Consider the following 144,179-nt stretch of genomic DNA (forward strand, 5'->3'; position numbering starts at 1 on the left):
CTGCATTTTTCAGCACGCAGGTCATTGGTTTGGATCCAATAAATCATGAACTGAGTTTTTTCAAATCTAAACATTTCAGTGAATTATTGTCTTAACATAAATAGGCAGTTTCCTTTCTTGAAAAGATGGCAATGTGAGGTTTTCTTAGCATGCAGATCAATAATAACCTGTGCGTTTTTTAACATGTTTGTTGTTTTTATCTTGGTGATGTTTTTGTGTCTTTGCAATTTGTTGATGCTTTGTTAGCCAACTTGAATCTAAGGATATTGATTGATTAAGAGATTGATATTTTCAATCAATTATTGTCTGCCAATACTTGCCCTTCAAGTTACTGTAAAAGGCACAAATACAGTGGTAAAAATTTGGCCACACCACTTGTATATAATACGCTGCATGCATTGATTTGCTCTCAGCATCTGCCAGTCCAAGATAGCAATACTCTGCTCTGACCTGCCCCCTTTCTCAGCCAGAAATAAATTTCTGATGTAACATGGATTAGGACCTTGGAATCTCAGCCACAGAGATCAAGAAAAAGACACAAGGGGCAAGACCTGAGGCAGCTGGAAAGCACCAAAAGAGAATCTCTTGGGTGAGAAAAGGTGCTGAGGAGGAAACCAAAGCAGGGCTCTCCGTGTCCTCACTTGGAAAGCATCTGCCACTGAAAGACTTCACAACAAGGCTATATAGAAGGGGACGAGCAGGTAGGGGAGAAATCTTGTATCTCACTTCCAGAGGGAACTGTTTAGAAGGGACGGGCTGCTGTTACCAAACGCTGAAAGGGAAAAACAGCAGCCATCTGGACTGGCTGACTGCATAATTCACATATTATTGAGGATTAAACTGCTCAACAGGAATATGTCTGAGTGCATAGGGAGACCTTTGAAGTTTGGGATATTAACTAGCGAAGGGTATGCCAGCACCTGCTGGTGGGACAAGACCTGGACTTGGCAACGGATGTATGTGAGCGCCACTAACTAATCTAGTCCCTGGGTAAGGGATATTGCATCTGTTTTTATAGTACCATGTGCAGGCTCTGACACAATTGGGGCACCGTGCAAAGGCAAAGTGATATTGCTTCTTCCCCAAAGGACACAAAAAAAGGAGCCAGAGGTGCAAATATCCTAAATCTGAGGAAGTGTGTGTGCAAAATGAGACACTGGCTTCACAGTTGGAAAAGATTGCACCAAATCTGCTTGCTACAATACATGAGCAAGAGGGTAGCTGTGACTGCTGAGCCAGAAGCAGGAAGGGGATTCTTTCCATGGTTGTTCAGTGCATCCTTATAGGGTTAGTCTTACAGTCACCCTGTGAAGCAGGCTAGACTGTGATTGGTTCAGGGCCACTCAGTGAGATTCATACCAAAGTGGGAATTTGAACCCAGGTCTCCTTGATCTTAGTCCAACTTTCTAACTGCTACACCACACTGTCTCTCCCAGAACTGTGGAAATGGCTTCTGGGACAGGATGCCCTATGCTAACCCAATCTTGTCAGATCTCGGAAGCTAAGCAGGTTGACCCTTGTTAGTACTTGGATGAGAGACTTTACGGAAGCAGGCAATGGCAAACAAACCACCTCTTGCCTTGACAACTCTATGGGATTGTCTTAAGTCAGCTGCAGCTTGACTGTACTTCACACACACACACACACATAAACAGAGGGTGCAGGGATGCCATCACCACACCCTGAGGTGGGCATCTTCCAGGGTCTATAGGGTTGCCAATACCACATGGAGAAATTCCTGGAGGTTTGGGGAAGAGCGAGGAGGGACCTCAGCAGAGTGTAGTACCATATGATCCACCCTCCAAAGCAGCTATTTTCTCCTGGGGAACTGATCTCTATAACTTGGAGATCAGCTATAACTCTTGGAGATTGCCAGGCCTCACCTGGAGGTTGGCAACCCTAAGCCCAGAGCCTCTGGTAGTTCCCACACCTGCATGCCTCCTCTAACTTTTCACCCACTTGCTTGCAAGTGCTTCTCTTCTTTTGCTCCTGGCTGCCCAGTCGGCACAGCACTGCCAGGGAAAAGTGCAAAGGGGTGCAAGCAACAGTACTCCTAGCAACACACATTGCTCAGTGCTGTTGAGGAAAGGGCATGCAGGTGGCTGTGAGTCTGGCTGCTGTGTGTGTGTGTGTGTGCGTCATGAGTGGGCTCTGGTGGTGGACAAAGGAGGAGCCCCCCGGAGCACCCTCTTCCCCGGGCACCTCAAAGCCTGGAACTGACCCTGCAAGGTGTGCCATATAAGCATTTGCTCAGTAAGTCCTCTATGTTGTCTCTAACATTAAATTGCTGCAGGTGCCATGAAAGAATGCCAAGTGTCCCTGGAGAGGGACGGAACAGAGCTGTGTTCTTGATCCAAGCTGGGATAATTTCAAACCATGAAAGATATGCATAGCTGTGTTGGCTCTGTAACACTAGCTCAGGCAGCTAAGTGCTAATTAGTTTTCCAGCTTCTAGCACTCACTGTAGATATCATGCTATCTAACAGAGTCCCCTTTGTGTTGCACAAGGAACAGAGGCTGGTTAGATTTCCTTTGAAGCTGTTTGGGAGATAATGCCACTTAAATTCCCCCAAAAACTCTAGTGCTCGAGTTCTGATAAAATAATAGCGTGCTCCGAATCCAAGCCATTTAGTAAGAGACCCATCTTGACTTAGGGAGATCATACCTAAGTCTCACATTTTATTTCCCTCCTTCCCAATTCTCCCCTCTGTTATTCTATCTGTCAGTTTAGGTGAGTGAGCTTCAGAGACGAGTAGAGATCTGAAACCAGGTTTCCCAGGTCTATCATGCTGACTCTTCCAAAAAGCTTGAAATAGGCCGAGAGAAAACTAGCTTTTTAACCCACCCAACACAGAAAAAAAAATCTTGTAGGGGTTGTGCCTGTACCTCAATGGTAGCTCGTCTACTCTGCATTCAAAAGGTCCCAGGTCCATTTCCCAGCACCTCCAGTTAAAAGGATCAGATGGTAGTTAATGGGAAAGACCTCAACCTGAGATCATGCAGAGCTGCAAGCAGTCACTGTGGACAACACTGACCTTGATAGACCAGTGGTCTGACCGGCAACTTCAGGTGTTCTATTAAAAAGGATGCTCCCAGAAAAAAAAGAGAAAGATTTCTAATTCTAAGGCACTGCCATTTGTGTGTGTGTGCATGCACGCTTCTGCATATATGTTTTTTAGAGCGAGCCAGTTTGGTGTAGTGGTTAAGAGCACGGGACTCTAATCTGGAGAACCGGGTTTGATTCCCCACTCCTCCACTTGAAGCCAGCTGGGTGACCATCGATCAGTCTCAGCTCTCTGGAGCTCTCTCATCTCCACTCATCTCACAGGGTGATTGTTGTGGGGATAATAATGACATACTTTGTAAACTGCTTTGAGTGGGTGTTAAGCTGTCCTGAAGGTGGTATATAAATCAAATGTTGTTGTTTAAAATCAACATGCTAATAAGGGCCACTGTGATATAGTGGTTTGAATGTTGGACTAGGATCTGGGAGATCCACTCCGCCATGGAAGCTTACAGAGTGATCTTGGGCCAGTCATATACGCTCAGCCTAACCTATCTTACAAGGTTGTTGTGAGGATAAAATGGAGGGGAGGATAACTATCTAAGCTGTTTTAGGTCCCCACTGGTGAGAAGGACAAGGTATATAAATGAGGTAAAAGAAAATAAATAAAATAAGATGGAGCAGCACTGTCACTTTGACAGACATTAATATCAAATTTCTGCCACCATAGACAATCACTATGGCAGGGATGACTGGCAGGGATGAATACAATCAGTCAATACCTGATTGGCATTTTAGTTCATTAAATAGTTAATTTTTATTTGGAGTGTGTCTTAGAAGTACATGAGATGACGAGTACATAGTGGGAAAATAAAAAACCATAAAAATACTTAAGACATAAAATGCTCAAATAACGAAAACAGAGGATGAGGCATAGGGGCAAGATACTGGCTCCTAAAAACCCAGGCTAAGGTTGCAACAGTAAATGGATGAAGCATTATTATGGTACACCTGTTGTAAATTGAAAGATAAGTGCGGACAGCCACTAGTACTGGTGCTGTGTTTCTTGTCTTGGGGTAATTATAAGGAAGCAATTCTGCAGCAGCAGAGGCAACTGGGTTTCTTTTCTGAATTCTGACACATTTATTATTCAGAATTATGGAAAGCACATGAAATTCACCCAGCACAGAAGCCAGATTTGGATTCAGTTAACAAATGATTACTTTCAACTATATTGCAGTGACAGGAATAGAATCCCAGAAGGTATATCAGTTCATGCTGGTGGCATTTCTACCAAGAGATATGAACAGAAGCTGGTAAAGATAAATGATGCTTCATTTCCCATACAACCAAATTATGTTTGAGATCTGAAGCTTTTTGTATGTGCAGGACCTAACACCTAGCTGTATTTATTTGGGCTTCTCGGGTCTCAGAATTAAGCACTCCTACCTTTTCCCAACCCCTATGAGATCATCGTTCCAAAAATCCCTGCCTGCATCCTTCACAGTCCAAGGGTCAGGGTTACATCTCCTCATCCTCCAGATCTGTAGCTCAAAATAGTTGCTGCTGATTTAGGGAACTCACTCTTGCAGCACAGTGGAGACTGTAATCCCAGCCTGGGAACTTGGAGCTTTCAGAAGACCTCTTGACCTCAAAGTTTAATATTCTTTAGTAATTAGAGTTTGTTTAGACCCAAATTTAGGGTTGCCACCTGAAGAACTCCAAAACACAGAATGCATCATGAGACAAAAAGAAAACAGTGGCTTCACGTGAGCCACTGGAAGACAATAAGAACACTGTCTTTTAGGTGTGTAAGAACATTACCGATACTTTTAGGTGTGTAAGAACATTACCGATACTTGGGTCGAATCCACATTACTCAATCTAAGTCGCATGTTCCCTGCATTCTCCATGCAACCCCAAGTGCCGGTCACATTACCTCATTAAACAGACGCATTTCATTCGCATTTCTCCCGAATATGTGGTCACAGGTTTTCATTGGGAGTTTCACGGTGGCCGTGAACGGGCCAATGCGCAATTTACGCGGTTTTTTTAAAAACCACCCCCCTTCCTGTCTCTCCGGCCGTTCCGAGAGTTCCTATTGGCTGATTCAACTTTCAAGTGCTCCGTAGTCTGCAAAAGACTGCTTTTGACTTCATAGCATTGGATTTATTGATCATGTTGTTTCTAAATCAAATCTGGTCATTTGAAAAATCATTTTGGGGTGAATCCCTCCTCAGAACGGACTCGTGAAACATCCTTTTTAACTGTTTTTTATTTTTCTCTGGATTACTGTGATATCGAAATTACGGTGAATCAATCATTTGAATTTAAGAAAACACAGAGCAGGACCTCCATCACGCCTCCAACACCAACCAAACCCACCATCCACTAACACCCACAAAGAAATCTCCACAAAATGCTTGCCTTTTTAATAGTTATTTCAAATCCCCCACCAGAAAACACGAACCATTTGCTTTCATGGTCATGTGTTATATCGCTTCATTGATGTTTCCTTATAAGGTGAGATCGAAATAATGGAAAAGTCAGTTCAAAAAAATTTTAAAAATGTGGATATTCCAGTCGCTGTGTGACCGTAGGAGCGCGCGAGAACAACGCATTTGAGGATGGAATGTGAACGGAGGGGAGAAATTTGTGGATTGAAGACAAACGCAAAAATACCGGGAGAAATGCGGGTGAGAGGTGAATGTGGATTCGGCCTTGGTTAGAATATAACATGCTTGTAATGTATTAAATCAAAGTTGCAGTTATGGGGTGTCTCTTCTTTTCCAGGAGTATTTCTGAAATAAATAAGGAACAGGTGGCCTACAACCAAAGGTCATTGTAAAAAATAAATAAGGCTCCAGTTAGCCTGAGTGGTTTACCACCTGCCGTTCATTTCAAGGAAACTACTCTGTATTTATTTCAGAAATATTAATGGAAAACAAGAGATGTACCAAAATTGATACATTACAGACTAGTGACAGACTACCCAAGAGCAAACTTTCTTCTCAAGCCCAGTTGACAGGTGTATTTCTGCAGAAGCATTAATGGATGTGAGAACACTGATCAACTCTTGCTTTCCTTTGCAGGTGAGAAGATGTTCCCCCTTCCACGTTATGATCTTCACAGAGAGAAGAAAATGCAGGCCCAGACTATTGTGAGGGAGCGCACTGGAGAGAATGGTATGTCTGCTTGGAATGCTATAATCTTCTGGGTAATTTCTGAAATGTCTGCTTGCCATCTTTGCCACCATTAAAAATTTCTCAGCATGATGCAGCCATAAAATTCTCTTTAACACCTGGAAGTTATAAAGTGGAGACACTGTAAAAACACTAGAGGTTATGAGAGATGCCAAACAAACATGGGTACTTTTGGGAGATCGTTTTCCTAGCTTCTCTGGAGTCCACTGGTACAAGGGGATGCTGCAGTGAATATTGGTGAGAGAGCCCCCTCTGTACTATGGGTTGCCAGCTCCAGGTGGGGAAATTCCTGGAGATTTGGGGGATAGGGTCTGGGGAGCATGGGGTTTAAGGAGAGGAGGGATCTCAGTGGGGTATAATGCCATAGAGTCTACCCAAAAAAACAGCTATTGTTGCTAGAGGGACTGATCTTTGTAGCCTAGAGATCAGTTGTAATTTCAGGAAATCTCCAGGCCCTCCCTAGAGGTTGGCAACCTTTTGTGCTTTTTTCCCAAACTGGCATTATGTTAGTTTTCACTTGACTCTTCATTCCCAGCCTCCAGCTTACAGACTAACTACACACTACACCATACATTTTGTAATGAGTTAGGTTGGCAGGGGGGCGGGGGCAGTTTCCAGACATCCCTAGAGTTACCCTTCATCATTTCTGGGTCTTTCCCAGAGGTGATGTAGCAGCTCGCATGATGTCAATTTTTTAAAAATTCTTCTGCCACCACTCAAAGCTGCAGTGGGCAATGAAGGCTGCCATAGTGGGAAGCCTGGCAGCCATATATCATGTAGTAATACATTTGTTGCAATATCCTGTACCTTTATTTATTTAATACAATGTTCACTTAGCAGCCTAGGATGGATCTTACTATTCTGTTCTCTCTCTCTCTCTGTATGTAATTATGTATGTATGTTTTCCCAGTCCCGGAGCTAGACTTGGGTAAGAAGGTTAGCATTCCTCAGGACTTGATGATGGAAGAGCTGTCCCTACCAATAAACAGGGGTTCCAGGCTTTACCAGCAGAGGCAGAAGAGGGTGCAGCGGTTTGAGTTGGAATATCCTGCAAGTTACAGAATCGTGAGTGATGCTTTCTCATGATGGGGAGAGACAGAAAACTCCTGCAACTACAATGAACGTGTTGCTCAGCAGCAACTATAGAAAGTAGTCAGCTGTGCACAGATGACCAAATGTGGAGATGATCCTACATTTCTTGGGTTGCTTCCCTAAAGGCTGAAATCAGGGACTGCCTAAACATCTCCTCTCACTAAGCTGTTTGGACGGGAGGTGGGGCAGATATTTTTGCTAGTCTTAGAGTATAAAGGAGGATATGCGGTCTTCTCTTCCTGTTTTGCCCAGCAAAGGCCTCCTCCCTCTATCTAACAATTATACCTTATTTGAATAGAAATTGACAAGAATGGAAGCCGATGCATTTCTGTCTCTGCTGAAGTGAACTGGAGAAGGAAGTTCCAGTTCTATTTCCCTCATGTAATTCTTCCTCTGTCATTTGAAGTGGAGCATAGGAGAGGCTAACAAAATCAGTCCCGAAACTTTTCATGGCCCTCCAGCTGATCTATACAATCACTTGTGGATCTCCGTTCAACTATTCTTGGACAAGATCATGTAATCGCAAGTTTATTGCATAAGCATGGAAGCTCCTTCTCTTATCTGCTGGAGTCCCTTTCTTGTTGCCAAGTCATTGCTGGGAAATCAGAAGTAGAAACCACTTGGACTAATTCACACCTTTAAGTATTCCGAGCCTTAGGAGCCTTCTGTGCCGTGAAACTAATGTTCTTTTCTTTATCCTCCCAACAGGCCTCAAACAGAACAGCAGTGGGTGGATTACGTCCAATCTATGAGGCAGATGGAACAACAGAAGGGCAGATGGTCTGTGACACTTGAATAGGAGGAGGCCCATTTCTTTAGAATGATGTTTAGTGTCCAGTATGGTTCCTGAAGTTGCCTCATAAATATAGATAGCCTGAACTTGCATCAAGAGGCAATGATGTCTGTTGTTTGCTATAATGACTCACTGGTTGTTAATAAGTTAATAGTCTCACTGATTATTAAAAATCAGTATTCAGTGCTAATGGTATATTTCATCTTTCTTCCCAATGGGGACCTAAATCAGGTCATATTGTTTTCTTCTCTTTCATTTTATTCTCCCAAGAACCCTGTGAGGTAGGTTAGGCTGAGTATGTGTGTCAGGCCCAAGGTCACCAAGCAAGCTTTCATGGCAGAATGGGGATTTGAACCTGCGTCTCACAGATCCTAGTCTGACACCCTAAACAGTACACCATCCTGGTTTTCAATGAACTTATCTTTCAGTGTAAAATATCTTTAACTTGACAAGGAGAATGAAGGTGAAATGTAACATGAAATGGGAGCTCTCAAAGATTCAACTGAAAAAATGAATTAACTTCATGGCTTGCTTCTTATAGAAAGAATCTGCACTACAAACCAGGAGTTCCCACCCCAACCTTTCTGAACCTATAGGCACTTGAAATTCTGATTCAGGATAGTGGGCAAAACCAAAAATAGCTGCCACAGGATTAGGGTTGCCAGATCCTCTTACCCTTCGGGGGGGGGGGGGGCGAGGGACAGGAGACCTGGCACTCACCTTCTTAGTTGTCTTTGTGTACATGTCCACATGCATGGTCCCAGCACTGCACAATGAAACAAGTGATGTCATCACACTGGCCTTGTGGTGCCCCTGGGAGCACTCCTGTGCTCTGCAGTGGGCTGAATCAGGCCCATTTGGAGCCAAAATCAGCACGTTGTGGAGCACAGGAGCACTGCGAGGGTGGCGCTATGGGCCCTGGATTGTTCTTGCACTTCACAGCAGGCTGATTTTGGCCCCAAACGGGCCCGATTTGGCTCACTGCAGAGAGCAGGAGTGCTGTCAGAAGGGCCCTGGCGAGCTCCTGCACTTCACAGTGGGTTAATTTAGGCTCCAAATGGGCCCAAGTAGGCCCATCTGGGGCCCAAATTGGCTAGTGCAGCATGCAGGATTGTGCCATTCCCCCCGCCCCCCAGCACACCCCAGGTGTGTTCCCCTGCCTTTTCTGCCGCAGGCCAGGTAAACGGGGCATGTGGGATCCCCCACCCCCAGCAGAGGACTGGCAATCCTGGGCACAACTGATCACAAAATGTCAGGAAGTGAGGTTATGATTAAATCTAATACTCTTCAACATTTCAGGGAGAAGCTGTGTTCAATTGGATGTGTTTAAATTAACATATTGTTTTAAAAATATTTTCTTGCATACACACAGTTTACCTCAGGCACACAGTGCTGTGGTGGCAGCTGCTACCGTGGCAATTTTTGAAAATCTGCACAGAAGCCCTTCTGAGCAAAAGGTCCTGCCCACTTTCTTAAAACACTTGGTGGGCACCAGGCAAGTTATTAATGGGAAAGGCATCAAATATAAAATGAGGGTGTGAGGAAGTGTGGAGAAAACACTGCAGGGCAGCACCCAAACTGCAGCAAAGTCTCTGTGTGAAAAGACACCACGTGGTTAAATATTCCTATTCTATATGCTTCATATGAATGCAAAATTATTTTTCCATTCCTGAGCCTAAAAAGCATCTTCCTGTCAAACAAGTGATTTGGATTATTTCTTCCTCAGAACTCCCAATCCTACCTCAATCAATAGAGAACAAGCTAAGCAGACCACTTTGGTGACAAAAACCTTTTGCAGCCTCTGCCTCTTTTACTTTCTCTACCAGCCTCTTCATAACACAGAAGGGAAGGAGAATTATCCAACAGAGCTTCATGTGGCATCCTCAGGAAAAGGGGCACCCCCCAGAGTACCTAAGAAGACAGAAAAAGTTTTAAAGATGAGCAAAGCTTTGAATCCTGATAGCCTTGCTCCAGGTAATAAGCCAGAATATTTATTGATTTATCGAAACATTTAAACTGTAACTTACTCAGCCTGACCATGCAACACAAGTGCAAGTATTAAGCGCAAAAGGGGACAACTGAGTTTCATTATGGCCCACATAATGATGAGCAATTGCAGCTGGAGCAATACTAAGGAAGCCTCAGCCCCACCCCAGCTCCATTTCTTATGTGCTTACTACTAATGGCTCATGTATCCAAAATACAGCTCATGTCATCTACCCAAAATTCATTCAAATTCCAGGCTGATTGTTGGGAAAGCCATTTCCCAACTTTCCTGCACTGTTCTTGGAGATGGCTAACTTAAAATAAAATTGCCCAGCCTTGTTAGGACATTTAATGAGAGGATGACTATTGCATTAGATCTTTCTTAGACACTGATGCACAGCTTGGGGAGGAGATCTGGCCTCTCTGTCTCCTCCTCCTATCTGGTCCATTTTTGAGTAACGACAGCTTAACTTTAGGACAAAGCTGATACAAGATCCATTGATAGTGAGAGAGAGCCCTGTGCTGCTGTGTGTGTGACAAATTCAGGAAGAACTGTACAAGAACTGGCCTGAACGAGGAATCCAATCTTTTCCCTCCTTTTTCCAGTAAGAACTATTTATAACAATCTTTGAGTTCCTGTAAGGTAGAAAGCAGAGGAGTTAGCTGTGTTAGTCTGTGGTAGCAAAATCAAAGAGTCCAGTAGCACCTTTAAGACTAACCAAGGCTCCATCACCAAATGCCCAGGAATATCCCAACCCAGAGTTGGCAACCTTCACTTTTACACTCCTCTTCCTGCTGAAGCCTGTTCCACTTGCTGAAATCATGTCCCAGGGAGCTGGCTGTGAACTCCTAGCAAGAGGATGAGGGGGGAAATGGTGGTCTGTCATGGGAAGATGGAACTGTTGACCCTCCCCCTGGCCTTTCCATGCATGGAAAGTGCCTCCCCCAACAGAAAAGCAAGTTAGGATCTAAGCCAATATTTACAGTCTTATGCTCTTTACTTCCCCTCATTTAGAGCCAAACAACATGAGACAAGGAAGCTCCGTGGGGTAAACAGCAGCATTTATGGGGAGGGGGAATTTGCACTATGGAAAGAGCTAAACTCCCTCTCTGTATGTTGTGCCCTGATCTTCCTAGCATCTGCTTGTGTCATTCCCCCCCCCCCTTCCACATCATTTGCAAATGTTCCTGATGCTAATTGAAATGGCACTACTGCTTATTCTCTGGGGTTTAAATGATATGAGAAAAGGAACCCCATTCCTTTCTTATTTTACGTTTTAGAAAAGGCAGAAACGTCCCTCAGGTTCAGCACACAGAAAGATTAAGAAGTGTGGATACCTCCGTTTTGCAGCGGTAATTAAGTTGTTCAGTTTGGCATTCTCAACTGCAGGCTATTCTGGACCTCTAAAGGAAGTGCCTCCTGAGAAGTTCAACAGCACAATCATCCCCAAAGCCTACCAGTCTCCTTGGCGGGAGTTCCTTAGCAGTGAGGATTACCATGTTGACAGTGAGACCCGCTTGCCTGAGCCTCCCAAAAAAGTGACTACTGTTGACCTTAGGAGCTTCAATAGGTTAGTGGCTGTATCCCTTTTCTGTGTTTTTAACGGTTTTTTTTGTATGGGATGCTTAGAATACCTCCTACTCTCAAATGTATCTGTTGCAAATATTAGTGATATAGGACAGAAAACAGAAAGCAGAGTATTTTAAATTAAGGATACATTCTAGCAATTTCAAGCCACAGTATATTGAATTTCAAGATGCTTGCTGGCTTTGATCTTTAAAACTTTAACATTGTTTGTCCAAGTTATTAAAAGTTATAGTAAAGAGTAAACAGACGCCCTAACATCTCTAACTTTCTTGTTTGTCCCCCTCTAAAACCTGAGGAAAGGGACAGTGTTAAGTACAAGTTACATTCAGGGGTCATTTTGTAGAAAAAGAGCTGGAGGAACTCATTAGCATAACTCATTAGCATATGCCACACCCCTTGACACCACCAGAAATGTGTCGTTAACATAGCTATTTGCATATGCCACACCCCCTGCCATCACCTATCCTGGCTGTTTTGGACCCAATCCTGGCCATTCAGGGCCGAAATTGGGCCCAAAATGGCAAAAAGGGGCTGAAGATGGACAAAAAGGGACCCAAAATGGTCAGGATCAAGCCGCTGCTAAGTGGGAGAGTGATCCACCACCCGTCAGAGGCCTGATCCGGGCCATTTCAGCCCCAATCCAGGCCGAAACGGGCCCAAAATGGCCGAGAGTCAGGTGGGTGGGACCACCTGTCATGTGACCTCTTTGGGGAACTACCAGGTTCCTGTACGTTCCCCCTCGAAATGAGCCCTGGTTACATTAGAGAGTTTCTTCTCCCATCTGAACATTTGAACTTTTAGAAGATTCAGAAGGTCATTATACACCAATGACATTTTTGTTTTAAAAATTGCTTCAGAAATGCATGGTTGATACTCTAGAGGAATGACGGTGGTGGTGGTGTAGGTGAGTGATTAATCCATTCTCCACTTACCATTTTCCCCACTCAAAATTGTGTCCAAATGACTGCCTTTCCTTTCCAGGGTCCATAAAGCACATTTGCAAGGGCTAGCTGCTTAAAATGGCATTGACAGTGTGCTCTAAAACAGTTTTAGCATAATTTCTTCAAACTATTCATACAACTATGGTTGTTGGGGGTTTTCCGGGCTGTATTGCCGTGGTCTTGGCATTGTAGTTCCTGACGTTTCGCCAGCAGCTGTGGCTGGCATCTTCAGAGGTGTAGCACCAAAAGACAGAGATCTCTCAGTGTCACAGTGTGGAAAAGATGTAGGTCATTTGTATCTACTCAGGAGGGGTGGGGTTGAGCTGAGTCATTCTGTAAGAGTTTCCCAGGGTGTGGAATGCTAATGGCGGGAGGCTTCACTGTATCCCGAGGAGGTTCTTTTGCATATGGATTGGTGCTTGATGTGCTAATCTTCTCTGCAGGGCTATTGTCGGGTGTGGAGTGTTTTGTTGGCCTGGTGTTTTTCAGAACTGGAGCCCATGCTCTGTTCATTCTTAAGGTTTCTTCTTTCCTGTTGAAGTTTTGCTTATGCTTGTGAATTTCAATGGCTTCCCTGTGCAGTCTGACAAAGTAGTTGGAAGTGTTGTCCAGTATTTTGGTGTCCTGGAATAAGATACTGTGCCCTGTTTGAGTTAGGCTATGTTCAGCCACAGCTGATTTTTCAGGCTGTCCAAGTCTGCAGTGTCTTTCATGTTCTTTTATTCTTGTCTGGATGCTACGCTTTGTGGTCCCGATGTAAACTTGTCCACAGCTGCAGGGTATACGGTATACTCCTGCAGAGGTGAGGGGGTCTCTGCTGTCTTTTGCTGATCGTAGCATCTGTTGTATTTTTCGGGTGGGTCTGAATACTGCTTGAAGGTTATGCTTTTCCATAAGCTTTCCCATCTGATCAGTAATTCCTTTGATATATGGCAAAAACACTTTTCCTGTAGGTGACTGTTTTTCCTTGGTTGTTTGATTCATCCTGGGTTTGATTGCTCTTCGGATTTCATTTCTGGAGTAGCCATTTGCCTGAAGTGCGTGGTTTAGATGATTAATTTCCTCATTGAGAAAGCGCGGCTCACATATCGCGGCTCATATATGTGAGCCGCACTTTCTCAATGAGGAAATTAATCATCTAAACCACGCACTTCAGGCAAATGGCTACTCCAGAAATGAAATCCGAAGAGCAATCAAACCCAGGATGAATCAAACAACCAAGGAAAAACAGTCACCTACAGGAAAAGTGTTTTTGCCATATATCAAAGGAATTACTGATCAGATGGGAAAGCTTATGGAAAAGCATAACCTTCAAGCAGTATTCAGACCCACCCGAAAAATACAACAGATGCTACGATCAGCAAAAGACAGCAGAGACCCCCTCACCTCTGCAGGAGTATACCGTATACCCTGCAGCTGTGGACAAGTTTACATCGGGACCACAAAGCGTAGCATCCAGACAAGAATAAAAGAACATGAAAGACACTGCAGACTTGGACAGCCTGAAAAATCAGCTGTGGCTGAACATAGCCTAACTCAAACAGGGCACAGTATCTTATTCCAGGACACCAAAATACTGGACAACACTTCCAACTACTTTGTCAGACTGCACAGGGAAGCCATTGAAATTCACAAGCATAAGCAAAACTTCAACAGGAAAGAAGAAACCTTAAGAATGAACAGAGCATGGGCTCCAGTTCTGAAAAACACCAGGCCAACAAAACACTCCACACCCGACAATAGCCCTGCAGAGAAGATTAGCACATCAAGCACCAATCCATATGCAAAAGAACCTCCTCGGGATACAGTGAAGCCTCCCGCCATTAGCATTCCACACCCTGGGAAACTCTTACAGAATGACTCAGCTCAACCCCACCCCTCCTGAGTAGATACAAATGACCTACATCTTTTCCACACTGTGACACTGAGAGATCTCTGTCTTTTGGTGCTACACCTCTGAAGATGCCAGCCACAGCTGCTGGCGAAACGTCAGGAACTACAATGCCAAGACCACGGCAATACAGCCCGGAAAACCCCCAACAACCATCGTTCTCCGGCCGTGAAAGCCTTCGACAATACATATTCATACAACTGATAGATGTGTATGTAAAGTGCCCTTGAGTCACACTCAGCTTATGGCAGCCCCGTCAAGGAGGCTTTCATGGCAAGTGAGAAGCACAAGTGGTTTGCCATTGCCTTCCTCTGTAGAGCCCTCCTTGGCAATCTCCCATCTAAGTACCAACTCTGCTTAGCTTCCGAGATCTGATAAGGTCAGGCTGTACCATGCTGATTTCCATCGCACAACTGATAGTTACAACCATATCTGTGGAAAGATGTAGGTCGATCTTCTGTAGTAAGATAAAAACGATCATCCCACTCAATCAAGCTGCTAGCTGTAATCACATCTTTACTTAGCCTATAGCTTTCTTCTAAAATGACAAAGTCCAACTCAGACAGTATTTAGTTATCAAAACTTTTGCATCTTAGTCCTTGCAACTATCTTTCTCAGGTGTTCTATTAAAGTCAAATGTTCTGTTGCAAAACAATTTGAAGACTAGAATCAATCAAGTTGTAAAATAAGGAGTGTCCTCGTGATACAATGGAAAATATATCCCTAAAGAAAAAGGAGATCAAAACTTCAGTATGCTTCTTTTCAGTCTTGCTGCTTTGCCCCTTCCTACATCCAAGCTTGCTATTCATTTCACTGGCCTGTACCTCTTTTATTTAGTTCATTTACAAAAATAAAGTTTGATTTACAGTTAGGAAGCCATCAGCATACTTTCACAGGCAAGGATGTTTTTTGCAGTGGGGGATGGTGATGTACAAAAACAAGAACAAATGGAGTAGAGAGAAAGAAGACATTAACAGGGCAGAGCAAAGTTGGCTAAAAGAAAAGAAGGGGGCAGAAGGATTTCTGAAGACCAGCGACAGGCACAGCCTTGTCCAGTCTGTTAAGCTGTTTCTAATGCTTCCGTGCTACAGCCAAGTTTTTAAAAACAGCTTCCCTGTACCTTAATATCTTGAACACATGCTGAACCAGGGAACTGTTCCAGACACTTACTCTTTAGTTTCTACTGGTACTCAAGTTTCTCCAGCCACAGCTTTCAATTTGTTTCTGGCGTTGAAGCAAAAGCAACATTCACATAAGGAGCAGGGCTGTTTGCTTCCCAGTACCATTTCCTTTCTCAGATACTTTCCTCTAATTAAAGCTGTAATGCTCAATAGCACTGGATGCCAATGTAATTCTTACCACTCCTTCAACTTTAATGCCTCAGTGGTTATTATGACTTGCAATAAAAAGCTGCAAGAGCTGAAACTGAAAGAGGTCTTCCTTTGAGGTAAACTTAAAACAAACAACTCCCAAATCCCTTAGGAAATAAGCAAACCTTACATTCAAGATCCTGCTCAAAGATTCCCTCATAGGAGATAAAAGAACACTGTTCTCTTTCATGCTTGCTCTGCATCAGTGGAAAGTTCAACAGACAAAGAAGTCAAACTGCTTTAGTTTCCATTAAAAAAAACTGAGTACAAAGAACAGTCTTGGGAAAACTCACAACACAACTTGCAAAAATGACACTCAGAAACAAACATTCCTGCTCAGTTTCTTCTTGGTGTTCCAAGTTTTAATTTGCCCTAAACATTACTTTCACTGCAGTCCTATCGTCTTCCATTTCAGTTTTTAGAAACAATGGTTTTGGAAACTTCAGTTATACAATTTGATTAGTCAGAATACAGGAAGTAGTATTAATTATCTTGAGAGCCTTGACATAATGTCAAGCAGCAAAAGCTGTTGGTTATAGTAGTTCTCCAACACTGGAATGCTGAGGACCAGACTATGCTGTTCTGCATTTTCACTGCACATTTGAATTGTATAACTGTGAGAAAGGCCTTAAGAACTTCTTTGCAGAATTATACCACATTGTATCTAGCCCGGCATTCTATTTCCAAGAACAACCAAGAAAATACCACTGAAAGCTCCTAACCTTAGCATGAAATTGACAGCCACCTCCTGCTTTTGAGAGCCTTGCCTTTCTCAGATGGAGGACTACTGATGTACAATCCCAAATTCCCCAACTGAAAACATGATTGACTAGTACAGTTGCCAACCTCCAGGTAGTGGCTGGAGATCTCCCAGAATTACAACTGATCTCCAGGCCACAGAGATCAGTTCACCTGAAGAAAATGGCTACCGGGGGTGGGGGGATGGACTCTATGGAATTATGCCATGCCAAGGTCCTTTCCCTCCCCAAACCCCTTTCTCCAGGTTTCAACCCCCAGATCTCCAGGAATTTCCCAGCTTGAAGCTGGCAAACCTATTGACTAGCCTTTTTTTCTCCTTCAGTACTTTTTCTTTAACTATTTGCTCAGAGATGAATAACTATTTCACCCAGGAACTCGTTCTTTGGCTCATGTCCCCAGGGAAGTTATCCCCAAAGACAGAGATTCTACCTGGGAACGTCTGACTCCCCAACCTCTTTTGAGGCTTTGGAGTTCTGAAATAGGGTAGTGGGAGCAATCATAAAATGGCTGCTGTGAGAGGTGAAGCCAATCAAAAAATGGCTTCCAGAGGAAAAGCCAACCACAAAAAATCAGGACAGTGTTTCCCAACCAGGGTTCGCAAGGGTACTGCAAGACATCATCAGTGTCTTGCAGTGATTGTGTGAGAAATTGTGGAATAAATTAAAAAATTGAAATACCACAAAAAATTCTGAATATCCTTTGATGTCATAACAACCTTCTTCTGCCTCCACCAGGAGAGGATTTAAAACATATCTTTGTTATAGCTGTTCATATGGTCAATTATATAAAGCAGTGTCCTCTTACATTACACATATTTGCAAAAGTTGTGTGAAAATTTGCATAATGCTTATGTGGCATTCTGTTTATATAGAGGTTAGATGGCTTTCAAGAGGAAAGTTTTAACTAGAGCATTTGCACTTCAAGAGGGACTTTTATTTAAAAATAATAATGGAGCCAGTTTTTCTGAGTTTGCTAAAGATACAAAATGACTGCTGAAACTAGCCCACTTGCAGATATTTAGTAGCACTTATACACCCTTGCACACCAGAATGCAAGGCCAAAAATACTATTCTAACTTCCACAGATAATCTTCTTGCATTCAAGAATATATGTTGACATTTAAACTTTGATTTGATAGTTTGGTATTTGAAAAAAAAGAATACAAAAAAGACAGGAAAAAAGGCTTCACAGACGGACTTGGGGGGACTTCAAAATTTCCAGAAATTTTATAGTATCTGTCTTCATTTTGCATACCTCTAACAGATTTATGCAAAAGGAAAAATGCTTTTTCTCCTGGCTATGCCCTTCTCATGAGTCCAGCCATTTTTAACCACGATCCTTTTGCAAATGGGTATATTATAGGTCGGAAACGACTTGACAGCACATAACATATACATATTAAGAGATAAATTCTGGCCATATTTTCATAGAAACAAATTATTTTTGAAAAGTTAACAAAATGTGATAGCATATTATTATAAACTTCTACCTGAATTATAAAAATATATTTAAACTGGGCAGATCTGATAACTCCAAACAGAAATTCCACTTAGGCACATTTTAAGAATTTTAGTCATGCAGTCCAATCATGTTTAGTCAGAATCAAGTCCCAGTTTTTAGAATACCACCCTGCAATTTGCAGAGCTTGCATTATACCATAAACATAAAAAAAAAATTAAAAACACACTTGGCAGGTAAAAGGAATAGTGCTGGCAGGCACCAAGGCATCCACGATTGCCCCCTGTGTTCAAGTATTCAGTCATGTTGAATGTGAACACAAGGGTATGGCTTCTGGAAAAATATACTAAAGAATACTGGTAACCGTTTGGAAACACAATCATATTTTCTCAATAGGACCACAGGTCTCTAGAACAGATGAACAGCAACTCATCACCATTATCGTTTTGTAGACACACTAGTATAAGGTCACTAGCTGAACTCAGAACAAAGACCAACTGTAGCTCCCAGTATATACATACACACAGAGAGTATATGTACAGATCTTCATACATTATAAACATAAGCCATATTGGATCAGGCACTGTGTCACAGTGGCTAAAAACCAGGTGTCCTCAGGAGGTCTGCCAGTGGGGGACACTAGAAGCCCTCCCACTGATTGCCCCCCCCCCAAAAACACCAAGAATAAAGAGTATCACTGCCCTAGACAGAGAATTCCATCTATACCTTGTGGCTCATAGCCACTGATGGACCTCTGCTCCATATGTTTATCCAATCCCCTCTTGAAGCTGTCTATGCTTGAAGCTGCCACCACCTCCTGAGGCAGTGAATTCCGTGTGTTAATCACCCTTTGGGTGAAGAAGTACTTCCTTTTATCCGTTCTAACCCGACTGCTCAGCAATTTCATTGAGTGACTACGAGTAGAGACGGGCACGAACAGCAATACAAACAAAAAAAAGCCACGAACAGTCCAATCTGCTGTTCGCGAACAAGCTGTTCATGAGGCCCCATTCTAAACGAACAGGTGGTCGTTGCAGCCTCATTCGTTGCTGTTCGTCAAGCCAGACAGTCTGGCACTTGCAATCAATTCCCTTGGCAACTTAGGCAGAGATTGTCTGAACTCTGTCTGAACTCCTGCTGTTGCCCTGGAAACCCCAATCTAAGCCCAATTTAGCTTGATAGGCAGGTCTTCCTTTCAAGTGTGGAGCTCCAAATTTGTTGCAAGGGAACAAAGACCGGGGGGAGGGGGGCTCCCAGCTCTGGCTTTGTAGAGGGAGAGACAGCTGCTGCAGGGCTTGAATTTTCTTTGTGCGTGGTGGGATAGGGATCTACCCCTTCAAGTTCCAGGGCTGCTACCAGGCTCTGGGCCAAGCTATTATTTATTGGTACCTTTCCTGCGGCCTGCTCAGGTAAGCTTTCTGGGAGTGGTGTGGTAGAGATCTACCCCTTCAGGTTCCAGGGCTGCTGCCAGGCTCTGGGGTCAAGCTATTAGTTATTATTGGTACCTTTCCTGGTGCCTGCTCAGGTCAGGTTTCTGGGAGTGGTGCAGTAGGGATCTCGACTTGGATGATGGCTGGAGGAGAGCCTGCTGGCCCCCACGAACAGCCAACCACGAACATGTTCATGAACAGGGCCATGTTCGTGGTTGTTCGTGAGTCCCTGTTTGTGGATGGCAACGAACAACAAACATCATGTTTGGGTTTTTTTCCCGTTTGTGCCCATCTCTACGCACGAGTTCTTGTATTGTGAGAAAGGGAGAAAAAATACTTCTTTCTCTATCTGTAGTTATCTGTAGCCCAAGAACTGGACTTGTGTGGGGCAGGTGGGGGGAGGGGATAAATGAAGCGGTAAAGTCTGTACAGGTAAGTACAAATACAGTAAAACACCATGTTTACTGGCTCAGTCCTTTGAGGCCAAACTGATACAGAAAGTAATGAGAACAGTTTCTCTTTGTGAGTCACTTAACAATGAATAATTGTGTTGGGAGCCAAGAATTACAGTAGGTAGCCAAGGAACTGTGTCTCTTTTGCACTTACGTTTGAAATACAATCTTTGTTTGCAAACATACTGTAGCACTCTTTCTTTGTATCTGCAGGACTCCAACCCCATTTGGTGGACTATTACTGAATGATGTATACCCTGTACCTGGATTTGAGATTAATGAAGTTCAGACAGACCCCATGAGCGGCTTGGAGCTTATGCTGAATAGACCCAGCTTTAACAGAGCACCACAAGGCTGGGTACAAGTCATACCAGAATCAGAGGAACTGTAACTCGCATGCTACTAGCCACTAATAATTTGCCTTCCTAAAGTCAATCCATGCTAGTCTTCCAGTTTACTGATACAGAACCAATAGACAGTTTCTTGAGCATAGAATAGTTATCATACGGCTTGCCATTACATGAACTCTCAAGCAAGCTCCCCTCTAAGGCCTCCTTATACTCTTCTAATGTGGACTGCAGCATACCCACCTTTTCACACACAAATTTGTCATGTGTTTGATAAAATATCCTACAGTAAAGCAAGACCAGCTATCAAGCCTAGAACAGCAAGAAGTCAGTCAGACTGAATTATTTCTACAGTTGCTTTAAAGAAAAGGAATCATGACATTTAAGAATTGTTCAACAACTTATTCCCCTCAGAGAAATATGAAGCTACTGCATGTTCAAAGAAATTATGCTTTAGCTTCGTTTGCAAAGCAAAACCAGGTTGAGACAGACATATTAGGTGTCTAAATCCAGAATTTACTGACAGATAAATCAAACTTACCTGCTTTATTCATTCGTCATTAGCAGTTTTTTTTACTGTAACATCTAAGTAAAACTCATTAAGGTTTTATAGATATCTAGTACATTTTTATTGCATGCTCTAAGGACCGCAGAGGGCTGGAGGCGAGTCTCCCTTCTGGATTATACCTTTACAACCCCCCTTAAGGAAGGTTAGGCTGAGGGTGTGTTACTGGTTCAAGGGCACATAGTAAATTTAATGGCCAAGTAGGGACTGCAGTCACATTTTCACTTGTTTGAAAGCTGCTAAATCAAGGTCCAGCTTTTACTGGTGAAGGATGAATCATTTCTAGTGCAAGTATTAAAGGCCAATTTAAGATGTCAGGACATGGCAATAGTTTAAAATGGAATCACAATGTCACATTAACATAATGCCAAATGAACCAACATTGCTTATCAGGCCACCTTGACATCAGGTCTCGCAGAAAGTAGCTTACAATGATGCGTTTTGCCAAGAAATCTTTAGATTACATGATATGCAAAGTAGTTTAGAAAACTAATTTTAAAACATTTGATGAACCAGAGTTGTAAGGATGAGACAGACTAGACTAATGGGAAATAGTTTCACTGGGAAAGGAGGGCTTGAGCAGCAAATTCATGTCAATGGAACCCACTTCCATGTATACAAGCTTCTAGCATGGCAACAGAAGTTGGAAATAAAAGATCATCACTTAATAGTCATAGTACGGTTTTCTGCAGGTCCAGGAACTGATGAGGGAGTGGACCACTGCTCTGACCAAGTTTTCCTGGTGTGTCCTATTCTGTATATTCATGTCGATATATTATACATGACAGATGCAAGACACCTATAAAGCTAGCTCTTATGAGACAGAAGGCTGTCATTTATGTATATGCTTTCAGAAATTGGTAGCTGCTATATTTTCATGTTTAAGGTTTGTGGAATTAGATCCTGAGTAGCTTTAATACACTGGTTATGAATGCAGTTAAGCTAGACTGGTTTTCTCTAGGCTTTGTCGATGGCTTATAAAACAAGGCAACATTAACTACAATGTTTAGTTGTCAAAGGGTCTGTTTAAAGGGGAATGCAAGAGTTACTATACATGGAGAGCTTACTTGTTATTCAAAACAATAAAAGCAGAACTTCCATTCCACTTCCCAAGTATAGCATGTGGGAAGATAGGTAGGAATAACAGTCTATTATTTAGGGATTACAAAAAAGTTTGTCAGTGTCGAACTGTCCAATATCAGACCTATCAACTCAAAGTCATGTTTACATTCAGAAATAAGTGGGGGGATGCAATAAAATGAATGGTATTTTAAAATACATTTGGGTTGTTTATTTGGAAAAAGTTATTTGTTGAAAGGCTTGCAAGGCAGGAAGCCACATAAAGGTAAAGCTAATGCTATACAAATCAACTATCTTGTACACCATGGGAGGAGATGCAGAGGAACGCTGATGGTGCCTTAAGGATTGTAGCATAAGCTATAATGGGAGGAAAAATTGTCTCACAATAAATATTAGTCCTGAAGTGCCAAAAGACTTATTTTGTTGCAGTAGACTAACACAGATACAATTTATGAATTCCAAATGGAAAGTATTACAGGACCCACCTGGACAGTATTCAGGTGCAGAAGTACCAACCAGCTTGGAGGGTAATAATGTCACATGCAATCTTTTATCTTGAATTTTAATACTAGAAATTTAAGAGGACTACATACAAGTAGTTTCTGTTCCTTTTGTGCTTTTTAGTATTGGGGGTTGCACTAGTGATTCAGATGCAAATCCCTGATCCTCATAATATGGGGTGGCATAAACTTCAACCTCTACTAGCAGCATGAGCAGTATTTCCAATACTAGCAATTGAGCCTTTGCTTAATTATTAACAACTGCTGCCATGATAGCTGGCAATTTATGCAATCAATTCCTACAAATTTTACATTAATGTTATTTTAGCATTTTTAAAGCCTTGAAATTGCTTAAGTGTTTGAGCTGGTCACTTTTGAAAAATTTTATACCACATGCAATTCCTAGCCATTGGATATGCCTAAAAATTGATTCATTTAATGGCAATTTTTCCAATCAGATTCTGTATTCCAGGTAAAACAGAGAAAAATCTGCCTAGTGTCACTTAAAAAAAAACAAAATTAGCAACTCATAGGAATAGATAAAAATATGATTCTCTTTACTAGGGCACATTACAGACTTTATGCAGACAACAGACGGCAAAAACTGAGAATACATCTAAAACACCCATTGGTAATCAAATGCTAGGTTAGAAATAGACCAGACCAGTTTTAGTCTGCACAACTGGACATGAAGGCCACATAAGTCACAGATCCAGTCACCAACCTCTTAGCAGAGGTTACAAGCATGCAGTGCTGCTGCCTCAACTTTTGGTAGCATGTTATCATCAGACAAGATCAAGAATGAAAAACAATATTACAAAGCTGTACACCATATGAATGATCTCTGTATTACTCTTCCTGTACCCTTCCACTCCAGCTCAGTGCAAGGAAGGGGTACAGTAATTTGTCATTCAAATGGGTTAGCTGTAAAGGAGTTTTCAAACAAATCTGAAAAACAATGCTGGTCAGCTTCTATTGTGTTGGATTACCAAACTGGCCTAGTCATTTTTTAATTTTTTCTTCAGAGATTATTCACATAGTGGGAAAATTGGATACACTGATGGGATTTGAAGTTTGAGAACCATTCATTCCTCTAGCTCAGACCACAAGCCACCCTTTTCTGTCACCAGATTAGGTATTTTGGTTATCCAAATGACCAGATTTCCTAGCGGTAAGACAGTAGGACTAAGCCTGTGCTGTGTGTACACGAAGAAAAGAGAGGCTTAGCTTCCTGTTCATTACTGATGAACGTGGTATGCTACCAATGTAAGATATCTTTAAAAAATAATAAAAAAAACAAGATGGTGGTGTTAGGGACTGTTGTGCTTCCCTGCATGGGCACCCATTCTTTGTGGATCTTGAGAAGGGTAGTGGATGGGACCTGGGGCTCTCAGGAAAGGAGGTGGAGGACCCATCGCATGGAACATGTGTGGCCCGAAACCTGTGGAAAGAAGAGGCATATCAATTTTCCACACCACAAACTGCCTATCACAGATAAATGAAACACCCCCAAACTTTCTGTATCTACGGCTGACACCCAACATGCAAGCCTCTTTAGTGTTACATACTCTGGCTTACTTGCCTTTAACACAATTTAATTTTACTTTTTTTTTTAGATCAATTGTGCTTCAGGAGCCTAGATTTTTGTATTCCTTTTCAAATGTGGCAGTTTAAACAGGCATACATTTATTAAAAGTAAGAGTAGGTAGCAAGAATGTAATCTTAGGAATGCTTACTTGGGGAGTAAATCCCATTCAACTCAGAGCTAAGCTACAAGTGACGCCTTACACAGGTTGGACACGTCAGCTTCCCTCAAGTTTTGATGGGAAATGTAGGCATCCTGGTCTTGCAGCTGTAATGGAGAGCCAAGCTGTAAAACCAGGACGCCTACATTTCCCATCAAAACTTGAGGTAAGCTGACAAGTGTCCAACCTGTGTAAGGCGTCACTTGTAGCTTGGCTCTCAGTGTCTTATTTCCGTGTAAACATATGTAAACAGTAGGCTGTAACTGCGTTCAAGGGAGGAATTGCAAAACTGACTTAGAGGATGGAAAAAACATGGTCTGGAAACACCCGAACTAGTAAGCGACTTTCTTGGCATTCAACCTATCCCCTTAAGATGAAGACCAGAAACGTATTTGCAGAGTACAACCAGACACAGAAATAAGATCTACCAATCCAAGGCTAAACTACTCATGTGCCTCTTTCCCAAAAAGAGGCGGGGAAAACATTTACCAGGAGGTGGTGGTGGAGCAATGCCAGGAGGCGGCGGCAGGGCAATGTTCACTACAGCTGGAGGGCCACTAGGAGGTAGGTTGAAATAGTTTGCAGAAGCAGCTTCTTCTTCTGCAGCAGGAGGAGGAGGAAGTGCTGTAGGACACAAAACCAATGGATTAAAGCTCTGCAGAAGGGAACATGCAGGTCGTAACAATCCAAGTGTGAAGATAAGAAAAACATACTACAGTAATCAGTGACTCTGTCTGATGCACACGAACAAAAGTTCCCTCCTCAAAGGCCCCTGAATCTAAAAAAACACTCTACGCTTAATGAACAAACCCTTACATTACAAATTCTTCTCTGTTTGATCCCTGCTAAATTTGATTGCTAGAAACTATGACTAGGAGGAAGTTTCCCTCTAAATTATCCAATCTCTTACTAGGCCTAACTTAAAATGCAGCCTCCTTAACTTGTCAGTGAGCTCCCATAGCACCTCTAATTCCCAGGGACAGAACAAAGAAAGCCATTTATCTGCATTTCAATCTTGCCCACCAAATCACAAAGCCATGTTGTTCAAAGAGGGGTGCTCCACCTACCGCCAGGCAGACCAGGGACTGGCTCCAGTTTTATACCAGATTCTGTGGTCCCTTCTCTTTCCTTCTCCTTTCCTCTAGCTGCTTGAGACCTGAAACCCAAATGAAAGACACTAGAACAATACTTAAATGGGTAAGCTTGACCATAAAGTTAGAATTCAGTGTTACCAAGAGATACAACACGGAGGGCTGTGAGGAAAGCGCAGCTAATATTTTACTTATAAATAGCTGTATGTGTCAATAGATTTTCCACAGATCCTGTATTAGCCACCTTACTCCCAGGGCAGCTTGGAAAATCTGAAACTCAGACAGCACAGCAAAACTGCAAGTGTGCTATGTTGCTTGCATTAGACTTGATATGTAACAGCAGATTTCAGAGATATAAGCACTTGTTTAAAATAAAGTTGCATGCTGCCATCTCCCCTTCTCCCAGTCACTCACCTGCCCCATTTCACATTAAGCCTGCGGCCATTGACAATAAGTTTGTTGAAGGACTTCTCTGCTGCCACTTCTGCAGCTTGCCGTGTGGCAAACTGGATGAATGCACACTGCTGCCTCTGTACCACTGTTATCGTTCGGATTTCACCAAATTGATAGAAGTGATTCCTGAGGACGAAACATATTCCAGAATAGTGATTCTTCATTACAGCTGGAAATGACACTCAGACTCAATATTTCATACAACTGTGGAAACATGAATCATCTCTCTATATCAGGTATGGAGAAGTCTATATCCACCCTTCTGTCAATTTGCTTGAATATGGAACTGTTTTCATCCTTTTTGTTTAGAATCTGTATTTAGTCCCATAGTCCTTTACTAAGAAATATAAAACAGATCATTTGTAAGGGAAACAGTGCTACAGGTTGTTTTAGCTATTGCAGCCATTTGCTGTTGCTATAAACCCAGTTTTAACCATGAGCTAGTAAGACAGAAGTTTTTCTTAGTGTAGTTATTGCACAAATGCTATTGTTTCTGAACAATTCAAGTGTGACCAGCATATTAGGCTAGGAACACATCACTGCTCCTTTCTACACTGAATGTCTTATATAGGTGAATGCCCTTCATTAGCTAGTTGTTCTTGTGTTGTTGGTTACACACGTGTGCTTGAGACACAAAAAGAGAAACATGAATGAATTCATCTACTTGAGGAAAGCCACTCCAGTGTGCCTCTTTAAGAGCAAGGAGAAGATCTATTTAGAAGGTGGTGTGCAAATTTGCTATTTCAAGCAGTAAATTAAACAACACAACATCTGAACAGGGTCTCCTACAGGTGCCACCCTGCTCGTGGACGAAATCAATAGCAGCCCGTACACGGGTTTTCTCTGTAGTGGCCCCTACTCTGTGGAATGGCCTGCTTGAGGAGGTCAAAAGAGCCCCACTCTCCTAGCTTTCCACAAAGAATGCAAAATGGAATGATTCAAAAGGGTTTTTGTATTCTAGGGAAGGGGTCTCAGATGCTTCGCTAAAGAGTTGAGGATCATATACTTTACCACTGTTGTTTTAAATATGAGCTACCTGTGCTTTATGTTGTCTAACGTCAGCCCTAGAATTGCTTATGTTCTGTTTCAGCATTTCTTTAACTCTGTATTGGATTCTTACTAATGCTATGTCTTTGTAAGCTTGTGTCTATTTACCCTATGGCATTGGTTATGGAAATGTCCTTAAAACTGACTGGTACTAATCTCGCACTGTGTAATCTGCCTTGAGTCTCAGTGAGAAAGGCGGTCTATAAATAAATTACGCTTATCCAGACACTGTGAATAAAGCCTTTGATAAGGTATTTATCTTCTGATAACAAAAAGCAGAAGTGAAGCCCTGAACAAATAAACCAGCTAAGGCAAGAAGTATCGAGTACTAGCTCTTTTCTGATATACCATGGGGAAACATACACTAGTACAGGCACACCCTCCCTCAAAAATGCATGCAGCACTGAATACATAAAGCCAGAAGCAGAGCTGGGTACAGTAACATACCTAAGATCTGTCTCAGTGATAGTGTCACCCAGACCACCTACATATAGCGTTGTGATTGTTTTGTCATCAGGTGGGTCCAGGCGAGGCATTGTGGAAGCTCGCTTGAGAAGCTTGTCAGCCACAGGATCATTAATACCATAGTAACGATCTTTAATGTTCTGATCAGCAAGAGGATCATCTGGATCGGTAGGTTTTTCATGCCTAAGCATTCAGAAACAGTATTTTATGACATTTGTTGATAACAAGTGCCAATTTCATTCTTCAGTTTTCCTGTATACATAAAAAGTCTTAATTAAGTGAACCTGAACTTCTCTATAGTTTTACTTTTAGACTCATTAGTCTTTTAAATGGAAGTCAGCAAGTGATAACTCAAACTGAAAATACGAATTTTCAAGTTATTTTCAAAACAAAGCACCTTGCTAAGATACATTTAGGTGACCAATTATGGACAGATTTTGAAAATATTGGGAATATACAAATTCATCACTGGTACAACCTGCGGTCTCCCAACTGGCAGCTCAATGTACTTGGCAAGCATTTGATCAGGTATGATACTACCATTCGGACGTTTGCCTAGTCATCACTCAACTTTCACCCATATATCAGCATTTTTGTTATTTTACTGTGCAGTTACTTGGGCATCTGAAACATCATACTTCAACAAACTCAAAGGGAAGAATATCTTTCTCAGCACAATTATACCTGTAAGGACACTCTTCCCCTCTCTTACATTCTCCTTTCACCCAAAATGAGCAAATATGTGGCCGATTGCGTTTGTAATAAGGTGTGGTCCGAGCCAACTTGAGCAACATGTCACTAGTAGACGTTGCCTTTCCTAGAGCACCAACAGGCCGGGTGCCATCAGAGTTCATGATCTGGAAAGGAATATAAACAGGTGTACACATTAAGGTCAAGCAGAAGCTTCACTTAGTTTATAGCAGAAATTATACAAGAGACATTGCTTCACCTCTCTTTCCATATTCTGAGTATAATATTCTTTATTAACATCCGACTTCGGCATATCATCTTTAAGGGAGAGTCCAGCATCTCGAACCTGAATAGGTAAACCTAGCATTTAATGAAAACAGAGCAATTAATAAAGATGTCACTATTTAAAGAAGTACATGCACCTTTCTTTATTACCACCAAATACAATAAAGAATCTTTGGAGCCAAAGTTAACACTAAGAGATTAAGACTAACTTTATTGTAGCATAAGTTTTCGAGAACCACAGCTCTCGTCAGATGCCACTGCATCGAAAGCTTATGCTACAATAAAGTCGGTTAGTCTTAAAGGTGCTACTGCACTCTTTACTATTTTGCAACTACAGACTAACACGGCTAACTCCTCTGGATCTATATATACAACTCTCAATGAGGATCATATTTGTATTTAATAACTAAAAGGAAAGTTGTCATGTTCTAGATGCAAACAGGAATGGTGTACCAGTAACTTGTAACAGACTGTTGCGGAAATAGTTAATTTGGTGCTGCCTTACAGCACAGGTTGAGGTAGTTTACAAATTCTCAGTAAAAATGACAAATAAAATACATACTTTACAAAAACACTCCTAAAACAAGACAAAGCCCCATTTCTGGAAACCACTCATCTCAGGTCAGATGATGGGAGACAAAGAGTGGTACCTCTGCTGAAGATCTGATCTCAATAGAAGGTTCATATGGGAACATACTATTTTTCAACTAGTCATGGTAGTCTTTCTCCTATCCCCCTCCCACCTTGACCTGAAGTTGGTTTCAATATACAGCACTCACTGCTACATCAGACAGAAAGGCCATACAAAGACCAGGATCCAAAGAAGTCTGCATTAATGTACAGAGTTGACAAGGCTGAGAGCCTATGTACAGATTTTCCACTCCAAAAGCAACACCTTATAAAGTGCTTCTCCAGACAGTCTCTTAACCAGAAAGGTGGCTTTAGACAGGCAAATGCTGCTGCAAGAAGGAAGACACTAGAAAGTGCTGTGTGTGCATGATATATTAGGCACAGCCCCCTGGATCCACGCAAGAGCAAGCTGTGGCCTTTTCTGGGTGGGAAAGATCTTGCCATCATGGTGCATGCCCTGGTAACATCTAGATTAGATTACAGCAGTGTGTTGAAGACTGTCTGGAAGCTAGAGTTGGTATAGAATGCTGAGGCCAGAAAGTTGACTGAAGTGGGTAGTAGGGACCACATCGCTCCAGTCTTGTTCAATCTACCTTGGCTCTCAATTTACTTCAGGCTTAATTCAAGGTGCTAGTATTGACTTTTAAAGCCCCATAAGGCTTGGGGCCAGCATGCCTTCTCCCATCAGTTCAGGTCATCTTTGGAGGCTCTGCTTCAGATGTCCCTGCCATCTTAGGCTAGACTGGTGGCAACCCAAGAAAGGGCCTTCTCAGTTGTGACATCAAAACTTTGGAACTCTTTCCCTATTAGCCTGGGAGATTAGCCTGCCTCAGTCTCTCACTGTCTTCTACCGATGAGTGAAGTTTTTTTTTTGGCATACCACTAGTAATTGTCATTGGCCATCCTTTCTGGTTGTATCATGTGTGTCTGTATTTTTATATGTTTTTATTGAATTATCTTATATATACTTTACTTTAAATACTGTTTTATTGTTATCATGTTTGCAGCCTCAGGCAGCCTATGTAGATGGAAAGGCAGCATAGAAATGTTTACATTTAGCAAACATAAAATAAGAGTATGAAATATAAAACGGTTCAAAGGAATAGACATATATGATACCCACAGATCCCAATTCAGTGACCTTCCTGCACAAGAGTGGGCTAGACATACATGACACATGACAATCTTCACTTCAGCTCCCCATTTCGTGGTGTCATAATGATCACCTGTTTGGTGAAAATGGTAAAAATTCATCTCATTTACATAGATTGGCACCACAGTGACAGCAATGTTGTTCCCTTGTGGCATCCTTTATAGTATGCATTAGGAAGAACAGTACACACACCTGCACACATACTACCCTTGTTTTACTGGTGGCAACAATTTTGGACTGCTCAATATAAGGCAACTACACACCATATTCCAGATCAAGAAGGCAAGTCTGACAAACATTCTTCAGTTTGCTGCATGTTTGGCATACTTCTGTCTTCTTAAAGCGCATACGTACACCTGGGCACCAGCGGAACACTGTGAATGGCCTGGCACAGATCTGAAACAAAGACTGCATTAGCATGTACCAGCATAATCTAAGCACATAAGACATGAATAATGTATACAACAACTTCCCTTTCAATCAGTATAACCACGCACTCTGAAGATAAACCAAGGAAAGCAGTTCTGGAAAGACTCAGTGGGAATAGAAGTTGGTTACAATATAATGGAATATGTTTCATCCTCTTGAGACAATATTATCTTCACTGTTCTGTTATTTGACTGGGAAATAAAGTACAGTCTGCTCTAATTCATTCCTACCTAGAAGTACACTGGAAGTGAAAAATAAAAAGCAACAGATGAATGTAAGATTTTTCCTTCCAAACAAAAAGCACTTGTTTATACTATGTAAGGGTTTTTGTTGTTGTTGTTTTGCAAAGAACTGGCAAGTCCTATTTACATGTTCCAGCAGCTTTGGTAGAGGTTAAAGATTACTTAAAGCTTAACCCCATTTTGGAAACTGGGCTGAATTCTACCCATTTCTTCTATCCACAGAAAGGATTACTCTACTGAACGAATGCAGCAGCAGAATGACTGGCAAAATCTAAATCCATGACATTGTACCTTGGAAGACATACTGACAAGATTTTTAGATGATACAACCACCCTTTAGAACTATACTGCTTTGAAAATCTCTTAAACTACGTACCTTGCATTCTTTTCCATATTTCTCTTTGGTCTAGAGCAAAAGAAAATGCATGTTACTAAAAAAAAAAAGGTAGTTCTTTTTTCCTTCACTGGCTCCCACACATAATCATCTACTAGTTTAAATTCTAAGAATATGATATCCAACTGTCCCAATTACCCGCAGGAACAGAAAGCAATCACCCCCGCCTCCTTTATGCTAGACAACCTTTTCTGTTCTAAAGAGATTAACAATCATAGTTATATGATCCAGGAAAACAATGTATTCATTCCAACTATTTATATGCTCTCCCATCCACCCCTAAAAGGAGTTGAAGATAGGCCCAGTCTGAAGCATTATTTGGTTTGATTATCAATCCCTTCCAAGAATGGAGAGTCTGCACGTGGAGCTCCACTGCTTGCAAAGTTTCCCCAATACGTGGGGAGTATACAATACGTGGAATATTGTATATACTAGTAGTTCCCAACCATTTGGGTATGGTGACTCAGAAGTCCAAATTCACTTGGTTCAGTGACCCATCCAGGGTCGGCCCAAGGGTTTCTGGTCCCCTAAGCAAAGTAAGATCTTGACAGCCATCTTGTCCAGTATTCTATTTTCAACAATGGCCAACCGTATGTTTTTGAGAAACCACTACACATCACATCCTACCATGAACCCCAGGCAAGTAGCATCCCGAGCTTCACAGCCTTTGCAAATGAAGGCTATATTCTGACCTTTGACCACATTCTATTCCATTACTCCCTCTAACCTCATTTAAGATTCTCACTCTAATAATGATCAGGACACATTTTACTTGATTTTTTATCAATCAAAATATATATAAGCAGTGAAGAAAAAAATAGCAACTGATATATGACATATATACTTAAGATTGCTAATCTTTGACTACTTTGCAGAGAACAAATCGCCAAAGAAATTACTAGAATGCTCATCTCCAAATAATTGCCTAGTATTTTACATAATTTCCCATTAAGAATAGGAGGTGGTATTGGAAATTTAACTTCCTCAAAGACAAAAGAATCTCTCTGTGAAAGAAGCCAAATTTCCCCAGAATGCATAATACAGATTATATATAATCTATATAACTGGAGCTTGATTGCATAATAATATATTCTGGTAACTTCTGCTTAAAAAACAGTCTTTATAACAGGGTTACACCTGTTCTCTGCATTAAGGAATGTATGTTTATATAAAGTAGTACACAGAAATTTGTCATTTTTCCTTGTTTTAATTCTTTCATGTTGATTTTGCATATTAAATTCTTAGTATGCAGACACCAAGTTTTTATTCGGTCATCCTTCTCTGCAAACATAAAAAACACATACCATTCGGATATATGGGTTTTCTCCAAGACACGTCTGGCACAAAATGGGAAAATCCTATATGAAAGATGAGAAATTTATTTCCAAGCTAAGATAATGGCTCATTTAACCATCCAACCCCCAAAAGGTCTCTACAGTCTGTTTCAAACTGGACTGGTGGTATCATATAAACTAATTTGTTAGTATGCTCAATTAACAGAAGATGGTTCGCATAACTGACCTGAGATACTCTCTAACTAAAAAAAAAAAAACCCAGAACATAAAATAGCCAACTTATTGTGATCCCATAGGGTTTCAAGGCAAGAGACATTCAGAGGTGGTTTACCCACCTCAGTGTAGCAACCCTGGACTTCCTTGGTATTCTCCTATCCAAGTAGTAATCAGGACCAAACCTGCTTAGCTTCCGAGATCAGACAAGGTTAAGCTAGCCTGGATTATCCAGGTGAGGGCACAACCACTACATAACAGTATAAGATTTAAAAAATGACGTCTCCACATATATGAATACCTTTTCTTACTACTAAAATCAGGAAATGAACTTCATTAGAACAAAAGTATCCAAGATGATTTTAGATGGGACTCAACAAAATTTTGGCATGCAAACTTCTGCTTTTTCAAGAGACTATGTTTACTTCTCAGAATTGGAAAATAAATTTGTAAATTTGACAGCAATCACACAAAAAGACAATTAAGAAAGCAAGAGGTATATATTTTGTTTTAAACCACATGCATCAAAATATACTGTTCATTAAGTTTCCATGTATCAGAGTTACATTTTTCACTCACTCCAGAGGTGTTTCCTTTTAGTTTGTTAAAGCAAAACCAGACAGAACTCCTGTGGCACCTTAAAGACAGACTAATCTTTGCTTTTAGCATAATCTCTGTGGACTAGAACAGTTGATAATCCAGGATCCAGTCCACACATGAAAACAGCAGGAATAGAGTCCTGTGGCACCTTAGACACCAAGATGTGCACATTATTTGCATCTTTTTCCCCTGGGAAGCCTTAACGGATAGGCCAACATATCATTTGTACTGTATATGAAAAAAACTCTGTTCAATAAATATATTTATTATATATCTGTTCAACATAGACCTTCAATACAAAAGGCACAGAGTCCAGCCTCCCCATCCTTCTCTACGAAGCCCATTACACACGGGTGAGTGGCAAGTTCTGCCTCTCTCCGCTTCCCATCATGATCTCCTTCCCTTGACCAGACAGGGGACCGAAACCTCTTATCTTAAAAAAGCAACCAAACGGTTACGAACTCCTCTCCTACAGGAAGAGAGGATTGAAAGGCTGAGCTCTTTTATTTATGAGTCCCTGAAAAACCCGACCCGTCCCTCTGCCTTACCGCATCCTCCCAGTTCTGCCGATTGTAAGTGTTGGATCCTAGAGACGTCGCCATCTTGACACAGGGAAAAGCGGGCAGCGGATGCGGACTGCCTACACACCGGAAGTAGCAGCCTTATCCCTTCGGTCTTTAAGGAAGGGGCGGAGACTCGTCATCAAAAAAGACATGGACGGGAACATTAACGGGCGGGGAACAGCACAGCCGGCGATAGGAAGTTTAGACGTAGACCTAAAAAGCCTAGAGCGGCTCATAGCATGAAACTTCCGGCTTCTGATTGGAGGTGAACATCAAAGAAGCCATCTCTGGGGAGAGGATGGCCGCTCTGTCTCTATCTCTATCGTTCTTAGCTTCTCTAGCCTCGCCCGCTCTCTGCCTGGATCTCAGCTACAGGCCGCCTCCTACCCACGTGGCGCGGCGCTTCCTGTTCGCCGCCTCTAGCAAGTTCATAGGATCATAGAGTTGGAAGGGGCCCTACAGACCATCTAGTCCAACCCCCTGCGCCTTTAGCAAGTGCAGGATGGCCCAGCCTACTCTCGAGTTGGACACAGAAAGAAACGTACGAAGGATCACGTGGCGGCAGCAGTAAGCTCTCTCGGGGCTTTGTAGCACCAGAAAACGAAAGGGGAGACCTTTGCCTATTCACGGCGTTTTTATACGCCCCTCTCCCCTCCCCCGCGCCTTCCCCTTCTTAGGACTACTCATGTGGTTTTCTTTTTTCCATTTTAGTTTCACAACCACCCTGTGAAGTAGGTTAGGAATAGGGCAAGATGCAAGTGACTGAATCAACGCTTTTAAGAGTAACAGAGTTGGTCTGTTGTAACAAAGTAAAACAAAAACCAGATGGTACCTGTAAAACTAACCAAGTTCATTTCAGCAACCTTTAGCGAGTCAGACCTCATTTCCTCACACGTTATATGAAATACAAATTCTACACCAGGATTTATAACCACAATCACGGAGAGGTGTGGGGGGAAGAGTTGTGGTACATTTATAGTAAAATCAATCCGAACGCGTAAGAGAGTGGAGAGGATGTACTTAATACCCTCAGTGAGAGAGGTCATCGTTCAAGACTCGCAGGGCGTTTCTGTTGTTCAAATGAAGCACTTTGTATTCTGTGTAAGTTTCTATGCACTTTCTATTGTCATTTCTATGTTTCTTTTCAAATAAAACATAAGAAAAAAGACTAGCAGGGCTTTCAGTTATAGGGAGATAAAGTTGTAGATAGGTAAACCAAGTCTACCACCAAGCCCTTTCCCAAAGGTTTAGTATGACACATCAGAAAGGGAACACAGCGCCAGTCAACACAAAATCATGATTGTATCGTAATGGCTTCTTAGCATCTATAAAGGGTGGTTTTGTGCTGAACTGTTACCAACAGTAATTGACAAATTTTGGTGGCTGTGGATGAACAGTGTAAGCTTAGACTTTTTAATTTGGAACTTTTAGTTAGGATTGCGTGGCTAGAGTGTGTTAAGTACCTTGTTTTAAGGAACTGAACAAGCACAGTGAAGAGCCCATGCAAAATCCAGTTTTTCCGATACTAGTTGAGGCTAGGTTCTCTGAAACATAAGAGTGGTCTAGTACTTAGGTAGAAACGCATCAGAGGTTACAAAGGGACTTTAAATGCTGAGGAGCCCTGTCTGGGAAAAGGCAACAATTTCACCCTCAGCATCTGTGCTGTCAGCTTAGGAGCAGGTTCAACAACTTAACTCCCAGTGGGGGGGAGGGAATAACATCTGGAGATTGGAATTGCAAGCCAGTTGCACGTGTGCTGTCTCGTCAAAATACTTGTGCAGAGTTTATAATCACCTCACTACCAAGTACCACATTATTAGGGTTACACATAAAAAGCCCTTTAGAGAAAACAAAACTACACACTACCATCAAGTTAATAAAAGCTTGCATCCCTCCCGGGTCCCCTTTTATTGATATTGAAGCACCTAGGACTTAAACTGGAGAGGCCAGAATGTGGGAGACAACATTCAGTCCAGAACCTTTTATAGTACTTGTGCTTGTATACCACTTTTCTAGACAGATTAATGCCCCACTCAGAACAGTGAACAAAGTCAGTGTTGTTATCCCCACAATACAGCTGGGCTAAGAGAAGGGGCTTACCCAGTGTCACCTGCTGAGTTCATGGCAGCAGTGGGGTTCAAATCAGCAGAGTGCTGATTCACAGTCCAACTAATTAACCACTATGCTACAGCAGCTCAGCTGTCTCCCACCTTCTTTCCCTATCACATTGGCTACACCACAAATAAAACCAAGCTGTGCAGTCACAAATACAACAAAAGTGGTGACAACCAGCCGCTAACTACCACACCCCTCTATTTCTAGTGTGTTGAACTAGGCTCTGGCATTCCCAGGTTCAAATCCCCATTCTGCCATGAAAGCTTGCTGGGCGACCTTGAGCCAGTCATACATATCCAGCATAACTTACCTCACAGGGTTGTTAGGATAAAATGAAGGACAGGAGAAAAATGTAAGCTGCTTGTGTCCCCGTTGGGCAGAAAGGCAGATTATAAAGTAAATAAATACAAGCACTTAATTCCTTGTTTCCATTTTCCCCTCCAAGAAATTCACAAGCCCCAGGTACAACTACCGTTTCATCAGTCTAATTTCCAATAGTAAAAGAACAGGTTACCCTCAAGGCTGAATGACTGTAATGTATATGATGCATCTGAACACCTATAAAGCACTACATAGGTGTCAAGTACTGATGGCTAAATACCTCTACAAATCACTCTAAACACTGCATATTCACATGCCACAGCTGCATGGCTCAAAACAGCTAATGCATATATGTGTTGTGGTTTGTAAGACATAAGCAGCAGAGACATTTAAAGGACATGCCCGTCTCAAAAGGGACTTCACAGTAACACGGAAATCATGAACTCTCATCCCACTTCTTCCTGCTGTAGTTTCACCTGTAGTTCATACAGCTTCATTTGAGATAACTTACCCTATGACAGAATTGGTCATTGCTGTTTGCTTTCAAGAATATTTACATTCCCGTCTTGAAGCTGAGAGTACTTCTGTATCTCCTGTTCACGTACAAGTCAAGGCTACAGCTGCAAGTGTTTCCACATCATTCCCTAGGCCAAAGCTTCCATAACTTCTTAAATTAACCCCATGGATATTTTGTTGGCATTGTAGGAATATGCTAGTCCAGATGTTTTAGGATTGTAATGCCAGATGATGGTATAACAACATTCGCTTTATATACCGTCCTTCAAGATGACTTAACACCCACTCAGAGCGGTTTGCAAAGCATGTTATTGATGTATTGTCGAAGGCTTTCACGGCCGGAGAACGATGGTTGTTGTGGGTTTTCCGGGCTGTATTGCCATGGTCTTGGCATTGTAGTTCCTGACGTTTCGCCAGCAGCTGTGGCTGGCATCTTCAGAGGTGTAGCACCAAAAGACAAGAGATCTCTCAGTGTCAAGGTGACACTGAGGTGACACTGAGAGATCTCTGTCTTTTGGTGCTACACCTCTGAAGATGCCAGCCACAGCTGCTGGCGAAACGTCAGGAACTACAATGCCAAGACCACGGCGATACAGCCCGGGAAATCCACAACAACCAAAGTATGTTATTATTATCCCCACAACAAAACACCCTGTGAGGTGGGTGGGGCTGAGAGAGCTAGAAGCTGTGACTGACCCAAGGTCATCCAGCTGGCTTCAGGCGATATAAAGTTGCACTGTATTATTATTGTGTCTTAAGCACTACTGGGATGAGGAAAAATACACACAAAAGCTTTGTCTGCTTCTTTATTTTAAAGTTCACAACATTAAATAGTAAGGCAGAGTGCTTCCAGTGTCCTCTCATGAGGAACCAGTTAAATGTTTCTGTAGAATTGCGTGGAATACATTTTAACACTTATTCCTATGCTTTATAAGATTGAACAAGAAAAAGAAACAAATCACTGGACTAAGGTGTTATAATCCAACAGTTCTTGAGGCAGCCTTAAGGTCTCCACAGTATGTCCTATTTTCCTATACATGTTACAAGCAGGACTAACAAGTTATCACTTCAGCACAGCAACATCTTCAGTTTGACTCGCAAAATATTACTTAGCCAAGAACTGGTTTTGGAGAGGTTAAACCAGGGATTATTTCGAATTAGTTTATAAACTGAGGACAGCAGACACTAACACTACACATTTAAGAATAAACACTGGCTAGACTTCTTAACCTCATGCTTTACATTATATAGTCTACACAAGCCCTATAAACATTGTTTTTTTAAACCACCCATTGCACAAATTAGAAAATAAGGCGCAATCTTCATCCAAATGCTGCCAGACAAATGCAGATCATTTTAAAATACATCTTTGAACAATTTGCAATCTACAATAAACTGTTTTCCAACCATACTTCTAGTGTGTCTCCAATTATGTACTTACAGGTATTTTTCATCCAAGACTGAAATAGCTATATTCTGTTCTTCCATCTGTCTGCACTACTGCAAAGTCACATTGCAATTTACTTCTCTTGCCAAGTTTTACAGAGTCATGAGATTTTCCTTCTTCCATTTCCTGCAGGCTGCATAAGTTTCATTCTTGCATCTGCTGCTTATTTCAAGAACAGTATGGTGAAAAAATCCAAACCACTGGGTTCCAATGCATTTCTTCCCAACACTCTTAACAAAGAAAAGACTGACACGCATGTGTTGAAAGATTTTGTGCATGTGTGTTTCACCATTGCAATACTGAATTTAGGGTTACCAATCAAAATATAGAGCCAACCTTGGGTATTATGTAGATAATAACCATTTATTCATTTAATTTGCTGTTCAGAAAGCCATGCTTATAATGGTATGGTCTCAAGTACAAAACAAGGAAAATGCATGGTGGGTGATAGTTGCTGTTTTCTGAAAAGGTGTTAGGTTCAAGCACATACCAAAAGTGATTTTGCCTATCAAAAGTTTTGAATATCTTTGACTGATATACTATTCTTAAAGGAATAATTTCAAGAACACAAGTGCCTCTTTGCAACACCCTTGCTTCAATAACACAGCAGCATTTTCATTTACTGGACTGCCCAATAACCTGGTTCATTTAAACCTGCATCTCCCAACTTAAGACTGGTAGAAACATTAAGTCCCCAAACTGCAGAATATTGAGGAGGCATTAAGTGTCCTTTTTCATCATCACCTTTCCTTAATATACTGCAAAGGACAACATAATGTTTCACAGAATGTCTACTTGGTTCCTAAGGCAGTGCTACTTAAAACAGGATGGGAAGCTGCTTTACAAGATGCTACATGCTGCTAGCTGCTTTACAAGATGCTACTGCAGCCTTGAAATAAATTTGTAATGTCAAATGGACCTAAAAGGGATCCTGGCATTCTCTAATGCTAGCCTTATGAAATCGACACAAAAAATGCTAGTGAAGGTTTTTGCTATTCATGTGATTTCATCAAAGCATAATGCAAGTACATAGATGGCCACAAGTTTGTACACTGAGTTTTGTGTTGTAAAGTTGACCAAGCATGTGGTGTAATCAGAAAACCATCTTAGTGGGCATTGCAAAGAAGGAAGCAGAGGAACACAGAGGCATGGCTCTCTCTCTTCTACATTTTTTGGCTGATATTTGTGGTGTGCATTCTCATCCAAAGAAAGCTCCATGAACCAGTGCCATCAACATTTATTTGGGACACATTCTTCTATAACAGTGACACGGTGCAGCATGTGGCCATCTTTTAGGATCCAATTATCAACAGGCTTCACGGAAGCAGAGGGCCCAGGCAGAGCTCTACGTGGTGAGTGAGCCAGATGACCTCACAGCTCTGATCACTTTCCTCTGTGGGTCGGATTGGAGCGGCAAGATTTTTAAATTCGTGTTTCATCTTAAAACTTACAGTAACTTCTCCCTCTTCTTTCTGTGGCATAACCTTGATGAATATTCCAACTTTATTAGCCTTCCGAAATGCTATGATGCTGCAAAATAGGAAGGGAAATATTGAATATCTACATCTTCCATATAATTGCTTTTAAAAATAAAAGCTATTTGATATTTCTGATAATAGCCTAATTACTCCACTGTAGCCAGGCTATCATACTTGGTCACATCATGAGAAGACAAGATTCTCTGGAAAAGTCAGTAATGTTAGGAAAAGAGGAAGACCTAAAATGAGATGCCTTGACTCAATAAAAGAAGCCACGTCCTCCAGTTTGCAGGATCTGAGCAAGTCCATTAATGATAGGATGATTTGGAGGTCATTCCTTCATAGGGTTGCCATAGGTTGGAAATGACTTGACGGCACATAACAGACACACACAGCCAGATATATTAACAAGCAGTTCCTGAATAACAGAATGAACTTCATATTATTTACATCAGGTCTTTATATAGTATCTCCATTCACAAGGAGTATTCAACATAGCATCATAGTTTTAGCAGAGCCCTGCTAACCAGTGTGTTGTAGTGGTTGGAGTAGAATCTGGGAGATGCAGTTTCGAATCCCCACTGCCATGGCAGTTCGCTGGGTGACCTTCAGCCAGTCTAAAACACTCAGCCTAACCTACCTCACAGGGTTTTTATGAGGATAAAATGTAGGGCAGAAGAATGATGCAAGCCATTTTGGATCCACATTGGGGAGAAAAAGTGGAGTATAAATGAAATAAAATAAAAATAATTGAAAATTGGATTTTTGTGAACTTGCTATTAGTTTTGACATGTTACAGCTATTATCCTATCTCTGAGATTTAGAAAGGTGCCTTTCACGGGTTTAATAGCCTTACATATGACTGCTAATTTTTGTTTGCACAATGTATAATGAAAGTTTAGCAAGTCTTCCCCTTTCAAATAGCCCCATGCCAGAATATGTCCAACCACATTTTTGGACTACGCTCAACATCATTTTAATTTGTATAGTTTCAGTAGCTGATGACGTTAATATTTATATCTCTTTATCTCCTTATTCCACAAAAACTTTCTTGTGTGCTATTATCAGTACAACTACCATTATGCAGAAAATTTCTAGATGAGCACACTTATAAGCCACAGAACAAAGCAAGACAGATGGGGAACTGAGCAGAGATACAACTTGCCCAAAGACCACATGCTGAGGTCGCAACTATGCTGAGATTTGAACCTGACTCTTCCAGGTCCAAGTCTAAGATATCCCTCATAATGACACCAACATTTCTTAAGATAGGTCCTGTTTTGCCAGAATTTTTGTTGAACCTCATTTATCTATTCATGTTACATTTGCTTTGTAAATGTAATTAAAGTTGCTACAGTATACATGGAAATATTTGAGGCCAAATAACATTAGATGCTTACAGTATGGAGTGCCCTGGAAATAATTATTATTGGAGCACAATTTAATCAAATTGCTTCTGCCCTCATTGCACAGTAAATTTTGCACATCTGGTGAATTCATCCACATTCCTAGTGGTTGATTGTACTTGCCAAGAAAGGCACAAGTGGTGGTAAACAAACTGTTCCTTAAATGTTGAGAAACAGCCATTTGGTAGCTCTTTCTAGTGCCACCTATATGATTGGCATACACATAGATTAGTTCTAGGACAGCCAACTGTGCCACCCAACAGACAGCACGACAAAGCACCATTTTCAAACAACTGAAATACAGAATAAAGGAAACCAAGTACAGTGCTGGTCAGCTGCTAAAAACCAATGCTGCCAACCAACAGTGAATCTAAGAAGACATAGTGCTACTCATACACACACAAGGAAAAAAACTCACTCAGGATCATCCTGAAAATCTTGAGGCTCTGCCAACTCATCATACTCTGCTGCTGCATCTTTGCCAGCCAAAATTAGCTCCTTAGAAGGAACCACCACCTGAAAAATTGTTTGTAGAAAGCACAAGTATGTGACAGGTATTAAACTGTCAGTCACTAACATGTAAGCTGCTCACACATTATGGCAGCCATAAAATGTTGATGCCTGGATAGAAGGGTTAGGGCTGGGGGGGGGGGGGGGCAGGAAGCACATCATCTCTCCAAGAGGAAAATCTTATAGGCAGTTACAGAGTAAACAGTTTGTGTATTTTCCAACACCAACTTCCAAGTGTCTACCAACATTTGCATTAGTAAGGTGTAATACCTTAGCAGTACTATTGATGTCATCAGGATCACCTTCCTCACACTCTTTCAATGTCACATGGGTAAGGTTTTCCACTGGGTTAGTTAGAGTTAGAAGAACTTGACTCTCCTGTGAAGACATGTACATAGCAGACAAAATAATTCTCCAAATCAAAACCTCTCTCCTTTCAATACCTCTCATTGCAGTTTGCAAGCTCACAGTTGCAAACCTCCTCCTCCTGAAAGTCCAGAAATGCTGTTTTTTCCTTACATGTTAAACACAGAAACTGCCTTTGGTGCAGCTATCATTTAACAGCTCAAGGCATTTCATTGCCCTAAGAAAGCTAGTGACAGGACAGGTCTGTAAGGTGACTGGTATTCCAGACATACCTCACTGCCACTGAGGTGGAAGATGAGCTCCAGTAGAGCTGCCATTTCCAGGGAGCCTTACCTCTCCCAGTTCATTATAGGGCAGCTTGTGTGTGTACCTTTCCACCCGTGTGCTTATACTGACAGAGTGAAAACCTCCAAAAAACTGCCATCAGAGTCTCGGAAGTGTGCGCTCCCCTCCCCCATCTTCCTGGTTGCCCTATACATACAAGGCAAGCTCCAATGGCAGAATTAGTCTGTGGGATGTGTGAGCATATGTGCACACATGCAGTAGGTCTTCTGTTGGACCTTTAGATGTTTGAATGAGGTACACAGTTTAATAAGGATGTCTGCTGACTCAATGTAAAGAAAGAATTTAATAGCAGAAACTATGCAGCATGACTGACAAGGTGACATGAACTTGCAGCTTTATAGTAATGCCTGCCAATAGTTGGTGACAAAGTGAAGATTTTCTTCAACCTAGTTCTGCAATGCATGTGCAGGCACAGGTAAGAGACATAAAATGCTGATACTAAGATTTGTCAAGGCAAACTAGGACTGAGTAATCTGTGAACTGAGTCATGGTTTCACAAGCCAACCACAGTTAAAATAAGCCATGGCTTTGTGTGACGTCTAAACTGGGCTACTGTCTGGATTCTAAACTATGGGTACTGTAAACCATGGTTTGATGTGATGTCTTAAATTGAGCAAAGTTGAGTAAAGCAATGTATTAGGTTGAGGTCTGGAAAAATGATGATTGAAAAAAGAGAGGGAAGTCAGTCTCCCACCCATCCTTTCAAGCTTTCAGATTTCTACTGCAAGACAGCTGCCAGCATAGATAAGAACTAACCTTCATGTAGCGAAGATTGGGAATAGACATGATTCTCACTTCAGGGATGTAGTTGCTACAAAAGAAACAAGCAGGATAGTGAGTGGGGGAGAGAAGCAAGCAAAATGAGCTTCTTGGCGCTAGAACTCCAGTGTTATTTTTACATGTCTATGACACCTTTCAGCTTAAATTGTGCTCCAAAGGTGGCAGGTTGTAACAACTGGCAAAAATATTTATTATAAACACAACATAGTTTAATAAAAAGAATATATGGTAAGACCTCCAGTTGGACTTTTAGAGACCAAATGCAAATAAGCAATGCCAGAAAATGTTAACAAGTCTGCATTACTCACAACAGAATCTGAAATTAGGCAAGAAGGCATATATACACACACAGTCTTAGAAGGGATTAAATAAATATGCAGAACTTCATCTACTTTTCAGAGAAGCACATTGTACTATACACACCATATTTAGCTAGGGGGAGTAATTCACTGAACAGCTTACCATTACATTTTAAAGCTAAAGTAGCTAAACTGGGCTTCCCACTTTAGCCTAGTTCTCACTAAAGCACCAAAAGTCTTTGTCTCGGCTACCCAGGGAAGACTGCAAGTGGTGTTTGTGTGTGTGTTGGGGGTTCTCCATTCCTATAACATTCCTACACAAAGAACATTAGATGGCATGGGAAAGAGTTCTTGCCCAACCTTCAATCATTTATGTCTCCAGCTGCAGTCTAAGGTGGTAGAACCCAGTGAAAACAAGGCCTAAAATTTATATTCTTTCTTCCACCCATTTCCAAAATACTTACACCGCTACTAGCTGGATTTTGAATTTGATGGATGTAGGATTGAACTCTGGCTTACTCAAATTGTGTTCGCATTTCTAGAAAAGAAAGATGTAAGAAAAGTTTGTGTGGTCAAAATATCACAGAACAGTCAAAACTATAAATGTCACCACTCAGCTACTCTCACTTGCATTCAGCCATGGAAAATGGTAACATAGCGACAGCTCAGAGTTTAATTCAGATATCTGTGCATCATAAAGATAACCTCTCACTGATGTTGTCAAGGCTCTGCAATTCTTTTCAGGTTTCAAGCTTATTATGATTTTATCCCAAAATAGGGTTGCCATGTCTGGGTTGCAAAATTCATGGAGATTTTGGGGTAGAGCTTCAGGAGGGTGGAGTTTGGGAACTGGGGGAGGGGGGGGGGGGAGACTTCAATGGGGTATACTGCCATAGAGTCCACTCTCCAAGTCAGCCATTTTCTCCAGGGAAACTGATCTCTGTCATGTAGAGATCAGGTGTAATTCTGCGAGATCTCCTGGGAGGTTGGCAACCCTATCCAAAAATGAGATAGCAATTACTTCTGTTGATGATAACTGTTAAATGCTGATACTGCTCAGAATATTTAGGACTCCACATTGGAAATGTGCACACTGCTTAAAAACCTCATGAAATGGATCAAAACTCTTCCCCTGGAATATGAAGAAATGAGGCATTTTACCCAAGATTACATAGCTCAGAACTCAAAATAAGCGACTTGTAATCAAAACCACTGGGAGACTTATGCTAACCACTCTGTTTTCTAAACAAAGGAGAAAAGAATCCATATTTTCAGCTACATACCCTACACCGCAATGAGCGTTTGATCAACAGGTGCTTATGACGTGGGTAAAGCTGAGAAGCACAGATGGGTTGGAAGTCTGGCTGCAGCAGACGCTGCCGCAGGGTTGTCACTGTCCACAGAACAGAAAGTTCAAATTCTTAGTCAACCGTTTTGAGCCACAATGAAAAGTGACCACCACATCAATTCAACAGCTTGGGCATAAGAACATAGGAAATATGCTAAACTATCACCTTCTGTGAGATTGATTGGTCTTGTATAATAATCCTCAGGCAGAGGTTCCACTTCCTCCACAGCCTGGGATGGTTCAATTTTTATCTCTTTCTGGTCCTCTCCCTCTTTCAGCCTGATGCAAAAAGAAAACAAATGAGCAAAAAGGTATGATTAATATTGTGAGTTTGTATAAAAAATTATTGAAAAATTAAAATATTGTATAATAATTCAGAAACCTTTATATTCATCTTTTAGTATTGTTTTAGACATTTTAAATATTCATTTCATTGAAATAAAGTCAATACTGAAACTTGAACCATCCCCCCAAAAGAATTTCACATAGTGCTACTTTCTTTGGGAGAACTTTGGCAAATAATTCTGCAAAATACCAGCCCAGAATATTTTTACTATCCTTTCCATCTACATGGAGTTGTTAAAAAAAACACACACACAACAGCAGAAAAGCAGTAAAGAGAGGGGCATTTAAACATTTTATTGCTTTAATTCTATCAATGTACTAAACAACTTTTTCCCTTACAGTGGAATATACACGCTAGCAGTTAGCAGATACCTTCTATCCAAGGGGAGGGGGAGGCCCTCACACACACACACTCAAACACACCATCATGAATCATCTTTTAAAACAAAAATAGAACCTTGAGGTTATAGTTACATGTATTTGTGTGGAACACGTGGCTTGGCCCTGTCTCAATGTTTTCAGTAGGGCTCACACTCAAGTAAAGGTGCAAAGAATCAAGCATGGCTACAATCCTATACATACACATGTGGGAGTAAGGCCCAGGGAATACACCTGGATTTATTTCCAAGTAAACATCCATATGAACGAGAGACCTGATAAATTACTGCAAATACTTAACCTTCCAGATTCCATGCAATTCAACCACGGGGTACATGGGCAAAAGTAAACAGGACTGTTAAATCCTCAATAGTAAAGTAGTACAAATAATTGAGCTGACTCAGAAAGTTATACGATTCTCAGGCACTGAGGCAGCCCTGATGTTTGCAAACTTCAGAAACAAGAGTACTAACTCAGCCTTTTAGCTTGAGTATTGAAAGCTCACAGTGCTTACTGGCATGTGCAAAAGTTTTTTCTTTTATTTCAAGGGGCCAAACTCTTCTAAAAACAAAGCTGCAATCAGCCTTGGCAACCTGGAGACAAATTATACTTACTGTAAGTGACCATCCTGTTATAAATGACATCCTCCTTTCACCCCAACTAACCATATACAAGACCCTAATACTCACGAGAGTCCAGCAAGAGCACTGATTGGTGCTCCGGGCCTCTGACGCTGGAGCCTGGTGCCAAGGCCATATTTGTCCTACCAAAACAAAAAAAACAAATCAAGCCTGTGGCCTGATGAACCAATCCTCAAAGTTTTCAATATACCTTTCTATAAAAAGATCAAGCAAAGAAAAGCAAAACCCTCTGCTCAAAGCATTTATTGGTAATTTGGTTAGTAAAATTAATCAGGGACTCAGACAGTAGGAAGTTGCATGCCACGCAGCACTTTTTGTTTAACTCCTAAACTAATTAGCTGTTTGATCTAGATCATTCAGAACATGGTTGCTCACATACTAAAGAGCTCCAAAATACCTTCTACTGCAATTAAACACAGTGGACATCATGAAATATATATTTACAGAGGAGTTAGCTGTTTGGCTGCTACAAACTAACAGGGCAAAAAGCCAACTGATCCACACACCAAAAGGAGATGTTTACATATACTAGCAAAGGAATATACTAGCATATATACTAGCAAAGGAATGTTTTTGTTGCTCCCTCCCCCTCCCCCCCTAATTGCCTCTTCTCTCTCCTCCTCTTCTCCTCCCTCCTCTTCTGTATTTGACCAGTCTCTGTATCATGCATCTGACGAAGAGAACTTGATTCTCGAAAGCTTATGCTACAATAAAATTGGTTAGTCTTAAAGGTGCTACTGGACTCTTATATATTTACAGCATATCTTCCTATCTCAAGTTACTTGTCATCTAGTGAGGTGTGCTCAATTAGATTAGTTGTTATATTTGAAGTAGTGGCAGAATGCTTACCTCACTGATGATCCAAGCCTAGCAATCCCCAAGTTACATTATCAATGACTACATGAGTTTTAATGGCCACAGGTTCTTGAGGCATGTTCCTTGTTTAGCCTCATAATCTGCTGCAAGTTAGGTCTGTAATTCTCATTTTACTATACTTAAGTTAATGGTCCAAGTACATATAACACTGAGATGAACAGAGACTTGAACCAGCACAATACTCTGATGAGTAATAGTATCTTTATATGACAAAAAGTGAGACCACACAACCTGGCCAGGTGTTATATTCAAGTCAACAATGCTGCATTCCAATTGGATTTCAACTGTACTATTGTAGGCATACTCAAGTCTATAAATTTAGATAGGGTAAAGAATACACCTATAGAGAGCAAGTGGATTTAAAGGCTTTATCACTATCAGAAACTGAAGGAACTTACCACTACATGTATAGTGTGTTGCTGAGGAGAGCCCCCCAAATAGCAGCAGGTAGCAACGGAGACAAGAAAAATGCAGCAATAAGGATAAAAGCAAATGCACAGAGCAAGCTGGTTATACAGTTATTCAAGAAGCAAGCAAGCATATGCAAACATAATCAAGCTATGCAAAATTAAGTCTCTCCCTTGGCACTGACATGGGATGTGACACTAAAAATCCGAATGAAATATGTAATTAAAGCTGATGATATCGAGTACATAACATATCTGTACTGACTTTGGGCTAGCAGTCCAGAAAGGATTATAGAACTATGGTTTTAAACCCAAGCTTTAACTCATTGTCTCCTCAATAATGTCATACAAAGGCAGAATTACTTTAAGGATTCCCAAATTACAGGTGCTTGCATTTCAGCGGTGAACTGTATCCTTAATTTTTAAAGCATTCTGTTGGTTAGTATTTGAAGCTTCATCACATAAGATTACTGATCTGATAAAACAGTGAGCTCTTGAGCTCAAATGTCTATTAAATTTGCCTGACTCCTTTTCTGTTATTTCTCTACTAAAACAATAATTCTGCCATTTAAAAAGCCATGGTCTGATTTTCACCCTGGAGGCTCTAGAATATGGTACTCTTGTTTAGCTTACTGAAAATGCAAGCGGCATGTAGGGCCGACGTCGAACCAGCTTTTTACGATCTCTTTCCATCTTTTCCTTCTGAGCCAGTTGTTGATAATATTCAACCAATTTATTGATCTGTACAGGAAACAATGTTATGTTAAAACAATGGAATGGAAGAAAAGGTGTTCATAACAAAACAGGGATTTTACTTCATTCATACTTGTTTTCCACTGATTATTATAGTGCTACAAGCCCTCTCACAACTGAGCATAAGGAAAACGTCACTTTTCTGTTCCTGGCCACTGTCCCACATTTTGTTCATTATCACTTTTTTTAAAAATGCTGAACATTTGCCATTACACTCACAAACTGTGTGTATGCTACCATTCTGTGCACATAATACATTTCTCCCTCTGTTCTTGCAGCCCCTTCCAACCTCCAGAAAGGTCATTCTCAGGGTTACAGGACCCATGCAGAGGAACAGCTTGGGGGGGGGGTCTCCTGGAGGGAGAAAGGACAGACATGAAATTGCTCCTCTCTCTTCTTCCACAAGCACAGCTCTGCTGAGATGGAATCCATTTCACCCTTTGCACCTCCAGACCATCAAAACGCACAGCTGTTCCTCCACACAGATCTCATGACTACAGGAATGACTTTGCAGGGACTATGAAAATAAAGGAAACCTCCATGTGACTTTTGTGCACGGATGATTGAATACAAGCCACCATTTCATCATTTTCGTTCATACCATCAATTTTCTTTTAGTAGACACTACTGTTGGCTATTTTGTGATGCTCTCTCAAGCTTTCCCCTTCTCTTTCTTGATGCCTGATAATATGTATGAGGACACAGGCCAACTGACCAAACATTGTCAACTGTCTGTATTTTCTTTAATGCTGCAGAAAATAGCAGCTTATCTTTATTCAGCTAACCTTCTTCTGCATCATGGTTTCTTCCTTTTTATTGCATCCTGGTTTCATTGGATGGCAATAACAGGTGTAAAGATCCCTTCCTCCACAGCTGTACATGAGTCCAAGTCACACACGCCTCATCTAGGAGCAAACACCCTCTGCCTTGCAGCTTATAGAACCTAAGCCCTACTTCTGGCAGTGTGCTATGACTGCCAATATCAGGGGCACAATATCAGAAGAAAACACCAAGAAATGCTAATAGTCATTGCAGGTCTATGGTTTGCTTCCCTAACAGAATTTTACTAGCCTGATTATTTTATGCTTTTTTCCAATTGCCAGAATCAGGGGGTGCAAAGCAAAGACAAAACAACACATTGCTGGTTTTACTATTTACATGCATGTACCCTCTTGGTGCACAAACTATGTATAATGCACTGTATTTCCTATAGAGGAGGAGGAGCCTCAATATGATCTGGAATGGGGATCTCTAAAGTTTCTAAGAGAGAATGGATTCTGGAGTCTTATGGAACACACTGCTGGTCTTCATTACTATTCAAAACTTGCAAGTATTTCTTTACTATTAAAAAACGACTTTCAAAGTGTCCTAAGACTTATTCTAAATTCAGAAACTGAATTATGCAAGACAAACAGTGTCTGAAAAGTACAATCCATTGCTTTAGGATATTTTCTATCATTCTTTTTCTGTATATTTGGATTGAAAATTTTTGTGAGGAGTTACACTTTAATAACATGCAAATTTTAAAAATTGGTTATTTGATCTATGTGTGGTCAATTAATCATTCTTTTTCAGCCAGCAAAGGATATGGCACTAATTCAATATTATTTAAGGGGGAATTATTCCAAGACACCAACAAGAACTTATAGGTTCAAAAGATTCACAAGATGGTTCTGGACTCCAGAAATATGTGGCGAGACTGCAGAGAAAGAAGATCACCATCTCTGCTGTAGTCAGATGATAGATGGCTCTCAGTGCTGACCACAGAGCTGAGTTTTTGTTCTTTCATGATTACAATGACAACAGTAGTCAAGGCCACAACTCACAATCATAAAGCCGAGGAAGGGGCAGAATGAGAACAGCTGGAATAAATTTATCCTCTAAAGTATTGTGACTTGAAGTTTAATTTCTCTGTTTGGTGCCTAACTAGTAACTGTGTAGTCCTGAAAAAAATGCCCAGCCTCACTAGTAACTGACCAAGCTGTTCTACTAGTACTATGTTCATCTGTAATGCTGCATGCCTGAGCTCTTCTTTCTGGGCATTAGCCAGTGAGCAAAACAATTTAAAATGAAGTTTGAGTTACATCATTTCAGAATGCAGTGGCATTCTGCATCTCAACCACTATCAGCATACAGCATAGCAAATAACAGAATGCATCTGGCTCAAAGAACTACTCGCATAATGTATGTGAACACTGGCCACATCTGTGTTCAAAAGGCTACAGACAGTGAAGTGCAGTGGAGGTTGAAAGAGACTCCGATCTAGGTAGTGGACAACATCTTGCCACCAGTAGAGTGGCAAGATGTTGTCTCATCTCTCTCCCCCTCTAAAAAAAAACTTGTTCTCTGAGTTCACTCAGAGCATTTTTTGCTGTTGCAGAAAGGGGTGGGGAACAAAAATCACACCAATGTTGATGGAAATTGTTGTATTCCTGGGAACATCAGTCTGGATCAAATCCAGAACCTTAAAGGGTAACTGTTGTTGGAAAACCTCTCTGCTACTTCGTTCCTCTTGTGTGATACCTTCATATCCAGGCCGAATGTTGTATCAACTTGGCAGAAGGTCATGCCTAGTATAAGCCCCAATTATACAAAACTCAGCAGTATGTTCATTTTTTTCTCCTCAGTGAGATAATAAACAAAACTCTACCCACTAGGAATTCTCTCTCAGGACACACTATCAAAGCATATGCATTTCCTTTTCTTACCTTCTGAGTATGAGGATTCTCTGGCTCCTGCCAACCTCCACTGGCTGCAGTATAATAAAAAAAAATCAAAAGGGGAGAAGTCTCATAGCTGATGCACTGGGCAACTAAAATAGATCAAACCTGACTGTCCCTCTCACATTACCAGGGAATAATGCTATTGCTATTTTACATTGGTTTTAAAAGACACTAGAAAAAATACAAAGTTTTGAAAGGTTCCTTTGTGGACACAGAGTTCTGCATGTGAGGAACTGACTGATCATACTCTGTATCCCAACAGAGTACAGTAAACTCCAGCCCAGACTTGCAAGCCGCTATACGCCTGGTTCCCTGGAGCATATGAAATGCCCCAAGAAGATCCAGTTTATTTTCAGTAGCAATCTAACTTGAAAGAGTGCATGCATGCTACAAGGCACATGCTCAGTTTGGTACACAATGAGTTTTTGGTACTCGTGAGTGATGCACAATAAACATCTCTTATCCCTGGGGGCAAGACCATACCTTTCCCAGTAAGGATCTGCAGGCCTACTTCCTCCAAGCTATCAGAGAATAGCCCAACAGCAGAGGATAGTAGACAAGTGCTAATCTTGAGAAGTAGACGTTTAAATGTACTGGTTCATAGGTCATTTTCATCTAGCCAACACCAGATGGAAAGACTCCAGAAAAGCCATTCTAGCATTCCAAAAGTTCCCAGAACTGGGGTCCTCTCCTGTACCAATTCCCTGGCATTACTGGCAACAGGACTTTTTTTAGTAGCTAACAAAAGAGATAACTGATTCATGTCTGCAGAGTCCAATTCCTCCCTACCACCATCAAATCTTTGGGTGGCAAAGAAATAACCCTTATTTGCTGCTAAGTGGATTGTTAGTCCTAATGAAATTCTTAGAGCTCCCCACCTGTCTTTCATATTTTCTAGTTTCCTACTATCATAATAAAACTCCAAGATCTAATTTCAGATATGTGAGCAACGCTCCATGGAACAGTTTTCACCCCCCCCAAATGTTCTTCTAACACATTTTTTCAAACTATATCACTCACCAACTGATTTATCTGCCATGCCGACATCTCTGGATGTCCAGCGGCAAAAGCCACAGGCCAGATAATAAGCTTTCTTCATTGTAGTTTTAGCTGGATCATCAGGCAGAGGAGCAGGGATGCTTGTTGCTCGGGTAGAAAGAGTGTGCATGCAGCACGGGCAGTCAAAACAGTTAGCACACCTAAAAAAGAGGTATCAGCTTGAAATTCTGCACCATCAAGGTTGTGCCTTAAATTCCCCATTTTCAGTTGATGATTCAGACACTGCTTCTGAGAACTTTAGAAAAATGAATTACTCCCAAAGGATTCATCCGAGGAAAAAAAATCTTTGGGAATCCCAAAACTATCAAACGTTATGGGGTGCAAACTTTCATATACCAGCACACATTTCATTAGATGCATGTAAAATAAACTATTCTACAGGGTGCTTTTCATATTTCTGATGTATTTGATGAAAACTTATCACAACACACACCAAAGTGTAGCATTCATCCAAAGCAGTCAGCAGCTTGCAATAAGCACACAGAATGTAAATTGGATATACTTTATTTACTTCATTTATAACTCGCCTTTCTCCTCGATGGGGACACAAAGTAGCTTACATCATTCTCCTCTACTCCATTTTATCTTCACAACAACCCTAAGAAGTAGGTTAGAATGAAAGTGTGCAATTAGCCCAGTCACCCAATGAGCTTCCACAGCAATGTCCAGATTTGAGTTCCTAATCTGAAACTCTATCCACTACACTATGCTAGCTCTCTAATGTTAAATTCAGAGGCATATTCTCATCCCAATGAGATCACATTTTAAACAGAATACACACAACAGCAATTGTTTTAAAATGTTTTAGATTCTTACAAATATAAATAAATATGTAGCAAAGCTGAGTACACATGTATCTAAGATTTGAGAAACTGAGTGAGCAGCATTTACTCTTACCTGTTTTTCTTCAGTTTGGCTTCAGCTGATGGCATATTTTCCAGACAACTGGGACAATAGTGAGAATCCACCTAGAGAATACAGAAAGGTTTCTATAGTCCTCATCACTATACAGGGACAGTTATGAACACCATCTCATATAAGTCAGTATCTTATTTAACAAACACAAAATGTGTATTATAAAACTCAGCATTAGTGAAGGGGTAAGCCAATCATCTAATGAATGTTATATAGCAAATTAAAGAATGTATTTTGCTTGCTCCTTTCCTTTAGATGCCATATCAAAACTTTTTTTTAATGCAGGCTTTTATTGAGGGGTTTGATCTTTGGGCCTGGAGATGAGGAGTCTTCTCTGCTGGTCATTTTCTGCTCAAAATCATACCCATCAAGATACCCCCTCCATGGGTTTCCAGATGCATATTAACCCATGTAAGCATATCTAGAGCCTCAAGGTGTGGGGAACAGCTTTTGGTGTAGGGGGGTTAATTTTGAGTCTAACAGAGTAACGAGTGGGGAAGTGAATCTTGTGTGCACATACATAGCTACTCCACAAAAGGTGATGTTACTTTTCTAAAGAAATTGAGCTCCATCAGACAAACCTTGCTGAAACATTAGACTGCCCATGATTAGTATGCCAATATAAAAAGACATTCTCAAAAATCACAAACATTTTGTTATAAATTGTTTGTAGAGAGAAAGAGTTCCATTCTCATTAATAATTCTCATTAATAATGACATATTGTCGAAGGCTTTCACGGCCGGAGAACGATGGTTGTTGTGGGTTTTCCGGGCTGTATTGCCGTGGTCTTGGCCACGGTGAGAGATCTCTGTCTTTTGGTGCTACACCTCTGAAGATGCCAGCCACAGCTGCTGGCGAAACGTCAGGAACTACAATGCCAAGACCACGGCAATACAGCCCGGAAAACCCCCAACAACCATCAATAATGACATACTTTGTAAACCTCTGAGTGGGTGTTAAGTCATCCTGAAGGGAAATCGAATGGTGTTGTTATTATTTTGCATATCAAGATTTCATATATACTATTATTATTATGAGCAGCTTCATGTATAGCCTACTTTTCTCACTGGTATTCAAGGTGAGTTTTAGATTGTTCAGTCAATGGTAAACCTCTATATCTCTGGAAGGAGCAAATGAATAACTAATTTTACTCTCCTTGCTGTGCACACCGTTGTGAATTATCATTCTCTCTGGGAAGTGCTTGATGCAGCCAAGGCTTGAACACACTTCACAGAACAGAGCTTAAGAAACTGCAGTTCATATACAACTTGCTTTCTCTTTGCGGTGTCTGTTGTTTAAATGACACTTCTTAAGTGGGCAGCACAACAGAACCCTTAAAATAACACTAAATGTTAGGTAGGTAACAATTAGACCAATTCCACAAATGCCAGCTTAGCATGACAGCTAGTTCCTGTACACATCCGTGAGATGGTTCAAAATTTGAACCTAGTATCTTAGGTGGACAATCAAGACTAATTACAGATAGGAAATAAAAAGAACTTGTGTCTTCTAATCATAACATGCTATTCACTTAACATAAGTTACCTTAGTTAAATTCCGCATATAATAGACTCTTGCCATTAGAATAAATGTTTAGATTAGCTACAGTAACAATAATGGCTAATAATTATGAAATGTGTCTAGGAATTCCAGGTGAAAAATATTCTTAGCTTTAAAAAAGTAATTGACAGTAAGTAATTTGCTGCCATCAGGAAATTCATACAGCAAAAACACTTGTATCTAAATGGACTAGAGACAACCCAACTATCAGAAAATAGTTTAACTTTACCTGTGACTGTGCTACAAATAAAAGGCAACTGGAACAATCAGTTAAAGAAAAAACAGGAAACAACTGATTCGTAGACAAAGTATTTCTAGTCAGGTTTAAACATTTTCTGGGCTATAATTTCTTTGGCGGCATTGGATATACTACAATCTCATCTGAGAAATAGGGCTGTTACGCAATTGCTACAAGATGAAAAGTATTACAATGTTCAATATACTGTATAAATGAAAGGAGAATAGATTGCAGATAAATATATAAATACGGATAAGGTAAGAACCCCCCCCCACTCGATTTACAAAAGGAATTGATAATTCTGAGTATGGACGTAGGTGGTACTGCTTTACAAGCAAGGAGCAAACTACCAGGGCCCTCAGGATATAGGAAATCACTGGAAGACTGAGAAGAAAATTACATGGAAGTAGATTTTACTGGTATATCAAAATACAGAAGCTGTGTAGGGAAAAGATTCCTCAATTATCTGTCAGAAATTAGAAAGTAAGGCCTTTCCTCATCCACCCCTCTTTTACCAGGATAACCCGGCCCTTTTCGATGTTGTCCAATCAAATAAGAAATCACACTTGACAAAAAGGAAGCGCCCCACTCAAGAAGCCAGTCTCAAGAATCACCTCCAGGGACCAATCAGACAAAGTTATGAACCGATCTGAGCCACACCGGCCAGCAGGAAACTAGCCAATTAGATGAAAAGGAAGACCAAATGACAAAGGGAAAGGCCAATGGACACTCGGGGCGTGTACCCTGGTCTTCTCTCCACCCACCCTTACAGCCCAGCTTACCTCATGAGAGACGCATTCAAGGGAGCGAAGTTCGCTGCAGTAACGGCAGAAATAGAGCTGCGAGAGAGGCGAGCGAATCTCTTTCTCGCCGCGGACTAAGTAGGAGACCCGCTCGGATTGTAGCAGCGAAGCCATTTTGGAAAACGAGTACCAGCCAGCCTCTCCACTCACTCACCGCACCCGAGCACTAACTTCCGGCACGTGACCAGGAAGCGCAGGCCTCAGGGGTGCACCCACGTGGTCATCTGGCGGTTTCCGGTGCCTGAACAAATAATTCGCCGCGTAGAGGAAAGGATATCAGTGAAGGAAATTAATAACAACAATAATTTTAAAATCGTGGCTGTGTCTAATTTAACAAATATACAGTATTGAGAGTTTGTGTTTGTGAGTAACTGATAGCTGGACAGCACTGTGGCAATTCAATTTTCTTATTTTATGTCGAATTTTCAAAAATCCTGGTTTTGTAACTTTGCAACCGAAGATAAATCTTAATCATCCATGTTTTTTGTTGCACTGAACAGGATTTATATTTTCTATAATCATCTGTAAAAAATCTTGCTTTGTTATATTCAGAATGCAAGTAGAATGTTTTTATTTTATTTTTATTATTTTTATTTTATCGTATTTATATTCCGCCCTCCCCGCAAGCACTTTTTCATTCACATATCTCACAAAGTACTGTTTTCCAACCAAATAAAAAGAAGCCACTAAACAGTTGCTTTTAACTCTCTGTACGTTTTAACGTGCTCTTCTTCCGAGGAACTCAGGCAGTGTACGGAGCTCTTTTCCCCACACTTTGTCTTTACAACATCCCTGTGAATTAAACTGGGCTGGGAGAGATCACTGGCCCAGGGTGATCCAGGGACCTTTATGGTGGAGCAGGGAATTAAACCCAAGTCCCCCGTGATCTTTTCTAACACATGTAACCACTCAAAGGATAACTTCATTCGATGTATTGTCGAAGGCTTTCACGGCCGGAGAACGATGGTTGTTGTGGGTTTTCCAGGCTGTATTGCCGTGGTCTTGGCATTGTAGTTCCTGACGTTTCGCCAGCAGCTGTGGCTGGCATCTTCAGAGATGTAGCACCAAAAGACAGAGATCTCTCAGTGTCGCCTCAGTGTCACCTTGACACTGAGAGATCTCTGTCTTTTGGTGCTACACCTCTGAAGATGCCAGCCACAGCTGCTGGCAAAACGTCAGGAACTACAATGCCAAGACCACGGCAATACAGCCCGGAAAACCCACAACAACCTTCATTCATTTGATTAATTTAAAAAACAATATGTTTGAAACTAATTCACATCTACATCAGCACTCAAATGCAGGCTTATACTTCTGTATAAAAACTGCTGTATAAAAACTGGTAGCTGCTAGAGCCACCTGGCTGATCATGGTCTGGCAGTTTCCAGTGGTCACCATGAACCTGCTAGTAATCTGAACTGACTCCTAATGATAGTGTTGGCCATTGTGATAATTCAGAGGATTGTGTTGAGGAGAAGATAATGCACACTCTTCCATTTTTTTGGTATGATTTTACATTCATATCACACAAAATAGCTTTAAGGCTACATAACGCATACGTGAGCATGCAGGAAGCCACAGTCAGCTCAGAACAATGATTAGCAAATAGTCTTGATTGATTAGCTTATGCTTGAGCAAGAAATGTACACATTCCATGTTGACAAAATCATTCAAACTTAACATGGTTCAGAAGTTAAGAAAAACGTCTTTCCTCACAGCTCTAATATCAGAAGCACCATCTAAGTTCAGCTGTTTCCCAGGCAATGTCTCCATTTCTCAACCAATAATTTCACCATCTCTACTCTAATAGTGTTCCTGAAACCAAGAAGATTATTTCTTGTAACAAACTTTATCTCCTACTTAAACTTTAATTATGATGGACAATAGACCTTGTGTGGGTGTGACAGAAAGTTCCGGCATACCTCTTGGCAAGCAAGACTAGGAGGAACTCATGGTTTATAGGTTAGAATGAAGTCTTTAGGTCATAAGCCTTTAACATTAAATATAAATATATGGCAAATTAATATAAATTCAGATCCATACCTCTGCAATTACAAGTGACATTCTCCTATGGAGAAAAAAACGTATTTGTGTAAGAGTTTTGCAGCCATAAATGATGCTACAACTGCAGTTTTTTCATCCCTCTCCCTACCTTCTACTTCCATTTTCTGCAGGAAGCAGAATCCTATTTTATTCAATGAATGAGCCAGGGGTGGAATGGGATGGAAGAAGCTGCAGCTATCCTGAATATTGCCACTGCAGAGCTGCTAAAGAGACAGATGTACTCTTTAGGTTGATACTTGGCAAATGAGACAAAGTAATTAAGAGAATTTTTCAAATGACTTCTATTGAGGGGTTCAGAAGCACTAAAAGATCACATCCAATAAAATGGTGCATCCACTTCTGTTATGTATGCTGAAAGGACATCTTAGCCCATGCTGGCCTGCAAATCCAAATATTGATAAACTGAAAAAAGATCATTGTTCTTACTCATTTTTCTTTATCCCATATTTTCTTCTAGAAGCAGAGATAGTAGCATTTTAACTATGCAACAATCCACTTTCCTTAGAAACACTACCAGTAACTTTAGCTGTATGATAGGGTTTGTAGGGGTGAGAGTTATCTTTTTAAAAGGTTTATTGAATTTATTGCAATGGTTATTCCAACAAAACTTGCAACCATAAAACAAACAAAGCTGTAAAATGTGAAATGATTCTTCTCTGTGAACCTGAACAAATGAGTTATCACAATACATAACTATTGATTTATTCCTAATTCGGCATAATCCCTGGCAAATCTGCTTCCTCTTTGGTATTTATTCTTGCTTAGTACTGTAACACTCTTGTAGCTGAAAATTAGTAAATTGTATGAAAATGACTTGTTTTATTTTTTCTTTTTATAAAGATAGCTGAAAACATCCAAGAATATATGCCTCTTCCTTAGCTTTATAAAATGCAGTTGTGAAATATTCTTCCAAAAATTAACTCCATTTTCTCAGCAGACAGACCATTCCTTTGCATTCTCCTCAGTGATGACTTAGTATAATATTTCAGGTAACAGAGGGATTCAACGTGTTCAGTATTTAACTTTTGTCCAGAATGTCCCTATTGTGGTAGTTCATGACAATTACCTCATTCTCCTCAAAATCCCAATCTAATTGCTTCTATTGAAATTCCACACACCCTGAAAATCAGGAATAATTTCGTTAAAGAAAACTGTTTCTGTCTGGCAGCTTATATAGTTGTGATGCACTTGTAATGGACTTCTTAAAACCTGGTTTCTTAAAAAAGAAGAATGTGGTTTTGCTAGCTTATGATTGGTTTTAGTACCAATAAGAGGCAATCTTTGTTATTTTGGTACTCAAATGTCTGACATAGAATCATAGAGAGAGAGAAGTTAATTGCAAAAATTATTATTCTGTCATGTGTTGCGGGATTAAGTCTTGACATTAAAAACTGATTCTGTGGCTGAAAATTGGCCTAAGCAAAATCCTATGATTAGATCATAGAGCTGCTTTGCACAAAGCAATTTCCTATATAAATATCATTTCCATGTAAGAAAGCCATGTGTAGTCTAATATGTCATGAAACAGGAAATTGTGATAGATAATGGCTGAAGGCAAAAGAAAATGATAAAGTAGGTACTTCTCTATGAAAACTTATATTACAGTGCATCAGTTAGTCTTTAAGATGCTACAAGGCATTTCACTGTGAATGACAGTGGGGATCTCACCATGTTTACATATGTAAAAATAGATGGCTGTGCATGTGTTACCGTATCAGCTGGCTATGGAAATGACTGTTGTACAAGATGAAGTCACATTCTTCTTAAAAGGGCAGCTTCATATCTTGGGGAGCCCAGAATTGTTGCTGAAGTTCCAAGTAGTGGCGTTGAGTGCCTTTTACCAGCTTCAGCTAATGTGCCAGCTACACCCACTGATGGAAGATACAGACCTAGCTACAGTCATTGTGTGATTTCTAAATTAGTGCAGGAAATGCTGGGGAAACAAAGCCACAACAATTAGACACTCCCGAGGCCATATCCTGTTGTAAATCATGGTGCTCCAGAACATCCCCATCTCCCAATGTCTGTAGCTAAATTGCTAATTCCGCAAGGTCATTACATGTCGGTAAAGAGAGAAACGAGAGAGAGAGAGAGAGAGAGAGAGAGGCAGCCAAGTCTCATCCCAGCATGACTTTCAGCAGAACCAAAGTATGATTGAATTTATATGGCGCAGAGTGGTAAGCTGCAGTACTGCAGCCCAAAATCTGCTCACGACCTGAGTTCGATTCTGGCGGAAGCTGGGTTCAGATGGCCGGCTCAAGGTTGACTCAGCCTTCCATCCTTCCAAGGTCGGTAAAATGAGTACCCAGTTTCCTAGGGGTAAAGTGTAGATGACTGGGGAAGGCAATGGCAAACCACCCTGTAAAAAGCCTGCCAAGAAAACGTCGTGATGCGATGTCCCCCCATGGGTCAGTAATATATATATATATATATAGCCAACAGAATTTTCCCCTTAACAATTAGATCATCATAATGTTCTTTATGTGGGTTGCCCGCAATCTGGAAACTCTAGTGCAGAATGCTGCCACTCAGCTGTTAACAAGTACAAGTCTGCATACTCACATTACATGTTACTAATATTACAAATGAAATCAAGAAAACCCCTCTGTTGTGCATTGCTGAAGGCTCTACTTTGTCAATTGCAATAGTAGACTATCACAATTCAGAATGTACTTCAGTTATTGTAGCACATGAAATGGCAGGCTGTACTGCATGATACCTTAGTGTTCATACATGTGCATTTGCTTTAGTGATAAAATACATAACACTCTGAAATGTAATTTCTAGAGGGGCAGCGATGGAAACTGAATCCTGAAGAATAACAATACATGCAACTCACACTGACAACATTTTAACAAAGCTCATCAGTTCAAGATGGCTAAATGGTATGATTATCTAACGGAACATGTCTTCCCATATGAACTCTCCCTGAAGATTTTAGCTCCAGCTGAAAGTACCAACTTGTGTAAAGGCAAGATAGTTTAAGGCCCATGGCCTTTTCTGTAAAAGCACAAGAACGTCAGAAGATCTTTCCATATATAACACTAATGTGATGCCCTGTCATCCTTCTAGAAGCACAGTAAAACATTTACTTTTTGTCAGCACTTGAGTTCCTTAGAAGACTTTATGCTGTTTTATTTGTTGTATCAGTGTTATCCTAATAACACTTTCTTGGAACTAAGCCCTATTGTAAGATTATAAGTAGACATTCTTAGGGTGGCACTGTTATGGAGGTTGATTGTTTTATGATATTTTCTAGTATGATTGTTTTGAATTTTCAAATAAAGTATTATAGAGTACAAGCAGTTCTTGCAATAAAGAGACCATACAGCACAGCACAAAGATGTAAAGTGGACGCATAAAAAGCAACATCAGGGAATAATTCAAGGGAAGGAAGTTCTTAGGAAATGGTAACAGAAAAGGAGAGGATGTCAAAGGAAATTAAGGTGAAAGTAAACAAAGGGCCATTTCTAGCTGTACTTTTAATGGGTTTATTTTATTTTTAATATGACAAGTTCTGGACTTTTAAAATGTGGGTTCTTGCTAGTTTAACAAAACAATGTAAACATGATATAATGAGTTACAGAAAAAGGGGATAGATTAGGAATATATTAAGATATAGGGTTGGAAAGCTGTTGGAAGTCCTGAAAAAAGGGGGGAGGGAAAGGGTGGGGGGGAAATGATACTGAGATGTTATTTGAAAGTTGTATGTATTAATATTCTCACCTAATAATTTTTTTAAAAAAAATGTGGGTTCTTGCCATTAAACACTGCATTTGTAACTCGAAAGCTGGGCTTCTAGCTTGCATATGACCACTGGGTGGCTTAGCCTATGAGGAGACATACAAAGGCTTGCCTGCAAGCTGGGGAGGCAACTGTGTTCATTCCATAGACTGCATTTTTGTGGCCTTTGATGTTGCTGGGGGAGGGACACATAGCAACAGACTTTTCAACCCAAGGCTGCTACAGCAATTACACTTCCTCAAGTAAGAGGAAGGAATCCCATGGACAGCGTGAGACATTCTCCTTTCACCATACTGAGGATTCCCTTTTCAGCAGAGATCAGCGCAGCAAGCATTTTGTCTTCCAGCCTCCTAGAAAGACAATCTGATCTGGTGTATTTCTTGTTCATAGACGACAAATAACAGGTATTGTGCTTCTTCAAATCAGCAGACATTCAGAAATCTTAATAGGTAACTTTCAGAGGACTATACACAATGGGGTTTAAAAACAGCATGGATTTTAAGTCTTTGGAACTCTATAGTAAGGATACTTTTCTTCTGTTTTATAAAGTCTGACTCAACTTCCTGACTCTCTCTTCCAGCTCTGTCATTAGAATGTGCAATTGACACATGGCTTATATCAGAATATGAATGTTTATGTGTGAAGCTTTGTTTGGCAGCTGAATTTTTTTCCATTTATGTTTTTCCCATTTTCCTTTATCTAGATCTTTTTTGTCTTGTGGTTTTATTCCTTTTACGATTTTTGTTGTAATTGCTCCTATTTCTAAGTTCGTTTTGGAGATCAAAAGTGCTTAAGTAACTAATGTAAACTTTACATGAGATTCGTAATGAGGACTACAGTTCCCTGTTGGACTTTCATTTCAGAAACCCCTTTTATTTTGCAGGGAGGGTGATCTTTCTCTAAAACGGAACAATTGTGATTCCCAATCCAATTTAATAAGTGTTAGTCGTCACCGGTTTCTGCCTTGTTCCATGTTTTAACTATTAAGAATTTTGCAGATCTTGTCTTTTTGGCAGTAATTGCTCTATAGCTGAATTTGTTTCTCTGGGGCATTTGACACACACTATAGATGTCACTTTTATGTAATAAAATGTGTGAACTGAATACATAGTTTTGCATGTACGATTAATACAGTCAAGCCTAATTCACCATATGTATATCTTGTCAGAAGTCAGTGTTTGTGCATATAAACAATGGATGTTAGCATTCGTCACGTAATACATGTGACTTCTTCCACAGAAATTGTGAGAAGCAGCCTTCCTTACACTAGAAAAATGTTGCTACATTCTGTTTTTAATCAAAGGAATTGCAGGGAAATATGATAGTTTCAGGCGGGTAGCCGTGTTGGTCTGTAGTAGAAGAGTAAGATTCTGGTCCAGAAGCACCTTAAAGCCCAACTAGAGATTTCCAGATGAGTTTTAATTAATATATTTGCGGGCATTATCAGTGATCAAATAAGAATTATGAGTGTTCTTAGTATCTGCCTTCAGATAGCTTAATATGTCTCCCTTGAGGGGGGGTGCATGCACCCTATACAGTTACCCTAATATATTTTCAAACAGTGTTCTGTTCCTCTAAATTCTCCTTTGCACTCAGTGGTAGATTGGACATTTAACATACAGGGACACTTTCTAGTGGGATGCTGCTTTGGAGAGCTGGCTGTGGTAGAGAGCCAGTTCATGCTTTCTGGTGCTTAGTTTGCCCCTGGCCAGGAGCAGTGAAAGCAAGTGGTGAGGTTACATTGATAGAGCCTAGACCCATCATTGTTGCCACTGGCTAGGTCTGAGGAGGAGGAAGGCAAGATTCAGCCACTGCATTTGTGCTCGGACCTCTTTATTCAGGATGAGAACACAGTGGCTGCCACTTCTGCCTTGTAAGGAAGTCCTAGCGGCAGCCACTGCCGCCTCATCTCATGGTGAAGAGGAGGAAGCATTGGCGGATGAGACCAGTATGTTATGGTAGTTAGAATGTTGGGCAAGGACTGGTTGCCACTCGTCCATGAAACTTTCTTGATGATCTTAGGCCAGTCACTCTATTTCAACCTAACTTATCTCATAGGGTTGTTTCAAGGATAACATGGAGGGGGAGAGGCATAATGTAAGCCACCCTGAGCTGCTTGAAGGAAAGGAGAGGGGAAAATGAGGTCGATACTGGCAGCCACTGCCCTTGCACCTTGCACAGGGCGTTTGTACTTCCAGTTCTACCAGCACCTTAAGAACAAATGAATTTATTTTGACATACATTTGTTAAAGTGCTGTAGGGATCGTCATTATTTTGGGTGAAGCAGAACAGGCTAACAGGTTTCTCCACAGAACATATGAAGTAGCTTTATCAGATCACTGGCCCATCTTACTCAATATTGTTTATTCTGACAGTGAAGGATCTTCCTGCTACTTAGAATCCTATGCCAAGATATGCTAGGAATCACATCTGAACCCCGGCTCTTCCGCAGGCCAACCATGTGTCCCATCCGTGAGCTATACCTCCAGATAGGTTCACTATACAGAGCTGTATTTAGATGCACGTTCAGGTCTTATTAACTTCTCATTCCGTTGCATAGCTGTGAAAGAGAACGACAGTGACCCACCTACAGTATTGGGGGCCTCTGAAGTAAGCGCAAAATACAAATGACAAAGCAATTTGTCGTCGTTGTTAATAAAGAATAAGCTTATCGGGTCTGTTCCAGCTTGGTGCCGCGTTTTCCTCCCGCTGTGTTAGGAGGGGGGGGGGTGGAGTGAGGGGCAGGCGCAGCGCTTCGCCGACTAGAGCCCCCCGCCGCCGCCCAGGCGCTGCTGCTGCTGCTGGTTACTGTTCCCTTCCCGTGTGGGGACGACCATCACAGTCCACGTTCTTTCAATGCACTCCTCCCTTTACAAAGTAATCGAGGAAGTGAAGTACTTCCCTACGGAAGTTATCGCTCGAGCAGACTGCAGCGGCCGAAAAGGGTCGGTGGGCACCAAAGCTCCCTGAGCGGGAATGAGCGGCGGGTGGACTGCAGCTGCGGGGTGGTGGGGCCGCTCCGGACTGGAACGAAGCTGCGGCCGTTCGCTCGCCCGCGCACCCGCGGCTGGGGAGGGCCTGCGGTGTCTGCATGCGAGCCCAAGCTGTGTCTCAGCGCCCTGTGGGGATTTCCGCAGCAACCCCGAGGGGGTCCGGAGAGGCGCCTGGGGCGCAGGCCGGCCGAGCAACATGGTGACCTGCCTCTCTCGCCCAGCTGACGCCGCCGCAGCCTCGGAGGGGAAGTCGCTTGGCTTTCGGAGCGGGGGTGGGAGCGTCTTGCTGAGGGCGCCGCCAAACCAACCCCTCTTCCTCCCCGCTCGACCCCTGGGAGAGACTACAGACTGCGCCTCTTCGGTCGCCTTTCGCGCCTTGCTTGGCTGGGGAAGAGAGGCTGGCAGGCAGGCCAGGCCCAGAGAAAGGAGTCTCCATAAATGAAGATAGTCGCAACAAAACAGAAGTCCAGAGGCACCTTAAAGGCACCAACTACAGTTTGAAATTAATGACTCGGAAAATGGCAAATGTGTATTAAAACCAGGTCCACCGTACTCAGAATGGTCTGCCCTCATACTTTCACACCCCCTTAAATAGGGCTGGCCATTACCAGAGGCAGCAAATTTTAGTCGTCATTAAGTAGAAAATCGTACGTAAATTATTCTACTGTTTAGAGGGCCCATTTCAAGTCTTAAATTTATTTCCATCAGCTATTGGTTATAACAGAAGAGAGCAATCAAAAGCAAATACAGCCAGAAAGACAAGCAGTGGACTAGCTTGCCTCATAACAGTTACAGAAACGATAATGAGTTTAAACAAATTGATACGATTTTGGCAATGTTAGGCTGCCAACAGAGTAAGAAAAAATACACAGGACTCCCAATAGCACCTTAAAGGGAGACTTGTGAAGATCAGGTCAGTTTTCTTTGCTCAACATCTGGCAGAGAAATATATTCCTTGCTGATGAATACTTTTAAAAGTAGTGGGTTAAATCCTCAGTTTCTCTTTAACCAGTTACAAAACTGGACAGCATCTGGAATGTTAGTAGACCTGCCTCCCACAATAACAATTGGTGTTGCTAAACCTTAACTGAGATGAAGCAAGGGGATAGGAACTAATGTTGGTAGTTAACCATAGCTTACCATGGGCTAAGTAGCATGGCTATTTACTATAAAGACATAGCTTTCTGTTTGGTTCTTTGATCTTTGAGAATTTACACATTTTTTCTGAACGGTTAGGAAATACTTCCTTTTCCTGGTTAATGCAGTTATTTAGCAAAGCCCAATAGTAACGTTATAGTACCTTGGAGCCGGTTTGGTGTAGTGGTTAAGAGCAGCAGGACTCTAATCTTGAGAACTGGGTTTGATTCCTCACTCCTTCACTTGAAGCAGCTGCGTGACCTTGGGTCAGTCACAGCTTCTTGGAGCTCTCTCAGCCCCACCCACCTCACAGGGTGATTGTTGTGGGGGTAATAATAACATACTTTGTAAACTGGTCTGAGTGGGTGTTAAGTTGTCCTAAAGGGCAGTATATAAATTGAATTGTTATTAAGCTGTTTTCACTAAAGCCTTAACTGTAGCAGATTTGTAGCAGAATGGCCACCAATTTTATCAGGTCCAGAAACGTACTGTATCTTTATGTAAAGGTACCCTGAAGGTCCCCCTCTTGGATACACACCATAACTAACTGAGAGCAATATCATCAAGAGTACAGCCTTGGTTAAGAGTCTAAACTCCTGGAAGTTACTCAAGGCAGAATGTTCAAAGCTGAGACAGTTTACAAAGTATGGTATTATTATCCCCACAACAAACACCCTGTGAGGTGGGTGGGGCCGAGAGAGTTCCTAGAAGCTGTGACTAAGCCAAGGTCACCAGCTGGCTTCAAGTGGAGGAGTGGGGAATCAAACCCAGTTCTCCAGATTAGAGTCCCGCACTCTTAACCACTACACCAAACTGAATTTATCCGCTCCCATCACCATCGCAACAGTCAATTCTCTTCTGCTGATGCGGCCGTTGATTCCTGAAGGAGTGGACTGCTCTGAGTGGGCGTTAAGTTGTTCTGAAGGGCGGTATATAAATCAATTATTATTATTAAGGCTGGGCAGCAGCAGTAGTGGAAGGTGACACTAGTGGAGGACCTTTCACAGACAACAGCAATGTTATTTCAGCGAACTCTGGTTAGTACTGCTCAGAAGAAGGCAATGGTAAACTACTTCTGATAATCTCTTACCTTCAAATCCCTATGATGATACAGTCCAAAATGAAAGAAGATATAGTGCTGGAAGGCAAGATACCCAGGTCAGATGGCACTCAGTGGGCTACTGGGGAAGAGCAGAGGACAAGTACGAATAGCACAGTTCTTAATGATGAGACTGGATTAAAGCTGAAAGGACGTCCAGTTGCTGATATGAATACATGTAAAAGGAACATCCAAAGCTGTGTGACACACACAATAGGAATATGGAATGTGAGAAGCATGAAGCCAGGTAAGCTAGAAATTGTAAAACAAGAAATGGAACATTTAAATATTGTAATCCTGCGTGTGAATGAACTCAAAGTCAGAATTTTAATTGCAGCTTTTCAGTTATTTGAATGCAGAGAAAAAGAAATCTGTTATAATAACCAGTGCAAAGAAATAGAAGAGAAAAACAAAAAAGGAAGAACAAGATTCGGGAAATCAATGGAAAATTCAAGCGACGGCTTGGGATGCTGAAAGATCAACATGGAAATACGGTATCTGATCAGGACAAAATAAAAGAAAATGGAAACAATACACTGAAGAACTTTACAAAAGAGATGGAAGGATGGTAGATACCTTTGAAGAACAATCATTTGATGAAGAACCTGAAGTCTTAGAAAGTGAAGTAAAAGCTGCGCTAAAAGCAGTTGGGAGAAACAAAGCACCTGGAGTGGATGGAATACCAATAGAGCTATTTCAAACAAATATGGGATACAAAACAATAGCCCACAGAATGGAAACGCTCAGTATACATTCCAGTTCCAAAACCGGGTGTGCCAAAGAGTGCAGCAACTATGGGACTATTGCATTAATTTCCCATGCTAGCAAAGTGATGCTCAAAATTCTAAAACAAAGACTCTTACCATATATGGAACAGGAAATGCCAGATGTTCTAGCTGGATTCAAAAAGGGAAGAAGTATTAGAGGTCACATTGCAAATTTTATGATGGCTAACAAAAATTGAAATTGTTCAAGATTTTCTATTCCTTGGCTCAATCATCAACCAAAAGGAAGACTGCAACCAAGAAATCAGAAGAAGAGTGAGACTTGGAAGAGCAGCCATGAGGGAACTAGAAAAGATCCTTAAAGATCTTTTCTAGTTCTCTCTCCAGGGATCAAGATCTAAATAATCAAAACTATGGTATTCCCCATTACTATGTATGGATGTGAAAGCTGGAAAATGAAGAAAGGTGACAGGAAGAAAATTGATTCAAAATTTGCAGGAGGAGTTTTGTGGATACCATGGCCGGCTAAAAAGACAAATAAGTGGGTACTAGATCAAATCAAGCCTGAATTCTCCCTAGACGGTAAAATGACACAGCTGAGACTATCATAATTTGGTCACATCATGAGAAGACAAGATTCTCTGGAAAAATCAATAATAGTAGGAATAGTGAAGGGCAGTAGGAAAAGAGGAAGACCTAAAACAAGATGGCCTGACTCAATAAAAGAAGCCATATCCTCCACTTTGCAAGTCCTGAGCAGGTCTGTTAACGATAGGATGTTCTGGAGGCCTTTCATTTATAGGGTCACCATAGGTTGGAGGTGACTTGACAGCACATGACACACACACATCCTGAAGGTGAATGTTAAGAATGTTAAGAGTTTTACCTTCCTTATAAGGACATTACTCTGTGTCCTGTCTTCATTTTCAGAATTAGGCCAATTCCAAATGCACATTTATATAAAATGCATGGTAAATTACATGCAGTGTTTAACAGTGTTTTCATGAACAAAGAATGTATTCTGTTGCTCAGTAGTTGTGCATTCTGAATTCTGAAAAAACATGAATGTGTCTCTCCCTCACACATCTTTAGTTGTGTGGTTTCTTTCAAACACAATCTTCTGGGATTGCCATTATATTGCCTCTTATGAGTCTTCTAAAATTTGAATAAATTTTGTTTGAGTCCAGCTGCTGCCAGTTATTGAAGAACTGCCAAATTTCCTCCCCTCATTATTACAGTTAAATCTGATATAAATCTCTTACTGTGCTATATGGCAGTACAGAGCATATTTGTTGGTAACTTAAAAAAACCTTGTGTTTTAACAAGTTATCCCTTGGAGGCATTGAAGAGTGAAGTCTGGCCTTTGAAGCTATACAAATCTTGATGCAGTGTTTGATGCAATGTTATTATCTCTCTCATCTAGAGTGCTTCAGAGATTAACACCGTGATTCCAGCTCAACCTGTTTTGTTGACGTCAAAGTGACAACATACTCCAGCAAACTAGAAGTATCAGTGACAAAATGCAAATTGGTACAGCAAAGGTGTCATCAGGCATGACAGGTCATAGGTTAGCAAGCCTATCCCATATGGTAACAGTAACGGTTAGGGGACAAACATGGCAGAATGCCAATCCAATATACAACAAACGTCAGTGCACTTTTGTACAAAAGCCATTCACATAATCCCATAGTTATCTCATGACAGGAGATGCAGAGTTGTGTAAAACAATTTATTATTTGTTACAGTTTACTAGCAAAGAGTTCAGAGCTGCACTTTTGTCCTTCAACAGCCCTATGAGCTAAGATAGCCTGAAAGACAGTGACGTGCCCAAGATCACTCAGTGATCTTCATAACTGAGAATTTGAACTTCAATTTTCGATATCCAAACTTTGCTGTTATCCAACAGTGATCTTATGTACTCGCTGAACAGCAACCCTATGGATTGAAGTGTACCTAGGATTGCCAACTCCAGGTTGGGAAATACCTTGAGGTTTTGTGGGGTGCCTTGGGTTTGGGAAAGAGAGAGAGCTTGGCAGAGTATATTGCCAAAGAGACTTAGAGTCTAGAAAGCAGTTATTTTTCTCCAGGGAACCTGATTGCTGTTGTCTGGAGATCAGTTGTAATTCTGGGAGCTCTTAAGGCCCCTCCAGAGACTGAAAATCCTAACTGTGCCCTTTAGAGAACAGCACATGTATGAGGCATTCTCGCAATGTCTTCTCCCAGGATCCCTTTTTTTATCCTTTTGTTTCTTAAGGCTATCTTGTTATGAAAACTATACACACCAGTTTGAAAATCACATTCGGGTTGTGAAGAGGTGGAATTCTTAGTTATACATTACTTTTACTTTGAAAGCCAATATTTTGGATTCAAAATGTGATCTTTCCCAAATTATGTAACTTGCAATTAGCCCCTCCCACCTCCAATCAGTATTCTATACTTTTCCGCAGGGACACAGGACTGTATTAGTATTGGCCTGTATCCAAACACATTAAAAATGTAAGGGCAAGGTCTTTCTATAAATCCAGGGAAAACAGAAATCTATCCAATCCAGGTTAATTCTGTCACTCGCAAGGCCACAAAAGAGACTTTCCCTTATAAGTGGCTGGGAAAGCCCTGGAAATACCTGGGCATTTTTATCCCAGAGAATTTAAGTGACCTTTTCAAATATAATTATAAAACATGTGCTACCAGAGTTAACACCTTACTTAGAAATTGGTCTCGGCAACCTTTCACGTGGATGGAAAAAATAGATCTAATAAAAACTACAATCCTGCCCCTTTTTCAAAATCTACCAATTTATGTTTCAAAGCAGAATCTCAAATCTTGGCAATCAAGTTTAAACTCATTTATATGGGATCATAAGAAACCCAGAATCAGCTTCTCAATTTTGTCCCGCCCATCAAGGATTGGTGGATATGGTCTCCCTGATCTCACTACTTACTATGAGGCTACACAATTGAAAAATAATAAAATCTACCTTAAATTCAGACACCTAAAAGACTGGATTGCAATTGAGCAACACACACTTGGTTCTATCCCCATAGAAGATTTGATTTGGAATTTACCTCAAAACAGGCCAAGATCAATCGAAACACCTCTGTTTTTATATCCATTCTTGGTAACCTGGGATTCTAATAGAACAACTTTAGCCCCTAAGATCTCTCCAGTCTCCTCTTTTCTTAAGAATGATTCACTCCAGGCAACTCACAAAATGCTTTTCCCTTGTGGAGACAGCTCAATCTTACTGGACTTTATGATGTTACCAATAAAGGTTCTCTAAAACCCAAAGCAAAATTAGAATAAAAAAGCACCCATAAATTTCCATGGTTCGAATATATGCAATCGAACCATTTAGTTAATAGTCAACTGCTCCAAACTCATCTGAAAAGAAATTATACCAACTTTGAAGGAATTTTAGTTACACAGATCAATAAAGAAAAAGGTCTCATTTCTATAATTTATAACATTAAGTTCTCGGAAATGGAGTAAAAGATCTAGTTATCAGACTAGGTGGCAATTGGACTGCGATGCATCAATTTCTTACTCCCAGTGGTCCACAATCTGGTCCTCTAAAATTTGTCTAACTAAAGCTATCAATATCCGAGCCACATTCCGAAAAATCCTCTATAGATGGTATCTCACACCTCTTAAATTACGTTACATCCTATTTCCACTGTTGATGGTCTTGCCCACTAATAGCACAATATTGGCTAAAAATACTTAAAATGATCACCAAAGTCACAAGTTACTGTGTTCCACTATGCCCTAGAATTATCCTCCTCAGCTTGTGGAAAGACCCAGAGATCCTGGCCATACTTCAATTATGCTGGTAGCTGCCAAAGCCATCATTTCGAAATTTTGGAAAGCAAAAGCACTACTGCCCATTCAATCCTGGATTAATAAATTATGGAAATATTTTATTATGGACAAAATAACTGAGCGTATTACCCTCTCAGAAAATCCATAATTCTGCACAGATCTTTTTGAAAAATGGCAGCCATTCATGAAATTCATGCAACAAAATGATAGAATACTACGGCTGGTTCCTGACAATCTTAGGGTTATAGCAATATATTAGCCACCAAATACTGTTGTACACTCCTTCTCATTTATGTAAAGCACTCACTTCAGCTGTATTAATGTTTACTTTTCACTTCCTGTATACGTTGAATTTGTTGTATTCTAGTTGTTAAAAAATTCAAAAATAATTAAAAAAAAATGTAAGGGCAATAATATTTTCTTGAAAGGGGGTTGTGGTTTCTACTAATTCCTCCTTCCTACTACAGACCTCCACTGAGGAGCCACTGACTCTTGGAAACAAAATTGCAAGGAGGTCAGGGGCTTCAACAGGATGGGGAGATTGGTAGAAATCACGGCCCTGCCTTAGAAGCTTTAAGGGCACTAATGCATGGTTGGAAAGTGGCCACTGTGTCATTTTATTTTTAAAACAATGCTGTGATGGAGGTTCAGTCACTTATGAGCTTCATGGCTGAGAGGAAATGACTTCCAGGACTTCTTGCTCCACGTCCAACACTTGCTCCATTATTCTTCATTGATGCAATGTTTGTATTAAATTAATGTTTGTATTAAATTAATGTAATATCAGGTTTAAATCCTAGCATAGGAGTTTAATTTGCTTGCAAATTATGATTGAAGAGTATGAGGCAAGCTAGTTAGTTTAATGAGCTTGACCATGACATAAGAAAGTCATGAGTCAGAGCCTCGAACCATGGAACACTTGTCAGTATAAAGGCTAATGAAATTTCAGTTTGGGCAAATAAGTTTTTTTTAAAAAAAAATGTTTCCAAGAAGGTTGTTTCTTCCAGTGAGTTGCAATGCTAATGCATTTCTTTATAAACTGGTTACAGATCACATTTCCTGTACTATGCGTAGGCTTTGTTACACAGGAAGAACAGCATTCAACATCAGCACGAACTTGTTTGCCAACAAAACATGCCTGAAGCTTCTTTTGAAAAAGGGAAGCCTATCCTCCCCGTCAGTATCTGACGTAGAAACCCACAAAATTGCATCTGTGGTAAAATCAAAATCCCACATTTAAAACATGCTTCATACAAGCAAACTTTCCCAAGATTCTTGTTCATGGATTATGCTCCTAGTAGATTCATCTGTCATATTTCCCAAAGTACCATAATTTCTTGTTAATGCTTTCCTTTATGTATGACTGGCTCTGGTAAAATTCATTGTTAAAACAATGGATACATTCTTATGGTGGTACATTGTTACAGTTAGGAAGTCTACAAAATCAAGTCACTGATAGGGATGTGCATCTAAAAAATTTCCATTTTGGTTCTGGGGGGTTCTGGAATAATTCCATTATATTATTGGTTTGTTCCAGGTTGGCCAGTGCTGGCTTGGAACTGATGCATTTGGTTTTTTTTCATTTCCATGAGTTTGGCCCGTTGCATGCGCATTGGCTATGCATGCATAAATGCACACTTGTTTCCCCACCCCCCTTGAAAAGAAGGCTCTGGGGCAGCTATTTTGGCCTGCAATGAAACCAATATTGCACAGAACGCAGTCCTCCCTGTAAACCACCGACCTACTGAGTTTGAGAGCTGGGTTCCATGTTTATAGACCCCGAGGAATGCTTAGGAAAGGCATATGTCAAGGCCAGTATTGAGCTGCTCACGCATGCACGCCCTGTCCTTTTCGAGGATGGGGGGAGTTGGGGAAACATTGCTCTATTTGCACATAACCAGAAACCAGATTGTCCCCAAACCCTTTGATCCAATGAGTTTCTCCTCAGGCACATGAAAACACACACAGCAATGGAGCCCAAAGAAGGTAAGGGTTGGCGGATGCACACAATGGCAGGAAAATACTGGGCAAAGCTGTGCTGGTACAGCATATCAGCATGGTGCATAAGCAGGAAAGTACTCCATTTCCAACCAGTACAAGTGCAGTGAATTTTTTTTAAAATGCTTCTTTATGATAGTGACAAGGCCAGTTAATTATTACCTTTGAGTCCTGCTATTATGCCATGTTTCCCCTGTGCCTTGTAGTTTCATTTCTACAAGGAGGGCTGGATGAATCCTCCTCACCCTAATCGGCTTTGCAGCAGCCCAGGATTCTGAGGGCCTGTCCTTGCACTGTGTAGAAAAACACAGGAAGGGAGAGCAAGAGGTTGGTTTTTCTTTCATGAGAAGGGAAATGGAGGATGGCCCTGTTTCCCGCATTTTTTACTAGTAAAAGTGCAAGTTTGGACAGATTGCTGGCTGCCAGTCTCCCTTTCCAACAAAAACTGTTAACCTAGAATGAAACACAAAAAGAGGAAATTGAAGAAAAGCAACGAGAAAATCCTATTACTGTGCCAGAAAATAAAAAATCTAACCAGATTGGTCCTTCCACATGGAACACTGATCTGGAAAGACTTGGTGGGAGGTGCATGCAATGGACTTGCTTACTACCGCCTCCTCATTTAACTCTCAGTTAACAGTTTTAATTAGAAAAGCCCAAAAGGCAGAAGGCTTTATGGACAAGATGAAATTCTTCCTGCTGCTCCTCAACACACTGTCTGGAAGCCTCCTTTAATCACAGCAAGTGGCCCTGCTGGCACCATGGCACCTAAGTGAAGGACAGCAGCAGTAGAGGCCGCTGAATGGTCATCAACCAGCTCTATGTGCCTGGGACCTAGCTCTTCTTTAATCATTGCTTTTCCTTTCCAATGTTCCCCTTAATCTGCATAACATGAGCCTCTGAGGCAGCTGGGAGCTCAGATGATGAAAGAGACCCCTGCCTCCTCAAACCCATGTGTGCACTTCCATGTGGATGTTGCTGGGCCAGCCTTTCCTTGCATTATGTGTAAAAATTCACAGAAAGGAATGGCAGATTACTCAATGTCTTACTCATGAGGTGTTGGCTTCTCTTGCTCTCTAATAGTATTGGGGGGGGTCCTGCTGGAGCATCCTTGCTAGGATTCAGGCTGTATGCTGATTCTACCTCCTCCCCTATGACTGAAGGCCAAACTACATGTTACTTTATACATAGGTTTGCCAAGGGGACTTGCAACCATAATGCAACTGCCAAGTACCAAGGAGAAATTCCATTTAGAAGCACCTCAGGGGGCTGATTCAAACCAGGACTACAGTATGGGAGAAGAAGGGCTCCTGCTTTCCCCTCCACATCATTTTCCTAAGACAAAACTGCTCAGCGGGTGTTATTTGCTCGGGGGGGGGGCGGAGCCTGCACATGCAAGCATTCAGTTCATGTGCAGCCTCCCAAATGGGCAAATAATGCCTCCTGGAGCATTTTTGGCTCAGGAAAATGCCACAGTGGGGAAGGCAGGAACCTCTGCTTCCCTTGCACAAATTGGACCACAGTGGTACCTCCTGATGGAGTTGCCTACAGGAACTGACAGCTGCAGTATGGCTGTAAGTTCCTATAGTGAACTTGTGAAAGGTGGGCTATAAATAATAATAATGAAAAGGTAACACACAATTTGGCCCTGAGTCTTCAGACTGAGATCCCGAGAAGTCATAGGAGTCGACAGTGAGTTCATGGCTGTATAACCTACCCTTCCCTGGCTATCAGCCAGTTATCAGTCTGAGAGAAAGAAAGATTTTAAAGGGCTATTTGTTGATTACATTTGCAAGTCTAACAGGACAATGAGAAATATCCTTCCACTGAACTCAGTGGCCCACTAAATGCTGCAAAATGAAGGTACTATTACCCCTAGTCACGGGGTTATATTTTCACCAACCAGCTTTTCATGGCTTTGGAAGGAAAAGGATCTGAGCATTTCATACACTGAAACAGTACTTATTTGTCAGTGTTAATGAGTTCCTGTCCCTGTATAAGGCCTAGGAAATTGCCCATTTTCCTTCTCTTTAAAAGGGCCTGCTCCTTGTGAGAGTTTTGGATAAGAATGAGAATCAAGGGCTGTTGTTTTGGGTATGATGGTTTCTTTCTACAAATAAAAGATTTTCAAATCCTTCTTTTAATGTCTTGCCAATGTAATAGTTCCTGGGAATGTGCCAATATCTGGGTTCTGAATTGTTAAGAAAGGAGGTTGCCTCTGCAGGCTAGTACACTGATTCTGGCTGGAGAGATTTAAAAGAGGAAGGTAGATAATAGACCCAAAAGGTCAGCTATTCACCTGGCAGGGGTTTGCATATTGCTCATGTCAAGTGATGCATCAGTTCAGTTATATAATTTAAGATACTAATTTTGTGACTCAGCAACCATGAATAAGACCAGGTGAGGTGCCTCCAGGCTGCTGATTTGGGTGGAAGATGCCACAGCATGTAAGTTTGCGTCAACATCCAGCATAGTGAAAAACCACCAAGAGGTGGGACCAGTCATTGGAGATGGTAGTGATTTTTCACAGCATTACTCATTTTACTTGCCTAAGCCAAATCATAGCTGCAGACTGAGTGATAATAAAGTCAAAGCCTGTGGACTTTGAGGCTTGATTTCATAAATATCTCATAAATAATCAAAAGTGTTTTACATGCCTCTTGGTGTGGTAGTGGGCAAGAAGTATGAATTTTGATCATGTTCTGTCAATTATTTTTGAAATATTAATATTAAAAATCTACATCGTCCACAAAAAAATGAAACACATTGGGTTGCAAGCTGCAAAAGCACAAGTGGATGAAACTCATGGAGGCAGATCTTCCTTATCATCCCTTTCTCTCCATGCCCCCTTAAAATTTGCTGAAGGTTGGAGGACCCTTGTAAATAAAATGAATTATAGCTGGAACGTGGATTGCCAACAGACTTAGAAAAAAAAAGTCATGTTCTTTTAATAAAGACTTAACGTGTGGAAATTGGTAGTGAAAGCTTTTCGTGGCATGGATGGAAATAACATTTCATTAAAGAGACAGGACATTTTTTCCCCTCTAGGCTGTTGTAACCCTAGGCATCAGGTACCCTTTGAAGTGAAAAATCTGGTATCATCTGTCTGGGATGCCGAGTGCAGCAAGCTAGCCCGTGTTAATTTGTGCAGCAAGTTCTCATTGGCTGTGTCCCTGCAGCTTATGGCCATCTATGATTAGGGGACCATAAGCACATAAGAGAAGTACAGATATATTTAATGGCAACTTGTTTTGTTTCTGATTGCACTTGCCCTAAGAGATTGTGGCTTGGATGCTATGAATGAGTTCCATGCATGCCAGAGAGAGAGTTTACTCTTCCTTTAAAACTCTCATTTGTACAAGATCAATGGTTTTCAATGGTCTTTCGCACAAACAGAAGTTTTAGTGGGACAGGAAACACACCAGAAACTATTTAGCAAGCACAGAACTCATTCATAAGATCCAAGCCCATATCTATAGGGCTGTGTGTGTGTATATATATATTCCAGAAGAGAAGATGGTGCTTTTGAATGTGCATGGTGCTAGGACCTGTGGAGGGAACCAAATAACTGAGTGCCTGCCCCAAATGGACACCAGCACAGATAACTGCCACTGCTCCCAATGTTTAGATGTCTTAAATCTTTATACATTTATTGTCATATAGCATTGTTGCCAGCTGGCAAAAAAGTTGTTACTTTTGTGAAGTTCTGTGGTGGTGCAGTGCTCTGAAGAAATGTCTATGCATTTTATTCCATGACATATTATCTATGACTGTCTTTGAAATAAAGGCCATCTGGCTATGAGACTGCTAAACTGTGACTCTAAAAGGTTTCTTCTCCTATTAAAATGGATAGTTGTTAGGTAACTGAGGAGCAGAATAGCAAAGTTGTTAAGTTTTCTATCAGATTATACACTACTGCTTTAAAGAAAATGATAATTGCATGTAATAAATTCTAATGATTAACTAGCATTTTACAACACTTATTGAAGGGTATCATATGATTTTGTAGCAATGTGTTTTAAGGAGCAGTATGTTCAACAACTCGTGTCCACCTAGATTTATCATTTGCCTGCTTAGGGCAAGAAGGCTCCCACTGGTGAGCCTACCATCCTGCCCTTGCTTCCTGGACTGGCGGGAGAAAGGTTTAGGAGTAGAAATGAGGTTGCACAATGTCACATCCATCCAAAACCTTGGATATGACATAAGCACATTGGGTGACATTCTGGCCGTCTCCAAAAACTCCATAGTAAGTACCCATGGAGTTTTCAGGAATAGCCAGAGCATTGCCCAGTGTGCTTATGTCATATCTGGATTTTTGGGTGGCTGTGTCATCATGTGGTTTGAATCATGAAACTTAATTTCTGCCCATAGGCCTGCTCATAAACCTGTCCATCTGGTTGCTGACTCTCCTCCATTTCATAATGCACATTTTCACATTTAGATCATATGTCATCATAAAAGAGGCCTGTCAGCTTGAAGAAAAGCAGTGGTTTCTTTTGTGAAATTCTATGGAGAAGGTTTGCTCTGAAGTAAAGACCATTCATTATATTATATGATATATGAAACTGGTTGCATTTTTTGTTTAGTACATTTGAATCCTACATACAAGGAACTCAGGATGTTTTAGCTGCACTGCAATCCTGCCTTTCTGCCCTCATAAGGACCACTAAAGGGGGCTATCAAAAGTTATATAATAAAATCTCATCTTAAAAAAAACATTAAAACCAACAAAAATACATCATTAAATCAATTAAAACCAGAGCTAAAATATACCTATAAAAACAACAATTAAAACATTGCACTGGAAGGAGGGATCACTGAGGAAACACCAAATGCAACCCAAAAGGCTATCAGAAGATGGCAACAGAAGGGGGCAGGTGAGTCTTTCAGAGTGTTGGGGCCATGGCTAAAGTAGGGTGCTTGGACATAGGAAAACCAAACTCCTGTTCAGTGGAACAGGGTGATCTTGAGCCCATCTATACGGGCACCAAAACTCTGGAACTCTCTTCCCAGTATAGTATAATGGTGCTCTCCCAGGTTGCCACCTCTCATCTTGGAAGGCAAGGACACCCGAAATAGATCCTCTAAAGAAGATGGTAGTAGTCAGGGTGGTTCGTAGTGGCATAAGTGATCCTTCAGGTATGTTGGTTTCAAACCATATAGTGCTTTAAATGTCAACACCAGCACCTTAAATTGTGTTCAGAAACAGATTTGGAGCCAGTATAGATGGGTCCAAGACCACCCTGTTCCACTGAACAGGAGTTTGGTTTTCCTATGTCCAAGCACCCCACTTTAGCCATTATACTATATTACACTGGCTCAAAGTCACACTGGGTATAGAATTAAGCAAGAACACCAATTTCAATCTATTGCATGAATGAATGTCTCTTATAGGGGTGACTGATCACGTCTGATCACATAGCTGTGCTTGTCCTGGACCTGTACTTACCCTTTTAAAGAAAATGTATCAGTTCTGAGATAGTGCAATTAATAGTTGTATCTGTAGGACTTAGAGTGCAATCCTAAGAGTTACTCTGGTCTAAGCCCATTGAAATCAATGTTAGACCCTTAAGACTAACTATAAAGACTGGATAAAGGAAGTACAGGCAAAATTTGTCTTAACTCTACTTCCATTCTGGGGAGAGGCATTTTATACTATAGAAAGTTGGCATTTGTTCAGTTCCCTCTTTCATCCATAACTTTTCCTTCTTTTCTGCAGAGACGAAGAGGAGGGGCAGGATGGATGCTGTGGGGAACGTAACGCCCACACAATTCCTTCTTCCAAAGCACATATTGGATGTATGGATCATTGTCCTGATCATCCTGGTCACCATTGTAATCATGACCTCCTTAGTATTGTGCCCAGCAACGGCTGTGATTATTTACAGAGTCCGGACACACCCTATACACAATGCAGTTGTGTGAGACTTGTTTTCCTATCACTGTGTGACTTCTTGTAAGAAACATGGGGCTAAAGGGCAATAGTCTACAGGCTGCCTCGGATATGATGCAGAGTGCAGAAGACACAGCAGGAGAACACCAGCCAAGGCATGGCGACAACACCCAGACTTCAGTCATGAGCTGAGAATGTTGCATGTCACAAGAAGCGCTGCCAAAGCCTGCTTATCCATTCAAGCTGCAGCTCTTCAGTTTTAAATCCAGGACTTTTATCTCCAATTGGGAAATCCTCTGATGGCTCAGGATTCAAAATTTCCTGTTTTGGTTTCTTGCTGTCTATTAATCAAAATGCTTTCTGTGTGTGCGTGTGCGTGTGCGTGTGTGTGTGTGTGTGTGTGTGTGTGTGTGTGCTGACTGAGAAAATTTATCTAAAAGCAAAGAAGATGCCAAAATGTCTAATAATAAAGCCCTTCAAATGGTTTCCAGATGCAACTGCATTGTAAGCACCACCTGCTTTAACTACCCAGTTAAATGCTATTTTTTTTCTGTAAGAAGTGAATAGGAGCCTGTGGCTGCTTGTATCGGCAGGGACCCATCTGATTCTTTCCTATAGGATCTTTCAGGGTATTACAGCAGCTGACAAAGGGATAAGAAGGGGAAATGAGATCTGATCAAAGCAATTTGCAGCCAGAGGTGTAGCTTAGGAGATGCAATGAGAAAATGAAAGTAGAAGTGATTCTATTTTGCAGCTGATTTGGTGAAATGGTGTGCATCTAGTAGAAGTAAGAGTAGAGCAGGAGAGTTCTAATAAAGGACAATTGAGATAATCTTGCTGTGTCGATACTATATGCTGTGATTACTTGGATCTGATTAAGGAATTCTTATAGCTTTGGGATTTCTGGAATATGACACTGATGATGCTGTACATCCCTTCTGTTAGGAATTTGCCCTTTCTAGTAATTTGTAGTTATTAGAAGTATTATTTCATTTTCTATGGAAGGACTGATAAATATCTATATTAGCATGTATTATTTGCTTCACTGTCTTGTATGATTCCTTCTCTTTTATGGTTACTATTGGCCTCATCATTAGGAGGAAAGAGTATCCAGATCTGATTACTCTTCTTTCTCTGCATACAGTAAAACTGCCACTCCTGCTTTTCAGGTTTTAAATAGGAGACCATGGCTGATTATCTATGTTAACTTTGGGATGGGACTAGCACTCAGGCAGCAAGTGGGCAGCTGGCCGTGGGAGGGCTGAGAGGGTGCCCATCCAGTCTGCTGCCCGAAGTGCTCCTCATTATACAGTTTGCCTTGTATAATTTTAATATCTACTTAGCAGGGAACATTCAGCAGGTATTTTGATGATAGTGTTGCATTGATAGTGGCTTTATATCTGCCAAACTTTCCTCTGCCATTTAGCTACAGAAAGCCAGGTATCAGTGCCTAGACACACAGAAACATCACCCATTCTTACTTCAGATGCAGCTTTGCTTAAAATGTTCTCCTTTTTTCCAGATTAGGATCTTTATTTCTATAACAGCATAGTTATGTGTTAAAGGAAAAGAAGGGGAAGTGGTATACGTGAAAGAGAAGTGAATGTATCAGTAGAAATGATCAGATATTAAACTGTGATGCTGTATAAGCCTGTGGAATAAACTGACATTGTTATATCTTTGTGCATATCAGTCTTAAGCATACGTTTTTCTGCATGCTTTTACCCTTGAACTTTCCTACTCTAGCCTTGTTACTTGCGAGGGCTGCTCATTTATCTGTTCAGTCTTGCCTGAGTTTGTTAAGCAGCTGAAATTTGCCCTAACCCAGCCCTGTAAAAACGCACTCCTATATGCCTGCCACCTATCTTAGAAGAAAAAATTGGTATTGGCTTATTTTCATATGCTAATTCATTTAAATATATGCAAATTTAGACTTTCCTAACATTAAAGTGGAACTGGAACAAAATAAAACCATATAAAATGTAGCTAGGTGGCTACTTTGGCTTCCACTTTCCCCCAATTCCTTAACTTCCTCTTGAAGAAGAGGGAGCCACATGTGTGACAGAGCCTATGAATTTGTTAATCTAGCATTAGTCTAGTTCTGTTCCATGAAACTTTGGCTTTACAGCAAACATCCATTTTAACATTTTAACAGGAGGTTGTTAATAAAAGAAAATACACTATCTTTTCTTATCAGATGTTTGAGGTAATTATAGGCTTGCCATGATTATATGTCTTTTTGTATCTGTTAATGCTTTGGAACTCAATAAGGTTTTGAGTGCGCATCTGCAATAGCCCATGCAGTTGTCACAAGTACATTTGGGTCTCAGCTCAGGCTGACCCAGACAGGCCTAAGTAATGAAATGAGTCAGGCTATGGGCAAAGACAGACAGAGAAATAGAGTTGGTTAAGTAAATTGTTTTCTTGCTTGCATCTTGTTTCTTATAATTGAGAGGGATGTGGTTTGGGGGAATTTGGTCAGAATATTCCACAATAGTTATTATTTTTATAAAGAGAAGTGCAGAGACTCATGTCTCCCTGGAACTCACAACTGTGACTTGGAAATGGAAATGGAGGGATAAACTTGTAGAACGATGACTTCAGCTTCTCAGTCTTTCCTTGAACTCCCTCCATTCAGTCACCAGAGAGGAAACTATGACCATAGGGTTGCCAGCTCCAAGTTGGGAAATTCCTGGAGATCTGGGGCGTGAAACATGGAGAAAGTGGGGTTTGGGGAGGGAAAGGACCTTGGCATGGCATAATTCCATAGAGTCCACCCCCCAAAGTAGCCATTTTCTCTAGGCGAACTGATCTCTGTGGCCTGGAGACCAGTTGTAATTCCAGGAGATCTCCAGCTACTACCTGGAGGCTGGCAACCCTCTATGACCATGATCAATAACCATTTATTTAAATGTAATTATAACAGCATGATTTGTAGAGCACAATGTATTTGCTCTTCTCAGTTTTTTGGTACTCTATCTGGTCAGCTTCCTGATTATTAATCACATTTAACTATTCCTCAGTGTAGGTGTGCCTTAATGTTGGCACACCTGAATGCCTTACCATCTAAAGTTTTGCCAGAGAGATATTGTAGAGAGCCATGCTCTGACAGAGTATGCAACTGTGGTGTAGGTAGTGTTGGACAGGGACACTCTATATCATGTGACTTTTGAATGCAGCTGTTTTTCTGAGGCTAGAAATCTTTTAAGCTTTCCTTTGCTTCAAAATATAGATCATATACAGACATTACCTCTTTTATTGGAAGACAAGTGTCCAACCTGTGTCAGGTGTCACTTGTAGCTTGGCTCTGAGAGCCGAAACAAACGTGACGAGATACCTAGGTTCAACTCGTGTTCTCTTACCTCAAGGTTTGTCGGGAAGTGTAGGTGTCCTTGCAGCTTAAAGTTTATGCAGCTCCGAACCGCATGGCTTCAGGTGGGGGGCAGGTGAGCGAGGAGGAAGATGCAGTGATGCCCTCGCCCAGCCCCCACAGAGCGATACCAGGCTGCACAGGGAGAGCAGGAGGAAAGGCGTCCAGAGCATTGCAGCATCTCCCCCCTCCCGCTCGCCTGGCCCCACCTGAAGCCGCGTGGCTCAGAGCTGCATAGCTCACCATTGCTCTGCAGGGGCTGGGCAAGGGGTGGGTGGAGCGATGGTCAGTGTGATTGGGGTAAAGGCAGAGCACACCAGGCTATGCAGCTCTGGGCCATGTGGCTTTGGGCAGGGGCCAGGTAAGCAAGGGGGGAGATGCTCTGGGCACCTTACCTCCCGGATCTCCCGGTGCAGCCAGGCGTCGCTCTGCAGGGGCCCGGCCGGGTTAGGGGGGAGGAGATGAAGCGATACTCCGTGTAAGCGGGGAAGGGAAAATGCCGGGATGCACCTCAAGAGCAGGAGGAAAGGCACCCCACACCTGCACTTCCTGTTCCTCTGTAAATGCTAAACTTTAAGCTGCAAGGACACCTACACTTCCCGACAATCCTTGAGGTAAGCGAACATGAGTTGAACTTAGGTATCTTGTCACGTCTGTTTCAGCTCTGAGTGACTGATTACTGTTTTGTGCATGGACCAGGAAGACATACATTCACGTCTTGCCTCTACTGTGGGCCCCCAAGTGAACTGCTTCTACTTCACCAAACTACTGTCTCAGCCTTGATTCTCCATTTGTACAATGGGAATAGTAGTCATTGCTGTGGGAGAAACAAGAAAAAGAAGCACTTCTGTAGTAAATGCTCTACTGTGAGTGATCAGATAGTAGCTTGATACTGAGATGCAGGTTTCAAGTAGCTCAAGAAGAAAAGTGTTCTATATTGAGACTTGCCATTGTCTTAATTTCACTCCACTTTCCAGCTTTATTTTGGCATACAGAGAACCCTGTATATATCTCATTTTAAGCCAATCCATGTTTTATTTTGTTTATCCTCTGCATCTGCCTGGACTTTTAATGTCTGGTTTCAATTTATGATTTCTCTGATGTTTTATATTTTTATTGTGTAAGCTACTTCAGGCAGATTCACTGGAGATGCGTCATAGAAATTTTCCAAATAAATAAATAAATAAATAAATAAATAAATAAATAAATAAATAAATAAATAAATAAATAAATAAATATTATTTATGATCATGATCCTATTTATGATCCTTATGATTCTCTGGCCTAGGAGATAATAACCATTGCTCTTTCAGTTGTGAAATTTTATGCGCTTGTAATTGATTTTCACAGCCAATTAAACACAGCCTAGTTTTTTATATTTTAGTAATCTGTTTAAAACTAATAAGTTAAGAAGCAGTATGAGCTAGAGACAGTATATGTATTGCGGGGAAGGATTCTAGCCTGTGGGCAAGGAGTCAGATGACAGAGGACAAAATGAGAGTTGCTTAGAAAATGCATCTTTGTCCCAATTGGATTTTGTACCAAGAGTGTTCAGTGTCCAGGAAACACTTGTTTATTCTTAGTAAATATATAAATAAGGAGGGAAATGCATATCTCTCTGGTAAGCACACATTCTGTTTGAGAAGATTATGTCCTGGTTGAGGAAGAAGAATGTCCCAGAGACCATCTTGTTTACATGCATGAATGAATATTAACATCTTTCATTAGTTGGGCACAAAGTATCAAATTATGGAGAAATCCAACCATTTTAAGGGGAGAGGGGCCTTTGAAACTATTAATTTTAACAAAAATCCTTATACTTGGCTTGCCCTTTAGCTCGCACAAACCCAGCTGCATCTTTAATTCATCTTTCTGGTTTAAGTGGATGTCTATTTCCCTCTTATTTGTAGTCCTTGACTTCAGCATTTTCGGAAAAGGATGTGGCAGTGCTGGCACGGCACCAGTTTATAATAATACAGGCAGGAGATTACTGGATGTCCCGCCATGTTTTTTTTAAAAAGAAGTTCTCTATACACAGAAAGTTAATCTGACAGAAGGCTAGACCTTTCTTTCTGGCATGTTAATTTCCACAACTAGGGAAGTTTCCCCCCCCCCCTTGGTAATCAATTCATTTATCTGATCTGTATTATAACTCTTCACTATTTAGTTATGTTTGGCAAGGGGGAAAGTCTGCATTTGGACATTAGTCTGCAGTTGACAATTAGAAAAGGAATCCACAAGTTACTACAAAAAGTAGTAAAGCTCTCCCACGTCATTGTGTCTGTCAGATATTAAAGGACTATGGGACTAAGGCTTAGTGGCACATTAGTTTTAAAGGGGAAATGCCCCCCAGGCTCTAACTTATAAAGGATAGTCTCTATAAGAGAGCATTAGAGAAGGCACTGGCTTCTCAGTCTCATGGTAATGACATGCTGCAAGTTTCTTTTGCTTCACAAGAGAATAGGGATATATTTTCAACTTTGGTTCTACTTCAAGTTGTTATCCCTTGGGGCCCTTCTGAGTGATTGCAGCTGGCTTGACACACATCTGGAATCAATTACTCTCATGACGAAGCAGCCACTCCCGCAACTTTCTCTTATCCTGTGTCACAAAACCACACATTCCCGCCACATTTTTAGAAACTTAAAGCTAGATTTTAAAATATGGATACCAAGTCCAATGGTAGAAGGGCTTTAAAAAAAATAATCCTAATACTTTTAGACAATTTTGAAATTTATTTTATTTATTTCCATTATTTTATACTCTGCTTTTCTCACTGAGACTCACAGTGTGAGTTAGTGCAGTCTGTTTCAAGGACATTTCAATAGACAATGTAATAGGGTAAGTAGTGTGAAAAGGGCCAGGGTCTATAAATGCAAGTTTGCAAGGATTTAAAACCAGTAGAAATCTAATACAGAGTTGGAGAAATGCTGAAACACAGCATAAACAATTCTAAGAATGTTACATTAAACAAACATAAAACAACCTAGAACTACCTGGTAGGATCATACACAAAGGAACAGAGAGCAAATAATAACACATAGTAGTCGAGCCTATGGTCCCGACTCCCTATCCCTCTATTGATGCATCCCTCTGAGACCACTTCCTTACAGTACAGCCCTCCTCTCTGAGTAAAAAAGTCCTCTTGAATAATTCAGTGTTGCATTGATTGCGGAAAGTCAGGAGAGTAAGAGCTTTCCTGATCTCTTCAGGATCTCTTCAGGAGATCCTGATCTCTTCAGGTAGGTCATTCCATACGGTAGGGTGTGCCACAGAGAATGCAATTGTATGGGCAGCTGTTGATTTTACTTATGTGCAAGGTGGCACCTGCAGGAGGCCCTGTTCAGATGAGTGAAGATGCCATGGTGGAGCATGGGAAAAGAAATGATGGATCAAGGCCGTGAAGAGCTTTATATGCAGAATGGGAGTAATATTCAGTCATCTCTTAGCTCTCAATCATAACAAAGCTGCAGTGTTCAAAGCTGCAGTCTCCAAGTTAAGAGGGGAGATCTATGTACAATGCAATATAAGAGTCAAGGCTTGGTGTTGCCATGGCATGCATCCAGGTGACCAAATCGGCCATGTCAAGGTAGGGGGCCATCTTCCAGGCTAGACTGAGGTTATAGAAAGCATTTTTGCACCTGCCTTGTTTTTCTAGCAGTAGTGCTAGTTCCAGTATATCCCCTAGGCTTTTAACTGAATTGGACTTGAATACTCACTGACACCAGCAGGGTGGGCATCAGCATATTTCTGATTTCTGGAGATTTGGGGGATGGAGCCTGGGGTGGGTGGAGTGTGAGGAGGGAAGTGATCTCAGCAAGATAAAATGCCATAGAGTCCACCCTCCAAAGCAGCCATTTTCTCTAGGAGAACTGATCTCTGTAGCCTGGAGCTAAGTCGTAATTCTGGGAGATCTCCAAGCCTCATCTGGAGGTTGGCAGCCCTAGGCCCAGAGCTTCTATCAAGGCCCGCCTCCACTGACCCTCCACCTGCACATTTCCTCTGCCATCTGCCTAGGCACCCTCCTTCTGCGCTCCTGGCTGCTTATTCTGCCAAGCATTGCCAGGGAAGAGTGTGAGGGGATGCAAGCAGTGCTTCTGATGGCTGTGGCAGTGGCAGTCCTAGCCACACACACTGCCCAGTGCTGTTGAGAAAGGGCATGCTTTTGGCTCTGGGCGGTAGGAGGGGTCATAAGCGGGCAGGCATGTGCAGGGTACATGGGTGGGGGCAGGAAGGGAGGTGTGAGCAGGGGTTCTGGTGGGCAGAGGAGGGGAGAGGGGCCCTGGGCACTCTCTGCCCAGGGCTCATCAAAACCAGGAACCAGCCCTGCTCACCAGACATAAGTCATGTTGCATTCCTATAAATCAGTGAGCAACAAGGGGGGGGGGGCGGTAAAGAGCTGCTGAACTTCTGTGGTTTTCTCTTGAAACTGCTGGTCTCCTGCTATTTTTCTCTCAGCAAGGGTTAGTATGAGTCTTTGAGCCACTCAACGAGGAAAAAAAGAGAGCTAAGCTAACACATGAAGCTGCTTTATACTGAATCAGACCATCAGTCCATCAAGGTCAGTATTGTCTACTCAGACTGGCAGCAGCTCTTCAGGGTCTCAGACAAGATCTTCCACATCACCTACAACCTGATCCTTTTACCTGTTGATGCCAGTCTGGGACTTTCAACAAAAACCAAAAGGGAAGCCCCCGGGGGCAAGAGAGCATACAGCAAAAACCGGAGGACGCCACAAAATTAAACAACGAATTATGTAATGATTTTTTTATATAAAGTGCAAAAGTGCAATAGTGTATAAATAAGGTACAAAAGTTCTAGTGATACAATAAATACAACAATTACAATTACAATGCAGCGGTCTGTCGCCAAGATGAATTATTTACAACCATACAATGATGGACTCAACCGGTGGTGGAGAGTGCAGTAAAGGAAGGGTAGGAGGGAACCAGTCCATGTATTCATAAATGGAATAAAAGGAACCACGCTAGCCGACGGGCTAAAGCTTCCATTTACAATTCCCGTTTCGGAACTTCTTCTTCCAGGGCTAGTCTCTAGAAGTTATTAAATATGATATAATAAATAGTCACTAATGAACCACGTTCCTGCATGTACCCCCCAACTATAAACACATACAAAAATGCATACTCACTATCCGTAACCAACACTCCTCACACACCCACCAGTGCAGAGCAAAAATTAAATCGACAGATGCAGGTACTCAACGACACGCCCCACCATTTAAACTAACTCACTTGGGTCACCGAGTCATACAGAATTAAAGGGCTCGTGCTACTCTGGACAGAAGATATACAGCAATGCAACGAAAACAAAGCTAGACACACCCAAAGAAAGTTAGACACACACAAAAAATGGACCACCAATTATTTTAGCCAATAAAACATGAATAGTCGATGGAGAGGTTCAAACCCCCTGGGCTCATACTCTGGAGGGCGAAAATCCATTTGGTCTCTGATCGTAAAAGTTTAGTGGTACAACCGGCATCCAGCACCTCCAATACCGAGACAGACAACTCCCTAGGGTCGTTATGGCAAGATATAAAATGTTCGACCAAAGGAGCTTCCCTAACTTGATTTTTAATCCTAGACAGATGTTCCTGTACCCGGACGCGTAACTGCCGTGTGGTGCTGCCAACATAATTGAGGCGGCACCCACATTGAATGATATATACCACATTGAAAGATTTACATGTGGAAAATTTAATCGGGGGAGTTCTCCTGGGAGTTATTAAACTCGATAAATCCACCATCAAGTTACAAACTGAACAGTCGCCACATGGAAAATGTCCAGATGGAAGGGAACGACCGGGAACTGATCTACTAAATTCCGATCTGACTAGAATGTCTTTAAGGCTTCTCGTTCTCCTAAGTCCCGCTAGGGGGTATTGCTCACAGCCTGGAATCCCGCTCACCAAATGCCAGTGTTTCCTAATGATTTTATTTATGGCCCCTGTCATGGAAGTGTATTCCAGGGACCACTTGATTCTGGAGTCCCGCTGGCGGGGTCTAGGCTGTAAGAGCACTTCACGCGGAGTGGAAGCAGCTCTCCTAATAGCTGGTCGTATAACCTCTTCTGGGTAGCCTCTCGAAGCAAAACAAGCGTCCATTGCTCGGCTATGCAGGTAAAAGTCAGAGGGATTGGTGGAATTCCGTCTGACTCTTAAAAATTGACCAGTGGGGATGTTATTTTTCAAACGTCTAGGGTGAAAGGAGTCATAATGTAAATAGGAATTCCTGTCCGTTGGTTTTACATAGGGACGCACGCCGAGCGAACCAGGTGTGCGTTTGTAAATGGTGACATCTAAGTAATCAATACAACTCATACTCCCAACCCAGGAAAACTCAATATCCGGGTCAAGAGTATTAAGCCAATGGCCAAATTTTTTGTAACTCTTAGGGATCATGGCTGATTTAGCCGAGACCTTTGCTTTTTCGGCAGAGGAACGTGACCAAATATTATCCATTAATAAGTCTCTCCTTGGGTCAACCACTTCGGTACCACTTGAAGATTGGTCTACCCTGGAGTAACTTGAAATGAAAAAGTGTCGCTTGTCTCTCAACGCGGCCTCTTTAACTGATTATTCTGTTAATAAGTTCATCCCAAGGGGCTTGCGTGTTCACAAGCCGCCGGGAATGTTTAAAGATAACGTGGATTTCAAGACCCGTTGGGCAGCGATTCTTAATAAGTGCTCCTTCGATCTGATGCTACTTCTGATTCAAACTTCCAATGCCGAATTGGAAAAAATAAAGCTAGACACAGCAAGGATGGAGGATGATTTAAAAACTAAGGTTACTCTTGAGGAGTTTAACCGTAAGAAAGCCGAATTGGATCAGTGCATTGCTGACAGCGAAGAACGTCTGAAAGCAATTAAACTTAAGAAATTTGAAAGGGATAGGAAGGACTACACCACTGGGCGCATCTATCAGTGGAGGGATGATATTACTGTGAAACCCCGCAAGAGGGTGACATGGGCTAGTAGTTTACAACAGGGGTCTGAATACGAGACCACTGAACCATCCGAGACAGACACCTCTGGAGATGAAGGGACTAGTATCAGGACACTCAGGAACCGCGAGATTCCTCGTCAGTCGGGTGGTCATTTTTTAGGGAAACCTTCGTCCCGGTTCAAACGGAACAACAGAACCCGGACTTGATATTTAACTTGTCCTCGAGAGCTTTGACGGACGTTGAGAAAACTGTTTTAAATAAGGGGCTAGGCTTCGTTCCAGCTCCACGCTATGATGCTTTTCATACACGTGTAGATTTTTTCAAATTGATTAGACTTATCAAACTAAGAAGGTTTTTTGACAATGTTGGGGACCCAGCACCTGCTACTGGGATTAGGGTTAGATCCACTTTTTGTCCGTCCGTTTCGGACCCATTAATCGATTCTTTTGAACAGGTCGTCCTTAGGGATATTGGCCGTATGGAACAGAATAAAATTCATTGTAACCACAATCTGACCAAACAGGAATGGCTTGCCCTACAGTCCCTGAGGGACGACGATGGCATTATAATCAAGGCTGCCGATAAAGGGGGCGGTGTGGTAGTTCAGGATACCGCCCATTATGTGCAGGAGGCTGAACGTCAGCTTAACATCCATACTGACTACCAACGGATCTCCAGTAACCCCTTAGTGCATATCCAACGGATCATTAAGATTGTGTTGGAAGAAGGGTTACTCTCTAATGAGATCGATCAGAAAACTTATGACGCGTTAATTAATAAACAACCCCGGACACCGGTTTTTTATACTTTACCTAAGGTACATAAACCGGGTCGCCCGCCTCCCGGCAGACCAATAATTTCGGGCTCTAATTCCGTTCTAGAGCCTCTATCTATTTACATTGATTTTTTTCTTCAGCCTTTGGTAATAGAAACTGCGGCGTACCTTAAGGACACCACGTCCCTTATATCCCTTTTAGAACCTTTGAAGGTGCCTGAGACAGCATATTTGATGACCTTAGATGTCAGGTCTCTGTATACATCTATACCGCATGAGGGGGCCAGAGCCGTGGTAGAAACCGCACTTTTGTCACGGACCGTACAGAGTCCCTCCACCCCATTTTTGCTTAGCCTTCTGGATATTATTCTAGAAAAAAATTATTTCAAGTTTGACCATACATATTATTATCAGGTCAAGGGCGTGGCAATGGGGTGCGCCGCGGCCCCCAGCATTGCAAATCTTTATATGTCACGTTTGGAACAGCTACATGTTTTTTCAGAGTCTAATCCCTTTAAGAAGTTCATTGTTTTCTACAAACGATACATTGATGACGTCATAGCCATTCTCGATTCCCCCTCCCCCGCGGAAGAATTTGGCCATTGGCTTAATACTCTTGACCCGGATATTGAGTTTTCCTGGGTTGGGAGTATGAGTTGTATTGATTACTTAGATGTCACCATTTACAAACGCACACCTGGTTCGCTCGGCGTGCGTCCCTATGTAAAACCAACGGACAGGAATTCCTATTTACATTATGACTCCTTTCACCCTAGACGTTTGAAAAATAACATCCCCACTGGTCAATTTTTAAGAGTCAGACGGAATTCCACCAATCCCTCTGACTTTTACCTGCATAGCCGAGCAATGGACGCTTGTTTTGCTTCGAGAGGCTACCCAGAAGAGGTTATACGACCAGCTATTAGGAGAGCTGCTTCCACTCCACGTGAAGTGCTCTTACAGCCTAGACCCCGCCAGCGGGACTCCAGAATCAAGTGGTCCCTGGAATACACTTCCATGACAGGGGCCATAAATAAAATCATTAGGAAACACTGGCATTTGGTGAGCGGGATTCCAGGCTGTGAGCAATACCCCCTAGCGGGACTTAGGAGAACGAGAAGCCTTAAAGACATTCTAGTCAGATCGGAATTTAGTAGATCAGTTCCCGGTCGTTCCCTTCCATCTGGACATTTTCCATGTGGCGACTGTTCAGTTTGTAACTTGATGGTGGATTTATCGAGTTTAATAACTCCCAGGAGAACTCCCCCGATTAAATTTTCCACATGTAAATCTTTCAATGTGGTATATATCATTCAATGTGGGTGCCGCCTCAATTATGTTGGCAGCACCACACGGCAGTTACGCGTCCGGGTACAGGAACATCTGTCTAGGATTAAAAATCAAGTTAGGGAAGCTCCTTTGGTCGAACATTTTATATCTTGCCATAACGACCCTAGGGAGTTGTCTGTCTCGGTATTGGAGGTGCTGGATGCCGGTTGTACCACTAAACTTTTACGATCAGAGACCAAATGGATTTTCGCCCTCCAGAGTATGAGCCCAGGGGGTTTGAACCTCTCCATCGACTATTCATGTTTTCTTGGCTAAAATAATTGGTGGTCCATTTTTTGTGTGTGTCTAACTTTCTTTGGGTGTGTCTAGCTTTGTTTTCGTTGCATTGCTGTATATCTTCTGTCCAGAGTAGCACGAGCCCTTTAATTCTGTATGACTCGGTGACCCAAGTGAGTTAGTATAAATGGTGGGGCGTGTCGTTGAGTACCTGCATCTGTCGATTTAATTTTTGCTCTGCACTGGTGGGTGTGTGAGGAGTGTTGGTTACGGATAGTGAGTATGCATTTTTGTATGTGTTTATAGTTGGGGGGTACATGCAGGAACGTGGTTCATTAGTGACTATTTATTATATCATATTTAATAACTTCTAGAGACTAGCCCTGGAAGAAGAAGTTCCGAAACGGGAATTGTAAATGGAAGCTTTAGCCCGTCGGCTAGCGTGGTTCCTTTTATTCCATTTATGAATACATGGACTGGTTCCCTCCTACCCTTCCTTTACTGCACTCTCCACCACCGGTTGAGTCCATCATTGTATGGTTGTAAATAATTCATCTTGGTGACAGACCGCTGCATTGTAATTGTAATTGTTGTATTTATTGTATCACTAGAACTTTTGTACCTTATTTATACACTATTGCAAGTCTGGGACTTTCTACATGCCAAGCAGATGCTCTACCATTGACTCAGAGCTAAGGCAGGCAAAGTGTTATCCCCTCCTCCCCTGCTTTACGGGGATTTCTCAGGGACCCAGTTCTGACATGAGTCTGCCACCATCACTTCTAATTTGCCCTTCAGTACTGCCCCTACATTGCAACATGAAAGGAAATGGACAGAAGTAGAGCTGAACTGATTCCTGAGTATTGACCAGTGGTTTCTTAGCTCCAAACTAAATATTGCATAAGCGATCTGTGACTGAATGTCAGCCAGGATTTTTAAAAGGCAAAAAATAGCCATTTTCCTAGTCTCAGTCAACCTCCTGGAGTTGCTGTATTGGGGAAAATACTCATTTGGGGGAAGAAATCATTTGAATTGAGAAAATGTCATGGGAAAAAGAGTGGATTTAACGTCATCTTCTCCCAAACAGCTGCTACTGGATTTTTCTTACACTAAATGATCCAGTCTCGAGTCTCGACTCCCAGGTTACATATAGTTGCTACACAATGATTTTAACTACTTTGTCCAGCTATTTACTCCTTAAACTCTTAAGAAGTTCTCTCAAGAAGGATAGGATTGCCAGATGTCACGTCCAGGACAGTCCCTTTGCTGTCTTCAGTCCTGAATTCAGTTATCGGAAAGAAGTCTTGTTGATTTCAATGGCACCTACTTCCAAGTAAATGCATATAGAAGCATAATTTCAGAGCATTGCCTCTCTGGAGAAGCTCTTATTTTAGAATCATGGAATAGTTTTATTTTGGGAAAGTATAGTTCCATAACAGTCTATGGAACAGACAACAAAGCTTCAGAGCATCTTTGCTCTTGAAATGGTGATTTAGCAATCCTAATAGGGTGGCACTGGGGGAAGAACAGAACTATTCTCAGGCACTGAGCATGCTGCTTCTCCAACTCAAATAAAAAAGTATAACAAGGGAATGAACTTTGCTTTTACACAATTGGGTGCTCCAGCAGAAACTCAACCCTAAGTTGATAAAATGTCATTACCAAATATTGCTTGTTCCTAAGACAACAATATAAAATAAAATCTCCTGAGGTTTTCTCTAAGAGCCTTAGTATTTACTATGTCAATAGCTTATAAACTGGCACATCTGTAAAACTAATAAGGTTATGTTTGACTTGAGCTTATCCAGACACAACACCTTTTTGCACCCAGCTTCTACTGCTGTTTTTACTATGAAAGAATTCATTATTCAGCAGATTCATTGGTCAGGTAGGGAGTGTCTGGCACTCCAGACCTATAAATGTATTACGAAAGCACAAACTGTAGAAAAGAAGGCTAATAGTGCGATCTTAAGCAGAGTTACACCCTTCTAACCCACTGATTTCCGTGATGTCAATCTGTCTAGGATTGTACAGTCATCCTAGAAATGAACCATGTCTTTTTTATAATAGTATATTTGTAAGTGTGTGTAAAGTACCATCAAGTCGCAACTAACTTAGGGCAACCCCAGCAAGGTCAAGGCAGGTGAGAAGGAGAGGTGGTTTGCCATTGCCTTCCTCTGCAGAGTCTTCCTTGGAGGTCTCTCTTCCAAGTTTTGACCCTGCTTAGCTTCCGAGATCTGATGAGATCAGGCTATGCCATGCTGCCTTCCCTCCCAATCGTATATTTATACAAGATAAAATGATTCTTTACAACTGCCTGACATCTAGTTTATTTAATTATCATATCTATAACTGTTTTTATGGTAGTAGTGTTCATCCTTTGCCAGAGTGTTTTTTCAGGCAATTGATTCAGAATGCTTTTAACACTCTGATCCAACAAAGAAAGGGGGAGACCTGAGGAGTCCTATTTCCTCCACACTCTGGTTTCTACTTTCCTTCTTGTGTGTGTGTGCCTAGGGTGCACTCCAGAGCCCTGATGATGTCACTTCTGGTTAAAAACTGGAAGCTGCAGGGTCTCAGTGGGGTCAAAATCGGCCTAAAACGGCATTTTTGCACACAACCTCACAGAGCACAACGCTAAGCCTGAATATTCACAAGTGAATCCCTTGGAGTTCAGTGGGTCTAGTTTAGGATTGCAGCCACAGTCTATTTCAGTTACGCTACAATAAGAAATAAACAAGTCTTGAATCATGTATAGAGTGCCTCCCCTACTCCCCCGCTCCCTGGTTCATGTATACTCTTCTCCTTCCCCCATCTAACTTTTCTCCATCAGCTTCATTCAGTCCAATGTCAAGCAGCAAACAACACCTCTCAGTTTAAACACTTACCTTCCCAGCCTTCCTGGGGCTTTATTTCTCAGTTTCCTCGGCTGCACAATTCACTGCTTTGGAGTGGAGGAGCAGGGACAGTTCTTGGGCTCTCCCAATCTCCTCTGTTTGACTTCTTCCACATCCCTCAAGCCCAGGAATAATGTGGGGACTCTGGCAATGCAAGCAGAGCAAGAGAGTTTAAATGCTCTCTTTCATCATGGGAGTCTGAACTGCCTTTGAGAGAGTACATGTGTTATGAACATTTAAGTGTTCTCCTATATTGAGATTTGGCGGTGGGGGAGAGGGGGTGACTGAACTTGCATTGGGATAAGGCAGAAAGTGAGCGTTGCATGCATCCCCACCCTACTGCTGTCAATTATACAGCTCAGGCAGGCTCTATCACTTGCTCTGGCTATTAACTTGAAAAGTAGGATAATTGCGAGAGGAAGGGATTGCACAGGAAATTTGAGTAAGCACGCTACCACTGTGATGCCGGCTAAGGTGACTGGGCAGTCAACTGGCTGCTGGGTGGAAGTGAAGAGAGGTGGAGGCAGGGATTCCGAGCCTGAGCTCTGCTCTTTTCAGCAAGGGCCTGAGTTTTTGTGCCCTCCAGCTGCAGATTGGCTGCTGGGTGGAAGCACAGGGGGAGAAGGGAGGAGGCAGAGAGGCAGAGCTAAGTCCTGATCCCAAGCTCCACTCTCCTCAGCAACAGCCTGTGCTTGCCTTCCCCTCCTATTAGCTGCTCAGAAACTTGCCAGCCATGCAACGTATTGCAGCTGTAGCAACCTGATGGCACTGCTGCTTGGCAGCCAAAATTCTTGCATGCCCAGGCACAGCAGCAGCTAGTGCTGCTGCTCAACTTACTTGCCTCGGCTGCTCCTCCTCCCCACCACATAAAAATACCGGACATTTAAATATTCGGACAGTCCAAGAAAATACCAGACTGTCTGGGTGAAAATCAAACACCAGGCAACCCTACTTACTGGATGGTAGAACGCAACTTTGTGTTCCCTAAAGGGCTTGTATTTGTGATCTCATTAATGTGGTACCTCTCAGAGCTATTTTGACTGGACAGACAGCACACAGATGGAACAGAATAACCAATTATTTATTTACAGAAAATAAGTTATAGAAACCGATTATAGGTTTTGTGTGGACTAAATAATAAGACAGATTTACAACTGGCTTGCAACCCCACTCCCCAGAGGTTATGCTTTCCCCGCACTGAGTGTTAACTGGTTGAACCTGAGCAGGGCTTTTTTTCTAGGAAAAGAGGTGGTGGAACTCAGTGGGTTGCCCTCGGAAAAAATGGTCACATGGCTGGTGGCCCTGCCCCCTGATCTCCAGACAGAGGGAAGTTTAGATTGCCTTCCGCACTGCTCGGCGGCATGGAAGGCAATCTAAACTCCCCTCTTTCTGGAGATCAGGGGGCGGGGCCACCAGCCATGTGACCATTTCCAAGAGGTTCCGGAACTCCGTTCCCCCGTGTTCCTGCTGAAAAAAAGCCGTGAACCTGAGTCAAAGTTAAATGCTGAGGGGAGAAATTAATGCTTTTCTTCCAGACAGGACTCCTCAGCATTTAAAATTCCTTTGTAATCTCTTTATGACAGCTGGCAGGCTACTGGCTTCTACTTAAGTACTAGGTTGCTCTTTTAAGCTTTCGAAGAACACGGCCTCAGTACCAGAAAAGTTTGATTTTGGACAGGCCCTTTACAGAGTGTTTAATTCCTTAAAACAAGGTTCCTGCTGTACCCTGATGCCAAAATTCTAACTAAAAAGCCCAAAATAAAAAAGCCTGTCTAAGCTTATGCCATTACCCACAGCCACCAAAATCCCTGTCCAAAGGAAAATGTATCACTTCTCCCCTTTTTATAGTGAGGTAGTTCATCTCTAGGGGTTCATCCTTGATAATGTCACTTCCAGTGTAAAACCAGAAGCTATGGATTCTCAGCAGGGCCAAATCAGCCCCAAACATAGTGATGTTTCACATAGTAGTGTTTTAAACTGGAAGTTATATCATCAGAGGTCATTTTCAGGACATTTTCCACTTGCAAGGCAAGAGACTGGCTGGAAACCGTCTTCATCCCCCTTCCATGCAGTGAAGTTCCAGGGGCTTTGGTTGGCTTGCCAGTCTCTGATGCTTGATTTCAGGCATAATTTCCCTAGGACTAGTTCAGAGCCTGGAAGATAGGTGGAACTTTGATGTTGATTGCCACAGTAACAACCCAGTACTTGCACAGAAGGCTTATATATCTTATATATTAATAGCCAAGTGGCAATCCAGAGACTGGAGCCATGAATGGACAAGACAGATCTTCCTACACCACACATGGAAAAATTTGAAAACTCCAAGTTAAAACAGTGTAATTTTAAAATACTATTTGAAAGAGTATAAAAATTCAATAAATATACGCACAAACACATAACACAGACAAAACAGGGAGGAGGGCCAATAGCAGTTATTGGGGATATACCAGATAAAACAAAAAAAGTCTTCACTTGCTGGAGGAAGACAGCAATAGTGGGGAACAGATGAATCTCCCTGAGGCGGGAGTTCCAAAGTTTTGTGCCAAAACTGAGAAGGCCTTTTCTCAGGTTGTCAGTCACCCATCTAGTCTCACTTCATTGAGTATTTCATAGTTCCTAAATTATTGACCTATTGCAAGTTGTCCATGGTTCCTGTCATTCAGAAAGCCCATTTCCTTTACTTCCTTAATATATCTTAGCTTAGCAAACATGTTTCAGATTTGTTTGAAGGAGTCATGCCTCCATCCTCGTGAAGGGGTAATGTCGATCATGTGTGACTCATCTCTGAGCACTCAGTTGAAGTAAGATGATGTTTGAACAAATCTTTTAAACTGTCATCTTTAGACGGAAAGCTGATAGTCCTCTAAGTCTGGTTATCAGTTTTGTGAACCTCCTATAGATTTGGTTTTATATTTCTACCTCCCAATATATATTGAGACTCAATAGTTTCCTTTTGTAATGCCATTGGCGTGCTATAGGCCACAGGCTGTCAACACCTGTTTGGGAAATTCCTGGAGATTTGGGAGTGGTGAATGGGGAGGGTGGAGTTTGGAGAAGTGAGAGAGCTCAACTGAGATGTGATGCCATAGAGTTCAACTTCCCAAACTGCCATTTCCTCCAGGGGAACCAATCTCTGAAGTCTGGAGATCAGTTGTAATTCCATATGAGAACTCCAGACCCCACTTAAGGTTGCCAGATCCCCCAACCTTCTCGGCGGGAGATCTGGAGCCCAGCTCCTACCCTGGGCTTTTCCTTTTCATGCAAGTGTGCACTCCCGGCTTGCTCGATGATGTCACTTCTGGGAAGTGATGTCATTGCGCAGGTCACATTCCACCCTGGGAGCACTCCTGTGTTCTGGATCCCAGTGGCCTGTGCTATGCAGCATGCTCTCATGCTATGCAGCAGCCTGATTCAGCCTGAATCCAGGCCAATTTGGGCCAAATTGGGCCGAATTGGGCTGCTGTGGAGCGTGGGAGCACTACCATGCCTCGCAACAGCTCGATTCAAGCAAAATCAGGCCCAAATCGGGCCAAATCAAGCCCGATTTGGGCCAAATTTGGCCTGAATTGGGCCACTGAAGCACACAGGATTGCACCATGCTGCCTGAGAACGTGCTGCACTCCCCCCTAACCCCACTTGAAGTTAATAATTCTAGCCACAGCTATTTCCATCAATTTTTTTACTTTGGCCTTGAATTCAGCTGCTCTTTCTTCTGTATGTCAAGGCTATAATTGAGGCCCAGAGCATGCAGCATAACACTAGATCACCTCCTCTCCCTCCATTTTAAAAAGATACTATCTTGTTTTTTCCACAGAGAATGCTCAGCTCCATCATAAAAGAATTGTGTGCAACACTAATAATGCAGTTCTAAACAGATTCACACTGTTCTAAATTCATTGAAGTCAGTGGGCTGTAGAAGGATGTAACTATGCTTAGGACTACACTGTAAATGAAATATTGATCTTTCACTGTCTGGCATATAACCACTGAAGCCTACTTTATGGGATAAATCACTGTGCAATTTGGCAGCTGTGTAGGCATAGATATATTTTATTCTTAGCTAGATTTTTTTTTTGGCCTTCCTTATTTTCCTAAACAATAAACTATGAAGTTGCCTTACAAAAGCCTTTCCTACAGGTATGCAAATAAATGTTTATGTCTGGCGTGTGTGTAAAAAAACAAGTAAGAGACTTTTGTCACACACATTTTATGTTAACATAACTTTATTTATTTATTTATTTATTTCGATTTATAAACTGCCCATCCTCAGGGGCTCTGGGCAGTGAACGACAGTTAAAATCAATGACAAGAAGAAAACAATAATTCTAAAATCAACATACAATAAGCAATAATAAGCAATACAAGTGGGAACTACAACTCATAAAAGCATAGAGCAGAATAACATTTGTTATGCTTCATGTAACACAAGACACCTGCTTAATTTTCATGCAACTGACTAACACAGCTAGCCCTCTGGATGGAATTTAGATGAGAGAACACTGAAGATTTATGGTATTTTTGTACTGTTTATTTACAAATATACAAGGAGAGGCCATAGTTATTGGGAGACCATCTCAGATGAATATTCTAAGCCATTAACCCAACAAAGGACTGATCAGCTAGAAGCTGCAAAAATATATTTAAATCTAATTCTTTCCATTTTGTCAGTGACTAACAGAAGAAGGACTTAGCCTTATTTGTTTATGGTTTGTTTCTGCTCTTTGTAGTCACATATGTTATTAATTAGGGAAATAGTGCTGGCAAAATTAGTCAAGCCCAGAGTCTCATTAAAGCCTTAATTCTGTAGGGAATCGAAGGCATCTTTTTCCTTTTTTTTAAAAAAAAGTCTCAAGTTAGTTTCTTTTCCTAGTCCCATAACATTGTGTAGTAAATGTCTTTCCAGGTCATAGGTCTGTTATAGCAGGGCTTTCCACATGATAAAATTTCCATGCATTTATTTTTAGAGCTAGCTCCAGTGGTATGATAATATTGTCCATGAGTACTTCACGTGGGATGGAAATTTTTCACAGTTTATACACGTGGCTGAATAAGCTGGTAACATATGCAGAGGTAATAAATGGACTTCACCCCAGCATGTAATTGTGAGATTTAAAAAAAATACTCTAAGTTAAAGGGCTGGGATAAAATTTTCCTCCCCAATGCACTCGTTTTTATTTTGTATGTAGAATAGCATCCAGAAATACGTTACATATGGAAAAGCAGGGATAATCAATATGAATGAATTAAAGGTGGTAAGAAAGACAACCATTTATGTCATCATCTCCAATTATGCCATTGACCAGGGACAATCTCAGCTGTACATGAACACTTTGTACAGTCACTGGAGTCTTAGGGCCAAGCTACAAGTGATGAATGACACAGGTTGGACACTTGTCAGTTTCCCTCAAGTTTTGATGGGAAATGTAGGCATCCTGGTCCTGCACCTTGGCTCTCTGACTGCTGTCCAATGGACTTTTCAACTGTCACTTCTCCAGCATTCTGCCAAGCTGCCTACATTTCCCATCAAAACTTGAGGGAAGCTGACAAGTGTCCAACCTGTGTCATTCGTCACTTGTAGTTTGGCCCTTAGTCACAGTTTGTTTGCCCTGGCTTGGATGCTGTTGGGAGGTAGGGGTTTTTTGTCTACATCCCTCCAGCATCATGATGCTCATACACCTCCTGGGGATTCCCTTGCTTTTTTGCATTCTTTCTGAAACCAGCTTTGTAAAGATTGTAGCAAAGCTGTATGGCACCCATGCAGACAGGAAAGTCCAGCTGTTTCCAGTCTTACCCACAGTGACACCATTTCTACCACCCCAGTCCCCTGCAGTAGCCATCCTGCCCTCCTGTGGTACTGGGATATGGGCTTTTTCAAGGGGTTTTCCCTACCAGAAATTGATATATTAATATAACAGTGTATCAACATATTGATTACCAAATAGAAAAACTTGAAAAAGTCACCAGGGTTGCATGGTGGGTTGGGGACTATTGTGGGGTACTGGGGCAGAGAAAGTGCAGGGAAACACACCAATAGAAAAACCCTTGAAAAAGTTCCAGTGTTGAAGACCCCACACCGTGGAAGACAGACTGGGTGGAAGACCCCATGCTGGGCCAGTTTTCCCTCCGGGGGAGATATTGTGGAATGACTTTTTAAAAATGGCATCAGTACATACACATAAATAGATTATAGTTCTTCAGGATCTTTAGAAGTTAAACCTCTGTGTGAGTGGGTGGGTGGTGAGGCAGGATGGTGTATCTTGCTCCAGTTAATTTTTATATAAATGCATGTTCATGGGCACAAAACACCAGTGATCTGCTTTCTTCCTTTTTCTGCCATCCCAGAACTTTCCATCAGATAGTAACTGTTGCTAAACATTTGAGTTACACAACTACAGTAATAACCACAATCAGGTCCTCTAGCATCTTAAAGACCAATTAGATTACCAGAAGATGAGCTTTTGAGAGTCAAAGCTCCCTTTGTCACCTAAAACACAAATAAACTTTCTCCATTCTATTAAACAATCTTACCTTTTTAGAAGGGTAAGTGTCCTGGTTAGTATTTTACACAGTTTACGTTAAAAAATAACACTGAACAGATTATTGCGCTGTTGATTAATACAGTTCAGACTCAGTATAGGCAGAGAGGAAGGGGGCTGAGGAAAGACTCAGGGTTCTGCTAGATGTGCAGAGTTTTAAAGAGTTGAGTCCATGTCCCTCAGGTTCCCTGCAGCCACATAGTAGCTGACGGGAATGGCAGTTAAAAAATAAAAGAAAGCCCAAATGGCCTCAGAACACCACTGCTGTTTCCCCACAGTCAAACTACTGTACACAAGACGAATTCTGTGAGTTTCTGCAAGTGATCAGAACTACTTGTGCTAATAGATTCAGCTTCGAATCATAGCAAGGGAATGATATCTAAAACAGACAATATAATACTATCTACCCAAACAACTAAAACATGGAAGTATCAGGACCAATGGTTTCAAGATTGCCAAATTGAAAAATCCACTGATAGATGGAATCGAATATGGTTGTCCAACATTAATACTTCAAAATCTATTGTTACCAAAATACAAACTTATAAATTAATTAACAGATGGTATATAACATCAAAGAAACTTTCCCAGATTTCTTCCACATCTCCACCTAACTGCTGGAAAAATTGTGGGGAGGAAGGGAACTTTGCCCATTGTTGGTGGAGATGTAAACATATTGAATCATTTTGGAAAGCAGTGCTAAAGAAAATTCGGAAAATAACAGGATATGAAATCCCCCTGATGCCAGAAATTATTCTATTGGACCAATGGGACAAATACCAAGACCAAATTTCAACAATAAGAAGAGACCTAATAGCAACCCTACTAGTAGCCACAAAGAGCACAATAGCTACCTTTTGGAAATCTATGGCCATTTCCACACGGCTTACCTTATTCTACAAAATAGCAAAATCTCGCGCAAAATCTCACGAGAAGATGTTATCGCTTCTTCTCGCGCAATAACAGCGTCTTCTTGTGAGATTTCGCGCAAGATTTCGCTATTTTGCAGAATAGGGTAAGCCGTGTGGAAACGGCCATTGTCTACACCCTCAATTGATAACTGGCACAAAAAAATCTGGGACCATTATATATCAGAAAAGTTATATGATAAAATTTACCAAGTAGAAAATTTTCCAAGAACAACCAACTTTATTGAGAAATGGTTTCCTTTCTTTGAATACCTTGAAAATAATAGTTCCTTACCTGGTCTTAAACTCTTTCATACATATGCAAATATATAAGTAATCTGTCAATTTAATATGTTAGAATTTACAAGTACTTTCTCCTTATATTTGTTCAGATATATGCTCAGATATAACCCTCTAAACTGCTTTAATATGCATTCAATTGTTACTTATTATGACGTTATGTGTTTATTAATTTTGATGTATGTATTTATTAACGGATGTTAGTTTTAACTTCTTGTATGACTGCAAATTCATGATTGTATATAGTTTAATAGTTTATTGTTATAAAAAAATTAATATAAATAAATAAGTAAAGAGAGATACTGTAGGAATGCAAATGAAAATTCCAAAAAAACAATGGCTTCAAATGAGCTAACAAAAGACATGTTAAGATTTTATTGTTACATAAAGGGACAAACCTTCTTGCATGATATTAAAAAAAAAAAAAAACTACAAGTGCTCCAACAACCCCTGTGGATTTTCCCCCTAGTTGGGCACATGTCCTGTAACTTCAGTCCATGCATGTGTCTTGTAACCTGTTTTTACTGCCCCACTTGCACAGAACTCTCCATATGGAGCAGCAAAAGCAGAGACCCCCTCCCCGTCACTCTTTTAGAAAACAGCTTGAGAGGGGAGGCAGGAGCTCTTTCTTCCCCTGCAGTGATGTTCTGAGGCCAGTTTGGGCTCTCCTATATTTTTAACAGCCATTCCCTGCAGCCACACAGCAGCTGTGGGAACCAGAGTTGGGTCTGCACAGACCTGCACAGACAGACCCTCAGTCCGTGATTTTCTTAGTGAGAGATGAATATGAGTTCAAGTTATATAAAAGAATCCTGGAAATGTTGGACAAGTCCCCTTCCAGCTTCACATGCCTTTAGAGTTGCATAATGAAACTCTTGTCTCAGAACTTCTAGTTCTGAGGAAAACAGCAACAAACAAAACAGTCATTGGTCACAGAGGTCAAATATGCAGTAGCATAGTACTTTAGCTGCCCCTTGTAAAAAGTATCACAAAGCAGTGAGCAAGCTTTTGACTCCCCTCACACTGACTGAATAACGCCCACTAGTTAATTGTCAATGGGCCTGATGGCTGCTTTTCAGGAACATTCCTTGTGGTTGAATATTGGTGTTTTAGGAGTAAAGGGCACTGAAATAAAACTCCCTGAAAGAAATCCTCCATATGTTTTTTCCTAATTCTTTCCTCTGCAGAAAAGAGACAAAATGGTTCTAGGAAGGAGTAGGCTTAACTCTGCAGACAAAGTACTTCCAATAGTTCCATGGCAGTTTAAACTGCCATAACACCTTATTCTCTTGTATCTCAAAGAAGTTTTTTGAGAGGAGGGAAGTAGCTATTGTGTCATAATTAAAAAGAAACAAAAACGTGCATGAAGATAAAAGATCTTGGCCCACCCACCTACCATGCAGTAGTACAGACTTAGCTGGATGCTGTTTGGGCTCCAGGGGTCCTGGCAATCCTATACCAGGGGCAGGTATACATTTTTTCTTGTTTCACCATTTTGGCTTGGGAGAAGGAAGTTTTTCGCCTACCTCACGCTTCTTGCATGGGTTGTGGTAATTGGCTTAGGGTGGAGCTGTATTTGGATGTCCCCTGGCAGGATTAGGAGGGGGAGAAATGAGCGGGCCGGTGACTACCCTTGGCACATCCCCATTTGGGGGGGAATTGTCATCTGTCAGGATCGTTGGTACTACTTGACAGCTGGCAGCTAAGAGGGCAGACTGCCACGTGTCTCCTCCTGTACAAGTAAGGCCCTCCTGCTTTACAATGAGGTGCTATAGGCTTGGAAGGGGGAACCATTTGCCTGGCCAGCCCCAGCCATGCACTTGGATGGCATGGCTCGCACCTGGGGCAGCAGGGCTTACCCAGACAGGTCAGAGCGGAGGTCCAGGGGTGACCCCAGGGTCTGACCTGTACTGCTAGTTAGGCCCTTGCCATGTATATATGTTCAGTGATATGTTCTTGCCAAATAAATATGGCCCACTAGCCACTCGTGTTTCTCTCTTCTTTCCATCTGGGGTGGCACTACTGATATTATAATGGGTAGAGAAGGAGCCCTGAGCCACAGAGTGGTAAGCTGCAGTACGCAGCCCAAGCTCTGCTTACGACCTGAGTTTCAGCCTGTGGAAGCTGGGTTCAGGTAGCTGGCTCAGCTTTCCATGCTTCCGAGGTTGGTAAAATGAGTACCCAGTTTTCTGGGGGTAAAGTGTAGATGACTGGGGAAGGCAATGGCAAACCACCCTGTAAAAAGTCTGCCAAGAAAACATTGTGATACAATGTCCCTCCCATGGGCCAGTAATGACTCGGTGCTTGCACAGGGGACTACCTTTACCTAGAGAAGGAACATGGCTCACAAAGACTGCATAGAGACATCAACAAGAATTAAAAACATGCTGTTTTTTCCTCCCAGTCCACCCCTGATTTTCATGGTCCAAAGGGACACCTTCTTCCCCTTTTCCCTACTAGAAAAACTGGTTGGATCCAACCCACTCCATGGCTCCTTTGAGATGAAGGCATAGAAATGTCCAAAATAATAAATGAATAAACCATCCTTCAAACATATTGAGCCCCCCCCCCAAATCTGGAAATCAGCCTGAACTGCTACATGAATGGAAAAGAAACCTCTAGTGGGTATCCAGAGAAAGAGAGAGAGAGAGAGACTTTCTAGAAAACCAAAGCATGCTATACTCACATGACCTCTTTGCATGGGGACTGCAACTCACATTCCATTATCAGTAGTGTGTTATCTCATTCCCTTCATAATGAATACTAATTTGTAGCAGGGTGTTACTGTTCCTTCTTTCTTTGAGGGAAGTGAATAAAAGGGCTCTCCAGTATACAGGAGAAAAGTGCATATAGTTCAGGCTTCTAAGAAGAAACTACAGTTTCAGTGTTAGGAAAATACGTTTTGCAATCAACACATCTGAAGGACTAATTATTCTTTTATCAACCTACCCTACCGTCACCTTTAGAGGCCCTGCTTCAGGTGACCCCATCTTCTGAGATAGGTGGGCAGCAATCCAGAACAGGGCCTTCTCCACTATAGTACCGAAATTCTGGAACTCTTTCCCCAGAAAGACTCACCTGATCCCTTCTGTTGCCATCTTCTGCCAGTGGGCAAAGTCTTTGGCATTCCTTCAGTGACCCCTCCTTTGTACCCAATGTTTTAATTGCTGTTTTTATGTTTTGAATGTGTATTTTATGGTTTTTAAGATATGATTTTATTATGAATGTATTTAATTTGTTAGATGTCTTGGTAGCCCTTATGAGGGCAGACAGGTGAGTTACATAATTTATAAATAAATAAGACATCCTGTAACAAAAATTAAAGGAACATCCAGTGGACTATGAGCAGAAAGGAATAACAAATACATATATGTTACATTAAAAATAAACCCTTGCCATTTTCCAGGAAACAAGTTAGTGATTTGAATGTAGATCATAAATCTTTTGCACTGATCTGAATGCTCAGGTTAGCCTGATCTCTTCAGCTCTCAGCTAAGCAAGGTCTACCTTCAGTACTTGGATGGGAGACCACCAAGGAAGTCTAGGGTCACTAAGCAGAGGGAAACAATGGCCAACCACCTGTTTGTCTCTTGCCTTGAACACTCCATTGGGTTGCCATGTCAGCTATGACTTGACAGGACTTTACACACAATAAATCTTATAGAATCTCTCACATAGATTGATTATATTAACAGCCTTTGGTCAGTGTCGTAGCAATATCATCAGTATCACATATCTCACAGTAAGAATGGAAGTGGTGACTGGTTCAAATGATATTGTGAGAAAATCAGTGCAGTCAACCTTTACAGAGGCTTGGTTGTGAGCATCAGAACCTAGAAAAGCAATGAAGCCATTTATCAGTGGGAATCTTGGGTATGCTTATGTGCATGCATAAATTTTGATGTCATTAACTTATGGCACTTTACCCTGGCCACTCAAAGAGACAGTTCGTCAGGCGTCAGCATGGGCATGGCTGCGCAGGGCACCAGCAGACCTGAACTCCAGCTCCCAGGCACGGACAGGGACAACACAGGTTCCAGCTCTGTGGAAGGAGGGGAGGTATACATCACCCTTGCTCCCTCTCTACCACTCGCTGGCCTGCTCAACCTGTCAAGCTCCCTTCTGCCTCTGCCTCTGCCTCTGCCTCTGCCTCTGCCTCTGCCTCTGCCTCTGCCTCTGCCTCTGCCTCTGCCTCTGCCTCTGCCTCTGCCTCTTGCTTCCAACTCTCTCCCCACTCTCATACTCTCCACTCCCTCACCACTCTCTACCACCACTCCTTCACAACCCACCACATCCTCTGAGTGGACTCCCCTTATATCCCTTCACCCATTCCTGGCTCCACCTGCCAGCCATGCCCCCCAGCACTCTAGCCACAGCCAAGGCTGTCCTAGGCAGCCACACCTGGCATTCTGCCGGATGCTCTGGCCAGCCATACCTATGCCTCCTTTGCTGGCTGTCAGGCTTCCTTGGCTGATTGCCTCAGGCAGTTCCACCTAAGGCTGCCTTGCTCCCAGCCTCACCTGGCCCTTGCTATTCCCTTCCACCCTGCTTGCAGGTTAGGGCGTGGCCCTGTACTTCTTCTGTTGCCTTTCTTCCCCTGCTGGTAAGGTTGCTGTCTGGCTGGCTGTCCCTATCTCCTGTGCCATCTCCCTTTGGTCTGGTCCCCTCCTGGCTGTCCCCACTCCCCCTGCCTGGGCTCTTAGCCTGCTACTAGAGAGTGGATCTGGCTGGCTTCCACCTGCCCCTTCTGACCCTCTGCGGCTTGGGTGCTTCTTTTTTCCCCTCTGTTGCTGGCCTGTGTGGGGTCTGGGTGACTGTTGGGGTGGCTGAGTATCTGTCTCCCGGCTGCCCCCCATCCCCTCCTCCCCGTAAGTCCAGGGGCTGAGCCTCAGACCCCAGACACAGTTATCCGTCCTCTACTGAAAAACCAGTAGCAGACCAGCTCCAGGTCTTCTTGGATAACTCTTGTGCTCTCGACCCTTTTCAATCTGGTTTCAGGTGAGGCTATGGGACAGGGACAGCCCTGTTGGCCTTAGTTGATGACCTGCATCTGATTGTAGACAAATGCCATGCTTCTTTGTTGTTTTTCCTGAATTTATCTACGGCCTTTGATAAGTAGATCATACCATCCTCTTGAGGAATTTGGAAGCAGACGTGTGTATCAGATTATATGCCCTGTTTGAAATTGTTCCATACGGAATGAACTCAAAAGGTTGCCAGTGGAGACCAGCTATCATCCGTGTGGGAGATGTCTTTCCTCAATGTTATTCAACTTCTATGTAAAGCCTTTAGGAGAAATCATTTGTAGCTTTGAATTGGATGTCATTAATATGCTGATGACGCCCAGCTCAATGTATCTCTATCTAAATCCCCTGGTGATGTCTGATTGCTGGGGTTAAATCGCTGAAAGTGAACATCCTGAAACTGAACCCAGGCAAGATAGAAGTGATGCTGGCTGGGAAGGCAGAGATCTTGAAGGATGTTGTGTTTCCCACTTTTGATGGGGTTCAGCTGACACTTGCAGACTCGGTTAAGAGACTAGGGGTTATACTAGATCCAGCACTGCTGCAAGAAAAGCAAGTACTGTAACAAAATGCTGCAGAAAGTTTCTTCAGTAAAGGTATAGGGCCTGTGTGTACTACTGTGTATGTACTATTCTATATAGTACTTACTATCTCAGTGAGAAAGGCAGACTGTAAATAATGTAAATAAATAAATTTCCTCACTGGGAAACTACTAGAGAATATTTGCTTATAGCTTTGCAAAACTTGAATTGAACACCATAGGGTCCGGTCTACTTCTCTAATTTCAACAGACAGAAAACAAATCAAGGAAGAAACAAAATATCTGTGTAAATAAGGACTTATTTACCAGCATCAGACATGCCACGAAAAGAAGGTGGTGATCCTTAGGCTGTCATAGCTGTTGGTCTTGTGTTTGTAATTATGAAACTAGAACAAAGGATCAGAGGTGAAATTAAACGAATCACGAAATATTCACAGTTGTTCACTGAAAGAAGAGACTTTACATCACTTTTCTTAGATTAGGTACTGACTTTAGTTTCCCCCTCATCAGTTCTGGCCCCCATACTGAGTCAGTTTATACCCTGATTTGTGCAATCATTTTTGTGCCTTTAGTTTTTGCTTTATTGTTATTGTTTCCCTCATTTCCTTCCTAGTTCATGTGTGCATTGATCCTTAAAATGATTCAAGTATGAACACTCTGAAGACTAGAGCTTTACAGGTCATAAGTAGCAATAAGTAGCATTGTGCCTTCCTTTATGTATTTCACAGGGGATGCTTGTAAGATCAGGTTATAATTCTCATGGCTGAAAAATATGCTTCCCACCCTTCTGTATTTTCAGTTTTCTCACAGTCAGCATAATGAAGATTTCTGGTGAGCTTGAAAGCTTGCACAGTGGTTTGTGTCAATATTGGTTGGTCCTAATAAAAAGATACTACTCATTTTGTTCTTCTTGAAATAGGCCTGAAAACTAATTAACAATCTGCTGTTACCTCAAAATAGGAAGAATATGTCAACATCAAGTAAAAACTTCATTTCATACAAGTGCATTTGTAGGTTAACAGGAATTAGATAAAATCTGCCCAAACAAGACTTTTTCCTCTTGGAAATGTTTAAATCTTTATCCACTTGACAAAGCTATAACCTTTATAGTCATTCCTTCCTTTAAAGTGCTCAGAGTATAGGAGTTTTCCTATTTTACCCTCACAACTATTTTGCAAGATTGATTAGTCTGAGGGCCAAGCTACACATGACGAATGACACTTGAACGGCAAGTGTATTTCTCCCTGTTCACTTGCCCTCCACTCAATCCACTTGCCATTCAAGTGTCATTCGTCATGTGTAGCTTGGCCCTGAGAGTGAGTAATTTGCCCATATCCACCATTGAATTTAATGGCTGAATGGGGATAGGATCCCAAGTAGAGAGAGGCACGGACCGGGAATTGGCCATGGACCGTTGGTCCATGGTCCGTTGATTTTCATGGACTACAGACCACAAACTTTTAAATGGACCAGCCCGGTTCATGAACCAGGTTCACGACCCAGGTTACATCACTTCCGGGGAGCCTGGCTCCATCCCCTTCACATCCAGGCTGCCCAAACTCACACAGAATCTTCAGCAGCCTCTCCCCCATCGACCCACCAAGTTTGTTTAAGATTGCATTTCGGATGTCTGAGTTACAGGCCCCCAAATTGGCCACTCCAAGGAAACTTCCAGTACAGAAAATAGGAGCTGCAAAAGCCAACTGGCTGGCATTGCCTCGCAGCACCCAAAAGTTGTAATGAAAACCTAGGATGGAGTGAGAGAATCTTCCTCTGAGAATGGAAGGTCGGGCCCCCAGAGGGGAATGATGCTCCCTGGTGGGATAATGGGAAAGGCTGGAAGGACCATTGTAAATTATGGGAAACAAGAATGCCAATGTACTTGTATGGGCTCCATTGAAATACATTACAGCAAAAAAAGGGGGGGCAAAGAAAATGTGGAATGGATTTTCCAGAAAGGTCTCTAGACCCAGATAAACTAGACAGGGACTGGAAAGACAGGCCCCACAGTGCAATGACAGCCCCTGGAAATAGCAGAAGGGCTCTGGGACTGGAATGACAGGCCCCTGAGTGGAGTGAAAGCCCCTGGGTGTAGCCAAAGTGCTCTGGGACTAGAATGACATGCCTCTGAATAAAAAGATGATCCCTGGGAATAACAGAAGGCCTATTGGGGTGAAATGACAGGTCCCTGAGTGGAGTGACAGCCCCTGGGTATAGCAAAAGCACTCTGGGACTGGACTGACATGCCTCTGAGTAAAAAGACAATCCCTGGGTGTAGCAGAAGGGCTCTGGGAGTGGAATGATAGGCCCTTGAGTGGAGTGACGGCCCCTGGGTGTAGCAGATGGGCTCTGGGACAGGAATGACAGGCTCCTGTGGAATGACGACCCCTGCATGAAGCAGAAGTGCTCTGAGACTGGAATGACAGGCCCCTGAGTGAAGTGACAGCCCCTGGGTGCAGCCATAGGGCTTTGGAACTGCAATGACAGGCCCAAGTGGAATGACGGCCCCTGGGTGCAGCCATAGGGCTCTGGGACAGGAATGACAGGCCCCTGAATGGAATGTGGGCCCCTAGATGTAGCAGAAGGGCTCTGATAGAGGAATGATAGGCCTCTGATTCCAAGGACAGCCTCAGAGCCAAACTACAAGTGACGCCTGACACAGGTTGGACACTTGTCAGCTTCCCTCAAGTTTTGATGGGAAATGTAGGCATCCTGGTCTTGCAGCTTGGCTCTCCACTTAATTGAAGTTTACAGAGCAGCAGTCTATGGGAGGGAGAACATGCGGTCGGGAGGGGAGTGCAGGCGCCCCCCTTCCCCCTCACTGGGCGCCCCCTTCGCCTCCGCTGGGTGTGGGGTGGGGGTTCTGTAAACTTCAATTAAATGGAGAGCCAAGCTGTAAGACCAGAACACCTACATTTCCCATCAAAACTTGAGGTAAGCTGACACGTGTCCAACCTGTGTCAGGCATCACTTGTAGCTTGGCTCTCAGGGTGTTGCAGAAGGGCTGTAGCACTGGAATGACAGGCCCCTGAGTGGAATGACGGACCCTAGGGATAGGAGAAAGGCTGTGAGACTGGCATGACAGCCCCATGAGTGCAATGACAGCCCCTGGGAGTAGAGATAGTGAAATTAAATACTTTACATTTTAATTATTTCTAGAAGATGTGTAGCTATCACCGGATCAGTTCCATCTGTATATTTATCCTTCGTTTCAGTTCCTCTGTTTACTTACGCTTTCATGAGTTTAATATGAGCCACCTCCTCTATTTTCAAGCAAATATCCTGCCCTTGTCCCCCTTCCTGTTTTCCTTTCCAATTCTGCAGCCTTCTGCAGCCTGTTCCCATTACGTGTCACACCCTGCCTGAGTTCTTTGCTTACTTTTGCTTACCGTGTTCACCACTGACCCAAAGCACCCTCCTTAGACTCTCTGTGAAAAATCCCATCTCAAACTCTAGTTTACAAACTGTTAACAAACTGCATTGATGCTTTTATCTTGTTTTATGGTATCACTATTTTATCTCTTTATGTGTTTAGTTTGTTATTATCCGCTCTGATCCCACTTGCAGAGAGAGTGGACTATAAATTCAATAACATTAACAAATAAATAGTTCAGGACTCCTCAACCTTTTGAGCCTGCAGGCCCCTTTGTAATTTTGACACACCAAGGTGGGTGCAGACACAGGCAAGCCAGCCAGGAAAGAATGGCCACAGTGTACCTTCACTCACACAGTGAAGATTCTTCTAATGCGGTAGCTGCTTCTGCCAAAGGAACGGTTTTTAAAATCCGCACAGCTGATCAGTAGCCTTGCTGGGCAAAAGTCCCACCTGGCCCCTCTCTTTCTTAAAACACTTGATGGGTACCTAGAAAATGTTCCCTGGTGCTTTAGTGCCCACAAGCACCATTGTCCGTTCCTCATGGTACACTTTAAGCTGATGATGCTGAGCATTTACGTCGATTGGTGCTGAAACAGCTTGGGGTAGCATCATTCTGCACTGCACAACCTCAAGGTGAGTTGGTGACTGCTGATGAGTTCAGATGTGTCTGTTTGGAACAGCATTTTGTGGGGGCTGGAGCTGAGGTCAGTTTTTTAAAAAATCATTTCACAAGTGTGGCAATGTTGCAATGATGGAGGGTCTTTCCAGTCCCTGTATAGTTTATCTGGGCCTTAGAGACCTTTCTGGAAAATCCATTCCACATTTTCTTTGTCCCCCCTTTTTTTGCTGTAATGTATTTCAATGGAGCCCATGCAAGTAAATTGGCATTCCTGCCTCCCCTGATTTCTAATGGGCAATCCTGTCATTATAGTACATCCCCTTCCTGGCAGCAGAAAACCTGCTCTGGGGCTGGAATGGGGAGGGAAAGGAGGACTTTTTGAGGGGACAGTAATGGAGACGGTTTTTGGGGGGAGACAGCAGGAGGAAGCCTCTTGAAAAGGACACGAGGACAGAGACAATCTTGAAGAGGAGGTTAAATTGGGGGGGGGAGGGTGTGGATTTCTTTGGGCACACAGGAACAGCCCTCAACAGGACAGGACAGGACAGGACAGGACAGAGGTGATTCCGGGGGGGGGGGGGAATCTCCCCATCAGGCCGCAGAGAGCCCAATAGCTCTCACCAGGATCTCAAAAGCCAGGAAAGAAAGCACATGAAAAGGGGCACACTGTTTGGGGAAAGAAAGGCTTTGAAAGAAGCAAGCAGCCCCAAAAGCTTACTGCAGGTTGTCTGAGAGTGGGTATTTCAGAGAGCCCAATAGCAGCCCCCCCCTGCACCTCAAAAGCCAGGAAGGAAAGTACCCCAAATGGCACTCACTGTTTGGGGAAAGAAAGGCTTAGAAAGAACTCAAGCAAAGAGCCCCAAAAGCGTGCTGCTGGTCATCAGGGAGTGGGTGTTTCACAGAGCCCAATAGCAGCCCCCCGGCACCTCAAAAGCCAGGAAGGACAGCACCCCAAAAGAGCACTCACTGTTTGGGGAAAGAAAGGCTTTGAAAGAACTCAAGCAAACAGCGCCAAAAGCTGCCTTGCACCCACTGTGGGTCTGCGAGTGGGTGGGGTCAGCACAATAGAACCCAACGGGAACCCAGAAGCAAGTAAGAGTTCGAAAAAAAAAATCGAGCCCCAGAACCCAAGGATTTGAAAGGGGAAAGAAATCAGAGCAACCCGATAGCACGATAAAAGGATCCCAAAAAAAAAGTGCTCTCACCAAGCAAGCAGGAATTGAAAGGCAAAAATAATTAAACAGGAATGGAGGAAAGAGTAAGCCCTCTTGCAACCAAAGCCCCAAAGCCCCTTGCTAAGGCACAAGCTGCTCTCACAATGTGCAATGCAAAAGAAAAACTTCCGCAGCAAGCAGTTGTTAACTCGCTCTCCCGCCCACAAAGTGAAGCGGTGCTTCGCACGCTTTCTCTTAAACGCTACAGAATAATAGGTGCTCTCTGTTTGGCTGACAGAGCTGCCAATCAAGGTTTCCTGGGCCATGTGTTCCAAACAGGGAAGGTGGCTCCACACCGTTGCCTAGGAAATTGATTGAGTGGCAATGGTGGGAATCCTGGCATAACGGGCCAATGGACAGACGGACAGAACGCCCCAAAATTCGGCGCTTTCGGCCCATGGCCTGCATGTTCACGAACACCGAACAAGGTAATTCTGTGGAGAAATTAGGTCCATTATGAGGTCCATGCCCACCTCTAATCCCAAGTCTTTCTGGCTGAAATCCACTGCACTAGCACTCACCAATCTGTTTGCTGATGAATATTTAATCCCTGAGATCTTATTAGAATCATATAATTCAGAATAAGTATTTTGGAATAATCTCTCCTTAGTTCATTCTTGATGTGGAGGCTTTTAGACTAACATTAGTTCTGCAGACATTTCAAAGTTCTTTGGAAATGGAGCTGAACAAAATGGAAAGCATTACATCACCATGGTTAGTTCTCAATAATTTTATGTAATACATAAACTCCAGATTTTCATAGAAACCAAGTTAATCATAGCTTTAGCGCAGCATCAGCACAGAACACAGGAGGACAAGCAAGACAAAATGCTAGGAGGTTGGTCAATGGAACTCCAAACTTTTTTTTTTTTAATGGGGATTCGGATGCAAGGATAAGAGAGCTTTAAGTCCCCTTACAATATTTTCTTTACCTGTACCTGTATGTTTCCCCAGTGAGGCAAATAGTTCCTTAATTTCAAGTCAGAAAAATGGTGGCAGGAAAGGCATAAATGCCCCTCCCCTTGCACTATAGTCCCAATTGGAATTAGGGGGCCGCACATTTGACAAGTGAAATTTTAAAAACTTTGTTCCTAGAACTTCCACAGTCTCGTCTAGTTAGGCTTTTATTGCAATTTTGACACATAGAGACAAGTGCTCTCACTAATTCTTGTAAATCTTCTGCTGACCGGCAGACATTTCTTTCCTGTTGACAGGGTGACTATGCATCACGCCTTTGTTTTATCCACCAAAACTTTCACTTCCTCCCCACTGCTTCAACTCATGCATTCTAATGGCCATTCCCTCTCATTTGTTTTGGTGCATCCTCAGCTTTCCAGCTGCAGCTAAGGCACTGGTGGACCTTCAGATCTGCAGGGCTCATCTTTGTTTCAGCTCTGTTTCAGATTTCTGCTTGGTTCAGATTTCTGCAATCCTGATCCTATTATATTACTTATTGGATATCCCATGCTGTTGACTGCATTGACTTCCACTGTGTAATCCATCTCAAGTCTTAGTGAGAAAGGCAGACTATAAATAATGAAAACAATTAAATAAACAAAGTAACTAGTAAGTAATCTCTGAACCTGTGTTCTAGTGGTATCATGTCATAATACAACTTGCTTCATGTGTAGAATGAAGCCAGTGGAAATGCCCGGCTATAGAGTACCCAATCAATCTCTCCTACCTGAAGGAACGAGGTCTGGTCCTCCTAGAAACACTTTGCATGTAAAAGCAAGCTAAGTGTAGGACTATGGATCCTATATGTACATGCCCATTTCAAATCCAATAACCCTTGCAAAACCCTTTCAAAATAGCTAAAGTTCGGCCAATTAGCTGTTTGACAGATGGAACTGGTGGTAGTAGACTCCGATCTTCCCACTCCCCACCAAACAGCTGACATGGAATTTTAGCCTATTTTATTTATTTCACTTCATTTATACCTTGCCTTTCCCCCCAATGTAGACCCAAAGTGGTTTACATCATTATTCTGTTCTCCATTTTTTCTGTTCTCCACCCCCCCCCTTTTTTTGAAAGGGCTCCATGCAGATTTGTTGGCGAGGGTGGGGGGTGGAGTGCCTAGTAATTCCTGGCTAAAAATAAATGGTGCAGTCATTTTTCAGGCTTTAGACCCAGGAGATGCCAGGGTACCCTTTCCCCAGTATCTAGGAGTGTGATACTTACCTTGCACATTATATTTTTCAGTTACGTAAACCTAAATATATAAAAGATAGTCTGAAAATATATGGCACAGCAGTCCTCCTAAGCAGGTTTAGGGCTGGTTATTGCTTGGATGGGGGTCTGCTTAGGAGTCCCACTCCCTGGAAGAAAGTTTGGTATAAGCAAAACAGAAATGGGGTGGTCCCATGTACCAGTCTATATATGTATATTAGTTGGACAGTCAGGCTGGGCAGCCTGTTGTTTATTGTATACATGGTGGGTGGGAAACACTGTACAATGCGTGAAATAGACCCAAAGGGGGAGACATTTTGATAATATTTAGGAGAGCCTGAAGAATGTGGAATTCACAGCAGTGATATCATTACTGATTACTTCTGGCTCCCTTTAAGCCTCATATAATCTTGTCATTTTTAGCAGTTTATTCCCACCTCCCCCGGCACTATTTTTCAATCCCCATCCACTACATCTATTGTATTAGTCTAGGTATCCAACCCAAACGAGAGAAATCCCAGAACCCGAACAAAACACACTACAAGGTGTACAAAATAATATCTCTATATTCCATTCAATAAATGTGTACAATACATGCAATAAATATATATCATCAACAATGTGAATTTTCAGTCCTTTTATTTCTTCAGTCCATTGGTTAATACAGTCCTATTCCTACCCGGTCCAGTAACCTGTGAGAACTATATTCAAGCTGTCAACAAAATTTTTAAGGCCCAATGGCTACTGTGGCACCCAGACAGAAGGCCAATTCGTTGCTTCCTCCTGACTGCGTGTTAATCCAATGCGCAATGATGCCTCCAGCTGAAACTCGCCCCGCAATCAGCCAACAAGTTGGCCGGGAGATTGGCAACGAGCCTGCCAGCTTCTTAATATGCTCGTTTTGGCACTTCTTCTTCACAGCCAGTCTCTAGTCCAGCCAAAATATTCATTTTACTGATCCGTGTCCGAAATAGTACCTGCCCTTTGCAAGTGCTACTGCTGTTTAGTCTAGGTATCGTCAAGCCACTCTGATTCAGGGTGGGTGGGGGGAGTTGTGTTAGTCTGTTGCATTTTAGAAACTAACAAATATATTAATCCTTTCACTTTTCATCTTATTCATAAACTTCATATCCTGCAGATGGCAGCAGAAAACTACACTTTGTGAATCAGACTCATGAGCTTATCTACATACATACCAAGTTATATGAGGCTAAAGTGAAGTGACCTGTGGTGAGCGACATTAAGAAGATAAGCCAGTGTTGCCAAGGAGAAGTGAGAAAGAGAGAGCTCCAATGTAGTTCAAGAGAAGATGAAAAAATATACACAGATCTAAGCAAAAGCTGTATCTGGGAGATTTATTCACTGACAGCACAAGGGAAGGGAGTCGTATTTCTGTCATATTGTTTTTTTTTTAAAGACACTTTGGTTCCAAGATTTTTTTAAAAAAAGGGCTTCATTAATGTGGACATTTTTGCTAGGTGCCAGCCAAAGTCTTTATTTTCTCAAGGCTTTCCATGGAGACTTGTTAAGCCCCATTATCTGTTGGAAAGACAGCAGGGCCTTCTTGATTTAGCTTTTAGTGGGCAAGAGTAAGCTTAGATGGTGTTAGATATTTTAGTTTGGGGTTTGTTTCCATTTCATTCCTTTTAAAAAATGCTCTTAGTAAGTCTGAGCCTTTAAGATGGAGTATGTAATATTTTCCAGGGGCATTCAGTCATATAGCCGGTGTTGACAAGACTAAAGAATTGCTTACAGGATTGTTTGTTGCAGCTGGGGGAAGGCATTCTAGGAGAGTGGAAGAATTTTGGGGGGGGGTGATACAGAGGGGGATGAAAGGTCCCCCCCCACTTCTTCCTTTATCAAGGAAAACCTACTTCCAAATTAAAAGCATTTTTATAAAAAGAAGAGAAGAGGCAGACAGAGATGTCTCTGGAGTCTTTAGATTGTCAGCAAGAGACTTTCTGGTGTGTAAAGAAAAGGAAACTGAGGCCATATCTACACCACTTTGGATGTTCCACTATAGCAATAATTCAAAAATGGATATTCTTGTGTGGACAAGACAACTGAGTTGAGAATGACAGCAATAATTTAATAGTAATGAAATATCCAAAAAAGTGTGGATACAAATTGGTGTTGGCTTGGAATGCAAACAACTGTGCTTATTATCTTTTCAGTGCTTGAAGTCCAGATAATACAACTCTTCTTTCATGTACAAAGGGAACTAACACGTTATTCTGACTGCAGTAGTTCTTGTTGGTTACAATGATGGTTCCAGACAAAATCCACAATGTTGGAATACAATCCATTATGACAAGGCTCATTTCGAGGGGGAACACGCTGGAATGCTGTTCTAGCAGTTCTCCAAAGAGGTCACTTGCCTGGTGGCCCCGCCCATCTGATTTCCACCCATTCTGGGCCCATTTCAGCCTGGATTGGGGCTGAAATGGCTCAGATGGGGGCCGAAATGACCTGGATAAGGTTGGTGCCAGGTGAGGGAACCCTCCCCTGCCCGGCACCAACCCAGTCCCGGCCGTTTCAGTTCCAGTCCGGGCCCAAAATGGCCATTTTCGGACATTTGGGGCCCTTTTTGGCTGGGATCGGGGCCAAAACGGTCCAGATTGGATTGGTGCAAAGCAGGGGAGGGTTCTCTTGCCTGGCACTGACCAGATCTGGGCCATTTTGGCCCTGATTGGGGTCAAAACGGGCCCAAATGGCAATTTTCAGCCATTTTCGGTCCGTTTTCACCGAGATTGGGGCCAAAACCACCTGGGTAGGGGTTCCCTGCCCAGCACCTACCCAATCTGGGGTGTTTTGGGCTTGATCCAGGCAAAAATATGCCCAAAATGGCAATTTTGAGCCATTTTGGGCCCATTTTGGCCTGGATCAGGTGGTTTCATCCCAAATTGGGGCCAAAACAGCCCTGATCGAGCCACTGCCAGGTGGGGGGAACACCTTTCAGCCATTTTAGGCCCAATTTGGGCCCAAAATGGCCAGGATCGGGCCTAAAACAGCTAGGATTTGTCCTGAAACGGCCAGGATCGGGCCTCTGACGGGTGGTGGATCACTCTTCCGCTCAGCAGTGGCCCAATTTTGGCCATCTTGGGCCCCTTTTCAGCCGTTTTCAGCCCCTTTTGCCATTTTGGGCCCAATTTTGGCCCTGAATGGCTAGGATTGGGTCCAAAGCAGCCAGGATAGGTGATGTCAGGGGGTGTGGCATATGCAAATCAGTTATGCTAATGACACACTTCTGGTGATGGCGTGGCATATGCTAATGAGTTATGCTAATGAGTTTGTGCAGCTGTTTTTCTATGAAATGACCCCTGCACTATATTATGTATTGCTTGTGCATTTATCTGTATTTCTCTGTGTTTAATAGTATTTAAAACATAGAATTAAATTCACATTTTGCCACTGACCTCTTACACTGAACACAGCTTTACAAAGGGCTTTCTTGTTTGTTGGACAATTCCACATAGTTCTTTGTGAAGCTTCTTCTGTGGCCAGATTTCCCTTCCATGCTGGAGACTAAGGGTGAACATTAAACAGTTCTGATTTTTCAGCTCTTTTTCACATATCCTGTGTACAGTGCTTTTGTTTTATGCTTTTAAAAAGTGTGCAGATGTCCACCAATTCACTCCTCAGGACTTGGGAATGTCATAGAATCATAGAATCAAATCATAGAGTTGGAAGGGGCCATACAGACCATCTAATCCAACCCCCTGCCCAGTGCAGGATCAGCCTAAAGCATCTCTGACAAGTATTCATCCAGCCTCTTCTTGAAAACTGTCAGTGAAGGGGAGCTCACCACCTCCCTAGGCAGCTGATTCCACTTTTGAACTACTCTGACCGTGAAAAAGTTTTTCCTAATATCCAGCCGGTACCTTTGTGCATGTAATTTAAGCCCATTGCTTCGCGTCCTACCTGCTGCTGCCAACTGGAACAGCTCCTTGCCCTCCTCCAAATGACAGCCTTTCAAATATTTAAAGAGAGCAATCATGTCTCCCCTCAACCTCCTCTTCTCCAAACTAAACATTCCCAAGGCCCTTAGCCTTTCATCGTAGGGCTTAGTCTCCAGACCCCTAATCATCCTCGTTGCTCTCCTCTGCACCCTCTCGATTTTGGCCACATCCTTTTTGAAGTGAGGCCTCCAGAACTGCACACAATACTCCAGGTGTGGCCTGACCAAGGCAGTATAGAGAGGGGCTATCCTGCGATTTCGACGTTATGGCCCCTTTGATACAACCCAAGATTGAATTAGCCTTTTTTACCACCGCATCACACTGACTGCTCATATTTAGTTTACAGTCCACTCTTACCCCAAGATCCCTTTCGCATATACTACTGCCCAGAAGTATATCCCCCATCCAGTATTTGTGCTTCCCATTTTTGTGGCCCAAATGTAATACTGTACACTTGTCTTTGTTGAATTGCATCCTATTCACAGCTGCCCACTTCTCCAGAGTATTCAGGTCTTGTTGAATTTTAATTCTATCTTCTTGGGTGTTTGCTACTCCTCCCAATTTGGTATCATCAGCAAATTTAATGAGCAGCCCTTCCACTCCTTCATCCAGATCATTGATAAAAATATTGAAAAGTACCGGGCCCAAAACCGAGCCCTGCGGCACCCCACTGGACACCTCCCTCCAATCTGATGAAATGCCGTTGACCACCACTCTTTGAGTGAGGTCCTCTAACCAGTTCCCTATCTACCGAACTGTCCTATAGTCCACTCCACAGTCTTCCAGTTTGCCCATCAGAATGTCATGGGGGACCTTATCAAAAGCTTTACTGAAATCCAGATAAATCACGTCAACAGAGTTCCCCCGATCCAGTAAGCTGGTCACTCGATCAAAGAAGGAAACCAGGTTGGTCTGGCAAGATCTGTTAGGAACAAAACCATGCTAAACCAAGTACCATGTCCTGAAAACAGATACTGGTACTCAGTACTAGTGAGTACTATCTCAAAAATGCCCTGCGTGCGTCAAATATGATAAGGAGGCCACATAAGGGGTTGCTAACTCTGAGTTGGGAAATTATTGGAAATTTTGGGGGTGGAGCCTGGGCAGGGTGGAGTATAATGCCATAGAGTCCACCCTCCAAAGCAGCCATTTTCTACAGGGGAATGGATCTCTGTAGTCTAGAGATCTGTTGTAATTCTGGGTGATCTATTCTCCATCCTTCCCTGAAAGGCTGGCAATCCTAGCCACACAGAAGGTATATAATGAACAGATAACTTTGTTGTAACCACAAAGGTACAAAAGGAGGAAGCCTTGAACTGGATGGGTTGCTAGCAAGAGGTAAATAAAAGTGGAATTGGGGCCTCCTCACATGAGACAGAATACTCATGTTATCTGCATGTTTCCTACCAACTCCTGTTTGCTTTCTCTCTCTCTTGAGATAGGGGGGAAAGTAGTCACACCTCTCGCTTTTCAGAGAAGCTCATGTCCTCTGGCAGTCTTTTAGAGGCTCTGAATTTATCTCAGCATGCCTTTCATTTCCACTTTTGTTTTTTTTCCTCCTCACAACAACATATGCTTTTAAAATGCAGCATGCGGTCTCTCCTTGACAAAGGGAGCTTTAACTCTTGAAAGCTTGTACCTTGGAAAACTAATTGGTCTTTAAGATGCTATTGGATCCAGATCTTGCTCTCCTAATCACAAAGAAATGCTTCACTTTGTTTGTCAAAAGATTATTTATTTCTGTAAAATACCTGTTTTGTTTTTTTAAAGACCTCGATATGCAGATGTAGCCATCTGGATCAGTTCCCAGCACAAGTTTTTATCCTTTATTCTAACACAAGATTCCTTCATTTTAAATAATATATCCTCACATGTTCTTAATTCCCTGGTTAGCATGAACAAGAAAGGCCTTTAAGTGGGTAGAAGAAAAAACACTAATCCAACCAGACTGAACTGATAATAAAGATGTTACATAACATGGGCTGCAATCCTAAGAACACTTTCCTGAGACTAGATCCTACTGAATAAAACGGTTCTTTGTTCTGAGTAGACTTGTTTAGGATTGCTCCTAAACAGGGGAAGGGGGGTTATCAAAAGAAGTATACCTCTATAGCAATGTAGCAAAGATTTTTAAAAAGGTAAGAATTACATGAAAATTATTTTCCTAAACTAATCATTCAAAAGCAGAGTTACATTCTTCTAAAGCACACTGAAGTCAATGAGCTTAGAAAGGCGCAATTCTGTTTAGGACGACACTATAATTTACCTAGTTATGGAACCCGAGATGAGACAGCTCAATGCAGACGTGCAGACCGCCAGGCTACATGAATAGTGTGTTACAGTGGAAAGATATCCCTCCTCACCCATTCAGGTAAGGTAAATCTGTGCCAGTTGGATTTCAGCCTGACACACACATACCTAAATTAGTAGTCAGACAGGGTGTGGTAGTTGGTTCTACCACTGGGAATATCCACATTCAAATCCCCACCCATTACTGATGCCCACTCATTAAACCAGATTTTTGGTTCATCCTGAGCTAACAAACCATGATTGTAATTCCTCTATATTCACTCCAGTTCAAAAGGAATTAACAATACACATCTGCAGATCATGGGGATTGATTAAAATTCATCTAGATAGATGTGACTTTCACTCACTGCATAAATCAACATTTCCCCATTCTGTACATATAGTCAGAAAAAGTTCTCAGTGCTAAGGAGCAGTTAGCATTTTAAAAGAAGGCACCATCAATGGCTAACATTGGAGTTGTAGGGAAACCACAGAGAGAAATCTCAGGAGGCTGACTCTCTATACGCAGATTCACTGCTCAACCTGAGGACTCTTGTTCAGAACACTCACACTTTAGGAACTGTAAACACAGGGTTGGATACATGAAACGGTGGAGCATCATGCAGTTACAAGATAAAGTGGAACTCACTTTTTTTTGAACATGTAAGGAGGTCCTTTGCTCCTAGTATGGCAAGCCAGGAGCGTCAATGCTTGAGCTAGTCCAGGAATAGCTGCTGTCAATGGTCATGTGGATGGAGGAAAGTGAGGTTTCCCCTCCATGGTGAGTTTTTATGGGTCTTGCCATGTCTGTCTGCCTGTCTATTATGTCCCATCCCAATTACTACATAAATGGGACAGCTGGAGGGAACAGTGAGGAGACATAGCTCTGTGTTTGGTTATTTACAACCAGGTAACAGAAGAGGTCACAGCAGCTGGCCAGAATATGTTTCACAATGTGAATACTAAATACAATATTATCTCTTCCATGCCAGAGTTCCAAGAGAGGTGTTAGATATAGCACTGATATGTTTTGAACTATACTTATTAGGGTGGTGTAGGGTGGAGGACAGGGAAATATGTAGCAGTATATTACTGATGTTTGTCTTTTAGCCTAAGACAGCCCATTATTTTTTTAAAAAAATAGCAGTGTATATAATTAATTGTGCCCTCACACACAGTCCCATTATTTTGATTCAGTGTACAAAATAGACAAAAAGGGGGAAAGAACTTTGAGCATTTCCAGGGTATGTCAAAATTGCTATGGTTGTGCAAGATCAGAAAAAACCTGTTCCTTCCACCAAAATGTATTTGTAAATAAATGAGTAAGATGTTTCTGTAAAAAAGATGGATGTGACAAATTCAACATTTTTTGGCTATGATAAAGAGGAACTGAATGGATATGTATTAATTCAGCCTTGCTTTTGTTTTGTTTTTTAAAAATGGAACAAAGATATGATAATGAATACAAAAATTCAGATTATAAACCACAATACATCAGCTTTGTCTACTTGTAAGCTGCAGGCAATTCACAGATGGTTAATTAGCACTTCTTTCATGAGACATTCAATTTCACACTACAAAATCAAGTTGTGGAGCATTTACCCTGAAAATGAAAGGATGTGAAATAAAGTGCAATCTGCATCATCTCAGTGTGCTGCAAATCATACAAACAGGAGCTAGTGCAAATATCCTTAGGTGCTACAGAGGAGCAACAAACTGTGGCTTACTTTGGTGAATAAAAATAGTGTCCAGCAAGAGCATTACTAGAACTGGATGCAAAACTACGTACCGATCAGGGGACATTCATCTTCCCTTTGGAGAACTCAATCATACAAACAGGAGCTAGTGCAAATATCCTTAGGTGCTACAGAGGAGCAACAAACTGTGGCTTACTTTGGTGAATAAAAATAGTGTCCAGCAAGAGCATTACTAGAACTGGATGCAAAACTACGTACCGATCAGGGGACATTCATCTTCCCTTTGGAGAACTCAATAATCTATTAAAGGGGTTCCATTAATAGCTGCCTTCCCAAGGTACACATCAGTCAGTTTGGAAAGTTCCTTCAGCTGTATTTTATATATTTGTTTTTAAAAATTCTGTCCTGCATTGTCAATTGCTATGGGTTTATGAAGTAGCTCACAATAATAAAATATAAAAATATAGTACAATTTTTAAAAATGCTGAAGATATAAGATTTTTTTAAAAGATAGATTTTTAAAAGTTAAAAATGAGCAGCCTAAATAATAGAAACCACATTTAAAATTCCAGTCTGCAAGTATAAACAAAAACAGAAAAAGTCTTGGTGAAAATGAAAGTTTTGACATGCTTTTTTTTTCTTCCTAAGTTGTACACTTACATGCTATTACATGCAGCAGCACAATTCTAAATGCAAAGAGTGTGCAAAATTACTTTGGGTTTTTTAAAAGGTAAGTTTTTTATTGAAATGGAATTATATTTCATCAATGACAAAAATGAACCACGAAAAACGATTTCTATAAGGTGAGAAAAGAACATTGGCATGGCTGATAATTTATGAATACCCAACACTATCAGTCCAAAAAAACCCCCAAACAAACCAGAAAAAGTATCCTGAACTGGTCACATTTGTCAATTGAGAATCTCATTCAACATAATTAATCATATGTTGAATTTGTTTATAGTTGCAAGCTGAAGGGTTTTTTTAAAAAATTGTTGATAAAGTAGTACATGGCTAATAATCCATTTTGATAATATGGGTAGCATTCTGTTTGATCATTCTTGAGCCAGGGAAATGGAGGCTTCTTACTAGAGATGGGCACGATCCAAAATAAATTAACGATCCAGCCGATCGTGGATCGGCGCCGGCGACGATCCCCAATAAACGATCCACACCGATCATCTCCCATTCCCGAGCCGTGGATCATGGATTGTGGATCGTGGAGGCCAAAGCGGGGCGCACTGCTATTCCCAGCTATATGGGAAGGTGGGTGCTGGCAGCGGCCGCCGGGCCCGGCGGGCACGGGGAGATGGCGACGAGCCGCCTCCCCTCAGGGGGCGGGGGGGGGTCTGGCCTGTGTTTGGCCATCAGAGCTGCCTATCAGGGTTTGCAGGGATGAGATTGGAGTGCACATGGCTACAGAACACCCCCTTCCCCTCCCTTCCCTGGCTGTCTTCTCCCAACTGGTGACTACTTTGCTGCTCCATGGTTGGAAGGAAGCCCTGCTGATCAAGGAAAGCTGGGCTTCCATTCGGGTTTTCAGGGCGACAGAAGGAGGGCAAACACAGCTCAGGCATTCCCCTGGCTCCATTGCCAGGGGAATAGATTGCTGGCGCCTGAGTGTCTGGCTTCCCGATCCGAGCACGATCGCCCCGATCCAGCCCCGATCCAGCCCCTCCCCCCCGATCGCTGCATCGTTGGCCGTGGCCGAGCACGATCTGCCAGGTCCCGATCGTGCGATTGCCATTATCGTGGGGTTTTTTCGATCGTAATGCAGATCGTGCCCATCTCTACATCTTACACAGAACTTGAATAACAGGAAGCATGAAGTATATAATTCTGAAAAATCTTCCTGTTCTTCTGCTGCCAGCCTCTGAGATGTCTTCATTTACATCCTGCCAGCTTAGTGGACATGAGAGCTGTTGAGGAGTGAGGATTAAATGAGCAAGACTTAGTGCAAAAGAGAGCTGCCTTATGTAGAGACAGAGGTTCTCTTCCAAGAACATCACTAAAGTGCTTTGCCTGGTGTCGTTCAACAGATTAAACTCTCCTTTGGAAGATTATCCAGTCTAAAATGACAGCTTGCTTTTATTCTCATGACTGATCATCTCGCAAAGCCACTTAGAGTCTGGTTCAGCACACACCACATAACCGTCAGTACACTATATCCTTTTTATATTGGATGGTTAACTTTTGATGGCATTAATGCAGGGAGCATTTTCTGATAACCAGAGAAGATAGCTTTACTCACTTGCATAAGCCAAACAGAGGGATAATTTAATGGGGCAAGTTGGTCTAGATGTTTTGGCAGAAAAGCCATGATTCAAAAATGAGACAGGCCTTTTATTTTACTTTTAAACAGGCTATAATCTAGAGTTGCCAGCTCCAAGTTGGGAAATTCCTGGAGATCTGGGGGGTGAAACCTGGAGAAACCTGGAGAAAGTGGGGTTTGGGGAGGGAAAGGACCTTGGCATGGCATAGTTCTATAGAGTCCACCCCCCAAAGTAGCCATTTTCTCCAGGTGAACTGATCTCTGTGGCCTGGAGACCAGTTGTAATTCCAGAAGATCTCCAGCCACTACCAGGAGGCTCTGTTAGAAACCCAGCAACTCAGGAGGTGTTGATTCTAATGCAGTATGAAATATATCCAATTTAATAAAGTGCTAAGTGCAAAAACAATATGTGTCAATCAATGTCATAAGTATCAATCTCATAAATACTTCATACACTACATTTCACATACAACATTAATAAATAGTAAAAGGAATACAGAACTAGCAGCTATATAATCATGTGCATAGTTCATACAGTGTCTATACAGGCATAAGTCCAACTGGTGAGGAGTCCATATGTCAGATTCAAGGTGCAATAACGGTGGAAAGTGGCTTGAAGCTGGAACTCTTGCTTTGAGAACCACCAAAGGCCGGTCGGATGGAAGCGACCTTGAGCTGAATCTCACTCCAAGAACAGCCCTACGGGTCTAAGCCAACAATTTTCCAATCCCTGTTTCGTACTGGGACTTCCTCATGGGCATTTCTTGTATCAATCTTTCCCAACTGCTCCAAGTCACATCACACAGTTGGTAGAAGCCGACGGAACAATGCCGTCAATTGCCCTACAGGCAAAATCCAACAAGGGCCAAGGTGCTGAAGATTTTTAAAATTTGCTCTCCTTTCATTGGTTTCCTGATGCAAGTGACCCCCTCCTCTAGGTCCTAGTTTGGCCCAATGAAGGAAATCATACAGATACCATATGAGTTATTCCAGAGTGTGAGTACTGGATACCTCTGCATATATAATCTACTGCTCTGGGCTATATTTGTCTATTTGCATCTGTAAATTCATTTAAACATATACAGCTTTGAAATTTAAACATGCCATTAAAATGTTATATGTTAAGCCTTTTCATGAGCGTAACTAACTCTTGGCTGTCTTTAATTGCTAGGTTACAGAAGCCTAAGCTACAGGCAGGCTTTGAATTCTGCTCATTATTAATTGCTAGTTAATTATACCTGCAATTCCATAAATTGGATAGGGGGAGTTTTTTGAGGGAGGGAACAGGAAAGGAGGTCTCTCCCTTCTTCCACCTTCAGTGGTCACATTCCGCCCTCTGCTTCGTTTCTTCCATAGGTGAACCCCAGACTAGTACTATTTTCTCTTTTTCATTGCCCAGTCCTCTCCTTAATATTCTTAAGTACCTCCCAGGAGGGGTGAAGAGAATGGATACTTCCCTGGGAAATTATCCATGGAGGGGTAATTTCATTAGGGCCAAGCTAGATGTGGTGGCAGCAGCCATGTTTGCTTAATCCCATGGTTTACTCCCCATTTATATATAAAGCAGAGTATGGAAGGGTGTATGTCTAAACTGCTGGTACTGTACAGTCATCAACATCTCCAGACAAAGTCAGGAAATTTGTTACTACTTCTTTTCTCTTTGTGCCATCTAACCACCGTATGGTAATGAGACAGTGCCTGTAGTGTGTTCTGTAGTTTGTTGTAAATAAGAGAATCTATATTTGTGCTCATCTAATATGAAGCTGTATAAAGTATTTGCACTTGTCTCTTTTCCTTCCACCTTTGCCCTTTGTAAATGGTCAGATTTGTTGGATTTAGGCCAACGGTTTCATGATTTTCTTTCCTGTAACTCCTCTTCACTTATCTCTAACAATATTTTATTTGGCTTCAGGACAAGATAAATGGTTTTGATTTCTCCAAGCTTGTAACCCTGGAAGATAAAGTTTGTTTGATCCATTACTGGAGAAACAGTAGGAATCTCTCAAAGGAACTTTGCAAGGATTGTTGACTACTTCTTTTGGTTGTGTGATCTGTCAAAATGATTCAAAACAAGCTAGTGCAATGGAATATGGATGCAGTGATTCCTTAGCCATGAGCAAACCCCAGGCCTTACAAAATGTGATCAAAGCTAGAGATGGGCACGAACAGGAAAACAAATGAACACGATGTTCGTTGTTCGTTGCCATCCATGAACAGGGATTGATGAACATCGATGGACACAACATGTTCACAAACATGTTCATAGTGGGAGGTTTGTGAGAGCCAGAATGGCCCCCTTGGGACTTACCTGAACTTGAACTGGGAAAAGCATGATCCATGGGTCTCCCCCTTTAATGTCATTTTCTCTTCACAGTGGCAAAAACTGGACTGTCTGCTGGAAGTTACTTTGAGGGGTTACAAACTGACCTTCTCAATGTCCAATACCCACCAAAGTTGCAGGGGACGTAATCCTCACTTTCCTTTGAAGACCCCCCAAGTTTCAGAGAGATTGCACCCTGGGAAAGCCATGATCCATGGGTCTCCCCCTTCCATGTCACTTTCTCTTCACAGTGGCAAAAACTGGACTGTCTGCTGGAAGCTACTTTGAGGGGTTACAAAATGACCTTCCCAATGTCCAATACCCACCAAAGTTGCAGGGGACATAGTCCTCACTGTCCTCTGAAGACCCCCCATGTTTCAGAGAGATTGGACCCTGGGAAAGCCATGATCCATGGGTCCTTCGTTTTCCTGTCATTTCTTCTTCACAGTGGCAAAAAGTGGACTGTCTGCTGGAAGCTACTTTGAGAGGTTATAAGCCAGAAGGAAAGCCAGAAGGAGTTCAGACAGAGTTCAGACAGTCCATGCCTATGTAGCCAGGGGAATTGATTGAAAGGCGCCAGACTATCTGGCTTTACAAACACCACGAAGAGGGCTTGGAATGAACACATGTTTGCCGGGAATGGAGCCTCCCGAACAGCTTGCTCCCGAACAGCTGATTGGGCTGTTCATGGCTTTTTTTTTGTTCATATTGCTGTTCATGTCCATCTCTAATCGAAGCTTGTTCTACCTTGTCCTGTGCCTTTCTATCCTCTGGACTCTCTTCATCTTCAATCAGCCCCAGATTTCTTCCTTCATCCCAGTTGTGTCTAATTTAATCTCTCTGGACAGAGATCATATCATTCTTTTGCTGTATATAGCACCTGGCACAGAGATAGCACCAAATAAATGTTCTATAGAAATACTAAGAAAATTAGGGATGCTGCAGATTTCATGTCAAATGTGTTCAGTACTCAAACTTACTGTTTGCATCTGATTTTTTTCAGAATTGTGTATGCAGGAAGTGCTGCCAGTCCAAGCAAATTGGCAGCTATTAACTAAACCCTACCTCTTGGTGATGAACACCAACAGGTACGGTTTTAAAAACACACACACACAATATTCGTTTATGACTGATTTTACTATTTATGGCTACATCTGCACAGCGAGTGACCATTTCCCCTGCATTTTGCTGGGAAATATCAATAATTGTTGTCACCTATGTGCTATGTGCAGTCAGAGGGTTCCGGCGATTAACACACACAGACACCATCTCTGGGTTGGAATGGCCACAACTTTATTGATTTACAGCTGGATGGAGCATTGGCCAGGCATATGGGCATGGATCTCCATTGGCATCGGCAGGCCCTGGTGCTGACCCAATGCATAACTCACCAGCCCACTTTGCTGGTCTACTATGGCAAGTATTGTTCCACTGCCAGCCGTGCTAGGCAGCCTTTGCCTCCCAATCCGCTGGGGTGAGCTGGCCGCCTGCCCTGCTCACCCATTTTGGATCCGGCCCAATGCCCCAAAATCACCACAGGAGGCAGGTCAGAGGCCCGACTCCCGCCAACGCTCCGACTGCTGGTTCCTGATGTTGACCCCCAGAGGAAGGTGAAAAAAACCCAAGAGGCCCGGCCAATTTGGTTCTTGTGGGAAAAACTCCTTCCTGGCCCCCATAGGTGACTGGCTGGTGACAGTGGACCCTGGGAGTCTTGGCTGCAACCAAACAGGGGCCCAACTGCATCTCCCTCTTGCTCTCCAACTCCTGCCTCACTGTTGCCATCGTGCACTGTGCTGGGGGACACGACCCGCAACTAGAACAAACAAACTTTAGTGCCTTCCCCCTTCCTGCCATAGCCTAAGTGGGCCTTGGACACCAAACAGCTGATGATCTGTATGCGATCCGCTGACAGCCCTGACTCTGCTGCTGCACCTGCCAGCAGCCCTGCCTCTGCAGCAGTGGCAGCTGCCCCACTCATGCACCCGCTGATCAAACCTCCGGGTAGGCCCTCACTTGATGTCCCAAAAGAGGGCAAAAAACTCCTGGGCCCTCGGCCAATCCGGCCCTTGTAAGGCAACTCCTTCCTAGCCCCTTCACCAGCGACCGGCCTGAGGGGCCTTGGGCATCTCCCAAATTTGAGGTTTTTTAAAAAAAATAATTCTCTAGTCCCTCCTGTTGCTCAATTATATGCAGAAATGTACTGCCTATACTTTCCAGCTTGTATCTCCATAATGGCAGGGTCTAGTTAGAAACTTTTAAAAATGAAAGTTGACACTTTAGTGATTATAGCGCTACATTGTCAGATTGATAGATCACAAATGGGAGACTAGGAAGGACTTACAGGCAGGCATCTCATTTCCCCTTCCTCCACTATTTCCTCTTTCCCTTCTCTGAAAGCTCCCACACTCTCTTGGTTGTCCTTTTTCCTTCCTTGTTTCCCTCCCACTTACTAGCTAAACTATCTATAGCTGCCCCCCCCCCCCGTCTTCAGCTTTTCCTCCCTTACTTCTCCCTGGCAGCTTCTACCTGAAAAATAACTATGGCCCAGTTGTGTAGTCCTGTGCCAGCTGTTGGGCTGAGCCCATCTACAGGGTGGGAACCCTGTGGCAGAATGGCTGTGTCTGGCCTGCCTGAGGTCCACACAGCGTGGGGAAGGTGGTGCCCAAGCCCTGCGTGAGGTGAGGTAAGGCAAACAAGGCAGCACCCAGTCCACCCAAGTCCAGGGAGAGGTGAGAGAGGCAGGCTCAACCTGCCTAAGTTCCACACAAGTCACGGCACGGGATGAGGCACCGCCCTGCTCCAATTAGTGGCACCTGGCCTTTGGGGGATGGGGCAGGGGCAGACAGATCGACTCTTCCTTTCTCCCTCCTTCCTTTGTGGGAGGGGTTGGTCCAGGGCAAGGTGAGAGGGGTGGCCTTTTCCAGGGCCTTTTTTTACTTCCTGTCTGCCTCTGCCTCCTCCCTCCAAGGCCAAAACACTCCCCCTGCCTTTTATTGATAGAACCCAAGGCTTGAAGGCTAGCCATATGGACATTTTAAAAAAAATACATTGATGATTATAGTAATTATCATTTTAAAAACTTCCCAGACACTTCTGATGGCACTGCAGGAGAAAAGGCAGCCACAGCTGCAGAAAAGTCAGTTGCCCTGTACTGCACTGTTAGGATGAACTACAGTGAAGTAGCCTGTTGAATAGCCATGAACTGATCATCAAAAAATTGGCTCGTTCAGGAGGACTGCCAGTCACAATTTGAGCTGAATCAGTTTGTTTGAGCATCCCTATAGAAAATAACCCACAATACTCCTACCAAGCCATGCTCTGTGCTCCCACGTGCAGAGGAAGCCTTCAATTAGAGACAAGATATTTTCAATGGAGCCATCTTGCCAGTGGGATGTATCCTTTGTGAAAAGGGTTGCCAACTCTGGGTTAGGAAATTCTGGGAATTTGGGGGTTGGTATCTGGGAAGGGCAGGGTTTGGGGAGAGGAGGAACCTCAGTAGGTATAATGCCATAGAGCCCACCCTCCAAAGCAGACATTCTCTCCAGGAGAACTAATTTTGTAGAGATCACTAGTAATTCCAGGAGATCTTCGGGCCCCACCTGGAGATTGACAACCCAACCTGTGAGGTTCACCTGTACATACCATCCCTTCTTTTTATCTAAGCTTTTTACTAGCAGGTTTGTATATCTTAAAACAGTTTGTATATCTTAAAACACTGCTTCTAGTCTGAACTATATTTTATGAAGATCATTTTAGGCTGCTAAATGTTTTATACTGTTGTTATACTCTAGCTAGATATTTTTAATGGCTGGGTTTTTATAGTTTGTTAATTTTAATGATTTGATGTAGTTTTATGATTTTATCATGTTTTACTTTTTGAGCTGCCTCAAGCATGTCTTTGAAGAGGTGACACATTGATTTTCTAAACATACATAGGAATTGCCTTGCTCAGTATTCTACTACTAACCAGGCAGGTGCAGGAGCTGCAGATTCACCCTTTTTACTACAAGTTGCATCAATATCATTTTTTTTCTCCCTGTAAATTTTATATGCACATTACCTTTTAAAAAACTATGTATTTGAAATCTGAAATTAATAAATTTCAGGTATCTAAAAGGCAAAACATTCTATTGGATTCCCTCGTAAAGCACACCACTCCTTCTGCAAATCTCCCTCATGTACGGTTAGTTTGTTAGCAGTATTCTGGGGAAAAAATTACAAAGATGCCTATCAGGAACTCACACCTTGGTGCTATTGACTGAGGTGATGCCTCCACTGGCTCATCTTCCAGTGAGACTATTAGCCAAACTTTTGATCTGCCTGGAGATGTGGGAGAACGGAATAGTACCAGAATCCATCCCTGTGTGGAGTTAGACACATCAGAACACCCCCTACACATGTACAATCCACACACAAGATCTGGGGTTAACTGGAATAGTTTCTGTCTGCTATATAATATGACTCCCATTTTTGGATACAACCATTGTCAAAGCAATGAGAGAAGAGTAGAAAAGAAAGCACTTACTCAGCAAGTCACTTTATTGTCCTAACACAATATAGATGTTAAATAGAAAATCAATGAAGAAAATGGATACAGTATACAGTTGTATTACAGAAACCAAATTAAACACGCTTAAATTTACCCAGTCCTAGTGTGTAGTTATGTTATTTCAAGCTAAGTTCCCAATTAAAATCCAGTTGGTGCAGAATGCCACAGCTTGGTTATTATCAGGAGCTACGCACAGCATGCGTATTACTCTCACTCTGCAGTCACTCCATTTGAGCCCATCAGTTACAGAGTGCAGTTAAAATATTGGCTATCACATACAAAGCCTCCTATGGCCTTATCCCCTCATATCTGTAGGACTACCTCTCCCCTGTGCTCCACCACAACAGGTTTGCTCATTGCTGTTCCATGCCTTGGGTCTTTCTTCCTGATTTTGGCTTGACATATGTTTATATGTTTTATTGAATTATTGTATATATACTTTATTTTAAATGTTTTGATGTTTTGATGTTTGCTGCCTTGGAGACCCTATTTGGGTGGAAAGACTGCATAGAAACAACAACAACATAGGTTTAGGTAGGTAGAAACAGAGAGCCAAACTACAAGTGACGTCTTACACAGGTTGGACACGTGTCAGCTTCCCTCAAGTTTTGATGGGAAATGTAGGCATCCTGGTCTTGCAGCTGTAATGGAGAGCCAAGCTGTAAAACCAGGGCGCCTACATTTCCCATCAAAACTTGAGGGAAGCTGACAAGTGTCCAACCTGTGTAAAGCGTCACTTGTAGTTTGGCTCAGAGTCATGGTATGAGCAGCATAGCAGCCTCTGATCTTCCTGGATTCTAGGTCCTACACCGATTTTTGCTTTATGCTGCCTACTGTTTCACTATTACTTCCTTCCACTCTGTAAAATGACTATATTCAAAGGAAGATAGGGCTCTCAAAGTTCATTGGCAACAGTTTTTCTCACCTTTGCAGGAAAAACTGTACCTTTTGAAATCTTCTTAATGAGTTGGCTACTTTACATCTAATTATTCTACCTGTATGTTCCTAAACTGTTAGACAATATAATTTCTCATCCTTAGGTAGTGACTGGTTTTCCACTGCTTAGGGAAGGGGAAATGGGAGAGCAACAAAACCTCACTGGATTTTTCTATGAAGTCTTTCACTTCCACATCTAGGGATTCACCAATAACTTCACTGGAATTTAGCCAGGCACTCGGAATGCTTAAGAAGAAATCTTGGGTGTGTTTGTCTCTGACTGCGCAAAAGTGGATCAGATGGGCCTCCCTCACTAACTGATAATGGGTGATGTAACGCAAATGGATTTCTCCATTGTGTTCAGGACTAGACATGGGCACGATCCAAAAAAAAATTCCAATTAAGCCGTTCGTGGATCTGGGCTGCCGCCGAACGCGGGTCACCGATTCTAACCGATCAAGTCTCATTTCCAGTCCGGAATCGGGAATCAGGGAGGCCAGCGCCCAGGGCAACTGTAGTGAGGCTCTTGCGCGCGCAAGCGCTCGCGCTCCTGAGTTGCCCCCGCCCATGCAGCAAGCTGGCTGTCCCGGTGCACTGCAGAGCTGGTGGCAGCGCAAGTGGCTCGGAGGCTGCCCGCGCCGTTCACCTGCCCCGCAAGACAAGGGGCGGCCGGCTTGCCCGTGCGCCCCTTGTCCTAGGGAAAGGCAAACGGCGCAGGCGGCCTCCCAGCCTCCCGTGCTGCCTTTTGCCTTTCCTTTGTGCCTTTCCCCCTTCCCCCTCCCTCCCCTGGGTTGCTGCTCTGTGGTTGGAAGGAAGCCTGCTAATCAAGGAAAGCTGGGCTTCCATTCGTATTTCGAGGGCGAAAGAAGGAGGGCAAACACAGCTCATTCCCCTGACTCGTTGTCCCGGGAATAAATTACAGGCGCCAGAGTGTCTGCAATTCCAAACAGAAACTGACCCATCCGATCAAGTCCTGAACAAGCAAACTCCCGACTGCTGGATCGGTTGCCGTGGACAGAACCAATTAGCTGAGTCACGATGGCGCAAACGCCAAAATCGGGGGGGTTGAAATCGTAATTCAGATTGGGCCCATCTCTATTCAGGACTAATCTCTGAGAAAATGGGGCATGAAACTCTTGGAACAACCTGGTCATAGCATGTAATGTAATATGGGACATTAATCTTATTAACTAACCACACCAGAGGAAAATGAATTCAAACCATAAAGAAGAGGCAGAATATTACCTCTCCTCAAATGTCAATACAGACTTTGGATTCTTTCTGTCTTATATAGCAGACAAAGGACCAAAGCCTATTTCTTCCCCTTCACCCTGTGCATAACAAACAACTACAGACAGATCTCTGTTTGTCCTCACAAAGGTTGGTTATAGTGGGACCCAATTCCTCCTGAGGGTCCCCACCATCTAGCTTCCACCTGCCACTGCTGAGGCCATGAGACCTTTGGGAGGGGCTCAGTGGTACAGCACCTAGATCCTAGGTTTAATCCCTGGCATCTCCAGTTAAAAGGATGAAGTAGTAGGTGATGTGAAAGACCTCTGCCTGATTAAACTGGAGCTTTTAGTGTTCTTTAGCTCCTGTACTGCTCACAGTGAAGGGCTGTTTATACACGTGGGATTACTGCCAAATCCTCACTCTACCCCAACATGCCCCAGGCTTGAGTGCACTCACAGCTGTGTGGAAGTAGGGAATTATAAACCATGTGTTTTTATCAAACATGTCATTGAGATTGAGGGTATTGCTTCAGTTCTGTATAAATCTATATTGTAAACCAGGTACATGTCAGGTCATTCGTAACAATACACGTGTACCAACCCAGATATTGCATCTGGGCCCGTGGACTATAATGGTTGCATTTTTCAGTAAATCTTTTGAAAACAACGGACTCTTGTCTGATTGCAGAAGGTAGTCTGGATACAACTATTATTTAGCCACAGATCTGACAGTACATACTTTTCATTCACGAGACTTAGACAGTCACAGGAAGGCACAATCCTTTGAAGGCTCCAGCTACACATTGAGGAACAAGGTGAGGACTTTGTATCGCATGTGCAATGGGATTTTTGTACCTCTCCGTCATCCACGTCTCTTTTCTGTTTGTGACCAAAGTACACAGGGAGAAGCGTCTGTAGCCTCCCTACCCCTGCTGTTTTTGAATCCTCAAATTGCCTTGTGGAGCCATTATTAGCTCTATTGTGAGATTTACATGTAGCCATATAAGTAACATAATTTTTACAATGGAAAACATAATACTGTTTCCTTCTGTTCTTTTGAATCCACCCATGTTTAACTAGAAGGTCTACATGCCAAGACAGAAGAAACATTTGTTCTCCTGCTCAAATGAGTGAGAAGGTGATCTAACGCCTCAGAACTGACGACAGGGAAAGGATGCGGAGTTTTTCCTTGTATCGTTCTTTCTGTCCCATGACAACATGCCTGAAAACTAAGATAAGCAACGGAGGCCCTGTTTCAGTGCACCACCACCAGAAATGAAGTGAGGTGGCCTTATGAAAGAGGGTGTTTTCTGAAGTAGCACCCCATCTACACCCTTCCGTCCTCATTGCTGATCACTTGGTAGCCACTCTTTACGATTTCGGGTGCTAGGCCAAGATTTTCCTGTTTACCCAGGCTATTGCTTAATGTTTTTCTGTTGCTGTGAGCTGGTTTTGATTGTTGACATATATATTGTATATGGATTCTGCTTTAATGTAGGGTTTTACTGAATTGTGATTGTATGCATTATATTTTAAAGCTGCCTCAGAATCCTATAGCTGAGGGATGAGTTTATAACCTTTAAGTAAAACAAACAAACAAATGCCTTCCAATATTTGGTCAGTTTATGGTATTTTGTACTTTTAAAGAGTTGCCTAGAATCCAGCATTAAACACTAGCCTGTAACCTACTACTCGGCAGAGTGAAGTTTGAGGCCTAGGCTAAGGAGACTTCCTCTAACTTAAGTGGCTCTTCCTGCAGTGGAAAGCTATTTAAGTGGGATGAGGTCTAGGGGAAGGCTATATTGTGAATATGATTCATCAGAAACAATCATTTCCTCAGAACTCTGCCTGCTTTAAATGTGCTCAAGTGACCATAGAGATCACAGAGTTCTTCACTCATGAATGTCTTCCCCCATCACCCCATGCAGATGTTTTCCACACCAGCGCTGTGAGAAGACAGAACATTCCCGTACAGTCCAAGCTGTTCAGCTACACTTTCATCTCATTATCATCCTTTTGCAGAAATTGTCTACCAATTTTAGGGCTTATTATCTTCTTTACTTTTGGATTTACCACCACCTGCTTTGTGTTTGATTGCACCTGTTCCATAAAGTGTTTCAGATCTTAATTAAGATTTCCTAGACAATGATCTTGGCAAGAGAATAAAATAAGCTTTGATTAGTGCTGAACTGCTGAATCAATTAGAAATGTCTTGCATAATTCAAAAGATGTCAGCTGCAAGCAGGAAATAAGAAAATATAGAAAACACACACACCTTACTTTTAAAATTTTTGATCAAAAAGGACTCAAGGCAGTGCTTAGAATGCTATCCTGTCAATATTCATGAAATAAATCTATTCATCTGAAGCGACAATTTGATATAATACAGAGAACAAATAATAGGTTGAAAAATGATTTCTAATCAAAGTACATGGAACTGCATCAGTTATCTCTTGATTATTAGTGGATAATACCTCAAAGCCTGTAAGTGTAAAGAAAATGTAAGAATTAGCAGAATGAAGGCTGGTTGTCATGACCTTGCGTATGTGCGTGCATGTATGTGTGAAACCTCTTGTGTATGAGTGTGATAGAGAGAAAGAAAGAGAGAGAGAGAGAGACGTATCAAGTTTTGGAGAATGAAAAGTCCAAAGGGCCACTTGTAAGAGACTGTAAATCATGACAGCAATCTTTGAATCCAGGGTTCATGAGCACAATAAGAGCAGAGACAAAATTTCTTGAAATTTTGGCTTGGATGTAAAGACCAGAAGCCCATTCCAGCTGTGCTCGTACACACACCAAATTAAATCTCATATTATATGGCACGGTATTTTATTTATTATTGCTTTCTTTTGAGAGTACATGAAGACAATCCTATACTCAATGCTTAGGTAGCTGCTTTTTGTTTTGTGGTCACATCCCAATCATGTTATTTTTAGTACAGTTTGTGTGACATTCTACTGGGGACAATCTATATTCCAGAATCTCCAGTCCAAATTCTGCTCTTTGAAGTTCTTTTTGAGATAGTTTTAACACACACATCCTAACACACTAGGCTCCTAACGTGTACGGTATGTTTGAGCCTGGAGCCCACATGGTTAATATTGACAGGAGCAGCCCTCGATTCCTTGCTGCTTTGTGATTGGATGCATGCAATCAGCTTCATCCTTTTATTTCTCCCAGCTTTTGTGCTGGAAGGTGGCTGTGGGTGTGAGCAGCAGAGAGACATATACTGCAAACAGTAGCTCTCTGTGGAGGCAAAGAGGGTGCTTGCGCCCTTGCTCCCACAACTGCCCCTATCATGAGGGGCAGACATTTGGAATCATGGATTTTCCCCTTGTTCTTAGCTGGTTTTATTCAGCCAACTCTGGGGCAGACAGAGCAACAGAAGGTAAGAAATTACAAGGTTGTTCGGTGGGAGTGGGTGCCCAAGAAGTGTCTTAGGAGAATATTGCATCTGACAGAAGCTGTATTGCAATTCCACAATATACATATTGGGCAGCAGAATTTGATGAGAATGAGCAACACCTATTTAATTTATATAAATATCATAATACTTAGATCCTGTAATGAAATAGCCAATAGCACTTCTGAATCTGTAACAACCAACCAGATCAGGCTGAGCTGGGAATGAGAAGCCCCCTAAAAGGCACAATATTCTAAAGTGAATAGCTAACAACTGATCAGATTCAGGGCCAAGCTACACATGACGAATGACACTTGAACGGCAAGTGGATTGAGTGGAGGGCAAGTAAACAGGGAGAAATACACTTGCTGTTCAAGTGTCATTCGTCATGTGTAGCTTGGCCCTCAGTTAGTCACATTCTCTCTCTCTCACTCACACACACACACACATCACATTGCCACTACATTTAAAATATTAATCTAAATCAGGAGGATGTGAATGTGGACTTATGTAGTATCACTGCTGTGCCATGATGAATGATATACTGGCTGCTTCTCATGGTTCACACTTGATGTATACAACATGGACAGGCGGAATAGACTGACTTTTCTTATCAATCTGCCACTTTGCCCCTGCCATTCCTGACATTTTAAATGTCATACTGTTTGCCTTGGTAACTGAAAAAAACCATTTGTGACCTCAGCTGGTTACTGCACAGATTGAAGGATGTGTGCCTATTTTTCAAGTTTATTAGAGCAATAGGATCTTGGAATTCAATCAGGAATTTATTTGTGCAGTCACCTGGCAAGCCTTAGGCAGATCTCTGTTTTTCAGTTTGCCATATGTAAAATCTATCTTACTGATTTTTATAAAAATGAGTAAGAATTATTTTTAAATGTGCATACAAATGCTGAAAGTGATTTTTCAAAAGAAAACAGAAATATAAAACATGAGAAAATAATACATTATGAGAAATTTTATAAGAAACTGCAACATTTTCTTCTAAGACAAGTCCAGTATTAGCAGAGAAAAGGTGTGTAGACACAGAAGAGTAACACAGGATATATAGTAGCAAATTCTTAATCCTGGGGAAAGGATGAAGGGTACACTGCGTGCCAGGACTATGATGCATTAGTATGAATAATGGGAGTGGATTTATAATTCCTCTGTGCACCAGTATTATTTGTCCAAAGGACAAGGTTAGGTAAGATAGCATGAGACTCAGGTGATTAGTTTATGCTAAGAGCTGTCTGCTCAAGCAAACAATGTGATTGTGCTGTCAAGTGATGGAGTCCTAACATGACTGAGAAGACCACGTGTGCCTAAAGATCTAAGCATGATGGCAAACTGCAAGCAGAAGACCAGGGGATCATCAGGGGACTCAGAAACAGGCAGGAATAGGTTTGCCATAGTCAAAATACAACTAAAAAGAGATGTGACAGTATTCTAGTCACTGTTTTGTTTTTGTCAGATGTTCATGACAGCCAGTTAATCTACTCTGCCATAAGTTTATGGCTACAGTCCTGAGCACTGGACAGAGTAAATATATTTAGTATTGTCCTGCAAAGGTACAAACAGTTCATTCAATGATGGAATTTGAATGGAAACTCTTCTATATCTATTACACAAAATCACTAACATGGACTGGAATCTCTACATGAGGCAAACATTTACCAAAAATTGACTGATGATAGGAAAGCACTAGAGTCGGGCACAGACTGAAATACTAACTGGGCTGGTTCATGGTTCACGAACCGGCCTTTGTGGGAGCTCATTTCTCATGAACCGTGAAGAATTTTAGCCTCGTTTGTTTGATTCGTATTTCAGTTCGTCACTGCAGACAGCCTGGTGCCAATCAATCAGTTTCCTAGGCAACAGGGGGATGGGATCACTGCAGACCTTCTGCTGACCTGGAAGTGACGTTTTGCCCAAACTGAACAAACTGGTTTGTGAACTAGGACAAGTTCATGAAAGTTCGTGGTTCGTGAAACGCAATGAACCACAAACCGCACAGTTTGGAATTTTCCCAGTTCATGCCCATCTCTAGAAAGCACGCATATATTCCCCTAATTGCGAGTGCTAGGTTTCTCAACTTCACTTTGGAAAATTCATGGAGATTTGTGAGTGGTGCTTGGGCATAGTCTGAGGAGGGGAGAGAGTTCAGCAGGAATGTGCCATAGAGTCCATCCTTTGAAGCTGCCATTTCCATCAGGTGAACTGATCTCTGTAGTCTGGAGACAAGGCAAAGTGAGAGGCCAAAGTAGCCCAGCCCTGTAAAAAGTCATTCTTCTCCTGCTTCCACAACCCCTTCTCCTCATGGAGGGCTAAAGAGGCAGCTGAAGAGAAATAAGGCACCATTATAGTCCTCCTTGCCAGCCACACCCTGCCTGAGCCAGCAGGACAAGAGGCGGGGCGGGCACTGCTATGTTTCTCCTCTTCAGTCACATTATGCCTCAGATGGCACAGGGTGAAGCCAGACTGTGCTCCTCTTCACCAACCTCAGCATGGAGGAGTAAGCAAAGAGGAATATGGGTAATGCCATGGTCCTCCTTGCTGGCGGCACCCATACCATCAGGGCATAGCCAAGTGTCGCTGTGCCCAAGTTCCCCCTCCCCAGTTGCACTGCACTAGAACAGGACTGAAGATGGGAACTGCTGCTTGTGCTGGCCTCGGTGGAGTGGGGCCAGTTATGGAACTATGGGCATTGCTGGTGTAGAGTGAAGTTGGGCACTGCTGACCTGGGCTCATTAGGGCCAGCAAAGAAGAATATATAACAATGAGGAAGCTCCTCTTTGCTGGTGCAGTGGCTCCTAATTTTGCCCTCTTTACACATATGCCTCCTTATAGGGCTGCCAGGCCCCAGGTGGGGGTGGGGGATCCCCCACCCCCACCCTCCCACCCCCGCCCCTACTTACCTGGCCAGCGGGGGGGCACGCACCTTCCATGCGTGCCCCCCTGAGGTAATGCGTGCCCCCGCACACAGCAGCCGCCAGGATCAGGCCTGTTTTGGCCTGGATCGGGGCCCCTGTGGAGCGTGGGAGCATTCCTGTGCTCCGCAGGAGCCCACAATGGACCCGATCCGCGTCAAAACGGGCTCAATCCGCGCCCAAAAAGGCACAGATCAGGCCTGTTTTGGCACGGATTGGGCCTGTTGTAGGCCCCTGCGGAGCACAGGAACACTCCTGCGCTCCACAGGGGCCCAAAACGGGCCCAATCCGCACCAAAACGGGCCCAATCAGCTCCAAAACAGGCGCAGATTGGCCCCGTTTTGGTGCGGATCGGGCCCGTTTTGGGCTGCTGCGAAGTGCAGGAGCGTTCCTGCACTCCGCAGCAGCCCCCAACGGCGCAATCCAGGGGCTGCGTGATGACGTCACTTCACAGAAGTGACATCGTGATGCTTGCAGGAGCATGCGAAGCACACGCTCACCCCCACTCAGGTAAGAGCCAGGCCCCAATCACCCACTGGGAGATTGAGGGGGCCTGGCAACCCTACCTCCTTAGTAGCCTCTCTGCAGCAGTGGGGCTTAGGGCAATGGCCTACTAGGATTTCCCTCAGTAAAGCAAACGGTCAATCTGTTCCTGTTTGGAGATCAGTTGTAATTCTGAAAGAACCCCCGGACTCACCTGGAGGCATTGGTAACTATAAAGGCTGAATAGCGTATGTCAAGAGGGAAGCAAACCCACTGTTGTGATCTTTTTGGCCTAACCCTAATTAAGAAAAAATGTTAATGTAGCAACTGTCCTTAAAACATGTCAATAACATTCAAATTGTTTTGGGAGTTTCCCATTGCTTAATTCAGGGAAATAACAGTGTAAGTTTAGGGAAATTATGTTTTCATTATTATATTATCTCTCCACATTGGGTATGAATCAGACCTCTATAGACATTCATTGTCTCTCCCATCCTGAGGGAACAAAAACACAGCTTGCAATTTCCTCTTTCTCAAGGGCTAAATTACCACAGTATGGAGTGTGAACCTAACATACAACCAAAGTCAGTTTCTGTTTCCATTAGTAACCTGCTTCAGCCCTCTATGAATTCCTTTGGGGCACTGAATGATTCAATATTGCAAAGTGGTTACAGCTAGACATGGGCACGAACCGCATTACAAACTTCAAAAACCCACGAAATTGGCAATCATGCAATCACGATCTGGCACTTCGTGATTGTCCACGGCAAATGAACCAGCATTCGGAAGAAGCCTGGTTTGGTGCGTTTGGCCGTGGTTTGGGAAGCCAGACAGTCAGGCGCCATCAATCAATTCCCCTGGAAATGGAACTGGGAGAATGCCTGGACTCTGTCTGCGCTCCTTCTGTCGCCCTGGAAACCCGAATCGAAGCCCAGCTTACCTTGATCGGCAGGTCTTCCTTCCAACTATGGAGCTGCAAAGTTACAAGTTGGGAGAAGACACCTGGGGGAGGGAGGGGGGGTGTTCTATAGCCACGGGCACTCCAATCTCATCCCTGCAAACCCTGATAGGCAGCTCTGACGGTCAAACACAGACCTCCTGCGTTGCTCTATGGGACCTCAGCTTATAAAAAGCACTGCGCTCCTAGGCTGAGTTTCACTTTCAGTGAGCAGTGGAGTGTGAGAGCTGCTGCTTGCTACTTGCTAGCCTTTGGGGAGAGACAGAGAGAGTATAATTGAGCTTGGATTTTTGTGGGAGTTTCCTGGGGACCTCAAATTGGAGACGGTATAACTCCAAGATCCCTATTGCAATCTTGACCAAACTTGGGTGCTGGCTGGAAGAGAGCCTGCTACACACTCCCTGTGAATATGGGCTCTCTAAGTGCAACGGGGGCCATTCTGAGCACCACGAACCGTGAACCGGTTTGGCAACGGGAAATGTCCGTTGCGGTTCGCAACTTCAGGATCGTCATTGGCACCGAACCATGAACCACGGATTTGTTAAATTTTTTTGGTTCGTGCCCATGTCTAGTTACAGCCATTAGATCTGCCTTTATATCCTTTACTGCCAAATGTTACAAAGTGACCAGTGACACTGTTATGCCCCAGCGATCACGTATTGTTAGGAAAATGGTGCCTGCCATTATTTAGCACCAGCAGAAGATTATAACAAATGAAAAGCAAAGAAAGCAGGGTGAGAGTGGCTTAGCTGAATACATGGAACATTCCAAATAAAGTTGTGAAGATCCTTCCCCTTCAATGTATCAAAGGGATGATGGCAATGGCAACGACGACGACGATAATGATGACGACAATGACAACAATGATGACGATGATGTTATCACAGTCCACCAAATGTTTGGGCTGTATTTCTTTTGGTCCATCACCAGCTGGGATTTAATCCAAGAATCTAGGAGTCAGTGAGGTTTCACTTTAGTATGTGGCATGTTCTAAATTGTCCAATTGTTATTCTATCTATGCTGATATCAGGTAGATATTTAGTTAGTCTTTTTGGAATTGCCCCCTTGCTCTCCTATCACTACTGGAATAACCATGGTATGTTTCTCCCAGAGTCACTGAACTTCAGATCTTAGATCTTGATATTTTGTTATCTTTTCAATCTATTTTTATTCAATTTGACTGTCACCTGGTATTGCCACTTCAATCAGCTTGACCTTCTTACTTTCAACCACAATAATATCTGGGGTATTATGTTTTAACTTCTTACTGCTTGGATTTTGAAATCCCACAAGATCTTAACTTTCTCATTTTCAACAACTTTCTTGAGCTACTATTATTACTATTACTATTATTATTAATATTATCACATGCTTTTCTGGGATAGGATCACAACTTCCCTGGATATGCTTCTGTGCCTATAGTGAGGCAGCTGAAATTTTTCCAGGCATAGGGATGAAAAAGGTTTGCCTTTTCAGTTCTGGACTTGATAGGATGCTAGTTTTAAAGATCGGGGGCACGGGGGGGAGGGAATCAATACCCCTTTAGCATCACAGTGCTTGCCTGGTTAAGGCTATTCAACCTTCAACTGTGGCTCTTTTGGGCATTCTTCCACCCCTTATCTTATGCTCAGGTTCTCAAGAAGGCACCTGGATATAATTAGCTCAAGGCAAGAATGGCTCCATCATAATGTTAAAACTCTTCCACTCCTTTCTTATTTTTGAAGACAACTTCCTTGTGGCATTGACAACTTTTGTGGGGGAAGCAGTCTACTGCTCTTTGGGGTACATATTTGTAGACTTGTTTTTGCTTGACTGGCCTGCTCGTGTCTTTATCAGCTACTTGAACTACCTATATCGGTAGATGAAGATTTTCATGGCCATGGATATGAAAGTTATATCCCCTGCCAAGATCACACTGCTATGAGCGGCACAGGAGCAGGGACTGCTAAAAGGCAACAACTCTACCTCCATCCTTGCTATGGTTTTTAAGGACAAATGCAGTCAAAGGAGTTCAGGTGTTGACTGGGGCCGTTT

The 144,179-nt window shown here is 42.3% G+C and overlaps 5 protein-coding genes across 6 annotated transcripts in view; 3 read left to right on the top strand and 2 right to left on the bottom strand.

The window, feature by feature from the left end:
• Nucleotides 1-501: 501 nt before the first annotated feature.
• MYOZ3 (myozenin 3) lies at nucleotides 502-20,933 on the top strand. 2 transcript variants are annotated; one of them, XM_054976239.1, is made up of 7 exons: nucleotides 502-701; nucleotides 6,097-6,189; nucleotides 7,118-7,272; nucleotides 8,008-8,079; nucleotides 9,919-10,066; nucleotides 11,469-11,649; nucleotides 20,181-20,933. In XM_054976239.1, exons 2-7 carry the CDS (start codon nucleotides 6,105-6,107, stop codon nucleotides 20,356-20,358), a joined length of 819 nt encoding a protein of 272 aa, XP_054832214.1. In that variant the 5' UTR covers nucleotides 502-701; nucleotides 6,097-6,104; the 3' UTR covers nucleotides 20,359-20,933. The 2 variants fall into 2 exon arrangements, with proteins under 2 accessions (XP_054832214.1, XP_054832215.1); XM_054976240.1 differs by having other exon boundaries at nucleotides 519-589.
• Nucleotides 20,934-22,995: 2,062 nt separating this feature from the next.
• On the bottom strand, nucleotides 22,996-33,816 carry RBM22 (RNA binding motif protein 22). Its single transcript, XM_054976237.1, has 11 exons — nucleotides 33,740-33,816; nucleotides 32,388-32,441; nucleotides 31,066-31,095; nucleotides 30,282-30,414; nucleotides 28,210-28,310; nucleotides 27,945-28,117; nucleotides 27,243-27,443; nucleotides 25,710-25,874; nucleotides 25,272-25,360; nucleotides 24,694-24,828; nucleotides 22,996-23,900 (listed from the first exon to the last, which is right to left on the bottom strand). The coding sequence occupies exons 1-11, from the start codon at nucleotides 33,791-33,793 to the stop codon at nucleotides 23,770-23,772; spliced, it is 1,266 nt and encodes a 421-aa protein (XP_054832212.1). The 5' UTR covers nucleotides 33,794-33,816; the 3' UTR covers nucleotides 22,996-23,769.
• A 3,682-nt stretch (nucleotides 33,817-37,498) lies between these two features.
• On the bottom strand, nucleotides 37,499-55,690 carry DCTN4 (dynactin subunit 4). The gene is made up of 13 exons (XM_054978273.1): nucleotides 55,364-55,690; nucleotides 52,765-52,835; nucleotides 51,829-52,007; nucleotides 50,794-50,837; nucleotides 47,966-48,073; nucleotides 46,098-46,171; nucleotides 44,852-44,964; nucleotides 44,621-44,730; nucleotides 43,802-43,875; nucleotides 43,015-43,069; nucleotides 41,818-41,925; nucleotides 41,456-41,553; nucleotides 37,499-39,683 (listed from the first exon to the last, which is right to left on the bottom strand). Exons 1-13 carry the CDS (start codon nucleotides 55,496-55,498, stop codon nucleotides 39,470-39,472), a joined length of 1,383 nt encoding a protein of 460 aa, XP_054834248.1. The 5' UTR covers nucleotides 55,499-55,690; the 3' UTR covers nucleotides 37,499-39,469.
• A 5,709-nt stretch (nucleotides 55,691-61,399) lies between these two features.
• Nucleotides 61,400-80,543, top strand: SMIM3 (small integral membrane protein 3). Its single transcript, XM_054978720.1, has 2 exons — nucleotides 61,400-61,596; nucleotides 78,683-80,543. The coding sequence occupies exon 2, from the start codon at nucleotides 78,703-78,705 to the stop codon at nucleotides 78,886-78,888; it is 186 nt and encodes a 61-aa protein (XP_054834695.1). The 5' UTR covers nucleotides 61,400-61,596; nucleotides 78,683-78,702; the 3' UTR covers nucleotides 78,889-80,543.
• Nucleotides 80,544-137,560: 57,017 nt separating this feature from the next.
• GPX3 (glutathione peroxidase 3) overlaps nucleotides 137,561-144,179 on the top strand; it is a 16,949-nt gene continuing 10,330 nt past the window's right edge. The window contains exon 1 of the mRNA XM_054978634.1: nucleotides 137,561-137,762. Coding sequence (XP_054834609.1) covers nucleotides 137,673-137,762 — 90 coding nt within the window. The 5' untranslated portion in view covers nucleotides 137,561-137,672. The remainder of the gene's footprint in view (nucleotides 137,763-144,179) is intronic.

This window comes from Eublepharis macularius, chromosome 4 (assembly GCF_028583425.1).
Source record: "Eublepharis macularius isolate TG4126 chromosome 4, MPM_Emac_v1.0, whole genome shotgun sequence".
NCBI lineage: Eukaryota > Metazoa > Chordata > Lepidosauria > Squamata > Eublepharidae > Eublepharis > Eublepharis macularius.

Coding starts and splice junctions, on each gene's coding strand:
- RBM22 (XM_054976237.1), bottom strand. CDS start 33,793: ATGGCGACGTCTCTAGGATCCAACACTTACAATCGGCAGAACTGGGAG. Junction 28,311..30,281: donor CCTTCTTGATCTGGAATATG/GTGTGTAGTTGC, acceptor ATTAAATGCTAG/GTTTACCTATTCAGGTTCGA. Junction 27,444..27,944: donor GGGGAAGAGTGTCCTTACAG/GTATAATTGTGC, acceptor CTGAATGCTTAG/GCATGAAAAACCTACCGATC.
- MYOZ3 (XM_054976239.1), top strand. CDS start 6,105: ATGTTCCCCCTTCCACGTTATGATCTTCACAGAGAGAAGAAAATGCAG. Junction 6,190..7,117: donor GGAGCGCACTGGAGAGAATG/GTATGTCTGCTT, acceptor ATGTTTTCCCAG/TCCCGGAGCTAGACTTGGGT. Junction 8,080..9,918: donor GAACAACAGAAGGGCAGATG/GTCTGTGACACT, acceptor TTTCTCTACCAG/CCTCTTCATAACACAGAAGG.
- SMIM3 (XM_054978720.1), top strand. CDS start 78,703: ATGGATGCTGTGGGGAACGTAACGCCCACACAATTCCTTCTTCCAAAG.
- DCTN4 (XM_054978273.1), bottom strand. CDS start 55,498: ATGGCTTCGCTGCTACAATCCGAGCGGGTCTCCTACTTAGTCCGCGGC. Junction 50,838..51,828: donor CATGGCAGATAAATCAGTTG/GTGAGTGATATA, acceptor ATTATACTGCAG/CCAGTGGAGGTTGGCAGGAG. Junction 41,554..41,817: donor ACATCAATAGTACTGCTAAG/GTATTACACCTT, acceptor ACAATTTTTCAG/GTGGTGGTTCCTTCTAAGGA.